General features: G+C 31.8%; 2 protein-coding genes and 2 long non-coding RNA genes across 6 annotated transcripts; 2 read left to right on the forward strand and 2 right to left on the reverse strand.

Moving 5' to 3' along the window:
- Positions 1-1,647: 1,647 nt before the first annotated feature.
- On the reverse strand, positions 1,648-17,027 carry LOC121124123 (fibroblast growth factor receptor-like 1). Its single transcript, XM_040719239.2, is given in 6 exon segments — positions 1,648-2,265; positions 2,326-2,671; positions 2,674-3,005; positions 3,750-4,022; positions 4,447-4,559; positions 16,815-17,027. Coding segments are annotated over 5 exon segments (1,518 nt in total). The 5' UTR covers positions 4,535-4,559; positions 16,815-17,027; the 3' UTR covers positions 1,648-1,786.
- A 10,294-nt stretch (positions 17,028-27,321) lies between these two features.
- On the forward strand, positions 27,322-29,410 carry LOC121124484 (uncharacterized). 3 transcript variants are annotated; one of them, XR_011781704.1, is made up of 5 exons: positions 27,322-27,410; positions 27,539-27,781; positions 27,839-28,034; positions 28,095-28,853; positions 28,917-29,410. It is a non-coding gene; the product is annotated as an uncharacterized lncRNA (long non-coding RNA). The 3 variants fall into 3 exon arrangements; XR_011781702.1 differs by lacking the exon at positions 28,917-29,410 and having other exon boundaries at positions 27,539-27,776; positions 28,095-28,786; XR_011781703.1 differs by lacking the exon at positions 28,917-29,410 and having other exon boundaries at positions 27,539-27,772; positions 28,095-28,786.
- A 1,410-nt stretch (positions 29,411-30,820) lies between these two features.
- Positions 30,821-36,203, forward strand: LOC121124547 (uncharacterized). Its single transcript, XR_011781764.1, has 4 exons — positions 30,821-30,881; positions 30,937-31,364; positions 31,429-33,005; positions 35,269-36,203. It is a non-coding gene; the product is annotated as an uncharacterized lncRNA (long non-coding RNA).
- A 25,402-nt stretch (positions 36,204-61,605) lies between these two features.
- On the reverse strand, positions 61,606-93,624 carry LOC139906323 (zinc finger C2HC domain-containing protein 1B-like). The gene is made up of 2 exons (XM_071891024.1): positions 93,428-93,624; positions 61,606-63,878 (listed from the first exon to the last, which is right to left on the reverse strand). The coding sequence occupies exons 1-2, from the start codon at positions 93,566-93,568 to the stop codon at positions 63,627-63,629; spliced, it is 393 nt and encodes a 130-aa protein (XP_071747125.1). The 5' UTR covers positions 93,569-93,624; the 3' UTR covers positions 61,606-63,626.
- Positions 93,625-131,032: the final 37,408 nt, after the last annotated feature.

Raw genomic sequence — 131,032 nt, forward strand, 5'->3', positions numbered from 1 at the left:
AAGGATTAATCTTTTTTCTTTTCTTTTTTTGTAGATAAGAACTGTTCAAGAGATAGCAATAGGGTGCAGGAGTCATTTCACATGCGATTTTTGTATTTCTTTCTTCTGGGATAATTTGCTTTAACTTAGGGGCTTCTTCAAGGAACGATCTAAGCTCCTCTGTGAAGGTATATAATCAAGACTTAATTTTGAGAAAAGTCATTATTGAATGTGAATTCACTTACATATTTTCTAATTTTTATATCAAATCAATATATGGTAATGCCAACACGATCATCAATAATTGATTGGGGTGTAAAACGTAAGCACTTTTTGTATTGTGAAGAAAAAAGAAACTGAAAATTAATATGGTAAACCAGACAAATGGAAGAATGTTTGTGAGGAAAGTAGCTTAGGTGTTATGCTAAGTAAAGTCAAAGTAAAAAGTTCCGAGCGTTTTTCGCTAGATATTTTTAGTGAGCTATATCTTACGATTAATACATTATATATATAGAAAAAAAGCTTAAAATATGTTTAAAGGTTAAGCGTACACTAAAAAAGCTTATATACAGTTTTTGTGTTTGGTGAAGCTTGTTGTGTGTTACAACGTTCAAAAATGGAAGTAAAAAACGAGAAAATTTGATACATTCTTTAGTATAACTACGACCAAGGTGACGATCAAAAAATTGTGCTGTTTATGGAGTCAATACAGTATTGAATACAACCGAAAAGTGGTGGTTCGAAAAATTCCGTTCTGGTAATATGAACGTCAAAAATATCGATAAACTAGGACCAGCATGCCAACACTTATTCCATTGCCAGGAACTGAAGATCAGCCAGAAAACTGTTCGGAACCATTTTAATCAGATAATCTTAACTTTGCTAAATTTATTGTCAAAATAAACTGAAAAAACGCTCAGAACTTTTTACTTAACCTATTAGATTCAATTATATTCAAAACCTGATAGATCATTCATGTGTTCCCATAAAAGACGGATTATTTGTTGGGAGAGTTATAATTGTAAGTACTTGTTGGACTAAAAGTATAAATGGTAATCAAAATCGGAGTAATTCTTGACAGTGACGCATATTTGTTTTTGTTTTTTCCTTCTCCCCTCCTACATTGTACATTGTCACAGGTGATCTCCAAAAAATTCCTCAAATTTTGAAGGCTACCATGTTGATTTTCGGTTTCTTTTTTATTTAACATGCTCATTGTACACAGGATTTTCATCACTGCTTACATTTCCAGTTTTCTCTTTGAATCAATAGATGACAATGCCTACACAATTATTAAAGTCATCATCATAATTGACTATATATATTTTCTCAACAAGAAATAGAGATGCAAGATACATATTTCATTGAGTAGAGGGAAAGAAATGTTCACATTAAAGAAGAAACAGGTTCAGTGTCGATGCACATAGAACTCTTAAATACTTGTATTATAAGTTAATTTATTATTATGATTATTAAATATCAAAGTGCAAAAAAGAATAAGAGAGACTATATAAATATTTATGTACTATAAGTATGTTTGTAATAATATTCCTGAATGAATTTGGCAATAACAACAATTAATGAAAAAGTATTTGTGTTTTTTGTTTTTTTTTTCAAATATGTCATAGATATATAAAAAACCGTATTTAAAATAGGTAATAAAATAGAGACAGAAAAATAAGAACAGAATGTATTCAGATGCTGAAAAATGGAACAACAAGCTTTGGACTCCTTATTTAATCTTAAAATTGGGAGTACATTGACTAGTTTGACGAGGGATGACAGAATGATGTCATTTGACTCACATCTAAATGTATGGTCGATGCACTTTTCCATACCTCGAAGAAGAGGGAGGACGGATCACATGTGGAACTTCATACTCATTCCCTGAGGCAATAGAGGTTGGTGGTGGAGGATAGTAACCAGATTGCAGATAATTAGTTGACAAAGTGGATGAGGATTCATAGTATGAGGACTGAGGTGGAATCATGGGAGGGGCTGGTAGCGGCATGTCCAGCTTATTGACTATCATTCGTGGGTGAGTGAGCGTTGACTGAGAGTGCATATGATGGAGTGGAGGCATTAAATTCTCTTGCACATCTGGTGATTCCGGGAGGGAACTGCTTTCGCCTTTGTTTCGTCTTCGGAATACGATACAGAGAATGATGGAAATGAGAAGAAAGAAGACAAAGATGGAGAGGCAGATTATGACAATGAGAATGGGATCTCCGGTGCCCATGAAGGGAGAGGAAGAGGATATTGATCCTGGAAAAGGTGAGGGTGAAACTATGGAATTAGTATTTTTTGAAAATCTATTCTTAATAAGTGAGTACACGTTAAACTTACTCGGGATAACGGTGAGATATGTGTTCTTGAATTCATATTCAACGCGAAGTGCTATGAAACAGTAGTACATCCCTGAGTCAGAGAGAGATGCATCAGGAATGATGAGTGTATTGACAAATTCACCTTCACGTAAAGGTAGAGAGACAGATTCGGGATGTCGAATAAAGCGAAACTTTTTGTTCTCCACTTCGATCACATCTGTATACTGAGTATGCTCCCAAGTCTCGAGTCTCTTTAACCATTTGATATTTGGCTCAATAGGACTAGATACCTTACACTCCAGAGCAGCCGAGTCACCTTCCTCCACAGTCATATTTTCTAAGCTATTTCTTCCTAGAAGATCCGACAAATGATCACTTTTTTCCCAGAAACACTTAGAGATACATTTCGTGTTATTGTTGCCAGAACATTTTTAGCAATGCACGTATAGACCCCCGAGTCTGAGTCTAGCGCTTTCTCAATGATGAGTTCCCCTGAGTGTCGTCCATAAAGTTCTCGGCCATTGAAATACCATTTAACAGATGGTGTAGGCTGTCCTTTGGCCTCACAGCTCAAATGAAACTTTTGTCCAAATGAGATTCCATAATTATCTCTTAGATTATGACGTGTGGATGGAGTCCATTCTGGAGGATAGACATCCGGGAGTTCTCCTTCATCAAGATGGGGAAAGTCTCTTGGATCTAATAAAAAAAAAATCATGATTAATATACTCGGCAAAAACGCACGGAGAGGTTCTTTATTTTAATTTTTATAGACTTTTTTATAAGAATTCAGGATAAACAGATATTAATGTTGAGGATCGACATCAGAACAATTCTTACAAATGTTCTTGTTTACTTCCTTTCCTCCCTTCTTCCTTGTCACATCTGATCTCCTCCAAAACATTCCTCAAGCCCAAGACCAATTTTTCCCCCGGGTCAGTATTAAGTAATTTTTTGAACCGATTATTCCAGACGAGAATACAATTTGAGACTGTAAACCTAAATTTGATCGTTTTCTAATCATGGACCGATTTTTTAGGCCTCATGTCTTTCTCCCATATTCTGATTTATGAGTTCTACAAATATGATTTATACAACACATTTAACTTCCTATGACGATATTGCACTGATGTTCACGATTTTGAAACAACAGCAATTCATCTATGGAATAGTTATAGACCGAATTTTAAATAAGATCGATCCAAACCTAACTTAGTTAGAGTACCAAATTAGTTTAGCCCCCTAAAAAGCGGTCTTAGAGCAATCTAGAATTTTAAGCCCAAAACTCAACACTAATAGATATAATTAATATTGTGACAGTCCTTATTTAATCAGTCAAGTCCATTCTTAGGACCGGCCCTTTGTACTGATTAAAAAAAATAAGAAAGAGTGATAATTCCGAAATAAGGACCAACACAACATTAAATATAATCAATGTCTTACCTATGACTATCAATTGAATCCGAACAACTTCCGACCCAAAGCCATTTGTCCCTTTGCAATGATATGTCCCAGAGTCGTCAAGGGATGTTTTTGTAATGCGCAAATATTTTTTGTTTTTGCGGAAGCGTGTCCAAGAGTATTCTTGTATTGATTCAAGATCTTTAGTCCATTCAAACATGAGACTAGGATGACCAGACATTGGACACATGAGCCGAACATCATGCCCTACACGTACAATTTGTCGTACTTCTTTCTTTTCAGCAGTTGGTGGACCTGAAAGTGCACAAATTGTGATTAATGGATGCGAAGAAGGATCAAGACAGAGAGAGAATAACATTTCCCTTTTCATCTTCTTCGGCAAAAGATAGATAATGTAAATATATAAGAAATGTTCTTTTCTTTAAAAATAAAATAAAAATACAATTTATTTTCTCGGAAAAATTTCCTTTGACAGAGTGGTATAAAATAATAATAATAATAACAATATTGTAAGCTAAATGCATGACATTTTCCAAGTAACCCGCCAGCGCCGTTATTTAATTGTAAGCGGTGAAGAATAGCTTCTTTCTTTCTTATATAATTTCTTTAAAAAAAACCAGATAGTACATAATATTTAAGTACAAAATAATATTTTCTTAAATAATAGAATTAATTCACGAAAATAAATTTAATATATATATATATATATATTAGTTACCTTTGATTGTAGCTAATGTGCCTTGAAGGTGTAATAGGAGGTATAAGGAAGACGTAAAAATGAGGTCGAACAGAGTCTTTTTCTTCATCTTTCCACTTTTTTTATGACTGACCCTAGAAACAAAGAAGTAAATTAAACTTAGTCTATCACTACTGATATATTTATACCTACAAAAAGAAAATTAAAAAATATAAATCTTTATTTTTTTTGTGAAAGAAAAAAATCCAATATATTTTCCGTTAAAGTAAATATTTCTAAATGTCATTATTAAGAAAATACTAATAATATAAGAACTACAGATTCTTTGCTGAGTCATTCCTCCTTTTCACATGGATTCCTTTGAGGATGAATCCGTGAGTATTGAGAGTATTCTTATTTAGTCTCACATCAATAGGCACAGCCAATAATAGATTTGGAAACGAAGGGCTAACATGTTTTTTAGGACCGGAATGATAGGACCCCGCACAGTAGTGTTGTGTTGGTCCATATTGAGGACTAAAGACTGCAGTCCCGTCTAGCTCAGTCTTGGTCCAGTGCAGTTTAGTCTTGCATATCACTACTAAAACTTATAAAGCTCGAGTCTTGATGAAATCACTCTACTTTTTTTTTAAATCAGTTTTAGTACAGACCAGTCCTTAAGACTGGACTGAATAAAAAAGGACTGACACCAAACTACAGCTCAGATTAATATACGTCTACAGTACACGACATAGCACTGACTTATTGAACGTCGACGAATGGACAAACTTTATTTTAATAAAATAGAAGAGAACTTCTCAAAAAATCCTTAGTATTACTCTGCGTTTTTCATGATCACACTTAGTTAATATAAGTGTATTAATAAAAACTTGGGAATTTTTTTCAACATGACGTCATGAGCAAGGGAGTCATTCCGACGCACGTTATTTCTTAGATAAAGAATCTCAACTCAAAAATGACTATGTACATATAAATAATAGGCATAGTAAAAAAAAATGCATGATTTTTAATGGATTTATTTTATCAACTTTATTTCCAGTTATGTTTATCCCCTTGGCAATCAAAACAGTGCTTCAATGATTCGGACTCGAAGATTTCCACATTTTCGACCATTAGCCTTAGCATTATTAGAACGAAATTGACGAAAATTGCACGTGATTGGCTGTTACAGTATCAAGACCATAAAAACTATTCCCATTTTCAGCCACCAAGCTTGCGTTTTCCCCTTTATCGAAGAAAAACTGTAAAATATGGCGTATTTTTTATCTACTGATGTCCATCTTTAACGCACACTCAAACAATACTGAGCCAAATGGTCTGAAAAGCTTTTAAAGTAGAAAATCTTATCTTCCTAACGTCATCTAGTGTTAAACAATCTTCCATACACAGCACGAGATACACATTACTGAAGTTATATATTGGAAACATAATGTGTTTTTTACTATACCTATTATAAACAAACATGCAGACAAACTTTGCTTTAATATTATAGATTACATTGCTACAAATTGGGATTTTGAACAAGTTGTGACTTGTATAAGAAAATTGTACAAGTTGCACCCCAAAAAATAAAATAAAGGGTTTAGTGTTCTTGGGTTAAGGAGACTGCAATAATCGAATATTACTCCATGAATGGTTAATATATCAATGATGTAATATTCTGTGGCACACGTAAAGTTCAAATGCCTACAGTTAAATTACTCATAAATACCTTGTAAACAAATAACTTTAATGGATCAAAATGAAATTAATTCATCAATTTATAGTTGGTTTTACCAAAGTTGTAATTAAATAAGACATTTTAAGACTAAATAATTGCAATTTGTACAATTTGCGCTAGTTACTACCTTGAACGAACGTCAAAGCATCGTTCACTTAAAATATTTCTTGTTTTTATCTCCCCATTCCAAACGTTGAGGAATTATACTATAATAATAAAAAATGCGAGCGTATTTGCAGAAGCTCAAAACTCATTCGACGAAATGAGTTAACTCATGAATGAATTGACTAATTTCCTTCGTGCTACTCTCTGCATTATTTTCCCATGTAGTACATTAATAATGTTAATAAAAGGATTTCATTAACAAATCAAGTATATTTGGGTATACCAAAATAACATAAGTCAACAAAATTATTTACGACGCGATGATACGGAACTTTTAATCCGGTTTCACTCGAACTAGACCTTGTAGTACCAAATACTCTTTTGCAAATCAAACCCGTGATATTTACGTTTCCAATCAACGTTTTTAACGTACAAATAATTTATAAAACTTTTCAAATCAAACCCAAACAACATGGGGGGTTTTTAACCTATAAATTGCATTTTCTCAAGATTGGATAATCGTATATTAAAAATAACTTTTATATGGGTTATTTTTTTTTCTTTTTCTTACTCATAAGTTGTCACAAACCTATTAAAATGGTAAACATACTCTAAAACTTCAAATTGAAACCCAGATTTGATACAGAAAAACAATTACAGATTCGTCACCAACGCCTGAAGTATAATTAGAATAGAATATGGAATTAAAAAAGATTTTTTTTTATTTGACTTGTGTTATTAATGAACTCAATTATGGATTTAAATTAATCAATTCATTAATAAGGGGAAAATAAATCACTTCAAGCCATACACTTTATTAAGTGTCCAATGTCCAACTATAAAGAATGTAAATACTAGGGCTAGATATTGGTCTAGAAATCAAAGAGGGGTCTGACACTGTTATAACTTTCATCTTGAATCTGTACAACTATATTAGTAAAATTCGTTCCACAAAAAATCGGTCTCAAAAATGTCTCAAAATGACATTTTTTATAAAAGTAAAATTTCGGTACACAGTTCTCCACTCCTTATTCGTCCGATAATAGTTGCAATATGATTATGTAACTTATATTATAATAATTTCATTTCTAATTGAAATTCCCATAGTTAGGATTAAGTAGACATTGTAGTACTTTAATTAATTCATATGACGAAAGGAAATATCTTGAAGTCAATTTAGGTACATAACAAATGTCTCTAAGAGCTACCGGGATTCGACCTCACACAGATTAATTTCAGAAAAATACATTTCCCAAGCACATTGTCCACTGAGCTATGTACCTCCATCCCACAGTGTGAATTTCGAGAGTTGCAATATACATTTGGTTAAGATCGGTCAAGAAAAAGTCACTTGAAACAGATCCGGGAAAAAACCTCAAGTCTAAGACTGAGTCTCAACTCTACTAGTAAAAACATAATAAATAAGTATTATGTTCAGAGTAGGATTTGAGCCTGAAAATCCTAGAACGCTGGGAGACCGTTATGATTTTTATGGACACAACCATTGGCATTGCTAACCTCTTTTTTTGGAAGAAGGGGGGTTAAAGCCCTCCTAAACATTTTTGAATCCCCGCAAAAATTGTATCAAATATCAGAAAAAGTCACCTCGTATTATAGCTTTACTTAAATGCTTTATAAGAAGTGTTACAATCATCCCATTTAAGCCAAGTATGCCCCGTTCTGTTTGATAACTTGTTGTTAAAAAGAATCCAACTTCATAATGCCTTTTCAAAGAAGCCCTTGTCCCTATTGGTAAAAAAACTCGGACAACCAATTTTCAAAGGCCTCTATTGAGATCAAATTTGTACCCCCAAGTGCATTGGCCATAAAAAAGAACATGTGGTGGTCACATGATGCTTGGTCCGTACTGTAGATTGGATGCATAGGAGCTTCCCATTCGAGTTCTCAAAGCTTCTAGCCCGTCATCAAAGATGTGTGCGGCCTGACGTTGTCTTTATAAAAACACGATTCCTCTCCTATTTGAGTTTCTTTCAGTATTTACAAATACTTCAAAATGGTTTTATGATCGATATTCAGCTCTTGGGCGATGCTACAACTGCTAAAATGATGGTTTATCTAGATATTCTCCATGATTTTATCAGCATTTTTGACAAAAGGCCTACCAGTGCGTGGCACATCATTCGCCTCCACTACACCAGAGCAAAATCGATCGAACCACTCTTGTGTAACACGAAACGAAAGAATATTAATTCCGCATACATCTCAAATTTTCTTAGTCACATTCGACGCATTTTTTCTTGCAGGTAGTAAAAATTTAAAATATGCCGAATTTCTTCCTTTGAGACCTTCATACTCGACGCACGATAATTCACGACTGAACCGCCACAAAAGTGTTTGTAGTGTACACTCACACCGTTACGAGTTAACATATGATCCGATGTGATCAATTATTAACAAGATATACTTAGTTAAAAAAAAAAGGGCTGGAAATACAAAATTAATTTTTCAACAAACTATTATAGATAAGCCAATTTACATAAGTGATTGTATTAGGGTGTTGATAATTTTTGGGGCTAAGCCCCCTTCCCCAAATGATGAAGGTGAGCAACACCCCTGGACAGAACTAATTCAGTCTATTAAATAAAAATTCGGTCTGGATCGGTCTCATTTAAAATTCAGTCTAGATAGACTCAATAGTTAATTTATTGATGACGTCATGTGTGTTTTAAAATTTAAAAAATCGGCACAATAACGTTACATGAAGTTTTAATGACTTGTACCGATCGTATTTGTACAAGTCATTGATCAAGCGAGATGGGGAGAAAATCGATCCAAAGATTGAGACGAAAAAAATCGGTAAATGATTAATTATCTGGCTATGGTATGAGGAGATGGCTGTCTGGAGCGAAATACAGGCTCAAATTGGTTTTAAAAATTCATTTAAAACCGGACCCGTGAAAAAAAAAGGTCTTGAAATGAGATTCAACACTAATATTCAATAACATAATAGAGTTTAAATCTTGATAGCACTCTACCCCCCTACCCCCAATATCTTCTTAACCATGATAATAATATGAACAATTAAGTGATATCCATCAACTTAAAGGAGGGGGGCTGAAGGATTAAGGGTGTTCTTTACTACTTTTTTCTTCTCGTTCTTTGGTTTTAGTGTGGATTACGTAGACTTAAGAAGGATTCTTCATTGTTCACGACTTGTGGTAGACATTTGGTCGTATACACACTACCAGTGACTGGATAGGCAAAGAGAGAGAATATTACGCAAGATGCCATTAAGTGAATAGAAAGAAAAGGTAATAATATATATATATGTAAGTATATAAATATACCTATATATATAAAAGTCGGGAATCCTCTTTCACTATACGAAAAATAAAATAAAATAAAAAGTCGGCTGATATAAAAGGAATAGAAAAATATCATAATAATAATCAAGCAAGCAAGTTCTCATTTCTTCTTCTTCATCTTTTCATATTTCCAAGCCGAAAACCAAAAAAGTAATACACACGCCTTTGAACCATGTACGTACTATGTACTTATAGAATATATTGTGTTCAGACAGTCTCCCCCATTTTATTCGTATATATATACTTATACGAATAGGAAACTCAATAATGGTTAAATTGTAAAAACGTGGACTTGAGAGGTTGCTTTAGAGTTGGGATGTCCAACCCTTTAATAATAGACTGTATTGTCACTTGAAATATTTTAATGGGCCACAGAACCTATTAAATTAAACTTCATGAAAATGCCTTGATGAAACAAAAATATTAGATACATATTTATTTCAAATTTAGGCCAAATATAAAAAAGACTAAATTATTTTTGTTTAGAAAAATACAAATCCTTAAAAACTAATTCATTAAATATTTTTTTTTTCCTAGAGCGATAATTATCCAAAAATTCCCTTATTTGCGAAATAATGTGGGTTCTACGCGTTTTGATGATATTGTGACAATTTTGCAAATAAAAATACTCCTCGAAGTGAGAATGAATAGTGTGCCGCACTTAAACATTAAGCAGGTCGATATGCAGCCCTCGGGTCAAAGTTTGAACATCCGTGCTTTAGAGACACCAATATACATACATTTGAATAATTAACAAAAAAAAAAATACAAATCTTGTAAACAAGGACTTAGCAAATTTGGTCACTCAATATGACCACTTTCAGCATCTATCACAGCCTTTACACGTCCATGACAAACTCCTCTGACAAGTTTTCCCACACAGTCACTCTGGCGACCTTCAGGGAGTCTGGCGAGGAATAGGACCACATCTCTTAGCTTTTTTTATCTCTCGAGCCTCCTTGCCTTCATAACCTCTGTTAGAATGTGGGGTCCTCGTGTAGGAGAAGAATCCCACGTCATCCTGTACGGCCCTCTGGATGGTCTTAGCAGGGACGAAGATGTAGATGGTGAGGCAATTCATCGATTTGGTGGGGTACTCCTTGATCTTCTTCTCAAAACTGGACAGGAATTCCATACCCCTCTTTACATTGTGCCCTTAACTTCCTTCTTTCCTGGAGAAGTATTCTTCATCTTGGCCACATTGAAAACCTGTCTCCGAGAGCACTTCACAATGTCCATAATCTTATCCATCTCAACTTAAGCATCTAAGAGATCTGAGATCCGCTGTATTTTAGCTTTTTGCTCACTCATGATGATGAGATGGCGAAATGTTTATTAAAGTGGGTTTATGTACAAAATATGGCTGCACCAGAATGTCAAAAAATAATCAATACACTTCTTATATATTAATCTCATAACTAACATTAATTATAAGTTCAAGTTTTGCTACCCAACACTGTACATTAAAAAAGTATAACTTGAAAACCAACAAAATATTACCACTCGTATTAATTACTTCTTCCTAATTTGAAAAGTCATCTCAATCAATGGAACACCTATGGATTTTTTTAATGTCGAAGTTGAGTTAAAAATTTGGTTTTAGTCGTATTCTTTTTATTCTTCTGGATATATAGATTGAGATACAAGCTGGATTTTGAGCATAAATTTGCGTCGCTATATGAGCTTGTCGGGAGTTGGTGACAGGGCTTGAAAATTAATTTTATTTAATTATTTCTTATAGGATAAATTTCTTTGACTTTCGAGCTCCGCCCAGTAACGAATTAAACGCGTATCTAAACATATTACTATACAGTCAAATCCAGATGAGGGAATAATTCCCTTAAAAACAACTTTTTCTCAGACACAAATCTTTTATTCCAATAACTAGGTACTTTGCATATAAAACAATTCGATGCTTAAAAAACCGGATATATTTTTGACGAAATTTTTACTTGATAAATTCTTAAAAATTAACAGATAGAAAGATTTCTCTATATTATTATTCTATTCCATTATATATGATGTTGGAAGAAGATTTTTAGACTATCCCAACGTTGAAAAATTTGCAAAAAAAACTGATAAAAATACAAACTATATGATATAACTATGCTTACAAATTAATAGCAAATTATATTTTTCATTATGCAGGTCACCAATGTACATAATCCAAAAATGGTAATTTTTTTCGTCACTTCGAATAATAGCAATTTTCCCCTCATAAACGGGGAGTTGTTATTATTTGAATTTGACTGTATCTATATATTCATTTATAGTCAAAAAGCTGTATATTGTTTCCACTTAAATGAAAAAAAGTGCATTAATTAATAAGTTCATTTATTAATTTGTTAAGTGATTTTTGTTTCCGGGAAGGAAGTCTCTCTATGACTACAATAACTATGTATTCATTTACTTTACACCATTCATCGTAATATCAACTTGTTTGTGTTCTTTAAACTTTTAGAGACGTTCCCCTCCCCTCCTAGTGGTGTGTCGATTCAAATATTTACGACTTAACTCAAATGGTAAATTAATTTTTCAAGTCTAAAAAATACGAATTAACTTCATATTTTACTGAGTTGGCTTAATTGTTATCACTAAACCTCATCAAATGTTCACTTCTGTCTATTAATTGATTTTTTTAATCAAACACAATTTCTAATGAGATTATTATAATCTTTGATGAGACAGACTAGATGTAAGAAATTGCACAATCTTACAGCTACTAAAAAATATAAGCTCAATTTGGCTCAGAAAAAAAAAAAAAAAAAAAATCAACACAATTGTAAATAAAAAATAATTAAATCTTCGTAATACAGAAATTATCTACACACCGAAAGTATTTCATTGAATGTAAATTAATAAATGGGCAGTTGGCATAAGTAAATATAAGACTTTGTCAAATAGTGAACTTTTTTTTCGGTTTAGTCTTAAGTGACTTTTTCTTGACCGATTTGGACCGATAATTTGGTCCAGAAAGACGAAGTTTAATAGTTTTCAAATCCCAAATTAACTTTTTCAGTCTCAATATATAAATCGTTTTTCTCCATTATATCTTGAATATGATTTATACAATAAGATAAGGTACGGACTGTCCATCAATAAGCTCTTAAGATCCAACAAACACAACAATAGCAAGCGTACAAGTCAAACAGAACAACTTGATTCGAACGATTTTCGGTAAAAGAAGAGTAGATATAATCCAAATTGACGAACTCTTGGAAAATACCCCATTTTCCAGTCTGAATCAACTATTTACTCAATAATGCTTGAAGAATTGTATAAAATCCTCAATTCTAATCCCAACGAAGATCTCAAAAATCAAAGGGGTTATGAAAGATCTGAGGGTTCTACTCAGACATGATCAGAGTTAAAGGGAACGTAAAAGTTTCAAAAAAAAAACACAAAGGATTCCCACAAAATGGAAAAGTTGTGAAATTTGTTGTTACCTCAAGACATTAAAAAAAAGAATCAAGAAACTATTTTTTAACATCATAAAAGAGTAAATTGCTTCCAATGTCAGCTTGTTTTTCGTACCGGTAGTGTTTTCATTTGATATATTTGTCAAGAGATAGATCTTATAATTTAACGAATGTTTTTAGCGATGAGAAAGATTTTGTTTGGTCCATGACGTATTTTCTCTTGGAAATTAGTGTACAACTAAAATAGAAATAAAAATATATCATAAATCATTTAACTTCATAGTATGACGCTATTTTAACAAAATCGACGTCATTAAAAATTTATCAATAGAATCGATCTATAGCAAATTTTAGAGGAGAGGAATCTAGATCGATTTTTTCTTTGAGACCAGTCTAGACCCAGCTTCTTTAAAGGATAGAATTAGTTCGGTCCGCTAAAAATTATAACGGGCTAGGATATTCGGACCGAAATCTAACACTAGTCCCTTCCTATCCCACTCAAATAAGATATGAGCCCTTTTGGACCCCTATTCTCGATTTCTAAAAAAAGGAAATATCCCACAAAAAGATAATTTTTCTATGTCTTTTTAAATATAGAATTTTAGATCTTGTTTTTTGAACAGATACTTCTGAAAAATACATCACACTAAAAGAGTACTACAATAACGCATACTATAAACCATATACTTTTATAAGGCTAATCCTGCTCAAATCTTAGAAACAGAAAAAGCTACAATATTTATGCCAAAATAAAAAGATTGTATTTAATCTTTCATTTTACAACAGAGTTTGGATAGACAAAAAAAAACATCGTCAAAATTAATTATTTGAATAAATTATTCCACTCTATTAATAAATGATGGATTTACTCTTTTTTTATAAATAAGATAACTATTCCAAAAAGGCTTGATAATGGACTTCCTTTCTAATTGAGATTATTAAAATATTTTTGAATAAATTCAATTAAAATATAAAAGACATTATCCATGAGAATGGGATAGAAGTAATTTTAAATTTGAGGCTTTTATAGTGGGCACAAAACAATTAGATACAATCACAAAAAAAATTAAACTAACATTAAATAGGTTGAGTATAACGGATCAATAATTAATTAATTCAGGATTGTCCTATCACTTTCATAAAAGTAAGCAACCAACTATTGAATTTATTACTACCTTATTTTCCGGACAATCAACCGTACTAAAATGTGGTATGAAGTTATAATGTACACCATTCCCAGAAGGTTTTATATCCGTTTAATCCTTTATGGTAACTGTTGAACGCATTACTCTCAATTTACGACACATTATAGTGCCTCCTACTTTTGAATAGGTTTAATAGTGTGTGTTTTCGGTCTGAAAATCCTTGACCGGCTTGTCCTCTTTATGATATTAAGTCTACCGAACTAATCTGGTCCTCTGAAAAAGTTTGATCTGAACTAGTTTCAAAGAAAAATTCGCTGTAGATCGATCTCGATGACAAATTCGATCTGAATCTGTCTTACAGAAAAAGAAGTATCATTTAAAATAGGATCTAGATCGATTCTATAGATGAATTGATGTCATGTGCGTTTTAAAATGGTGAATATTGAGACAATAACGTCATATGATGTTAAATGTGTTCGTAAATCATATTTCGAGGATTGAGTGCCAAATTATCCTAACTCAAAAATTAACAAATATTCGTGCTATCGGTCTAAATCAACCTAGGAAAAATCCCTTAAGACCGAACAGAAAATTCCAACATGGTCCAAGTTTCAAAACTAGTCATTACTATAATAGTTGGATAGACCATGTCTTCAAATAGAAGAGCTTAAACTTGAAAAGATAAAGTATGCCTTAAGAAATGGTAATCGACGAATGGAAAAATATTTGCAACAAGCGAAAAACTTAGAAAAGATTGGAGAGCAATACCATTCCTGAATTTTCTTTAGTCCTTTTGAAGATGAAGAATTCAATTGTTTTGAATAATTTATTTTGTGTTTTGAGGCTCTTTCTGTATGTAAATTATTAATATTTATTTCTTGTTGGGAAAATATCTCTTAGTGATTTACATTAATTGATGCGTCCGTACAAGATAGTCATTTTGTTTACGATAAGCTTATCTCTCTCTCTCAAAAAAAAAAAAAAAAAAATCTAATTTAACATTCTAAAGTAAACCTTGCGTGATAAACAAATATATTAGACAAAAAATCAATGATATTTTGAAGGCTAGTCCCTATTTGTCATTTTTATTTATTTTTTAGCTGAGGAAAATTAGAAGATGAGTTAAATAATTATCTCCAAAAAATTCATAAGGAATTATAATCTGACTGGAAAACTATAGTAATTTTCAGCATATTTTGTAATAGAAACAGTATAGTGAACAGATTGGACTAAATGAAATAGAGTTTTTTTAATATATCTACAATAATTTTCTAGTAGATTAATTAATTATTGTTAGACCTGTAGATTTTTAGAAAGGGTGGGTAAAACATATAATATACAAAAAAAACAAAAACATGTAGAAATGTTTATTTGACATAAATTACGCAAAAAAAGATCATTTAGTTTTAATCATAGAGCTATATAATATGTAATCCGTCAACACGAAAGCAAACTACAATTATTTTCCTCTAAATTGAGCTGGAGTAAATTTGTAATCATAGAAAAATTAACTTCAATTTCTATGAAAAAATTATTTAGATTAATCCTTTGGAGGTACCGCAAATTGCACTACTTAAAGTTGCAAAAATTGATCATCGCAATGAAATAGTTATAAATTGATAGACTTTATTTGAAAGACTTTATGCGGGTGAATGTAAGCTTCATAAGACAAATGAAGATTTTAAAGTATAGTAAACATTTTTGGCATATCAAGTCATGCCATAAATGTGAACACAAAGCTCATTATATAAAACAATAAGAAATTGATAGATCTGCCGCTTGAAAGTGATCCTATCCGAGCCAATATAAGACTCTTAAATCAAATAAAAGTTTTAAACTATAGCTTAACTTATTAGGTATCTAAACTCATCCCACTAAATTGACTCGAATTTGTCAATAAATCACTGGGCTGCATGTGTATATGAAGTAAAATAATCAATTGGGATATTTTCATTTTCTTAATATGTGTTCAAGATTGTTTTTGTGTTGACAAATCACATCATTTGAAATATTTCCCTTAATTAGAATCTTTATTAAAAATAAGCACAATTGTGCAACGGAGAACTTTAATTAAATCATGTTTTTGTTTTGTTTTTTGAGTCAAGGGATTAGTTATTAGGATAAGCAATAAACAGTTAAACCATAATTTGCCTAATGAATTTCGTTTCCGGTAAAATAGGAGTTGGTACAAGGTACAAGGACCCTTTCTTTGGAATAGAGATCCTTTCTTTTAGGTATTTGAACTTGAGAAGCTCCTCCTATTTTCTTTTAAATATGATAATAATGAGCCCTTATTATATACATTTTTTAAGTAGATTTCAACGGTTAAAGAAGATTTTTTTTATTGGAGTTTTTTTTCCTTTAGTTCCTTTTAAGATTGAATATTACAACAACTTCTTGAACAGAAAGATAAAATTCTTATAAGTTATATGTTTTTTGTATAATATGTATATTATTCTAGCTTTAAGTGACATTCTTTTGATGCGTGTCAATGGAGTGGACCACCCGAGTTATGATGAGATATATCTGTACTTAAAGTCTTGTCAGTCAATCAAATCCTAATATTACAATGGAGCAAATCAAAACGTCATAAATATAACCACTATTTTTCCCTCCCAATTTTTGAAATAAAATAAAATAATAGAACTATAATCATACGGCCAAATCAGCTTACCTTTATGAAATGAGTGAATAAATAATGATAAGTTGCGTGACATATGAATTGATTTTTGATTTTTTTTTCCATTGACAAAAAAATTAATGTATTTTACAAATCACATAGGATTCGTAGAATAAAATATGAAATGGTTTAACTTCATGACAAGAGTCACACACAGACACGAACGGACGGACAGAGAGTGCACATCAGCACTTCTGAGATAGAACTGACGTTAAATCTTATTCTTCTCTTTTAATTCAAATAAAGAGAGAGAAAGATAAGCACGAAAGAGAGGGAGGGGGATTCTATATTGGAGTAGTTGTTGTACTTGTAGGATGAACTGGCTACTAACTACAACTACTGCTCTGCACCAAGAGGCGTGAGAGAGCGTAAGCGGCCTGAAATCATTTACAACGTTTATTGAAGATGGAAAAACGACTGAGAAAAACCGGGAGGAACACGTTTATATATTTTTGAATATAATAATAAAATGTATTATTTTATTGAGCGGGAAAAATATGGGTAAGGTGGTGCCTTGGTTCTGTTGTTTAAGGTGCGAGAAGATTCTACTAATTATCATTTCATTTAATTGCTTTTACAATTCATTCCGAGGCCTTATTTTTTTTTACTCAATTATTATGAAAGATGTGGAAATAAAATTATATAATATATTAATCGACTGATTTATTCAGTCATGGATTTAATGAAGGTCGAGGGATCCAGGGCCCTTGCCACATGCAGGCCTGTGACTACACCTCTAACTAAAGCCTTGTTGTTAAAATTTTTGAAAATATAAGGTTTTATGTCAAATTGTTAAAAAGAGACTCTTCAAATTGGTATTGTCAAAAAAGGTCGTATGGTGTCTTTTCCAAAAAATTATAATTGACAATTTATGCAGATTTTTTATTTTTTTTTAGTATAAAACAAAATGTTTAATCTCGAACTCAAAAAAAAAAATTACTTAAAATTTTATTTAGTAGTAATTTTGTGTTTTGTCATGTTTCTAAAATCTTATTTTCCGTATATGAAAAAAAAAAAATATGTGAAACATTTGTCAAATAAATCAATGATATTGAGTTAAATAACAATGATTGTATTTACTTTGGTGAATAGTGGGAAAAACATGTTGGAGAACATTATCAACGATATATTTTTTGTATCTTTTGGGACAAGGTCGCATGACTGTTTCGACACCAGACTGGATTGTTATGTCCTCGGTTTAATGTAAATCAAGACCAACATTGCCCAATTAACACTTTTTAGATACATAAATAGTTTTGTTAAGACCGATTTTTTTCTATCAGACGGTTGACTGAGATTGAATCGTTCTAAAGTCGTAGGCCGAATTTTTTGTCCTCAAAATATATACCGATTTTCTCCCATATCCTGATTTATGAATTTTCCAAATTTGATTCATACAACACATTTAATCTGTGTCGACGTTATTGCCCCAATGTTTACAAATGTGAAACAAACATGACGTCATCAAAAATTCATCTATATGATTGATCATGGAATTCTTGAGACCTGGAATAATCACGCATAATTTTTATTACTACGTGAGGAAAGTATAAAATGAGTGATTTGTTGAAAAATAGAAAAAGAAGAGTCAACCTCATTTTTACTCTATTCCTTCATGAAGGATAAGAAAACTAAGCGGATTAGTGTTGTGTCAGTCCTTCTTTATTTGGTATAACCTAGATCAGTATTAGGAGCAATCCTTCGGACTATCAGTACTGGAACTGATTAAAAAAGAAGAAATAAAGTTGAGAGACGTCATCAATGACCAAACTTTATAAGTTATAGACTGATATACAGGACTAGACTGTACCACTGCAGTCTTAGGTAATAAATAAGGTCCAACACAACGCTAAGCTTGATTAATCCATGGTTCTAGAATTCTATGCATCCGTCTGGAAGAAATTTTAAATGAGAACGATTCAGACCGATTTTTTCTTCGGACCGATCTAGATTAAATTATTTATTGAGACTGATTCAAAATTGAACTTCTTTAATAGACCATAATAGTTTGGTCCACTAAAAGTAATAACGATCTACGTTAAACCGGTCTATAATTTTCAGACCCAAACTCAACTCTAATGATTATATCGCATTTCTAAGAAATATGGATAATTTTGATTGTGGCAATGGCTGCAGTGATAAGTAGATACATGGAAAGAGGCCGTGAGTCCTTACAATTTACGCCAATTACGTAATTATTATTTTTGATAATTAAACATACTGATTAAATATATAACAATTTTTCGACTAAATACATATATATTTAGATTAGATAAAGAAGCACTCACAACTCTGATAACAATTTTTACCTCTATTATGCATTGATTTTCAACTCTTTATAAAAGGGATTTCCATTGAAAGAAGAGAGGCAGGGGGGCGGAGGTTGTTTTCCGGTAAGTAATAAACAACTTTTCCCATGACGAACAAAGCTGATTCTTCATCTCCTGGGATCCCCTTTCCTATCTATTGATTAAAGACTGAACAGGGTCAACCTGGCTGTAACATAAAAGAGGAATACAAATCGTGATGATCCAAATAAGGGATAATACTTCCGGTGGTTCAATCCATTTGGCACGTTTCCCTTTGAGCTTGATCTGTCAATCATAATCTTATACATTATTTATATATATAAATATATATATATATGGATTTTTTTATTTATAAGTCCGATGTACATATTTCAAGTTAGTCTCAAAGAGAGGATTTCCTTATTTGGGATTAAGTGAAGCTTTTTCTATTGCAGAAAATGAATGGTATATATTTATATGGTTGTCCCTTTTGAGATCAATAGAATCTCAGGAAGTTCTCCTGCTTTGTCATATGAATCCTTTTGCAAGATCTAGTATAACATGTATATAAATAGATTGTATTCATTCCATCTATATCTTTCATTTGAGCCCAAAATTGTCTTTTATAAAGGCAAGACAATTTTGTCACACTTTTCGTATCAGAACACACAGCGTTTTGATGTGACGTCAGAATTGTTAATATAAGCCAAGTTTTATAAGAATAAAAAATCTTTCTCATTCATATTAAGGAAAGTAGTGAAATATTCGATGTCAAAATGGACCCAACAAAAATAAAATGACTTAAAATTTACTGTCTATAAAAAATATATATCACTTTATTACCTAGTTTTATTATATATCCGACCCTAAAATGTATTCAAAATATGTTATTACATTAGAACACATTTAAATAAATCATTTTTCGAACATACTACTTTGATTTATTCAAATATCAGTGTGCATCATGGGCATCAAGTTGTATTCAATGCTGGAGTAATTTTTTACCTATTTCTTAAAGCCATTGATGGAGTTTAATGTCCACTTTATGTATTAAAAATATGAATTTGGAGCCCCCAAAAGGCCTTTCCTTCAATTATGATGTAATTTATGACATGAGTGAAAACATTCTATAAGATAAGAAATTTTATATGTTGTATAAGTTGGAATTGCTAAGTTTCATACTAAAATTCTTATTTTAATTTTAACATGCCATATAGATTATCATTTAATTATGAGTTATGGGGTTTCTTAAATAATTAACTCTACAAGAAAGTTGCATTTCTCATACTTTGCGCCTCGACTCAATAGTCCGCACAAGAGTCCCAGGTGCTACATAACTGGTAAATCGAATATATAATAGAATTCTTACGTCAAGAAATGTTAATATTTAATTTTTGTTGTACTCCATATCACTTGTCCATGGTCAGATGAATAAATTTGTTTTACAAAAATTGTTTGTTTGTATTTCTGACAGTTATTATTACTGGAAAAAATAGTAAATTATTTAGTAAGTCTATAAAACTTTTCCAATGTTTCATTCACGATTCGATGGAACACGTTGTATAACTATGAGTCATGCATGTTTGTAGTCAGGCTTTGCCCCCTCTCTTTAATATATTTGCAATGGTATTAAACATACCCCTGAGAATTATAATTATTTTTCTACTCCCTTGCATATTATTTTCTAATATTTATTTATTTGTGTTGGATTCGAGTATTATTCAAACTCGAAAGAAACATAACTATAATCAAACCGACAATTTTTTGAAAATTACTGGAAATTCCCTCTAAATATTTTCTGGAAAATTGGACTTGACTTAAATAATTAATCGAATAATCAGACTTTAAATATTCAAATAGTGATTAGTCAAACTTCAAGTATCCCTCTTTAAAATGACAGATCAAAAACTAAAGAACTCGATGGAACTCCCCAAAAATTGGTTCTTGTCGTAACAAGAAGGTGAGTGGACATTTTTTTACTCTGGTCCAACAACATTATTTAAAGTGTTGTGTCAGTCCTTATTTAGGACTGATGACAGCAGTCCAGTTCAGTCTCGATCCGATCCAGTTTAGTCCTCATTCAGACGTCATTGAATTTTTTTTTTTTTTTAATGAGTTCCAGGTCTGACTGTCCCAAGGACCGACCGAAAGACTGGACTAGACAGAATAAATAAGGACCAACACAGAACACAAATTGACTATTCGTCATATCACCGACAAATCTTGATTTCATTACAACGATCAATATTGAAAATTACATTCATGTTTTTTTGTTATACTTCCTTGGTCAAGTTTTGATGAAAAGTGAATAACTATGGATGATTTATGAGTAATGATGCAAGGAAACATGCCTTGAATTATTCCATTCATTGCACTTAACATGTGTGAACAACATGAATGCTAGTGTTGGGGTTCGGTCTGAAAATCAGAGACCGGTCTGAGATCGTTTTTATTTTGAGAGGACTGAAATAATTCCCTCCTTAAAAGAAATTTAGTCCTGAGCCGATCTCAAAGAAAAGTTTGGTCTAGATCCGTCCTATTTAAAAGTATGTATAGACTGATTCTATAAATGAGTTATTAATGAAGTTATGTGCGTTTCAAAATTGTGAACATCGACCTATAATAACGTAAGCTAAATGTGTTGCATAAATCATATTTTACAACACATAAATCAGCATAGGTAGAAAATTGGTTCATTGGTGCAAACATAAATAAATTCGTAATGGAACATCGTAGTTTGAGAGCTCCATGTGCGTAGGTTAGCATCTCGGTCGCTCCTAGAGAACTTAGTGTATGTGGACTTCATTTACCATACTTAGATCAGAAGGAGTAATTTTAGTAATATAATAATTACTTATACTTAATTAGTGTAACTCCATCTGGCCAATTAAAGGAGCATTAAAAAAATAATATTCGTTCCACGATTTGAGAACGATCAAATTTCAGTCTATGGGCCAGTGGGTCCAGAACTATAAGGTCTAGGCCCATTACCCCACTGTTTTAGACTAAGTGTATTATTTCTATTATTAGATTGTAATGTTGCGTTACTCTGAGTCTTCAACATTTTATAATTTGACTCCTCCTTCAGTGAAAACTACATTCCAGTACCTTTTGTCTGAACAGAAATATCGGTCGAAATTAGTTCGGAAAAAATTCCTTAAGATGGAACCAAGGAAAATATTGGTCTTGCATAGAGTCTCAACACTAATAAACTAATATGACGGAATATAATGGAACTGATGATGTGTGGGACACAAAAGATCATAAATGGGACATATGTTTCAATTAGTATTATTACATATTTTACATTGTATATTTTTAAGGATTACCTAACTTATTTTAGGTTGGCAAGGAATGTAACAAAGTAGAGACGAGACCACACAGACCTCCCAATTCCTTTTAAAGTGAGAAGTAAGGAAATGTGAAAGTCCGAATGAATTAGGTTATTATCAGGGTGGTATTTTCACATTTATTTTATATTTTATTTTGAGGAAAAATACAGATTTGAAATCCATAGACGCCAGGAATTATTATCTGATCATTAAAATGGTTTTCTAGAAATACACTCATAGATGCCTTGGTCCCTTGTTAATTGCTTCTTCCTTTCTTCAAAAGGAAAAGATTTAAAGATATAATTTGATGGAGACTCCCTGCGTCTTTTGCCTTTTGATGATTATTGAATTTGTAGAGGCGTTTCTTGAAAATCTTAATAATCAAATGGAGTCTTCTGGATGAAAGCATCATTAAACGGTCGGATATGGGTCAAAATTTATTTAAGGAAGGTTTATTATTTAATTGATACTTATAAGTTGAAAAATGTTTTGTAAAACGAATTAATTAAGATTTACTTCTTATATTTGCTAAAATTGATCCCCAATATAAGAATGAGTAGTTGAGGAATTTTATATGAAAAGGCCATATCGGGGCCAATATAAGTTTCATAAATCAAATAAGGTTTTAAACTATAGCTATTATTATTGGGTATCTTTACTCATCCCACAAATTTGAACACCAATGATGTAATTCACTCAAGGAAGCTTATGAATTATTGGGTTGTATGTACAGAGTAGGAACGCTATTGAGGCACAAAAATCATATGTTACGAGAACTTTCATATCTTGGTCAAAAATAAAGATAAATACATGAAATCTTTTTAGTAAATGTATTTTCATAGGTCCTTTATTATTTTGTTCACAAGTTTATGAGAGACTCCCTTGTCTCTCGCAATCATCCTGAGGGACTGCCCAGGACCTTCATCAATTATGTCCTTGTTTTGGGCATGATTGCGGTGATTATGGGCCCTCCCCTTAATATCAAAGTCAGTATCAACACCTCCAGACTCTATAGATTAATCCCTGTAAAGTGTTTTATACTGTTCCCAGAGAGGTTATGGAAAAGCACAATCTCACAATTTGTCTTTCTGGCACGAATACCCCCCCCAATGACCCCTCTGTAACTCCTGTAGGCATGCGTTCATGTTGAGAGATGAATTATAACAGAAACTCAATTTCGTACTTCCTCACTCAACCGCTGATAGTAATGGAGGTTGATATGGGCTCAAAAAATCGGATGTGATGTTTTTTTTGGTCAGCTGTTGATTTTATTCAAATGTATCCTCTTTTTTGTGTTTTGAATATTCAATTATATTATATTATATTCAAATGATAAATAATACCAATCGTGGTTCCAAAGCTATACGTGTCTATTAGTTTGAGGAGATTCCTTTGGATACTTGAAAACTTTTTATCTCACAAGATGTTGCTTTTGAGACACCAGTCCGACAGATGATGTTACTTCATCATTATTCCTTGTGGCCTAAGTAATGTTTTATTCCCTTCACAGAAATCACCTTGTCTATATTAATAAAACAAAGTCTGCCCGTGTATACTTGTATAGGGCTTGTACGATACGGGGTCGTACTGTGGTTCGATTCGGTACGATCCGTACGGCTCCCTACGTTTTTAACCATCGGTGTGGTACGTTTATATATAATCACATATTAAATATTTTGATGTTATAAAATTATTATTATTTTTTTTTTTTCAAATTAATAAATTTAGATAGTGTGGTAAGGTTTTATATCATAAGCCTCCCTTTCTATAAGCAATAATTTCTGCATTTGTTTATGCAAAAAAAAAAAAAAATAATAATAATGACTTATAAATGATAAAATACATCTGAGTTTATTAAAATCCAATGGTATGCTGAGGGCTAACTTCAATAAATTTATTAATCTTTCCAAGTCCGCTTCACGATACCTTGCAACTGCAGATCTATTCGTATGTGTATCCAGCGAAATATTTTTTCCCACAGCTTGCGATATTGTGACTGCTAATTGGTCTTGTGTTTTACCAGAAAATGTAGACACGCTCATCTTTTCGCAAAAAATTTATAACTTTATGAAGTATAGTATTATATAACCTGTGTATTTTATATCAACCTTTGTTTTTTTAGAGAAGTTTAGTAGATTTATAAATAATTTTAAAAAACTTCAAAATCTAAATTTATTCTATTTAAAAACAAAAAGCATTTTACTATTAAACCATACCAAACCACATACCAGGAAGGGTGAACCGCGGTTTGTATCGTCCCAGCCCTAATATATTTATACCATGTCTTTCTTTATGTATGTCTGAAAGTATGTACTACGTACAATCTTTTTTACCTAAGAAATAACAATATAGTCATATTAATAAAATTTTCTAGTGGTTTTGTATGTAACATCATATACAAAAAAGAAATATTGTTTCTATAATAAAGTTTGTAGAAGAACGGTATGTAAAATGAATTAAATCTTGCTGGCGTTTAGGTCAACTCTATTATTTTTTAAACAATTTAGACCAAAGACATGCGATAATTCTTCTTTCAGTACGAAAAAGAATAAATAGTAAAAGTAACACCCATTCTTCCTTTTTTAATTTTTAAGGGTAGTTTCTTTCATTACAAACTACTCAACTGTAGAGATTAGTGTTTGAACTTCATGGTAAACGGATTAATTACCTCCACCAACGAAGTTGAACGGAATATATATTTTGGCCACGGTTTGATTATGTGTGTGTGTTTTTTTTTGTAAACTGTATTACTGAAAAAGTTACTTGATGGACTTTAGTGAAACCTTGTAGGAATGTGACATATATTAACAGTACGACCCCATTAAATTTTGAGAGGTCAAGGAAAAAAACCTTCTTTTTAAGGGTAGGATTACTGTTAAAGTTACAAATCGATTTTGGTGAAACTTTGTAGGAAGTTTATATATGTTAGCAGTATGAGACTATTAAATTTGGAGATTTCAAGGTCAAAGGTCAAGGTCACAAAAATGTTAAATTTTAAAACAAATTGAGATACATAAATCAAATTAAATTTCGAGAGATCAAGGTCAAAGTCAAGGTTAAACAAAGCAATATGAGATACATAAGTCAAAACAGTGCCAATTTTTGTTTAGCGGTTCCTCATTCTAGTTTGAAATGTGTTTTCTACCTTTGATGAACACGATTAAAAAATAAGGATTCATTTATTTATTCAATTGATCTATTTATTTATTGTTTAGAAGGTTTCGAAATCTTTGGATCCAGGTCAAACTGTTATTGTTATTGTTGACTAAGGATTTAATACTGTTCCATCCCTATTTATTTTATTTTTGTAAACAATTATTCATAAAACGATCGGAATTTTGAGATGTTAGTTTGAGTATGTTTGTGTCTTTATTTTTTTTTTTTTTTTTTTTTTGTATATTAACATGTTGGTTCCTTAATAGATTTTTTTTTTTTTAATAAAGGAAATGGTTGGGAAAGGAGGAGAAGTTGCTGAATGATTCCGGAAATTCTGAAAAACAGTATAAATTACCTTCTATTTAATTTTTTTCACGAAAAATAAAAAAAATATTAGTTGTAAATATATAAATATAAATCATTTCAATGGAAACACGATTCGTGGTGGTCTTTTGAGGTAGATATCTACTTTTTTGGAGCAGTATTAGAGAGGCTATAGTTTTAACTACATAAAAGGTTTGGAGATTTTTTTATTAACTAGGATAGTATTTAGAATTACAAATTGTCACTGGTGATTTGAAGAATGTTTGGGAGAAGAGCAGCTTAGCTGTCATGACGTTTTATTAAAGTAGCTGCGACTAGCTATGAGATGAAGGAAATAAACTAAAATACTACTCCGTATTTAGTAAGGAAAAATAGAAGAATTATTCCCATGTCGATCCTCAATTCTAATTTGAGTTTAACAAAGACTTACACCTGTAGCAAATCGAAATTACAAATAACAGCATTGGAAAATAAAAAAACACTCTTCAGATTGCCAACTAGCAAACAATTCCTACACATGTTTTAAGTCATATTCTATACAATCCAATTGTAATTTTAGTTACGAGTATTACACGAATTTAGTTCCAACCAAATTTTCAAAACAAAGTAGAAAAATGAAGTGACCGATATTTGTACAATGTAGTGTTGAATATTACTGCATAACTAATTCCACAGTCTCCATTAATTCATCGTTATGACTAATTTAATCAGATAAACTATGAGAAGGGAAGAAAAAGTTGCATATGCCATAAAAAAATTGCAATAAAGGATAAAGTGACATCGTCTTTGGTATAATAAAAAGCGTGGGAAAAAGATATCCCCCCTCCCCCACCATGTATGCATTTCCATAAGCTAACATGCACCTTTCGATACTTGGTTTTATAGCTGATATTGGACAAACACACAGCAAGCTAAGTTTGGCTTAATTTATATATATATATAGACATATTGAAATGTATACAGCGTAACCCCCCTTTTGGATCGGTCTGAAATATTCTAGGACCGATCCAACACTGACTATCAGTCATTAATAGTCTTGGGTAGGTCTAAAAAACTAAAAATATGTACAGCAGTCCGGTCCTAATAAAATTTGGCAGTCCTAGGATCTGTCCATATTGGTGTTTTATGGTAAGTACAACAGTCGAAATGACTTGGTTAGTAGCTAAGTCATTTCAGTTATTGAAGTTTCATCCTAATCTCTTTGAAAGAAACAGGTACTTGAAGTTTAAAGTAGGAAGTTTTTCCCTTAAAACTTATTATTATACGTTCTAGCTATCATTTATTATTTTCATTGTTTTATTCCATCCTGGCCAAGAGTGAAGAAAACAAAAAGATAGCTAGGACTGAAGGACCGAGTAATTGGAATGATAAAAAGTTTGAACCAATAAAAAGACTGAAAGAGGGGTGGACTGCATTGGAAATTAGTCCTAGGATAGATCCAACACTAAAATTATGTTAGGAGTAGGAGCAGTGAATAAGCTCTCATTATGGTATTATTTTTTTCTTTTTCTTTTTTTTTTTTTCGGGGTAGGGGGAGGGGGGACTAGGAAGTACCATTTAGTTTTTTCGTTCTCTTTTTTGAAATAATTGCTTCTTTTTGTATTGTTTTTATTTTCAGGTAACCACTCTTAAGAAGATCATTAAATATGTAGATGGACATGAAACCATGAGAAAATAAAAGCCATGCATAGTGACGAAAAATAATATGAAAAAAAAAAAACGAATCTACATACATATCTTGATGATGATGTCCTACACAACTCAAACAACCCGTGGGGAAGAAGGAGACTCACGCCACATAACCTGGAGAAATAATAATGAATCGATTGGTCTATGTGTATATAGGTACTATGTGTGTAGTGTATACTAATCCACCTATCTATGTATATGTCCTGATTGTTTGTTTTCTTGGTCGCAGGTAGTAGTAGTAAACAATCCAACACGTTTACTCCAGAGAATCAACAACATGCACAATGTAAGATAATGATCCGTGATAGATTATCCATTTGTATACCATGTTACTCTAATACTTCTCACTCACAAGATGTTTTTGGCCATTATTTTCTGCAAACAAATCCGTATATATATTCAGGGTATCCTAATCTAGGTTCTAGGTAAATTTGCCTTCTGGAGATTTTGTCAAATGACATATTTACCGCATTTTTATATTATAGGTTTGAAATATAAATTTAAACGTCTACCAACATTACAGGGTGGGGATTTAAATCCGGAAAAATGAAGGATAAGGACAATTCAGAGAGAAATTTTGGAAACTAAGCTTAACATTGACAAGGCATAGATTTGAATAAAAAAAAGGGAATATACATATTTTAGTTACACTTCTTAAGATAAAGATATGCCTGGAATATGAAATGTTTTGAACCCTTCTATTTTGAGAGAAGTGACAAAATACCCCTATTTATGAATGTTACAGAGGTTACATTTGCGTGGAAATGCACAAAGTGAATGTATGTACTATTTGTAATAGTTTTCCCAAAATTAATTAAGGCATTCACAAATCTTGTGCTCTCACATGTGAAGTCCATAGTGAAGTCAATCACTCAAACCAACCACCTCCAGCTTCAACCACAGCCTCCGACCCGGCACTTCATGAGGAACTCCTTTACCATGTTGGCCACTGCCATCGAGTATGGAAGTCAGCAAGGAGTCAACAGGGTTATTTGCACGTTTATTGCACTCTCGCTCCCCATTCATACTAGTCCAAGGGGTTCAGGTTACCAAGTTGTTCTTTAGAAAAATGTATGCTTACGAAGATTATGACAATTTTCACGGTCATAACAATTATGTAAATGCTCATTTCCAATTGAAAGCGTTATCTATATTAAATACATTTTCCGGAAAATCATAGACGGATCCTTTGATATGCGTTATACTACAAATGCCTGTATAGCAGATGTGTTATACCTTGTAAAGTATTTGTGACAATATGTTTCTGACAAGGAGGAGGTTCATTATTTGTAATTTCAATTTTCTAGGTATTCCTTACAATATGTAATGGCCTATATATGTACAAAAAGGAATGGGGCAACACAAATATTTGTTACTCAATGTAAGCTTTTTCTGGTCCAAGAGATTCTCAAAGTGAATTCTTTTAAGAGAGAACATCCATAAATCTTAACCAAAACTATGTGTATAGTAAATTAATTTCATCACAAAAGTCCTACTCATTTTGGATCGAAGAACCACATGTTGACAATTTCAGAGAGTTGAAGATAAATGCATATTCATTGTCAAAGTGATGTACAGCGAAAACTGTATTGTGGATGTATGTTTTTTTCTTCTATATTTGTCTTATTGAGCAAATATAAGGAAAAAAGTTATGAAAATTTGATAAGCCGCTTATACCGCACATCCCTTTTTGACATCTTCAGAAAGGAAAGATCAAATATGTGCTATGTTATTCTCTTTTTATGCTCCATACTTTAGAAAAAAACACTTTAGTAATGTTTTTTATACCGAGGTTAATATCCATCATATTTTTTTATTGATAATAATATCATTTATTTTATGCAATAAATATCCAAATATACATATATATACTCTGCCACAGCCAATCTTAATGCTTCATTAAATTATCATTTACAAATTAGATAGAATAATCAATTCATTTCCACTACTCATTAAGTAAATAAAAATAAGATAAAAAAAAGAACGAAACAAAAAAACGAGGGAAATAAAGGAGAACCTGTAGATCCAGAGAGGATCACAAACTAGTTCTAAAGAAAAGTTGCTTGTAAACATTACAATTACAAACCCACTATTGCTCCTCTCTCGTCAAAAACACCAAAAATTCTTGTGTGCATCCATCTTCACTAACTCTTCCAAACCTCTAGGCATAGTTGACCCGGAAGACCTCGCGCCATACGTTATAAAGAGCACCTTCGCCATGATTGTTTTAATCTTAAATCCATCCTTGGCCCTTGGATTAGTGCCCACGAGCCAATCATATTTTTTTGGCTCAATCCCGTACGCCTTCCGGATCAGTTTATTAATCACAGTCCTCACTTGAGTAACGTAATTGTAATAATAGAATAGATGTCCTGAATTTTCCCTCTCATTTTTTCCAGAAGGAGCACATTGTTTCCTCCGGCGTTTTTTCCGATTTATTCACAATTAAGGATGACGCTGCCATTCGGTACCGAAACCACTTCTCCTTTAGATTCCTGAAGGGGTTTCCCTTAAAGACCACGTATCGTTGGGTGGGAGCTCGAGCCTTTGATAGCGTTTCTTCGACAAAATATGTGCAGAAGATATTTCTGAAGTCTTCATCAAAGTTCGACGGACAAAATGGTCTTTAAACGCTTCTAAAACATGCAAAATGGAGTTGGTGGTCCATAAACTATATTAAGTGTTCCCATTTTTACTGACACTATTCTCTTGGATAAATGCAATTTTGAGGTGCAGTTGATGTCTTAGTAATCTTGGCTTGTACAATGGTAGTCAGATGTGTTCGTTAAATAGGACATCCCCGAACACATCCTGGAGTTAAAATTTATTGGCTCATCTGGTCCTAGTATAGGAAAAAGTACTTTTGGAGTGGAATCCCGAGTGCTTGACATTTGTCCCCAATAAATGCTCAGCGTTCTCGCATATTTTAATAATTCGTTTGGTCCCGTAGCTATTCTATTTACAATGGGGTATCCATTCATCCGATTGAATTAGTGTTTTATTCGTATTGCCCAGAAATCGTTACCAACTCTTTATTATTTTTAATCATGTGATAATCAAGCTTTTCTATGCCATTTCAAATATTCGAGAGACCTACTTTCCTATGGGAGCCTCCATTCTGGAATTTGAAATATATGACCTCTTTGAGTGCCACAGGAATTCTTCATGTATCTTGTATACCTCTGAAACCGTAGTACACGAGAAAGGAGTATACTTTATCAGATGGGTCGTTTTTGGAAGTATATTTTGGTTCAACGCAATGATCCTTTCAGGTATATTTAGTTGGAAAATATCGACGTAGTCACAGTTTTCTTTTAAAATCTTTAGTAATCTTTTTCTATTTAGATTTATAGCGGATTCTTCACCATTTTGGGAGATATATATGCCTAGAAGAGTTGTATGAGGTTGTATCATCATATCTGGGAAGGTTTTTTTTTACCATGGATTCCAAAGAAGTCATCATCTGAGTCTTTTCTATGTTTATTCGGAGTCCTGATTCGGCCTCAAATTCTTTTAAGATAATGGATATTCTATTCATAGACCTTATTTTCACTACCTCATCAGATAATGGAAAGTTCGTAAGCGTATAATAGAGCCTTCAGAACCTTGTCCCCATCGATTCTAATGCCTCTTAACACTTTTTTCTTCCTGGATCCGATCCCATAACATCTTTAGTGCCATGATAAACAACGATGGTGAAGTCACGTCTCCTTGTATTTAACCTTTTGAGATACCGAATTCTCCTTGTAGACCAGGCACGTTTAATTTGGACTTGGAATTTTTTAATATAACAGCTATTTTTTTAAATCGAATCCCTAGGAGCTTTGTATCGTTGGAGTTGATTTGTTAGGAACTCGTGAGATATGGAGTCGAAGGCTTTTTCGAAGTCAACGAGCAAGATAATGACATCATCTCCCTTTTGTTTAATGGTATTCATGACATCTTGGATAGAACGAGTAAAGTCCTCCGCGTATTTTCCTTTCATAAATCATTTCTTATTAATTGATATGTTAAATTCCAACATTTTCTCCAGTCAGCTGTTCAGGATACCCGTGAGAATTTTGTATTTCGTGTTGTACAGCTTTATGGGTCTATAGTTTGATATATTAAGATTATTTTTTCCTTTTTTATAAAATCTGGTAATTCCATATTTTTAAAGATTTCTTTTTACACTAATTCTAAAAGTGGGGCAGGCCTGATATTCCCGTGGACTTATTTTTTTACAGTTTTTTATATTAGAGCTAATTTCTTCCTCAGAAATAGGATTTTCATTGCAGTACGAATTGTTCATTTTTTTTTCGTTTGCTTTCCCCGAGAAAAGGAACATTATCTCCCACTTTAGCAATTTTAACAATTATATAGACTTAAGTATACCCATAATAATTAATTAATACAAAATAATGATAAATGTTGTATTTCTATCCTTATTTGGTAAATGAGAAACTTTTGTCTCCTTTCAATCTCTGTACTTGATGTGCTATATAAAAATTTTGCATCTGTGATTTTCTTAATAAATTCCAATTTTTCTAAACAACTTGTGATCGAATATCGAAAAAAGTAAAAAACAAACCGCCCTTAATGCTAATGCTCTTAAAATATACCTCATTTATCATATTTGGCTTAATAAACCATCGACATTTTTAGTAAAAATTAGAAGGACCGAGAGTTAAAGCCTGTCCTTAGGACTGACAGTCCTATTGACCAATCCTAAGACTGGACTGGATCGGACTATACCGAATAAATAAGGCCCGACACAACACTAGTTATAGGTAGTAATTGTTCAAAGAACGATAGAGCTGATATATATTATTTCTAGATAACTAAAATAAAATTTCTAACTTATCATTCTTACAAAATATATGGGGAGTTTTATAAGTAGTGGAAGCACTAGGAGGCCGTCTCTCTATTCTAATACTCTGTGTTCCCTCTTTTAATTAAAATATAAATGAAACTTGCATTTTATGATTCTGGTTTCTGATACGTAACTATAGTTTTTTTTATTTTTGTGCCCCCGGAACTGTAATTTAAAAAAAAATCAAAGTAAAATAATAATTAATTCAAATTTTGGGTTTTTATAAAAAAGTTCGTGGAAAAAATTCAAGAATAAATAAAAATCTCATGTCATGCTGGTCAACCCAAAAAGAAAGCTCCAAGTCACGGCCCTCGCCCCTCTTTGTATATGTATAGGCTTAATTACTGGACTGTATAGTATTATTGCTATGAGTCGATTGAGGCATATTATTAATGTCTCTGTTCAACTTATGAACTACAGAAATTGAAAATATTTGTCTGATTTGAGATTAAAATGTATGACGTGTATCAACATAAAACAAATCTTGGACCAAAATCAATGAAATAGGAAAATCCTGTTGTTTTTTTTTGTTTTTTTTGGATATGTGGCCTGTCAACACAAAAACAAGCTAGAATGATTTTTTTTTCAAACTTGAGTGTGGATTATATTTTTATTTTTGGACAAATTATTATAAGTTTATTAATTCTCTGGGCACCTTTTAAATTACACTCAAAGTCCCCAAATTGATAGACATATTGAAAGAATGATTTATTTGAAAGACCATTATGGGGCCAATATAACTGGTTTGAATCAAGTAAATATTCTAAACTTAATCTGAAAGTCTTGGATGTCTTAACTTATTATAAAATTTCATTGTTATCAATATTGGTGCTGAACTGAATCTTCTAGAAACAAATGCTATTCCTAATTGAAAATTCAATTTGTCATGGTTCCAATGAGTTCAACCATCAGATAAAACTGTGCAAAAAAGTTAATTTTTCAAACACTTTCGTCCACTTTTTCTCTAGATTGGCCCTTACAAAAAATGAACACATTATTCAAATGCATATTAAATTTTAAAGTCAATTTTTATTTAAACTTCAGAACTTATAAACTCAGAAAGAACAGAACTCAGAAAGTTTCTTATATTTGGTTGTTGAATATATGAAGTATATAAAAGAATTGGGATTACAATTTTCTTGATTTTTGTAAAGAATATTTTTATGTTCGCACACTAAATATTTAATATATCTACATATTTACATCCCTTCAATATCATCATTAGTTAGGAGGGGCTCTTGAGCCCCAGCTATAAATATATTATAATTTACATGCCTACAAATAGGTGAATAACAAGTCATATAAGGAAGGTTTATTCGCTTAGAATGTCATGTATATGCAGATTGCACATAAGTAAATATGTAGATATTTCCTATGAATACCTGATAATTTTAATTGTTAAAATACGTATCTACTAGTGTTGAGTTTCGGTCTGAATATCCTAAACCTGTCTGATACCGTTTTGATTTATAGTGGACTGAACTAATTCGGTTATTTTAAGAAGTTCGGTATGAGACCGTTATGATTTTTAGTGGTCCTAACTGAAGCTTTAAACCAATTAGCGAAACGCGACCGTTAGCCTGAGAAAAAATTATGGTCAGTATTTTTCATATTTTTTCTCAAGATGCCATTCATTTATTTATACTGAAGACGATAACACGTGTTTTATGTTTATCTATATTATAACATTCATATTGATATTCTAATCTTATAAGTTATATTGTCTATTGAGTTAATTATTTTACTTTTTAATTATAAATTAATTATGTCGGATGTTATTAATAAAGTATCTGAGATTTCAGATAATAATTTAGTCTGTAAGCTCTGCAACCTGTCCTTCAAAGGAACAGACGATTTTCTTGATCATATGAAGACTAATTTTGAAGGGAACGAAAATAAACCAACAATCAGATTATCATCTTAGAGACTGAGTTACTTAAAATGATGGTCAAATTTAAGAGACTCGTGCTCTTATATCCTTCGGGAATTCAATCCATATTAAGAAATTAATGCTGATGCTTCAATGTCCCCATTTGACATCTCATTTTGAATAGGAGGCTCGAGCGAGGAGAATGGTCTAGAGGAGATAAAATTGCACATCAATATGCCTAAATGCATAACTCATAAGGCTCAAATTGCTAGTACCATCTTTTAAGAATACAATTGTATACCTATGGAGATGAAATCAAGAGAGCTGATGGCATCATTACAGCGTCGTTAATTCAAGGTGAGTTTCAATGCAGTTCAAAATATCATTCATAATGTTACGAGCCCCAATTCCTTCGTATCTCCTTAGATAAGTGAATCTGGAACTCCGTGTTTCCTTGAAGTGATCCACTAGCTCTTATTGTCTGTAATACATCTTCTGCATCCTTGCTTTCGGTACCAAGTTTTCTCATGGAATTTGATAAGTGGCTGTACACAAAGATCCTCTTACAGGCTACATATAAAGAATTTTTCCAGGAAAAATGGACCCCAAATGGGCTCTTATACAAAGAATTTGTGATACATGTGACCGTATAATGTTTTAATGTAAATTCAAATGACGAATAGATACATTAAACAGTCTTGAACATATATATTAGTTAATAAAAGCTGAAGGAACACAACATTAATAGCAAACAACTTAAGAAATAAATAAAAATTGTCAATTAACGATATATTGTTTCAGTTATTTTATATTATCAATGGAGATTAATTAGATGATTAATTTCATGAGAAGATCCTCTCCGATGGCGATACATGTGTGAAGTGAGTATCTTCACATCAATGAATCTAAAACTAAAGAGCAAATTAAAGCTTTACAGCAAACAAGTTGGAAAGAATTAATTCAAATTAAAGTAAAATTTATGTACATTATTTCTTTTAAGTTATTATGGAATATATATCCTTCATCTGAGGTAATACTAAAACCTAATAAACTCCGAATTCAACAACAGCCTCTTCTTTAGCCTCTTGAAGAATCCATTAATATCTGTCAACTGTAGTCATGGGTCCATTTACCCTCTTTTCCGTCTAAAAAAACGAGCATTCCCTTTGCAAACCAGTATTGAGCTGTCCAAACTTCCTATTTAACCTCATCAGTTTCCGTCAATTTCTCCACCTCCGGAGATTTCTCAAAAAATCATTGCATGAAGAATTTAAAGATGGAACCTTGAATTTTGAAGCCTTGTTTGAAGAAAACAAAACTCAATTCATCTTCCTCAAGAACCTCCTGGTGAATTTTAGAATGGAACTACTCCAAAACATGAAGTCTAATGTTCTGACATCCGACAATGGGCAGCAAAGCCATAGCTGGCGGGAAAAAAAAGTAAATTATGACCAAGACATTTTTCACTTGTTTATTGTTTTCGTGCTCGTTTCGCTACTTGGTTTAAAGCTTAAGTTCTAATTTATTCGATTCTTCAAAGAAGTTCGGCCACACCGTTACGATTTATAGTGGAACAAACTAATTTGGTCCTTTAAAGAAGTTGGGTCTGACACCGTTATCATTTTTTGTAGAACGAACTAATTCGGTCCTTTCAATAAGTTCAGTCAGTGACCAAATATTGTTCCAAATTGAACTAGAAAAAATCACTGAAGATCGAACCGGGAAAAAGTTCGGTCTTGGACCGCGTCTCAACACTAATATGTACATATATTTATGAACAATTAAAACAAATATTTACCAAAATATGCATATTTACTTGTTAATTTATAACTTTAATTATTCCCAAAATAAACGGAGATATTTCTGAGACAACTAATTGAATTATGTAATATTCTAAACGATTTTCTCTTTATGCTTCATACTGAAATAAGTAATATTATTTATAAAAAATGTTAATTACCGATTCATAATTAAGGTATTGTAATGGTATATTTATATTTCGAATTCCCAATCTTTATTAAGTTCAATAAAATGGCCGCCCAACAATTGTTTTTCAAATGTTACTTGACATTTGAAAATAGTGTTGAGTCGACAGGAACAATTTTCTACTCGGTCAAATAGTGAGTCGATTTTCAAATATGAAAAAAACGACTTCTTATTTGATTCTTATTGATTATTATCACTAAACTTCCTGAAATGTTTTAAATTTTGTGGCGCTGCTCTTCCAAAGTTATTTTCTAATCAATCACAATTTCTCAATAGGGCTTTTAATCTCTTAGGAAACAAACTTAACGGGGTTCTAACGGTTTGCAGGATCTCAACATCATAAGCTGATTGCATAATATGCTTTATAAATGAGCAGTGAGCATGTGTAGCTATTTAGACTCTATCCCCACGACAATGTTTTTAAGACGATGTTGTATTTCTTTTAGTCAGATTCCAAAAATTTCACGTCCACAAAACGAAGAAACCTTAATAATCCGACCCATAAATGAATGTTGATGAATGGATGTATCAAATTGGAATCTTATAATTGAAAAAGGATAAATGTGTGGCGGGTAAAATTTAGATCATCTTCTTAATTTGTACAATTTGTTTGTAGAAGTTGAAAATTGTACTTGATATTTTACCCGTAAACGGGGTTGTCCGATTCTTCCAGTTCCGAAGCCGTTTTCAAAAAATATGGTTTTGGTGAAACGGAAAGCCAACTTTGTGCGGTTGTGTCATTACTATAGAGGTCACCTCCGACTTTTGTGACACTTGTATCATTATCGTAAAAAAAAAACAGTCCTTTTCTAGAAAAATAAATTATTCGTTCTAATTTAGTTTTTTAAATTACTAAAAAAATAAAAAAGTTTTTAGTTTCTTTATTAAAAATTATTTTCAATTTCTTAAATAATCAAGTGATGGGAAGATTTCAAAAAATATCTCGATACCGTTTTCGATTTTTTAATATTTATATTGAATAATCATTAAAAAATACAATTTTCCTAACAAAAGCGTCCGCAGGATTATATATTTTTGGAATGGGGGGGGTAGAGATTTTATAACTTTTTGGGAAAAAAATTATAAAAACCAAACTTCAAATTCAAAAAGTGTAAAGTTATTTATAGAAAATTAAATTTTTGGGGCAAAAATTTGAAAAATTTCAAGTATTAAATTGTCCAGTAAAAAGCAAAAATTCCTTAATTTAGTGGGGTGGGGTATTTTTTTTTTTACTTAGAAAAGTAATAAATAGTTAAATACCAGTAATAAATTAGAATCGGAATCGCTAATTAAACATTATTTTCCTGATGACAATCCCGATTCCAGAAAAATACGAGATTCTCCGATTCTGATTAATTGTCTCATCACTAAAATAAAAGTCCAACACTCCCCCAAAAAAAAAAAAAAAAAAAAATGTAAGTCACAGCGCTGTCTCCTCCCTTCAAACAAATATTGCGGTCAAATTTGACTGACTCTCTACTTGCAAATACATTCCGGCGCCGCTCATGCAAGCCAAAAACAGATAAATATTTTTCGTTCACTATTAGAGATAGATAGCTACTAGTATTGCGACTTCGTCCAAGACTGAATTCTTTTTCCGGTTAGATCTCAAGGGATTTTTTCTAGAATGATTTGAACCTATACTCCTGTCCAAACCGTAATCTCAGATAGTAGATCGAAGTTTGATTATTTTCAAAACGTGGACCAATTTGTTCAGTCGCAATACCGGGTGGTTAATTAAAATCGGAACATTTACTAATTCAATAATTAATGAAGATTGTAGAGATTAATATTTATTCATATTTCGATATATTAAAGCATATACAAAACAAAGCAAAACAAAGCTGAGCTTACGTACAAGTTGAGAAAATGATACTTGAACGTGATCGACGGATTTCCATTCCTTCACCGTCCACACTTTCAACAAGTCCTTCAACAAGTTCGAAACAGTAAGAAGGGATTCGTCATAAAGGCCAAACTGGACCCAAAAGACATTACAGTTCTATACAGCCAAGAGGAACCAAAACTTGTCCAACAACAATATGGCATATTTTTGTACTGCCTCCATGGGACCCTTTTCCAGCCCTGACCTCAACCCCTAGGCTTTTTTAGCTTAAGGTTTCTTGGAGAAGAATGTCTAGGATATTTCTCCATCGTGGACTATATTGAAGTCTTATGAGCTTATTAGATGGTCGGCCAGACATAGAATTACAGCTGAGACATTTTCCTAATTCCACAAGTTCCCCGGGGGTCAAAATTGGTGCAATTAGTGCCATCTGACATATTGTTTCAGCCGGATAAATCCTAGTATATGGTCACAGCATGCAATAAGAATGTTTAAATCCCTTATGAAAAGTACATAGTGGGTACTCAAAACTTGCAGTACCATTTAATCCTGGTTTTATTGCCGTTAAGTTTAATTACAAGGTTTCATTACGCAGGTGCAAGAAAGCTGAAAACAAAATATGCATATTTTGTTTTATCCGATTTCTTTAAGTGTAAATATGTCAGAGCAATAACAGAAAAGGCAACGCATGTGCAATCTCTTTGCACATGCGTTGGTATCTCCACCCGATGAACACAACCTTCATCGTCCCGAGCTGCCAAAATGTTTGCCGGCGAGTGTAGGCTGTTATCGGTTGTGAAGTACGAGATATTCAATAAAAAATATAGCTATAATATATAAGATCTAAACATATCACAAATTAGTTTTAAGTTGTATAGTTTTGACGCCATAAAAATCACGTTTTGGGTAGTAAAATACCGATTTTAAAAGAGATTGAACAAGTTTGCTCCAGCAAAAATCAAAAGAGTCTCAGACTGGTCTAGGATTTACAGACCGAAGCCTATCACTAATACTTAAAAACATCATTACTGCAACAACACCAAAAGTACAAGAGATGGAGAGAATGAAGGAAAAAAACGTTGAAAAATCTGATAAAATATGTAAATTCCTGGCCGTGTCTCAAGCTGAGCTCCCTTCCATTCATTACTCATACAGACTACAACTAGCAACAAGGTAAACTGATTGAAGGCTGCTGATCCAACATGAGTACCTACATAACTATGTATGTGATGTACCATTTTTTTTGGAAAGAACATCTGTGTAAATGAACAAAATAGATAAAACCATAGAAACTTAATATTCCATACAAAGGAGAACATGTCTTAAAAGATACTAGCACAATAGCTTACAGATAATGTTATGTGTTTTCAATCAGAACACCAAAGAAATAATAACATTGAGGGTAGTAGAAGGGGGAGTTTAAGAATGGTTTTGGTTTCAGAATGAACCAATTGGCATTTTTCTATACCTAAGTACATAGAAGGGAAACTCGTGGGAAAAACTATAATACAACTATGTAATCTGGGATTTATTTTTCAACTGCAATTAATTTGTAATTTTGAAATGTGGCCTGTCAACAGAAAAGCAAGCTAAAATGAGTGTGGATTACATTTATATTTATTGGTGAATTAGTTTCAATTTTATTAACAAATATTTCTTATGAACTCTTTGGGCATATCGTAAATTGCACGTGGATGTGCCGCCTCTATTCGTCTTCACAATACACAAATGAGCAATTGATAGATTTTATGGTTGAAAGGGACTTATCGGAGTCAATATAAGTCTCAGCAATCAAACCAATAACTTAATCTATAGATAAAGTGATCGAACAACCTAACTTGTCCCAGAAATTTGAATACAAAGCCCACAATTGAGTCAAATTTGTCTATCAAATAATATTAGACTCTAATAGGTGAAAATGTATATTTTTTCCTTTTCTATTTTTTTCCCATATTATTTGTTTGTTGACACACAACAAATGGGGCACCTCAATATGTGAGCAAGTTTTGGTGCATTTTTATCAACCAATACTCATTAATTACCCTTTGGGTGTGCTGCAAATTACACTTTAAGTTGCCAAAATTGATTGTTACAAAATAAAAGGATGATTAATCGATATATTTTATTTAAAGGGACGATATTGGGGCCAATATCAGTCTCTTAAATCAAATTTTGGTTCTAAGCGAGGGATATCTAACCTGTAGCCCGTGGGCTGTATTTTAGCCCACTTAATGTTTGAGTGCGGCCCACTTCTCATTATCACCTCCAGTGGTATTTTTTTTTAGAAAAATTGTCACAATATCATCAATACGCGTAGAACGCAAATTTTTCCCAAATAAAGGAATTTTTGAAAAATCCTCATTCTAGAAAAAAAAATTGAATGACGAAACAGAGAATTTTTTTTTAAGGATATATTTTTATTTAAAAAAAAGAACATTAGATTTGGCCTAAATTTGAAATATATGTATTAAATAGTAATGTTTTGTCAAGTAATTTTTCATGAAATTTAATTTAATCGCTTCTGTGGTCCATTAAAATATTTCAAGTGACAATGCAGTCCATTATATTAAACGGTTGGACATCCCAGAAATTTGAATACCAAGATGATAATTGACCGAAATATCTTCATGAAATATTGGAAAACATGTTGTTAAAAAATATATTGACCATTTTTACTTTTCATGAATTTTGTTCATGACTGTTTTTGTATTAACTCACCACAAATAAAGTACTAATAAAAGTCTTCGAAGATGTGTTTACATATTACATCATTGTTGCTTTGACTACTGCTTTATGACCATCGTGATAAGTAATTAAAAACTCAGCTAAAGTTATAAGCATCTTGACCGTTTGTGTTAAAGATTATGATTTTTTCCCTCGTTTTTCACCGATACCTATTGCCTCTTCATGTTATTTATGTTTATTTATAAAAAATACGTAATATATAGTGTTGGGGGTCAGTTTGAATATCCTAGACCGATCGATTGGAGACTGTTATAATTTTTTGTGGACCGAACTAACTCGGTCCTTTAAAGAAGTTCAATCTGGATAAGTCTCAATTCGGCCTAATGGTGCAAAGTAGCTCAGTGGACAAGCACTCGGAAGGAATTATTCTCTTGAACTCAATATAGTACATGTATAGGGATTGTTTGATGTACAAGAATGGGCAATACTGTACAATTTGAGATCCTGTTAGGTTTAGATTGGATAGAGGGCACTTTATTGTCCAACTCCATCTGACCAATAATGATACCAGTCTGATACCGTCATGATTTTTAGTAGACCAAACTAACTCGATCCTTTAAATAAGTTCTGTTTGGAACGGTCTGATAGAGAAAGTAGTTATAAATCGGTCCCAAAGAAAAAATACGGCCTGGATCAGTGTCACAAAAAAAGACAGTATAATTTTAAATTTGTTTCATATCCATCCTATAAATGAATGTTTATGATGTCATGTGTGTTTTACAATTGTTATTCATTAAAATGACGTCATATAAATTTAAATATGTTCAATAAGTCATATTTGTACAGCTCATACATCAGGATAGGGGAAAAATCGGTCCATAGATTTAGAAAACGAAAAAATCGTTTTACGTTTTGAAACCAAAATATTGGTCCAAATCGGTCTAGAAAGAATAATCTAAGATCGAACCGGGGAAAAAATTGGGTCTCGAATCGAGTTAACACTAGTAATAATCTAGGGAAAAAAGAGGAAGAAGGTAAAATGTTATTGTATTAACGTCTTTTCTTCCAAGAAGAAGAAGAGACCCACTGCTGAGAGACAACATGTTGATGACTATGATTGGAAAAGACGTTTTTTGTATTCTTTATTTCTTTCTTCTTCAATAATAAGCCTCTTTCATTGAATGATTTGATCTCATGGTGTGACCTATTCCTTGGCTCTCATACTAAAAGTCATAGGAGTGAATATTCAACAGCCTGGAAAATTGAATAAAAAATAACCAGGGAGACTTATTAAAACACTTTGACAGACTCCTAATTTCAAGGAAACAAATTACATATATGGTCCGTAAACACAAAAACAAACTAGAATGAGTTTTCTTAAAATTGAGTGTGGATTATATTTGTATTCTTCCACGAATGATCCTTCCTTTTTAATAGAAAATTGTTCTGATTAATCCTTTGGGTGCGTCACAAATTCCATTTAAAGTAGCCACAATTGATCGTCGCAATAAAAGAATGAAAAATTGATGGATTTTATTAAAAGAACGTATTAGATTGGGCCGAAAATTGCACTTAAAGTAGCCAAAATTAATCATCGCAGTAAAAGAATTGACGGATTTAATTTGAAAGGGGCCATATCGGGGCCCATAGCAGTCTTCCAAATAAAATAAGGATTTTAGAGTATAGGTAAAAGTCTTGAGTATATTAATTCATGTCAGAAATTTGAATATTGAGTCTAAATATGTCTTTAAAATTTTGGGATATATGTTTACAAGGGTGCAGTTTTACAATTAAGAATTTTTAAACCAGTTTTTCTTGGGAACCCTTGGTCGTACAGCTTTAAAAACCAGTTTATCAGATTCAGGAAACAAGTTTGGATAAGTTCTGTTTACAAAGCGTCCTCCGAGTACGACCGTCGTGCAACGATCATTGTCGCCTTCGATACAGGCTGGCACCCAAAGAGATCATCCACTTTCTCAAGTTGTCCTCTGCCACCGTGTTGCAAAGGAGTTCAAGGAGTCCAGAGGGATGGGAACACCAGCAAGGAAGAAGGCAGATCGATCTGCGTAAAAAATTGGCCTTTGAACTATGCGGAGATGTTCTGGTCTAAGGTCCCTAGCTCCCCGGACTGCAATCCTTTGGATTATTTCGTATGGGGCGCAGGGAGTGACATGCGTGCTCACAACAATTTGGCTTCGTGAGATCCTCCATTATTGTGGCTGTGAACAATATGAATAAAGATCACCTTATCAAGGCGTGCAGCAGGTTCCGTACCAGGTTGGAGGCTGAGGGTGGTGGGATTGAAGGATTAGGTTATATACGTTTATATATAAATGGATTTCTAAATATCTCTATTAATTTAAGAAATTAAAAGGTTTATCTCCTGTTATGGAAAATTCTTAATTGTAAAACCGTACCCTGTATATGATGTAAAAAATATATTGTAATTTTCTCCTTTTCTTGATTTTTGTTCAAGATTGTTTTATTGTTGACACATCATATATATTGTCTAAGAAGCATCCCGCCCATCTTTTAATAGTCAAGTTATGTATATAGGAGGGGATTTGTATGTTTGGTTGAAAAGGAGGTTATTCTTTTAAATAAAGTAAAAAAGGTTCAGAAAGGTTAATCATTATTGCTTCTTATTATAGGATCCATTCATTCCCCATGATAATCGATTCTTTTGGCATGGGGTTGTAGCTATGTATTTGTAGGAACATGGTACTCCCGTCTTTGCACGATATGTCAAATTATTGTGCGCACAAAGTTTTTTTTCTGAAGACGTCAAAAGATAACATGATAATATGTACACTCTAGATACCGGAATGGAATTATAGCGTGACCCCTAATTTTGCAGTGAACATTTTTGTCGCCATTAATTTTGCTGTATACATTTTCGATTAAGTTAATTTTGCCGCATGATCAATTCGCTGTTTTTTTATGTTTTATATTTATACTTATTCCTTAGTTTTAACTCTTGTCAATATCTTAGCTATAGATCTGAAAAAGTAGAAAAATGGAAAATATTACGAAAATAAAGAAGAAAAGGTGCTTATAAAGAGTAAAGAGTCACATATCCAGGATCATCAGTATATTTTGAAAGAACTAATTGACTCGTGGTCCTATACTCATGACCTTATTTGATTGTTGAAGAAATGTAAGAAACTCAATTGATGAGAAATGAATGCTTCAACAGTAAAGGCTGAAGGTATAGTACGACCCTATAATATAACACATAAAAAAAAGAAGCCAAATATGTCATGTTGAAAAATATCCAAGAGGCGAAAAAGTATGAGAAAAAATTACCGGTGACAAAAATGTTCGAGGCTAAATTACCTAGAACCTCTCCTTTTTAATGGATAGATTCTTGTTCTTATAAAAACTTTTTACACTTATAGTGAGTGCTTACTGCATAATTTGTATTATGATATATTTTTTGTTGACAATCAGTTTTTTATTTTAAATGTTTGTCAAAAATAATTGTTAAGATTAAAATTTGTGATATAAGAAATGTAAAGAAGAAAAAAATGGAGGGGAAATTTGTGTATTCTACCCTTATTTTATCGTTGTTTATTACTAGTATTAGTAACACGGAATTATTACACGTCGTCGAACAGACAAGCCTTAAAAATATGGAAAATAACTTCTTAAGAAGTTTCATGTCACACATACACACGTAGTTACTCAATTTATAGATGTTCTCTCCTGACGAATTAAAGAATTTATACTAACTGCTTGGTGAAAAAATTAATATGTCGATATGACTCATCAGTGATGAGCCAAGGATAATTTTATAGCTACACAGTCTCGATTCTAAATACAAAATGGACCTGGAAAAAACATCGACCGTCAAAACGTCAACCGACAAAACGTCAATGGAGAAAACGCAGAATAGACTAACTGTCGAATAGACAAAACGTCGACTGACAGAAGGTTGACCTTGGATATATCCCATTCAGATATTTCCGTCCTGAAACATAACCCAGCAGCACCATTTCGATATAAACTACCAATTAGGGGCCTCCCAATCCCTCTTATTTGAGGGTGTTTTCAGACAAACCCGTGTCCCAAAATGGGATGAAACCTACTGCCACTATTTAAATTTACCGCACTTGCATTTACACCCCGAAAAGCCCCCCGAAATTTGAGACTGTTTCGGGTTTCATCTCACTATGAGGCCCAGCGGTAACCGAAATAACCCCAAATTTTGAGGTATAAATGGGGCTTTGTGAGGGTACCTCACTGTTAGTTTATGTAGGAATTGTCGGGCTGGAAATGTCTTTACTGAAATGACGAATTTCATATTTTGAAATTTAATCTTTTCTGGTCGTCGTTTTGTCGGTTGACGTTCTATCGTCGAAGTTTTTTACGATGGACGTTTTGTCTATTCGACCTTTTTTCCATTCAACATTTTGTGGCTCTAAGTTTTGTTGGTCTACGATTTGTCTGTCGACGTTTTGACAATTACTACATTATTATTTCATAGATCAAAAGTGTAGAGAGGAATGGGATATACAACAGAGAGCACAATATATTTGTTTACACGCTCAATGCTACATACGAGATTTCTTTAATACATCTAAATTATTATTTTTAGATCAAAAACGTTTTTCGATCCAACATACATACATAAACACAGACAGACAGACTTTGCTTTATTAATATATATTGAACACATACATGTCGTCTTTAATCCAAATATATAGAGTTGCATGGTACAGGGTACTCTATAATTTGAGCCTCATTAACATAATTAAATTAAGTGTGACGAGATTTACTTATCCAAGTCTGAAATATTCTAACAACACTCTGCAAATAAAGTTGAAGAATGGTGCAAAAACAATTTTGACCTATTTGCAGCAAAACTTTTCTTTTTTGAGTTGACTTGCTGAGCTTTAGGTACACACACTCAAAAATGAGTTCTATCTAGATAAACAGAAATACAAACGTTACTGTATAAATATATATAGATTTCCTTCATATGTGGATTTGAATATCAAGTTTTAAAATATAATGTTACATTAGCAAGATGTAAAGTATTACAAAACTAAATCTTTCAGCAAAAGATTATAGGCAATAGCAATACAGTACAAGTTAATTTGTATTATAATTTGAATAACGATTAAAGTACGGAAGTTTCATACTAGTAGTTTATATTAAAGAAGCGAACATCTCTTTTCTTTTAGTGTAGCATTTCAAAGTAAAGGAATCCTCATAATATGGTATTTTTATTATGATACCAATACTTTTGTCCGGGGTATGGTCTTCCGTACCTATTGTAGATGCAATGTGCTAACCCCTGGCGCTAGCCACTTTTGCCTTAAACTACTTTTTCTCAATACATTTTGACTGAAAGACATTTTGCCTCAAGGCTATTGCGCCTTAATGCATAAATAAATGAGGTTTATGTACATTTTTGATTGAAATTAATGCTCTCTTTGAATGTTTTAATCAAAATATGTAATGTATTATGAATATAAAATGCATTAAATGGATGTTTACGGTTGGAAAATTGTTATAATTGTGTTCCAAAACTTTAATGTATATTTACTATCGAAATTTGACAATGTAAACCAGAAACAAAATAGGTAATCAAATTAATATAACAAGAAAAAAAACTATTAAAATCGTAGAAGGTGCTAGTCACATCTCCGTTATCAATTAGTTATAATCAGACAATATGGATTATTCCTGGATTGACAAACACAGATATTTCCATCATTATTTTAAAAGAAAACAACCATTGAATGTGTTAATATACATTAAATATTTTGATAATACATTAAAAAAAATCAATTTCAACAAAGGACGTATAAAACTAATCTATTCACACATTAAGACCAAATATCTTTGAGGCAAAATAGTTTAAGGGGAAGGTTCCGGACACCCTGACCCCTAGCTAGCTCTAGGATCAGAAATACTCTTCCCTCTTAAAACCGACTCTGCGCAAGAAAGATGCCCTTATTAGATGATTAAGTATAAATTAAAGGTGTTGTAATTAATGTCTAGATTAAGATATCATTCCACGTGAAGAAACAATAATTATTTTTTCCCCGCAGATAGTTTTTTGTAAGGAATTTTAGAAAAGTTAGGTAAATGTGGATCTTTCTCTCAATCAAATCAAATCAAATGATGATATTATGAATGTATAGTGTATGTAATATACACAGTCTGATCGCCTGGTAATTGAGTTTCAAAAGGTGTGTGCCTGAATGTACAAAGGTACACATATATATATAAGCAAATGAGAGAGAATAAAGAAAGAACATCTCTCAAATTACAAGTTATATCGCTTAAAACACCTATGTACATATTATTAACTGATGATGATAATTTTCTTCGTATAAAAGTCTGATGTATGATTAAATATATTGTTATTATAACATATCATGTGTTGAGAGCTGGAGAATTACAATTGTAGATTGTACATATTAAAGTATATGTTTATAAGTTGATAGATGTCATGTCACAATTGGGGAGTACGTACAATTTGGGGATTTGCAAATCCCTAAATATTCACAAGACAAATAAGATGAGGAGGGGAGAGGGCTACACTTTTATGTAGATGGATACATGTTTGACTCAACTTACCTACATTCAAAGTTTGGAATTAGTTTTGAAAATTCGAGACCGGTCCGATACTGTTATGCATTTTAGGCCAACGAAATAATTTGGTCCTTTAAAGAAGTCGGGTCGTGACCGGTACAAAAAATTGATCTGAATCGCTCTCATTTTAGATTGCGTCTGGATTGTTTTTATCTCTGGAGAAGATATTATTTCCTTTGAGCAGTGGAAATTAAATTTCTTTTCGGAAAGTGGCCTCTTTTTGTACTAACAATGTTTTAGGAATGGGAATAAAAGTAGTCTAACACATCTACCGGTTATGTTTTAATTTTTCCTTCTTGAATAATTTTTTCAAGATGCAGAAAATCTATCTTTCTTAAAAAAATTTATTAAGCCTTCTGTATGCAGACCCTTCTAACTCAACCTTTTCTTTCATTTTGGCCTCATCAATTTCTGCAGTTCTAAAAAAATTCAGAGAATCTGCAAAATACGTGCTTGCAAAAACTGATCCATTATTTAGATCATTGTCCACTTGACTGGGGTATGACATTGTTTCCTTCCTATTTTTAAAAAGAAACTGTAAAGTCGTTGAATGAATTATTTTCATGAGCCTTTGAGTCGCTTGGTTAGATAAAAAAGAGTAATTAAAACCTCCTAAAAATTATTTTTTAAATTTCGTTTTGTATTTATCGCCTTCTTTCAACCATTTTGGTATCCTTAATTGAGAAATTTTATAAGGTCTGTGTTATTCCAAGTAAATCAATTTTTGATCAGAGGAAAGGTCAGGTTTATAAAATCCTTTCGAAAAATGTGCCCACAGTTAAAATTTTAAGACTTTTGAAAAATGTACAGATTTGATCTTAACACTCTGTATTGTTGCATCGGTCCTTACTTATAGGATTCTTTATTTCTTCATTATTTTTTAATTATAGCACTGATTCTCCAAAGGACCGACGGTTTTAAAAACGGATCCCAAGGACTGATAGCCTCAAGGCTGAGCTGGACCGAATAAGTAAGAACCGACACAACACTAAATATATACATTATACATACATATATTAAAACAAAATGATACAATATGAAAATGACACGGGGCGTTTTAAGAGATAACGCTTTTGAGTGTTTGTTTGTAAACAAAGCGCCCTTCACATATTTTGTACCTAAGTACTTATACACATACCCGCATAGAACGACTACTAAGTATAATATACTCATGTAGTATTACCTTGATGATTAAGGAACAATTAAAGTCAAGATAAAGACAATCTGATACCATTTTAATTTATGAGTGTGCGGATTAAAACACCTTGTCTATGTACTCTTGATAAAACATTTGATAGTCATCTACAACATTCTACATATCATGTATCTGCATTGGTATATAATTGTATATTATTTTGTAATTTATTTATAAATTTGTCAAAAAGCTTTTGACAGGGAAGGCCAGGGGACAGCTGTAATTACTTTTTTCTTTGCTTCTACTACTTTGAGATGGGTTGACTCAGGCAATCCAAAGTTTAAAATAACATATCTACGTTATAAACAACGTGTCTGAATAAGAGAAGGCTGAATTATTCAAGTCAAAAGTGAACAGTGAGCTAAAATAATCAATTAAGTTTGACTCTTGAAATTATATAGGTGTAGTAAAACAAATTCCATTGTTTTTCATGGGTTTTTTTTCAATAATGATTGACAACCAAAACAGTGCTTACAAGACGTTCGTACTGGTCAAACTTCATTATTTTATCCACATTTTCGAAAACTACATCTTTGACATCGAAATTAGTGGAACGGAATCAAATCAAAATCAAGACCATAAACATTATTCACATTTTCAGCCCTTTGGCTTGGGGTTTCGCCTTTATCGATGAAAAACTGTAAAATATGACGCAAAATCAAATAATACTAAGTCAAAAAACCAAAACGAAAAAAAATATTTTCAGTCAGAAATCATATATTTCTAGCACCATCTAGTGTTAACCCATCACACTTATACAACGTGAGATACACATTACTAAAACCATACATAGGAAATTAATGTATTTTTTTTACTACACCTAGTTATTATTGACAATTTTGTTTTAGACAAAAGTCCTGGTTTTGAAATCAATTTATATTGTTAAACAGAAATAGATTGGCTTTGATTTAAAAAAAAATGCAACTTTTAAGGCCTAAATTTTAAATGATGAACATTATGAAACAGATCAACGCCTTACTATAATAATCCCAAATCGATAAACATTGTATTGCTGATATAATGGCCTGAAAATACTCAAATGATCCTTATGAAGTAAAATAACTCGAAAAAAAATCATTATTTCTAATTTTATTTTATTTTATCATAGCCTGTTTTTATATTATCAAATCACATATGCCTGCTATTGGTAGAATCTTTTTAAGGATGGTACTTGTCAGTAGTTTTCCCATAATAAGTAGGGCTTTTAAATCGCATACATTTTGGGTATTTAAAAAAAAGAAAAGGCTGTGTCCCATTTTAAGAGTTTTTTGGGATGAGAGCTGCTTAGCTGTCATGACGTTACATTACATTAGTTGCAAGCAGCTATGAGATTAAGGAAATAAATACAAGTCTAACTTCTGATCAAGCAAAGACATAGGCAGGAGTTACTCCGTTTTCGATCCTCAATTCATCTCTGAGTCCAACACGTACAGGGTGGTCCATTGAAATTTGAACACTTACTCATTCATATATAATATTTTGAAAGCATAAACAATTAGTTACGAAAGAAAACAAACCTGAGCTCTCTCGAGCTTACGTACAAGTCGAGAAAATGACACTTGAACTTAATCGACGAATTTCCTTTCGTGCACTCCACTCAGTTGGGCCTCTCCAGAACCACTCTATTCGCTGTCAACAAGTCCAAAAGGTTGTAAAGGAAGAAGGGCTCTGTCAAAAAGAACAAACTGGACCTGGAAGAGTTAAAAAAACAGCCCGAGCCCTTCCCCTCGAGTCTATGCAATAGAACTCAGGTTTTCACACAAGACCAAAGATGATGAAGAGGCCAATTTTGGCAGCAGCAGCAATGACAGAAAACCATCTCCTCCGTCGCAAGACTTTTCTGACTGAGTTATGAATGAATCTTTCAAGTTCTTTTGAACTCTTTTTTTGAGACTTTTGGCCTCCCTATAATCCCCTGATACCACCTCCTCGACTACACCTTTTGAGTGCATGTTGAGCTTCAGTGTTTGTCATCTAAACACCGAGGCACTGCAAGCCACTTTCAGCCAGTACTGGGGCACCATAACAGAGAACTACATCTGCAGTGGGTCCCAGTCCTTCCACCAAAATCTGGAGGCCATCATTGGTACTAAGGGCGGCTACATTAATGATTAAGAGAGCTCAGACACTCATATTATTTTCCAAGGCTGTTGTCATTAGTATTTAATTCTTGAAGACAGATCATCTTAAGTATAAAGTAATAACTTTTGTGAAAGACGGATAGTAACAATGAGAGTTTGTTTGGGAGTTATAAAGGTAAATCCTTGTTGGACTCGGAGTAGAATTTTGGATCGATATGGGGCTAGATTCGGAGAAATAATTGTGCTAATTCTCTTCCTCTCACGAGTGCTTGAAACATATGTATATAATACAAGATCATGACGGTCAAACTGCTCTCCTTTCAAACACTTTTCAAATTGTCGGTATTCACTTGTTTATTTTTTTGTCTTTATTTTTACATACCAGCAGGAAAGGTTTATGGATCACTGTTTTTCTTCTCAATTTAGAAAAAATATTTATAATAGCTTTAGAAAATAAAACTCACTACTGTTTAAGTGCCTAGGATTTATAATCCAAATAAGAAGTATTTAAAAATAAATAACTATTTGTTGAACTCAGCTCAAATATTTAAGGATGATGAGTTAGAACTAAGGTCCTTTGTGTCAAAAGATTGAAAAAATCAAGAGTCATCATAAAAAAATCTTTCTTTAAAAAAAAGAAAAAACATATTTGTAACTACGTGTAACGATGCATTCCTTAATAGCGAAAACGTCAGTCCTCCCTTTTCTCATTCTCCTCGACATATTGTTATATGTTCTCAATTATAAAATATGCTGAAGGCATTTCCCAAATACATACCAACACATATACAATGGAACACGACTTGCCAAAAGTTGAGGTTTTGTAATGAGATTACAAACCCTTAGAATAGATATTGGAGGAATAGGATTTTTTTTATTCCTATTTTTTTTCCCCTCCTTAAAAAGTAATTAAGAGAGGATTATAATATCTATTAACTTACATCATTCTGTAAATCATTTTAAGTTGACTTATGTATGTTTTTATAATTCATTACGTGTGAAAGTGGTAAAATTTGAATGAACATACGTTGTCTGTCTACCACATTTGTGTTGGCTGTGATATGTGCTATAGGATGGAACCATAGATAAAAAAAGTGCATAGATACAAAATACAAAGGTATCAACCAAAAAAAAGAGTTGAATATAATGTCAAACTTTAAAAAAAAATTAATAATCTAACCAGATAAATGGTATTCAACTCTGATTGAATCCAAGCGTTTAATAAAAAGTTGTAAAGGGTTTATATTCACTGGATCTCCACACATAATCTACTTGTTTGTATATATGTATTCTACGAGGGTGTTCTGAAAAGTTTCTGACCCCCAGCGGGTAGATGACAGCACTTGTGAATAAAATCTAGTCAAATCTATTTAACAACTGTTGTTAGTTACTCACCAAAGTTTCATCCATTTTGGACGCGTATATAACAGGTTGTTTGACTGAGTTGATGTGAGCGTTTTCTTATAAAAATGGGCAAAAACGAGTATCGAGCTGTTGGTGCAGTTTAGTCTGAATAAATCCGAGTTTTAACACTGATTATTTATTTTAAATGAAACTTGGATACACCATTATACGTTCAATACAAATCTATAGTCCAAACTGTGGACAAACAAAAATTTATATAAAAATTTGAAAAATTGTGAAAATAATCAAATAGGAGTTTTTTTAATTTGAAGAAAATACCTCCAGCATCATTTGAGGCAGCGAACAGCTTAACACTAATTACTATGTATCATTTAATTAGTGTACTAATAGTTAAAATTTAGCAATTTTGAAAGGCTAAATACACAACGACTAGATTATGGAAATTTCTACGTTAAGCTCTTAGTTGTTAAAAAGAGGGGAATGTTTCAACACTTGCCAATTCGTGAACGAGTTTTGTTAGGTATACCCGTATCAGTGATGAAAATCGGGTGAATTTTTTAGATCGCCCATTTTTTTTGAAGATGGCTAACTGAAGAGTGAATTTTCTTTTCCTAAGCTGTTGTCAATATTATTACACTAATGAGGAGAAAACGTTCTTTTCTAGTTCATAAAAGCTATAATTTATACATACGATACAGGATTAATCAGTTGCAGAGTTATAAGTATGAGTCATTGTTGGAATCAGAGTAGAACTAAGGATCAATATCGGAGTAATTCTTCCAATGTCCTTGTTTATTTCTAATGAAATTTCATTACAGACAAGCTGCTCTCTTGTAAAAATTCATTAAACTGACATTTTAACATGCACAAAATGCTCCGTATTAGCATCACGTGCCTGTACTATACGGGCAGTGGGATACTGATGCCTTTAAAACGGTATTATATTAAAATGATATTGAAACCGGTACTATATTAAATTAATATTGAAACCGGTACTATATTGAAATAATATAGAAATCGGTACGTATTCATCAAATTCAACTGACAAAACTCCATCGGAAAGAATACAAAATCCTTGAGATATCTTTCAAATAAGAACGCTATGAAGACATTATTGTGTACCTCCGTGCCGGATGTACACCCAAAGACGCACATAACTCCATAAATAATCATTTTGAAATGGATGTTTACAGATCTGATGTCATGGTAGAATTTTAAATATATGCAATTTGTCAAAATTGGGTAATTGGAACAGGATTTATTCTGGAAGCCCCAACATTCTAAAGAAATTTATGTGTTTGGGAAAATTAAATGTGTCCTTCTAGCTCGCTGAATTTAAATTCCATGTACTACTATGTCTCTCGGAGAGAGAGTGGAATAGACTTGAACATAGCACTATAGACTCTTTGTAGGTTCCATTCTGGAGGCAGTACCCAACATAGGCAAGGAGTTACTCATCAAGGCCTGTGATAGGTTTAGGGGCAGGTTAAAGGCTGGTTTGAGTGATTGAATTCAGTATGGACCCAATCCCGTAAGAACAAATGAGTGGTGAATTGCTGAATTAATTTTTAAATAAAATAAATTGGAATATACATAGCAATAACGGGACGATTCTAAAAAAACAACAAAAAAAACCTGATGCCAATTCGATGCAATTCTAGTAAAAATTCCCGATGCCAATTCCATGCAATTCTAGTAAAAAATTCCGACGTCGATTCTTTAATATTTTAAGTACTAGTTAAAAAATATCATTGTGCTATAAATTTCTAAGAATTACAATTGATAAAATAAATGGCCTTCTTTTATTTAACGTAAATAATATTTACATTAAATAAAAGAAGGTGATTCATCTGCCCGGTGAGCTTTTTCCAAGGCAAATTTTCTGAGGGTCAGTAATCCCTCAGCAAACGTTCCAAAGGTTAGCTTTCCTAAATCCCTTTACAAAACTTACTCCCCTAAAATAACCATATCTGTACCGACCGCATGTGTTTAGAACACTTTTGTTGATGTTTAGTTTGTGTTGAATTTGTTCTTAAATATTTTTCACGGATTTCTTATCATAAAAAGCGGTATGAAGAATATTAGTATTACGAGAACACCATTTTAGACCCAAAGATTTTGGAAATTTAAAAAATTAAATTCACCCTAATGTATGTAGATAGGTTCATATTATCACATTGTTTGATCTTTATTTAATACTATTTATTTTTACAACGATTATTATTTTTAACTTAATTTTTTTGCATGGTAATTTTGCACACATACATAATGTATGTAACATGTATTTACATTCAAAGCTCGCTTTTTTATCTGTCAAATCTTAAACGTCTCTCATTTTACACTGTTTAACTAGCATATGATTCAAACTAATTTCTTTTACATAGAAGCACATGCATTAAGATATCTTTATTGTATTGCTTTGTTTTGTAGGATCATTAATTATATTACATTGTTTGAGTCTTCAACATTAATTGGAGAATGAAAATATGTTTTCTCTTATGGTTCATTATGACAAGACCCCTCTTTTGGGAGAGGGTATTCAACAAAAATGCATTCAAACTTTGTGCTTGAACTAGAAGTTGCAAACACATAACTTTCTTTTTTCAAAAGGCAAGAGAACAAGTTTTGTAAATCTAATAAATTTTATTTTTGTTTCATAATAATAATACACATTTAAAGTTTTGTTTTACATAGTTTTCAAAATCATATCAGATATATCAGATTCAACATTGTTAAATAAGCCGAACATAGAGCAATTAAAATTTAACTAGCAACACATCTTATTTTAAAGTGGTAGATGATTACTTGATTATGTAATTAGGAATTGGCGATTCCACCTTATGTACTTAAAATGTTGGTTTTTCCAGAATAAATCCGATTTTTATCATCCGATTTCGACAAACCGTAGCAATTTAAAATTCTTGCACCACATCAAATGTAATGTCGTCAACGTTAGCTCTCTAGCATCTTTATCTGTAGAGTTATTTGCGTTGAAAGAGTTTTTTAAATTAAGAAAATAAATTAAAAAAATCGTTTTATTGTAAACTAGAAATTGAAGGAGTTAACCATCAGCTTAAAGTAGACGAAACTCATCGTCACAATAAAAGAATGCAAAATCTATAGATTTTAGAGTTGAAATGTGCAATATCGAGGTCAATATAAGTCTATTAAGTCCAAATAAGGTTATAAAATAGGGCTAAATTCTTGAATATCCGAACTCATCCACAAATTTGAATATAAAGTCTTTAATTGACTTTACTATTTCTTTGAAACATTGGGGTTTATGTATGTATGAAGTAAAAAATACATCATTTTCTTATTTCTCAATATTGTTTTTAATGCTGACACACCACATAGAAACACTGGTTTCATAATTGTTACAACATTAGTCAACTTTTCCAAGACATTTTGCATTTTGTTGTACTTTGATATTTTTTATGAGCAAAGTAACTCAAATACTTCTTTAAAAGAAAAATTCTTTGTTGGTCAAATATACTCATATCTCTTATTATCATTACTAGAGCCATAATGTTGTTTTGGATCAAGTATTTTTATTTATGTGCTTTAAAGTGATCCGATGGTAGATAATAAAATTGTGTATTAACAATAAACTCGAAATCAAAATCATCATTAAATCTGTATTTATCTTTTCAAGTTTTATAGACTCTCAATTAACAAAATTCAACCTTTTGATGACCGAACAAGACGTTTTTTTTATTGATTTGGAAGAGTTACATGTAAGCACTAGTGTTGAGATTCGGTCAAAGCCGGAATTTTTGTTTCGGTTCGGTCTTACACTTTTTTTTTTCTGTAGCGGTCCAGTCTACAATTTCAGACTGTAGCCCGAAGTTTAATCGTCTTCAAAACTTGAACTGTTTTTTTTTCGGTATATATTTATGTATATATATAAATCGATTTTCTCTCCTATTCTTATTTATGAGTTGGACAAATATGAAATTTTAGTCTTTGGTCTATTAACTGCCAAATATTCAGAGTAGTAAATTTATTATCTAACCAGTTAAATCAAGTTTAAAACTAAATAGTATATTTAATATGAACAAGTATGCTTTGTTAAGTTTATTATGACGATATTTTCATATTGGCTGCGCTATCCAGTATTTAAATAGACTAAACAAAAGAAATAATCATGTAAAAATTTGAAATTTTTGCCCAATAAAAATTACAATTACTTTGTCTATATCCAACTAATTTTGTTAATTGTAATACTGTTGCATTTTTTTATATTATTTAAATTATAAAAACAAATCAATATAAAACATACTTATCTAAAGTTATTTAAAAAAAAAATTAAAAAAGATTCCAAGGTTATTAAAAGGATGGGATAACAATCCCCTTTATAAACTAAAATATAAAATTTGTCTGGTTTAAAAGTCCATTGTTTCAATATATCTTGCGATTGTTTTGTTTAAACCTGCAGGAAGTGAAGCCTTTTTTGTTCTACGAGCGTACTTCGCAACTATTGCTTTGCCTTTAAAGTCATTCTCTTTTCTTAATTTAAGAGCAATGAGCCAGTCTGACGCCTGTCGGTAATTATTTTCTCCACCATCAACAATAGTTGTATTTTTAATAATTATTATTATAAAAATATACAAAAAAAAAAATCTGATTTCTTATTAACATGTCGATATGATATAAAGACATAAAAAGGTGGCAAATTTGTCATGCGGAAAAATTACCTAGAACCATCAAGGCTATCAAAGAATTGGTAAAGTAATTATTGATTAAAAGTAATTTTGTTTAATGAAGATGTCTCGAAAAGAAAAGGAAGATCAGTTTAATTGTCTATATTTACACGATAACTTTTGTCTAACTCAAGAACGCAAATTTGACAATGAATTATTCCAGTCTACCTTGAATTGTCTCAATTCTATTTCAAACGTCTAATTGTATTCCTCTAAAATCTGTGTAAATCTCAATATCTCTCAGTAAACGCCTGATTCAAAAATTCAGGTATTTCTATAGAGAAAAGCCGCTTCATAAGGATTTTTGATTGCGAGACATTCTATATTTGAGTCATCCCTGAGACCATTTGTACATACAAGGGACTTACTTTTCTAATAATATTTATGTGAAACAGTTGTAAACACATGTAGAGATGATTGCCCTTATTTATGAATTTAATGAGGTTAGGGAAGAGGGGAAATTTCTGATCGTAGGAACCTGATAATGTCAACTATTATCATTCATATGCATATTAGGGTGGCTCGTATTGTGCACTTGAGAAATCAATGCTTTTATTTTTCTACTCTCAACCTCTCAATCGTTTCAAATGAAAATATATTACTGTGCTAAAAAAAATTTAGAAGTAGGCCTGTGCTACCCGCCACCCGAATTTTGACTCATTGAAGGCGAGCGTCAAGGAGCAATGGGCAGCCATGGAAGACCATTACATCATCAATGTGTGCAAGGACTTCTGCGGGCGCTTGGAGGGTGTCATAGCAGCTGATGGCGATTATATTCAGTAATTATATTACATTTTATACCAGAATAAATTCTCTATTATATAATTCTCATAAAAATACGTCATACGTATTTTATTACACATTTAATTATTTGCCACAAATAGTCCGCGTATTTATGCAACTACCGGTATAATTTTTTTTCATCTAATTCTTCACTGCCACCATTAAATATTAATTAAAGTCAACAAAGGGAACAAAATGGAGTGGATAGATAAGTTCAAGTAAAATGTGTATTTTTAAGGGGCACCCTAATATATATGTTCATAGACTTGTATGATAAAAGTACATAGTGGAACCTGACGAAGGGAAACAATCTTATTATTTCTCTTATCGTCATCATAGAAGAGTCGGGAGTCCTCTTTCGATCTGTATATAATATATACATAGATATACGCATATTTTAAACTTCATTTTAAATTAAAATACCTCAGAACTACGTTCAAATATGTATGCTACTTTATTATGACATTATTTAAAGTGTATGCTCTGCATAGTTTAAAGAATGAAGTTACATTGTCAAGAAGAAGGAAGTATGTTATGATGATGATGGTGTGGACGATTTGACGCGGCACAGATTATCGCCAGGTCCGTTAATGGTTGGTTGCAGCTTGTTGTCAAATTGATTGAAAATAAAACGTTCTTCTCAATTGTTATTTTATTAATTGTTAGAAAAGAAAACTTTTTTTGTCAATTAATATTAAATTAATTGTTTGAAATTTGATAAAAGAAACTCCTTCGTAGTTCAACCAATTAAACAAGAAGTGTTGTTTCTTAATGTATACAAGGGCCCCAAAATATAGAAACAACCATTTCAATTAAGCCTTTCAATTCTACATCCATACTTATTGCTCATATGAGCCGTGATTGGGATTTTCCTTGAAGGACTAAGGGGGGGCAGGGGAGGATCTCATAATGTTTTTTTTATCACGGTGATGAATTGTTGTTGTTGTTTTTTTACTTTTTTTCATTGACAAATTATGAATCACTGTTTTTTGTTTTAATAATAAATTTATATTTATTTAAAGTTTGACAAATGCTATAGTTTTTCGACAAAAAATAATACATCTCTTTCTTTATACAGGATAAATGTTTAATTTTTATTATTCTGGTCAACTTTTGATTAAGGTCATACTCAACAACTGTTTTACTATCAACTAAAAAATAATGATTATAGAATGTTCCTACATTTAGTCTAAACAGTTCTTTCGTCTTATTAGTCTATACACAATAAACATTACAATTTCAGAGGACGGTATTATGATGGTTGAGTATTTGCCTAACAGTGAATTCTCTAAATTTGACCAGGGGTAGAAGGTAAGGTGTTTGGTCTCCCAACATTTTATTTATTAATAATATTCATCGATTTTATTAACAGGAGTCAATAATACTAACTCAAATCAAGTTCATACAATAAAAAAATGATGATTACAACCAAGGCCGTGAATACAAGAATAGGCTTTTTGACTAACCTATGACAATTTTAACAGAATTTTTTTAATTTTTATAAATACCAAATTTGAAAAATAATCTTTGAAAAGAGTGATGAAAAACTTTTTTTGAAAAATTTGAGAGTTAATTTTTATTTTTTTAGAAAAGACAACTTAAAAAAAGATTTTTCACTAAATTTTTCGTCATAAAATTCCCATAAATTTCAAAATTGTGACAATAGCAAAGAATAATCAACAAAAGTATTTTTCTTTTCTACAAATTTGACTTAAAGCTTTTAGTCGTGAGTGAATCTCAGGTAGAGATGAATATCGTTTGTATTTTTTAGAATTGGTAATCTGGAGAATGAATTTTCTTTTTCTGAGCTCTTGTCATTATTATTTAACTCCTGAGTAGTGAACTTCTTTTCTTATGATATTCAAAACCTGATTGAACATTCGTATGTGCTCATAAAAGACTGTGTGTAATCTTTCAGATTTGTTACGGAGTTATAATTGTGAGTCCTTGGTTTTTTTTATTTTTCCCCTTTTCCTCTCTTGTCACAGCTGATTTTAGATGATCTAATAAGCTATTATGACAGCTAACCTACTCTCCTCCAAAACATTCTTCAAATTGTCATGGTTACCTTGTCGATTTTCGTTTTTTTCACATGCCTAAAGGCTTCTGTTTAGCGTCACAAAACCGTCTTATAATGGTACTAGGCCACTGTAGCATTTAAAACGGTGCTATATTAGACTGAATTCAAACAGCTACTATATTAGACAGATTTTTCTGACTATTCTGAGGGATAGTAGCCCCCATATCTCTGTGGTTACGACCCTGATTACATTAATGACATGTTAAAATAATATGTTACGGTGCGTAGCACTAGATTATGACATATCCGTATAATACATTAGACAAGTTTTTTGGGGTAGGACTACTGTATTTAGTGAAAGGAACTAATCCAAGTGAAAAAGACGCAAAGACCCTGCATTGTCAAACCTCGTGCATCATCGATATAATATGTACAAACAAATGTATGTGCCAGTGTTTGTTTGCTATGATCAAAGGTTTTACGTACGCACATAATGTTTTAAAGGAATGATGATGACTATTTGAATTGTATACCCACATAGGTCAAGAGTTATTTCAATCGAACAACCATTAAAATAATTGGCATTCCTCGTTCTGTGTACGTATTTTGAGAGAGAAATAACATATGATTGTTATACATACATGGAAAGATAGATAAAATAGTGTTGGGATTCGGTCTGAAAATCCTAGACTGAACTTATTCCGTCCTTTAGAAAAATTTGGCCTAGATGGGCACATAAGAAAAAATGGGTCTGAATCGGTCTCATTTAAAATTCAAAATTGTTGAACATCGACCAAAAATAACGTCATATAAATTTAAATGTGCTACATGAATCATATTTGCACAACTCAACAGTATTGGGAAGAAAATTGGTCCATAGATTCAGACTCAAAAAAATCAGTCCAGGATTTCGAAACGATTAAATTTAGGTCCAGTGTCTTTGGTCGTAGTCTGGACCAAAATACGGTCAAAATTGGTCGAGAAAACATTAACTTATGGTAAAACCAAAGAAAAAAAATCAGTCTTGGACTTATTCGGTCTAGATCGGTCTCATTTTAAATTCGATCCACAACAATTCCAAAAATGAATTGTTGATGGCGTCAGTTGTCTTTCAAAATGAGCAAAAAAAAAAAAAAAAAATGAAGTCGTAGTGAACTGTCCGAAATGAATCATATTTGTTCAAATCATAAATCAGGTCAGGAAAGAAAATTGTCCTTAGATTGAGAACAAAAAAATCAGCCCACGATTTGACAACGATTAAATTTCGGTCCATGGTCTAAGATCGCTTTCTGAACCAAGATATGACTCCAAATCGCTCTAGAAAAAGTGATTTAAGACAGAACAAAAAACAAATCTTGAACTTAGGACCTTTGCTAAATGCCCCCACTTGTGGGGGGTTAGTAACAAAAGATATTAACACACTAATACAATCACTAATTTAGATTGCTTTATTAGATATTCAGGATAAATAAAATTGGGGAGGGGGCTTCATACATTTTTAAGGGGACTCCCCAACTCAAAAAAGAAAAAGAAAGGAAAATAAGGTTATTGACGCCACTGCTTAAACTTGTTCGATCCTTTAAATAAATAAGTTCTAGAAGTATACCAAAAAAAACCTTGATCTAGATCCGTATCATTTAAAACCCATTCTATAGATGAGTTGTTGATGACGTCATATGTGTTGCAAAATTGTAAACATCATCATACAATTACGCCATATGAAGTTAAATAAGTTGCATAAATCCTATGTCTACAACATAAATCAGGATATTAGAGAAAATCGGTCGAAAGATTGATTGAGACTCAAATAATTCGGTCTTGGACCGAGTCTTAACACTAATAGGTACATATTATGTGTACTGTAGTGTACATAAATAAGTATTGTAAAATATCATTCAGCTGTTTTGAGAGAGTCCACAAAAAAATATTTTTAATAGAGGTACTATCAAAATGCAATCAAATATTTTGATAAAAACATATAAAGAAAACAAGAATTTTGTAGAATTTTTGGATCATAATTTATCTTTCAAAAATATATTATCATTACATATTGAAGTAGACCAACACTAATGACAAAAAAAAAAAAAAAAAAAAAAAAAATTAAATATTAGCAACTTATAATCAAATATATTTATGTACATATTTAAATACAGCAAAATATATAACAGTACATTTTCAACTACATAAGTTAATTCCATGGAAAATGCTTATAAAGTTAAGCAAATCTTGTGATTAGAAACTAATTCCCGTGTAATTTTCATTCTCCTGAATGGCTATTATTAAAATTCATTTATCAACCAAAAAAAAAAAAAAAAAATAGTTTAACCAAAGTTTGAGTCTATAATTATTATGATTTCTAGAAACCATTATACGGGAAGAAATAATTTGTTAACAATTGAAACTTCATATCTTAATTAATAAAATAAAGTTGCACTCCAGAGTACTTATAATGACATCCACTCTTGCTTCCTTCAGTCTAAAAGGATGTTCCAATAAGGAAATTAGTGCATTTCAATATGTGAACATAATATACAATTTAAGTATTCAATGAGTTGAAACAATTTGACTGAATTGACTGCAATATATGTTCTTAATACAATCTTCGTCACAATAGAGCCTTTAAAAATTAACATGGATTCTACTTATTAAGAGCCATTAAGTGAGCAAAAAATAATTTATGCCTTCTATATGAATCATTAGATGCCATCGGATGCACTGTTTCATATACCAATACAATATAAAGAAAAAAAATGAGAGTTATAATATACTGCACAAAATGAATGAAATCTCGCAGGGAACTCATGATAAAAAGAAAAATAAGCGGGAAGTACATTATACCGGTAGTTGCATAAATACGCGGACTAATTTTTAAACGCTTATATCTCGAGATTCCGTGGCTGGAAATAAAAAATTCCAGCACAAGTAACTCGAGAAATATTTTGGCTTTGTTTTTGATTTTCTTACTCGCATCAAACAAAGTCGTTTACGAGGAATGACGAGGCCAAACGTCATAGGGTTGCCACTCTCCTCCGCGCTAGTAGGTCTGTCAAGGAGATAATCAAGGACACTGGACTGAAGGCCAGTGTCAATGAGCAATGGGTAGCCATGGAAGACCATTACATCATCAATGTGTGCAAGGCCTTCCGCGGGAGCTTGATTAATTAATACAAGTAATGGTTTAGTTAAACCATTGGTTTTTGGTAAAAAATTAATTGTAATATTAACCCTTTATATGAATGAAAATATCTCGTAAATTTGCTTTAAATTTATTAAAATCGGTGGAAAAAACGAGTCTAAATTTTCCATGGAATGACCCAGCTCCAAACACAACAGAGAATCATGGTATACTCATAAATCAGGCTGCACTTCAAATAAAGCAAGTTTTGTGGGCCCTTATGGTTAGAACTAGTTTTAGAGGACACAGGGCCAGGGGGAGTGCCACGGGAGAAGAATATTAAAGTTGGAAAAAATGGAACGTCAGTCAGAAACTTTGATTAATTATTTACGGAGTGACTTTTAAAAATTCGACTAAGGATCGATACAGTTTAGGAAAAGGCAACTAAAAAGTTCAAAAAAAACACAAAAAAAAAATCATTTTATTTGTTCTTCGATTAAAAAAGAACCAAATTTTATTTATTAAGATTATTGAATAATTGGTTATTTTTGGAGAAAATACAAAGGTCAAAGGTCAATTTCTTCTTCTTATTTTTAAATCATCTCACATTATAGTTGGAAAAGTCCTAGAACCTTAGGGGATATTTTTCCCAAGCCTCTATCTTGATTAGAGTCCCCATGCTTCAGAGATAATCTTTTTTCAAAATTCAATTGTATTCTTTGAGTAGAAATTGATTAAAAAATAAGGTTATACAAATAATGCAAAGGATTCACATTTTTTACAAGAAAGGTCATATAAAATAAAAGGGTATTCTATCAAGATAAATTATTTCAAATATTCAAATTTAAAAAAAAAAAAAGTGCCCATCACATTTATCTTTGCCTCAAGCTCACTCTAAAATGGTCCCTGCTTAGAGCACAATATCCACAGAAAGATCCTCCCCCGTTTTAGTACGCCTCATTTTCTTTGCAGCACGAATTGCGGAGATCATATCAGTATGTGTCTGTTTCCAATGATTGGTATGATCCTCGTTGTTCTTTGATAAAGCAAGCTGGTTCACAAATTTATCAGGCTCTTGAAAGGCTTCTGCATCCGTTCCTTTCAAGCGTTGATGTACAATATCGAAAATCCTCCAATTGTTATTTTTTAAGCGTTTGCAAATCTAAATACAAAAAGTAAATAATAATAATTGCTCTGTTAGAAAGAAGCTATGGGGAGTTCGAGTGGGCAAAAAAATGTAAATATTAGAAATTGGCGCTATGGTTTCTTTGATGCATTTCTACCTAGGGTTACATACATAATTTTATGACCCACTCTTATAATAACAAAAAATTACTGACTCTCTCTATATAGACGTACAAAGTAGATGCAAATGTACAACATATTAATATTGTTACGGACTATTTATGTTAGCGTAAAGTAATACTCGCTTCAATATTATGTAAAATGTATGTAGTGCCGTTTGCCGTAAAATAATTTGAATAAAAACTTATTGACGATGAGATTCAGACAGAGAGCTTAAGAAACAGATGAAAAAGCGCTACTTATCAGTCACAATTTTAAGGGTATACGCATAGTTATAATTGTAAAAATATGACCTGCCTAAGAGACTGTTCTAAAAAGTTTCCAATCTAACAAGGATAGAAGACATTTTTTTTGAATATATATTTTTTATCTTAGTCTCCTTGGAACTCTACAAACTTTTTTCAGCGATGCTCCCAATTCTAGAACCCGTTCAAATAGTACTTGGCGTTATTCTCTACAAAATAATTGTTCACGATGTAAATGACCCTTCATTTGACGGAAATCATTGTATTCCACTGTTTGGACTGTAATTTAATTTCGAGTGTAAAATGGTGTATCCAAGTTTCATCTATGGTACTCAATCGGCGCCAAAATTCGGATTTATTGCGCCTAAACTGCGCCAATAGACCGATTCTCCATTTTGTCAATTTTCACAAAAATACTAACATCAACTCACTCCAACAAATGTTACATAATAACTGTGGGTCCAAAATGGCTGAAACTTTGGTGGGTAATAGCTGTTAGAGCATATTGTGGCCAATATAAATCAAATAAACTATAGTCACAATTGTTGGCATATTCAGTAATTCTACGAATTTAGATAGAAAGCCTATAATTGACTAAGATATGTCTATGAAATATTGGTCTGTTGCAGTTAGGTGGTTAAATAATAAATTAGGATTTTCTATTTTTTTTTTGTATACGCACCAAGTATATATTTAAGTGACTTTGATCTAGTGAGTAAATCGTCTTGAAGCAGGGATTCATTTTTAATGATAAGATTCAGTTTTAATTAGTTAAACTATTATTAACAATTTCATGAATAGGAATTAATAAGAAACTTATTCACATTTAAGACAAATTTACCAAACCTCTTTTGCACTCCCGCACAGTTATAGTTGAAATATACATTTTAATTGTAGAAAATTAAGCGCCGACATGGATGCGAAAGGAAGGTACGAAAAAATATTTAAATAATAAAAAGGGAAATTAAACCTTTGACTACTAACATAGAGTCACGTAATCGCCATTTATACCTTTACAATATACATACGTAGCCGCTTCATTCAATAAATTTGCAAAAATTTGTATTTCTTTTTTTAAATCGTCATTCTCTCTTTATTCTTTTCGCCGCATCGTTGTTTCTGTCTTTTGATGTATGTATTTAGACATGCATCTAACTAAGACTTGAGGCCATTTGCAAATTAAAAAGGTGAAACGAATAAAATATATAAGTAATTCCATAGCTTAACTTGCTAATTCTAAGATTATGTTTGTAAGTAAATCAAATTAAATTATTAGGAAATGAAGGATACTTGCTTTTATTATACTCATTAATTAACCCTAATTTGTAAATATAATGTCAGAATTAATTTTATTAGTATAATGCATAATTTGTCGAAATATTTATATTGTGATGAAAAGTCGCTTTTTCCAAAAAATGACAACATCAAATTTATTTAAATTTTGTGAAATCTCTATAAAACTTATTGAGCAATTCTACTAACCAATTTAAGATGTGAATTTGACTGCTTCTGAATGACAAATCAACGCAACAGATTGTCTCAAAATGAACAAACCTATATTTTGACTAGTTTGAAAATGCTAGACCGGTCAAGATTTTTAGTGGCTCGAAATAATTTCATTAGAGAAGTTCGAATTTGGAATAATATAATATAATTTTTTTTTAAATCTTCAAACTTTTGTGCTAGCCCCCGTCGTAATACCCAAAAAATAAAGTACAAAAACGGGAACAAATTATTATTATCGCGACAACATAGTAGGTACATATTTAGAGCTGTACATCTGAAGGATTTTGTAGTGGGCTAGTTTATGTTGGCAACATAAAACAGTGTTTCTTTATTTTCTAAGGCAGTTATCATTATTCTTTCATTCTTGAGAAGATAACATCTAGTTGTAACCACCAGTGTTTTTGCTCATGTATGACGGAGAGTAACGCAGACAATTCGTAGAGGAGTTATGAGTATAAGCCCCATTTGAACTCAGAGTCTAATTGTGGATCGAAAAAGTACTCATTCTTAATGATGTATTTATTAGATAACAATTGTTATTTGTGTTTATTTACATAATTTCAGCTGATAAACTGTCATGACAGCTCTTGCCCCAAAAATTCTTCAAATTGCCAAAGTGCCCATGTCATGCTTCGAATTATTTTATATTTATATACTGGCAGATTATGTTTTATGACACTCTAGACATATGAGTTCTAGTTCTAGAACCCGCTCTCGTTTGGAGACCGGGATGGATAGTTTTTCAAAATGAAACTATATACAAATAAAAAGATAGTATTTTTCTATAAAAAAGGTCATAAAAATAATGAACCTTGTCTGAAATAAAGAAAGAAAGAAAAGACCCTACACATTTATCCATATGACCTTGTGATAATTTCCTTTGCAGCTAATTGCATGAAACGTCATAACAGCTAAGCTTATTTTTCTTCACAAACATTCTATAAATTGTCAAGGTTACCATCTTAATTTTTGGTTTTTTTAACATACCCAAAGTGCTTACTATTTTTTACCATATACAACATACATATTATAACAAAGGGACCCCTTTTCTAACACATCCCTTTTTGTCTTTTCCTACCTCCTTAATTCTAAATTATTGACATTAATTGAAATGCTGACACATACCTAATTTTCATTTATACATGGTTCATTTTAGATTATAAATGTATCAAAGGATAGGCTATAAATAAGCCTTTTAGCGGGACCTATATGAATAGGTGTATAAAAATATAAATCAACGTGCAATAAATCTATGTCATAGCTAAAACTGCTCTATGTGAATGGGAATATATTTTTAAAAAAAGAGTAGGTTTGGTGAATAAGACATAATTAAATCCGCTGTCGAATTTTCCTCTTATCGGCGATTTGAACTTTTCTCTGTCAAATTAGTTTTTGGTAAACTGTGAACAATTCCTAATATATTTTTTTTAAATTTTGGTACATTACGGACAACAGATCGTATCTTTAAAAAACAATACTTTATAATGTAAAATTTATTAGTTATAGATAATACATAAAAACTAGCTAAAACCTCCGACTCTAAGCCGGAAGAGCGAAAATTATGCAGCAGGTTGATCACAAAACAAAGGCTTCCTTTTCTTCAAACTTCTCCAAAAGTTGAAGTTATTTTCTGACTAACTTATGGAGCTCTGTAGGAATCATGGATTTACTGCGGACTAATGGACAAGTAAAACTTTAGAAATGATTAGTTCGATTTTGTTCAAGTTCCCAACTATATGTGTGACCACGCAATTTATTTCCAAGGATTTGGTATATTTAAATACTCAAACATACACCATTATCCCTATCAAAATAAAGTGATTTAAAATGCTTTTGTTTGAAGGAGAGAAAATATCAAGAAGATATAAATTTGTAGAGACGTTAGTAATTTTGCTGCTTCCAAAATTTAATTTATGATTGAATTTTCATTCATATTTGAAAGGTATATTTGTTTAGTTTTAAAGATTATATCATGGGCAGAAGGTCTTGGAAAGAAATTGCTCGTTGGTCAACCTTAATAAGTCTATTTTTGGAAATAAGTAGCCTAACTATCAATTGATTATGGGCCATTTCCTCCCCTGTTTCTTTTGGGGGAACTTTGCGATATACATTAAAGGAAACAACGTGACTAAGTAATATGTTAAAAAGTTTTTTTTTTAAACTCCATTGACGGAGGATGGCGCAGAGATTCTGAGTTATTGTAAGAAATCTACAACACGTAAAGATCAAATTGACACTTGAACGTGCTTTCGATTTTTTCATGATGCAGCTGTCTGATGGTGTCTCTTTTTTTCTTATTTTTTTTTGCCGCCAGAAACGTTGTTGTATCTGCAAACTTTACAAAAGCTTGCGGCATCATGGCGTCAATTGCTCCAAATATAATATTTTGATATACAACAACATGGAGATTTCCAATCGGAAATGTCTCATATTTCCCTATCTGGCCTATACAAAACGTTCGTTTTGTTCACTGAGCACGTTGTCATGTCTCAGACAGGTCGCTGAAGTGGCTGAATGAACACTTTGATGACATCATTTGGAAGGAAAAATTCAATCCGGATCTTAACCTAATGCATTATTTTGTATAATGCTACGTTGAATCTAGAAAAAAATGAACAAATCATGCCATCAAGGACTACCTGGTTGCATCCATCAAGGAGACAATCCAAGGAACTAACTAGTCAATGCCTCCTCCTCCCTCCGGGCCCGTATCCAAGCCATGATTGATGCTGGAACGGATACATCAAATGAAATCTTTTTTTAAATTAATATGTACAATTCAAGTAAGTCAACTTAAATTTTTTGTCATAAAATAACTTTAAATTGATACAGTTTGTCCAAATCTAGTAATGGGAACAGGTGTTTAGGAAAAAACCACATTTAAAAAAAAAAATTTAAGATATGTTGTTGAATGAATTATGCATTTTTTTGTATGACAAGCATATGACATCGCTCTTTAGTCTCTCAATAAAGAGAGAAAAAAAAAAAGATAAACTCAATTAGTGTTAAAATACCAAAGTTTAGTTTATTGAATCTAACCGTAGTATCATTCGTGATATAAATAGTGTGTATTTTTCAGTTGGTCAACCAACTGAAAAATACACACTTTGTTTTCCTCAGCTGTTGTCATTATTATTTAACTCCTGAGTAGTGAACTTCCTTTCCTACTACATTCAATTATATTCAAAATCTTATTGAACGTTCGTGTGTGCTCATAGTTGATCTACTACAAAACAATCTTGAAATTGTCAGGATTACACTGTTGATTTCCGGTTTCTTTTTTTAACATGCCCAAAATACACAAAATTTTAATTACTAACCACCATAATGAAACAAAAATAAAAATTTCCCTCATTTTTAAAACTTGTAATATTGCATTTTGGAAAAATTAATTATGTAACTTCACTCTGTATTATGTCCACGAATTAAAGTAATAAAAATAATTCATAAGATATGTAGAATAATTCATGAAATAAATATTTCATGAAGTCGTTTTTAAAAATGAGAAAACTTTAAGAAACAACACATACATATATATCTATTTATTTACCAATAAATTTGAGATGCAAGAAATTCTCTCGTAATTTATTGAAGAACAATATTTCTTTGTATCAAAAATTTACAGCTTGTATGTAAGTAGCATTTAGGGAGAGAATTAAATGTCCATTATTTATGTTTGTTCAAACATATGTATGTCTTGCCGGGTAAACCCTTTTCAATGTCATAAATTATAAATTATACGTATACATACAACACAAGTATGTAACTATTCTCTAATCCCACTAATAAGAAGGAAATGATAAAGCAGCATTTCTCTAAAAGTATGTATGCCCCTCGTCATGAAGGGTATGAAAGCATGAATCGAATCTTTGGCTTGACTGAATTTGAATCATCTAAAAAATTTGTTACAACTACAGAGTTGCGACTCAAAACTTGCAGTTTCCTTTAATTACGATTTCAAATTCATTATTTGAAGGACTATGAAGTTACATTATGCAAATAATTATCATCTTAAACAAAATAAACTCTGTAGTGTGCAAAAAATCCGCCCAAAACCAAATATGATTATGAATCTCAATTTGTTTCAAAGTGATGGTCGATTATGCATTTTCAACGTTTCATTTTACCTTTGACCTCTCCAAATTTTATGGCCTCTTACTGTAACAATTTATAATCTTCGTACCAAGTTTGATATAAATCTATGTGTAATTTTTGCCGTAATCTTGATGACTATCAACAAACAAACAGAGTCAAAAACATAACAATTTTTGTTTTTATCACATGTCTTTCAGTATAAAAATAAAAAAGAAACATCGCCCGTGTGACCTCCTCCAAGTCGGCATCAGTGCTGCGAAGGCTGCAAAAACCGTAGGCAACTCCATCCAGACTGCCTATAACATCCAGAAGTCTATTACTGTCCATGTGCCCTCCTCCAGGTCTGCCTTAACCTCCTGGACTTTGCAGTTTAAGGCGTCTTAGGGGAAAATGTATGCCACACTTATCATCCAAATTTGGGTTCACTCTGAGCAGCCATCATGACAGCGTGGTACCTTCATCGACAAAAGCTGATATCTGGTTGACTGCAAATTAAGGCTCATAATGTTTTGAATGACGACATATTGAATAAAAATATAGCTTCAAATAGTAATTAAACATTTCACAAGTTGGTTTCCTTGATTCCATTCAATCACGTTTTGCGTAATTTAGTCATACTACTGCACGGAACGGAAAGCATTGAGTTAATTGATTAAAAGAAGAATTTTTGAACGGCGTTCCTTTAGAAGATTATTTCTTTACTTCTTTTGTACCTACTGTTCTTCAATGACATATTTTAGCTCAAGACCAAAGCTAAAACCAAGCAGAGAAACAACGACCACATGATCCATTTTTGTCCAAATTTTATTGGCTACAAGAATATTCTTTGTCTGCTATAGGTATGGGTTTTCTAAAGCTCTTAACAGTTTTATGCAATTCTTGAAGACAAGAAATCTATGCAATAAGTAATAACTGGTGTGTATGATCATGAAAGGCAATTAGTTGAGTATTTTCTCGGGAGTTATAAATGTATGTCTTTGTTGCACTTGGAGTAGAATTAAGGATGGATATGGAATTAGTTTCAGCCTATATGACCTTACGGAGTAGGATTTGTGTTTATGGGAAGTTACACTCCCCCCAAACATTATTGAAATTGTCTGGGTGAGTTCATTATTTTCTATTTCTTTTATATTTACAAGCCGGTGGGACATATCCTTGTAAGGAAATTATGTGAATTCTTCAAAAGGAAGAAAAATTGCAAACATTAAATGATGAAATGATGTCCGTTTTAAGATACTACAAATGCCATCTCACGAGGGAAAAGTTTTTTTGTAACCTTCTAAATCTGCTTAAAAAATGATGATGTAGTCGGCAATTGTTTAATTTAATGTCATCTTTGTGGGATCTTTACTTTTTATACACAAAATGACCCGCTCTTAAATATTTACTATAAAACACGGTATTTCTTATAAATTCAAGATAAATTCTATTTTATGAGATGAATTAACTGTAACCCTGACCGAGAATTCCCTCCACAATCAATTTTTAATTTAAATATTTATTAATTCTACAATATGAACAATTACTATAAAAAACCCAGATACAATTATTTGCCGCTTAAAATGTTTCTGATATTTCTTTAATTTATTAATAGAATGTATGAAAAAAGAAAAAATCAAAATATACAACAAGACTATATAGAAAGGTTGAACATATTGGTTAAAAATATTTATTTTATTTTTGTCTTTAGAGATGTATTTTGTATCTCTAGTAAACGAAGAACTTATTTTACCGAGTTTTTGGAGGGGCAAAATTGATATAATTCAAAATATCTGGAAAATTTTCAAGGATATGGTCTCCCTACAATTTAAACTATGTTTCTCTATTTTCCGATGACTATGAGTAGCCTCATTACAAGATTGAGAAATACCTGAGAATATCAATATCTCAATGTAGGCTTGAAGGTCAGTCTTGTCAAGGGTTGCCATCATGTCCTCTTCAAACTACGGATCTTGTAATTCTTCTTCATCAAGGATCTTTAGACAGGTTACTTTGGGGCTCATTTTTTTGCACACTCTAATTATAAATATAATCTGCAATTTCAATAACTACTTAATCATGTAATTTATCATCATTGAAAACATGTCTTCATATCTTTTTCCACATTTTTTATTATTTTGTAATCCTTTAGCTTTAAAGTAATACATATGCATTTATTTGTCTTTATATCGTGAATTACTTTTGGGTAACGTCCATGTACAGGCATATTGGGTTTCAAAAATCTTATCTTTCCGAATCTAGTGATTCTATAAGGAGAGTACTCATGCTCTCTGATCAAAATTATCACATTCGCTCTCTACTATAATATATAACAATATTTTTGGGTTTCCTAAATATGTATATCCTTTTCGAAAACTAATTATAATAACCTGGTCAAAATGAACCTTACGATAACCTTTGTACACATGCCATTTTCAACAAAAATATAATGACAACATTTTTTTTTGGAACTTTTTCTAATGTAAAGTTTTATGAAGGAAAAGTCAAGAAATTTATGTCTAAAAAATGTTAATAAGAGTTGTCTTTCATAATTTATAATTGAAAGGGGTCATTTTGACCGTAAGACGAAACAAGGGTTAAAAGAATGAAGGGAAATAAACTAATAAATGAGCCCTTGAGCGGGAATTTCTCAAAATTTTCAAAAGGAGTGTGAATAGGTCCAATCCTTGACAAAGTCACAAAGAAACATTAGTGTTTCATATGCAAGACTTAAAACTATTTTCCAACATCAACTACATTGAATAAAGAATTTCTTCTTGATCATCAACATTCTTCATTTGAGGCAGTTTAATCCCTCATAAACATTAACTATCTTCAGCTTCCCTTCATTAGAAAAATACAAATAAATATTTTATTTTAAACACAAAAATATGACAGACAGATCCCTAAAAATGATAACATAATCGGCTTCCATTTTTATTTTGTCTATGAAAAGAATTAAAACAAAATTGACTTCGATATTAACTTATAGTCATTAGACTGTGGATTTAAAAATTATTCTCAAGGACTATCCAATACATTCTTAAAATCCATATTATAGTACTTATAATACTCTTCACATCCTTGTCATTGATGAATAGAGTGTTTTAACTGACGTCACCAATATCGACATAATTAAAGTCTATGCTACTGAGGGGATCATAGTATAATTTATTTACGGAAATCCCCATGAAATGACTTAATTTTTAAAGTTAGTCTAGTTTAACAGTAATAAGTGAAGAGAAAAGTAGGATAATTAGAGAAAAATGCCTTATCCTTGCAATTAGATGGTTAAACCATTTTTAAAATGCAAGGCAAGAATATTTTCATACATATTTTGATTTTCAGTCTTTTTATTTTTTGTTCCCATTTTGACATCTAAATACAAAATGGCCGAGATGAACAATGGTAACATCCCACATAAAAGCTCATTATATAAAAGATTTAATATGACTAATTTTTTTTTTCAATTAATTTTGAATCTAATTACAAAATACATAAATTAAATCGTGAGCCTAGATAATCAATTTTGAATTTAATGGAACGACAGAACTGAGAGGATTTTCCTTCAAGCCGTTCATAGTATGTCAAATGGAATTCAAATTATAAAGAACAAGGGTATTTCTGTAATTGGGTAACCCTTTTGATCCACATGATAACTCTCAAAAACTCAATATGTATTACAACAGTGGAAATCCTTTATAAAATATGCAGGGTCAACTTAGATTTTTCATAAGGAAACACCCCATGAGTTCACGGTTGGGGTTCATTCATTCTTCGTTCCAGTGAGAAGACTTGATACCTATTTATTAAAAAGAACTCCAATTCATTGAGGTATTATATGTAAATAATTGAAATTGAATATTATGGAATCCAAGAAGGAAAGACAGCTCATTTCTAGGGCTGTAAACTGTAAGGATTTTTGGTATGTAAAAAAATCAAAAAAAAAAAACAAAAACCAACATATGTAGTAACCCTGGTTTGAAGTAAGGAGAGCCTAGCCATCACTAAGTTTAATTAAATTAGCTGCAAAAAGTAGTGAGACACACACTTGTAGTTACATTTTATACTTAAATATTATTATCACAAGATTGAAGGAATAATCCTAAGAGCTTTGTAAAAAAACACTGTTTAGGTACTAACAACAGCAAAACTCGTACGATAAAAATATGCTTAGGATTTAAAACCCGACTCATTACATTTTACAAAAATTTTAATAATTGCTCTGATCCTGGTTTTATATATATATGATCATGAAATATCAGGCTTGTGCCCGTTCACCATTTTTCATTTCATCCGTTTTACAAAAAAATTTCCTTAAATGCGTGTTCATTCTTTAATTTCTTTCTGTTCATACTTTCAAACAAAACTACGACCACGTAGGTACTGTGGATGATATTACTTAATTATTTTACTTGCACATTTTTTTCTTCTTTTCATATAATTCACCTTGAATATATTTATGGAGGTTGCTTGATTAGTTGTAGTTAAAGTAATTCATAATACTTTGAACTCCCTTAGCGGACGAAAAAAAATAAAAATCCTGTAGCCGATTGAATTTGGGCAAAAATTGATCATGTGCTAACAATTTCACAACTTTGTTTAGCCGTGTTCCTGGTGTTAAAGATTTCTGGAAAACAATTCAAAAGTAGCGAATAAAGGAACGCTTTTCAAAGTTTCTTTCAGATAATACCTAATTTTTTTCTGTTCATGTGCACATGCGTTAAAAAATGAACAGGAAGTACATTTTGCACTCAGCCTAAGTCTTTGTAATAAACATATTCTTGATTGCGAGAGTCACTTTTTCTATTTTGCAATCTGAACAAGTTTTTTTTTAATTTTCCAAAGCTGTTGTCGTCATAATTTAATGTTTGAAGAAAGAACATATAGGCAACAAGTAATAACTAGTTTATGTACTCATGAAAGACAAAGAGTTGAGTGTTTGCTTTGGTGGGATAATTATAAGTATTTGTTGGACTCGGAGTATAATTGAGGATCGACATGTGAGTAATTCCAGCTTATAAAATGACCTTACTATTAAAGATGTGGGATTTCGGTTTATTTCCTTCATCTCACGGCTGCTTGCAGCTGATTTAATAAAACGTCATGACAGCTACGCTGCTTTCCTTCCAAACATTTTTCAAATTTTTAGGATTACTCCGTTCATTTTCGGTTTCTTTTGTTTTTACATACTAACAGGACATATTGAATGCATAATTGGCTATGCACCAAAAGATCTAGATATCCAGAAGTAATAAATGCATTTTAAACTATGTTTTTTTATCTATCTGTCCATCTAAGTTGGTCAGTTACCTCAACCTTAAGGGGTGCAAAAGGTTTAAAGGTTTTAATACCGACTCACTCACTCGGCTTTTCCATTATTATGATACTCCTTGTTGCGTGTGAGACACATTTATCATATACCTAATGGGGTACATGATTTATAATTCAATGTGAGTAGGTTGTATTTGAAAGAGGAGGCACCAGGGTTTATCATTTAGAGTAATACATAATGACACTACAACTGAATCCAAAAGTTAACCGATAGACGATAGATGAGATCTGGTAATATTGACTCGTCTACTTTTTTGTTAAATTATATATCTTAAATCCTTTATTTTTAAAGCATAGATGGTCTGATTAGTTGTAAATAATATTGTGTATTTTTGGACTTTAATGTGGTCAAAAAGAAAAGTATTTTTTTTAAATCAATATAGAGATCAATAATAATAATATCTCAATAATAACTAGTAAGTTTGATCCATTAACTCCTTTGTCAATACATCAATTACTATATCATATAAAGTATATAGAAAATATGTGGACTGTTAACACACAATCAATCTAGAAGGACTTTCTCAATATTGAGTTTGGATTACATTTGTATTTTTTGACATTAATTTATATTCACAAGTTATTCTTATAAAACCTGTGTAGGGGCAGCATATTGAACATAATTTAGCCGAAATGGAAATATATATTATAAATAAATGATTCTAATAGACCAGAATGAAATGATGAATTGATATCAGTAATAAAAATGACTGATGTTGTAATGGGAATGAGCGCGATGTCTACTCATATTAGTTTGTTTATAAAACGATGTGACTAATTGTAAATCTTATTATATACATAAGAGAGCATTAACAAAACAAACAGAAACAGTACATGCAAATGCCTGTAATATTTCATATAAAATAATACACTTTCTTTTCTTATAACAAAATAAAAATAAAAGTTTATGATATACATCAGGGAGTACTATATACAATGCACCCTCTCACTACTTTTCATCCAGACAGACAAACTTTGTTTTATTAAAAAAATTTATGTAGCGTTTTCATGTTAATTGTGACGTCAGCATTGATTATTTTGGGCATTTAGGGGGGATTTAAACAACCAAGTCTTATAATAATAAAAACACGTTTTTCATTAATATGAAGGAAAATAGTAAAGAATTTAGTGTGAATTTAGTGTTGTAGGATGTCAAAATTTGAGCAGCAAATGAAAGGACTTTCCATCAAAAATATATCCCTCCATCTCCTAGTTTTAATATCTATCTAACCCTAATATCCATTAAAAATATATACATCATTACACAATTTTTCCCCCTAATTAAAGATAAAAATTAACTATTAAAATGGAAATAATAAGTCACTGATTATTCTATTTTTTTGTCACTAATCGATAAAAAAAAGTAGAAATTTTGAATGCATATTACTTTAATTTAAATTGAAGTGTTTATTATTGGCATCAAGTAGTATTTAATACAAGGTTAAGTCTTTTTTATTCTTAAAACCATTTGATGAAGTTACATCAATATTTATTGAAAATTTGTGCAATTGATATAATAAAATTATCAACTCTGAGTCCCCAAGAAGGTGTCTCCTTCAATTATAATGCAATTTATGTTTATTATTTATTAATGTATTTAGGGTGCAAAGGAAAATAATTTAAGTAGGAAGACCATTTTTAATTTATTTATGTTGCGCCCCTAAACTACACCCCACCTTGTGGATATTATAATTAAAATAATTTGTTCATGCCCCATTCAATTAAGTTGCAACTGGTACAAAAAATAACCAACATTATCATCAACTATTCTATGGAACATTGAATGCATAAAAATGACCATTTTTAGGTCGTTCCATGTACTGTGGATGTCGAGTAGATCGATATTTGATGAGTCATGAATTAGCGTCAAATCTCAAAAGATATAATTAATGAGTACAATGTTTTTATAAGGCACTAAATCTTCCTGCGCCAATCATTATTATATTATTGTATTTCTCGGAAAAACAATAATTAGTTTTGAGGGAAAAAGAAATAAAAATCTTTCAATACATGAGAAATAAAAAGTCCACATAGACACAATTAAAGAAGAAACAAAGCCCATTTGCTCCTAATTAACTAACCTGGCGTTAAGGGGATCATTTATTTGATTTTCTTTGAATACTCAATCACTACCTATTTTTTGTTATTGTGTCTTCAAATAATCATAGTAAGAGCAAATTAATCCTCCTTTACTTCGATTATATTCTGTCAATAAAATGACACATATCCGGGTTTATAAGTTGATTGAAATTAACTTTTCCTTAATCTGTTTAACATCAATTACATTGTAATTAGTTGGGGGTAACAGTCACTTGGAGATAAAAGTGAAAATTTGTAATATTCTGCTATATTGTATTACTAACAATTGTACCCAACATTGGTCGGAGTAATTAAGCGTCGTCTTAAAGACAAATTTTGCCTTAATAATATATGTAGAAGAGTACTCCTCAAGAAATCCTCAATGTTACTTAATTCGCTGCTTCTATCTCACTGAATTGATCCTTGATGCAGGTGATGAGAGACTGCTTGGTATTATGGGAGGAGCAGTTGGTCATGTTCTCCACGTAGGACCAGACAAAGTAGTCCAACGGGTTCAAATCCGGTGATGAGGGAGGCCAAGAGGAGAAGGGTACGAACTGCAAAAGCATTGCTTTTCAGCCATTATTGCGTCCGCTTAGCTTTGTGGGCCGGAGCCGAGTCCTGCTGCCACATCCACGGCCAGTCGATGTGGAAAGACTTGCCATGGCTCTCATAGAACGCTGGGGATCCTCGTCGATAGTGTACCTGACCTTGTTGATGAAGGTGACGTCCCGGACAATCCTGGTGCTCTTCTCCTCCTGCTTCTTCCTGTTAACAACGTCCATCGGATCCGATGACTCCTCCAGCTACTTCCTGAGACTTCTGACCGTTCTAACTGGCATTGACAGAAGGTCAGAGATGTCAGCATTGCTTAATTTCATGTGATCACTAAGCATAATCTGAATAGCAGCACACCCACGATCTCTCTCGTTCAACATAGTAACTTTTTTTTGGGCGGCACTTAAAATGATGCTATCGCTACAAGGGGTAAACAATAACCAAAGTCTATGACCCGGGAAAAAATTTAACACAAAAAACAGGCGGATCAGACATCAGCTGATGGAGTACTGTTGTCTTTAAAATGCGGCAGATTTTGTCCAAGTACGTTGTATATATATATTATTATTAAACCGAAAAATTAATGTATATTTATATAATTTCCCTGTGGGTAATTCTATCATATAGGTATAGACAATCAATAAGTTAACTCGAGGTTGATGTCGGTTTATTTATCTGTAGAAGGCTCACATTTTGAACAACAAATGTGTAGCTTAAAGTTGAGATGTTTGTAATTTAAAAAAAAAAAACTTCTTTAAAAAATTAGAAAAGGAAAAACGGGTGTTGTGTGTGATATTTTTTTTTTTTTGTTCATTATTTAATAGGTTGTTCTGATGTCAACTTCTACCATTGTAAAGCCTCATTGCCTATATTGTGTGTAAATTATTTGAAAAATGTATTATAAGAGCACAAAACCTTCACCTAAAATCAATTTGAGTTATATATTTCAATTTGTTCCTAACTTATGCATTTTTTACGTTTGTGTTACCTTGACTTCCAAAATTTAATGGCATCGTACAGGACTACATTTAATTATTTAATTATTCATATCAAGAAATTACTTTTTATTTACCCTTTGGGTATGTCACAAACTATATTTAAATTAGCCAATATCGATTGGAACAATAAAAAAATAGACATACTTTGTTTGTAAGGTAAATTACTTTTTTTAATCTAAAATTAAGATTCTACACTATAGCTAAAATTCTTGGCTATATTAAATCATCCCACAAATTTGAATACAACTCGAATAATTGACTAAATATGAATTTTTGTACGGGGGAAACTTGTATGGTGGCTAGATCATAAATTTGTTGACTTTTTCGACGAAAAAAAAAATATCTCGGAAATTTGGAAGATTATTTCCTCGGCGGGGCGATATTTTATACAGTAATGGGGCTGGAAGAACCGGTTGTCATATCTGTTTATTATTGAATCGTTCTAAATGCATAAGTGTCAAAGAACTAATTTAATTAATTCAGTCCAGTCTTACTACCGATACTATCCGTTTTTGGGAGTGGTGCTTATGGCTGTCGGTCCTTCAGTCGGTCAGTGCTAGAACTGATTAAACAAAGAAGAAATATAATTGAGTGGCGTCATCCAATGGATTGCAGTCATCAGTCTTAAATAAGGATGGACATGACACTACTCGGTACTACCAAAGTACCAGTATACCAAACAACACTTTTAAAAATTCGTGATTAATTAGTTAAGTTCTTCTGTATTTCGATATGAAACCTTAAAAAAAATCACTGGTGTAATCGGAATTTCTATTAACCAACTTGATTTGAACATTAAATTTGAATCAATCACTTTAAAACTCTTTCAACAACTACTTTATGAGAAGATGCTAATATGTCAATACTAACACTTTTCTGTCAAAATATTTACAAATACAACATCAAGATATTTTTTTCTACGTATACAATAACAAGAGAACGAATATTTACAGGATTATAACTGTATTTAAAAAGTAAGGCAAATATTTTTTTTCAGAAAACTTTTGTATCCAAAAATCAACATTTATTGTTAAAAAAAAATTCTAAGGTTCAGAATGATATGTCAGCCGGAATATTTGTAAATCAAAATATAAATTGACACAATTGAAATTTACATAGTAGCAGTGCACATAGTGAGCCAAAACTAATCAAAGCACCGTTTCCTTAAGAACACAATTGGAAGTCGTCAAATTAAATTATCATCAATGTTGGGTTTCTTAACATGAGTTTCCACATTTATGGGACGGTGTAAACTTCAGGACGGGATTGGAATAGATAATTTATTTTTATTAGAAATTCATAGATTTGATGCGTCACCCTAAAATGATTTTCAATAAAAATCCAGAAAAGGAGACAATTCCTAATATAATATCAACATATTTGAGTTAATTATAGACTTTGTATTGAAATTTGTGAAATGAGTTCAGCTACTCAAGAATGTTATTTAAATTATTTTATTTCACAGACATAATATGGCTCTGATATTGTCTTTCAAGTTTATCAATGACAAATTCTTATTATTTTTTTTTCTGTATCAATTTTTGCTACTTTTTGGTTGTGCTGCTATTCAGATTATGCTTAGTGATCACATGAAATTAAGCAATGCTGACATCTCTGGCCTTCTGTCAATGCCAGTTAGAACGGTCAGAAATGGGCTTTGAATGATACATTTGAAACAGTTCTTATTAAAATACTACAATTTACAACTTTCGACACTTCCAAAGGATTAATCAGAATAATTTATTTATAGAAATTGACGATAATTTGTCAAAGGATACAATTAATGTAATCTACACTACATTTTGAAGAGGGGAAAAACCTTATTCTAGCTTGTTTTTGTTGTTGATGAACAACATATGATAAGCTTCAAGCATCAATAGTGATAAAATCGTGTGTACATATAATGGGGATTTTAAAAAGCAAAGAAACGGAAAATCCACATAGTAAACCCTGACTATTTGAAGAATTTTTTGGAGGATATCAGCTGTGACAATGGAGAAGGGTGAAAAAGAAATAAAGAAGTACATGTCGATCCCCAATTCTACTCTGAGTCCAACAACTCTGCAACAAACATCAAGGTCTCTCTTTTATTAGCACACACTAATGTTCAATAGTTTTGAACATAATTGAATCCATTTAGGAAAGGAAGTTCACTACTCAGGAATTAAATAATAATGCCAACTGCTAAGGAGATGAAAATGTATTCTTCAAATGTGCAATTTTAATGAAATCGGCCAGCTAAAAAATACCCACAATTTATTTCAAAAGATGCTTGTAGGCTTAAAATGTTTCCTCATTGTAGAGTAGAAAATATTACAAAAAGATAAATTTGTGAACTACATGACTATGTAATTTGTTGTTAGCTGGCGATTTTTCTACTTCTTTTCTACTTCTTTTCTCCTTATCGGTGTTCTGAACGTTGATTAACGGAATTTGATTTAGCTCTTGAATTGCAATAAGCAATTCCTTATTCGGCCGTGCATGTATTAAAGACGTTTCCGGCAAGAATTTAGATTAAGGTAAGAGCGAAATAATATTTATCAACGATGGTTTTTAAATTTACATTTTGAATGAGCAACAAATTGTTTACTTTTTTTTAAAGCAAAGAAATAAAGTATAGAACTTCCATCAATTTCATGTGAAAAGATGAAACATAACAATGTTTGAATAAAAAAAGGAAAATATTTTAGCTTTTATCAAACCTTATTGATTAGAGACCAATGGTAGAATGAAAATATTTGACTTACTCTTCAAGATTAAAAATAAAAGCTATGTAGAAAAGATTCAAAAATTATCTGTCTTTACAAAAATAGAAAAAAATGCATTGATGGATCACTGCTCCAAAAGATATTTTATTTGATTAAGAACAAGAAAAATAAAAGACATTTTAAATCAGATTTGATTCTATTTTATGACATTATTATTACTATTTTTTTGTTTTCTTTTTAATATATTATTATGAAACAAAAGGAATTCAAATGAACTTTAAAATCTAAAAAAAAAAAAAATGCTTTGAGCTATCTCCCAATATAAAAGATTGCTTTGGAAAAGTCAAGCACTTTACACTTTTCCAAACTAGGACACTCCCTAGTATAGAGACTCGGTTCGAAACCGATTTTTGTTCTGTTTAATCTTATAGGATTTTGTATAGACCCTTATGGAATAATATTAGGGCCCCAAATGCGGTCTAAGAAGAATTCCCTTACCCAGTGGGAAATATGAAATTCCTAACAGAGACTGAGTTAAAGTGGACTGATTTTAAGTCTTAATGGGCTCTGTGCAGTCCCTGTTATAGGTCTTCAAAAAAAGTCAGAAGTTTGAAAGCCCCTTCTACTAAGCCATATTGACACTATTATTATTGGAAAGTACTCAGTTGACTATTTGAAGTATTTTTAACAACTTTCAAGTTTGTTATAATTTTAAATTTGGATTTTTTTCTGCTTTAAATCCAAATGGGAGAAGTAAAGTGAGTTTGTAGAATGATCACTCTCTTGTCAATTCATCTAAATCGTAATATTGTATATATATTTATTCAACAACCAAAGTTAATGAATAAAAAATTTAATTTAAGCAAAAGTCCATGCCAGAGGAGCTTTACAAACATTTCCTTTAACATTTTTCTAATAGTCCAATACAAAAAAAAGTTAGCAAAAATAGAATTTGTATTTAAAAAATTTATTCCTAAAGTTGGGGGTTATCTTTGTGATAAGGAATTACAAGATGATGTAAAAAATAAATTAAAATTGTAGTATTTTAATAAGAACTGTTTCAAATGTATCATTCAAAGCCCATTATCATTTTGATTCATATCATAACTTATTAATTATATAATTGCCGATCTCAATAGAGCATGAAGAAATTCAAGAATGATTTATTTTCCGTCTGTAGCTTGTCGTTTAAATTAGTTGTAGCAAAAATTGGGCATGATGATAAGAATTTTCAGAGTACCCTCATACACCCATATTTTATATGAAATAATATTATAATTCAGGTAGTTGTATTTATTATTTTGCCACAAGACCTTGCCACTTGTTTCCTTTTGTTTACAAACAAATATAAGTAAACAGCGTTCAGGCCGTATTGCAAATATGATACAAAATATTTAAAAAATATTAGAATCCTCATCTCCTACCAAAATCCACTTCCTTTTCCTTACTTAGCTAAGTTTTTTAATTGAAGTCATTTTATATTATATATTTAAAAAAAAAAAGAAGTGAAATTTTCGTTTCTTATACAATTTTTTTTTTAAATGTAATTCTTTTTGTATCTAGAACGAATTTTACTACGAGACCCTATCCAGATGAGTTTGCCTTTACAACAATTAAAACAATCTCAGACTAGTATAGAACTTTCAGACGGAGCCCCAACACTAATAAATATGTATGAACCTAGACTTGGAAAGATCATTATCGCGCCTTCGCGTCATGGGGAGTAGGATTTAAGAGCCGTTAAATTAGTTTCATGGAGCGTAGTGAATGACTCGAATTTGTTATGTGAATGAATTCAATTTTTTTTTCTCTCTCTTTTCCATTTCATGTAGCTTCTTCTTCAGTGTAGTTTTTTTTAAACAAGTGAATGATGATAAATTGGGGTCTTTGCCGCCTACAAAGAAATATCATATCTTCTAATTAGTACATCAATTTTATAAATAACTATATATTGATAATATTTTTCTTGGAAATTGCTGTATGTATTTATAAAAAAATTGTTGACAGCTCTTGTTGACAATATTTGTCAATATATATATATCTATAATTTATTTACAAGAACATGCCGATGTCAGATAGAATTCATTTCCTTATTATTTTATCCGAAATGAGATAGGTTTCATATTTTGATTTAAGAGTCTTAATATAATATGCACACTGGACAGCAAGTGTATAGGGTGATCCAGAATAAGAACCCTATTAACTCTAATGTAATTAAATAGAGATTATTGTGGGAAAATTTTTCGTTACCCAAGTCAGAAATATTTCAAGAACAGGAACCAACTCAACCCACACTGGAAAGGATATGTAAGAATACTTCACTTTTGGCTCTCACTCTTCTTGATCCTAACCCCCTTAATTTTGCAAAATATGGTGTGGTCGGGATGGAGGCCAATGTAGTTTCTAGACTTAAAATGGACTACTTGATGGCAGCTGTAGAGGCTGCGTGGCAAAATGTTACAAAGACGTTCTACGTACTAGCTGCAAAACAGTAACAAAGCGCGTCTAGGCTAAAAAAGCTTTGAATGATATATGCTTAGTTATATGTAGGATAATATTATACGAGGAAAAAAGTAGTATTAATCATTATTATTACTTTGTTTTATTGCATAAAAACAAAATACAACCCATAATCTTCGCGAGATAAATAATTTCTTTGATGGGATTTTAATTCTGAACCACACTGTAGATCCTTATATATAAGACCGATTTGATTTTCATTTTTAAAATTTCGATTACGAGTAGAGCGGAAAAGTTGCCAAGGGGTATGAAAATAACCTATGTAAAATTGCATTGTCCTATGAGGTCATCTTTAGGTCACTGATCTCGATCAAATTATTAAAAAGGCAAAAAATCTGTACTTAGTGAAGATTGATACAAAGAATATATTTTTAGTTATTTTGTATAAAATAATTTTAATAAACATTTTTCTGACCTATAAATATTATTTAAACAGTGTTTTTTTTAAATTCTCTTATTAAGTAAAAAAAAGTTAGGAAAATTTGATGATCCGCGTATTCTTTTTTACCTTTTTCAGAAAGGAAATACAATTTTTTCGTACCTTATTCTTTGTTTTTGCTAAATAGGGTAGTTTTACAAAAAAAAAAATATAGTTTAGAATAATGCCCAAATTCATTAACTAATGCAAAATAAAGATGAATGCTAAATTTTAGTCTTTATTGACGAAGTAATTAAATTTGGTCTCCTTTCAAACCTTGAACTGGATGTGCTACATTAAAAAAACATGTAGGGAAATGAAATTTTGCGAAGTCATTTGCTCACCAAATCCCAACTTTTCCAAAATAGCCGTTAACAAAATTTGAAAAGAGTTGAAAAACAAGCTGGCCTATTATATATCCTTATACAAGTAATACATAAAACATATCATAAAAAAAAAGAAACCGAAAAAACACATGGCAACTCTGACAATTTGCCTAGCGGTCATGGCATTTTATTAGAGCAGCCGCAAGCAGCCAGTATATTATATAGCAAGGACATATAGACTGGAATTACTCGGATGTCAAACCTCAATTCTACTCTGAGTCCAGTAAGGACTTACCCTCATTGTTACTCTACGTCTTTCAAGGGCAACCCCACTAGTTTCTTAGATGTTCTGTCTTCCATAATTAAATTATCATGATAATAGCTATGGAAAATTAAAAAAAAAAACTATTCAGATTGGCAACAAGAAAAAGTATCTCCCACTTTCTAGGACATAATTTGATCATTACCATGGTTGAAAATAAAATGATGTACCAGTATGCTAAAAAAAAAGAGGAACCCAAAAATTAACCTGATCACCCTGAACATTTTAAGAATGTTTGGGAGAAGAGGAGCTTAGCTGCATTGACGTTTTAATAAAACACCTGCACTAGCCCTGAGATGAAGGAATTAAACACAAAGCCCCACTCCACATCTAGCAATGATTTAGGAAGGAATTACAATGATGTCGATCCTCAATTTAACTACGAGTCCAACAAGGAAACACCCCTCAGTATTATTCTTCGTCTGTCACGCTATTGTAACTTGTATGTTCACTATTCAACGATGAAATAATAATGTTAAAAAGCTTTGGGAAATGAAAAACCCTTTTCCAGCATCAATTACAAAAGGTCTCCCATTATCATATTTTTTTCGTCTATAGAAATTACTATATCACTCATAGTTATGTCATGGTTAACCTCATGTCAATTATGAACGTAGATATATATATATATAAATTCCTCCTTATGGGTACAATGTTCAGTTTGTTTCTTATTGCATATCTCAAAATATATTTTTTTTTAATAAAATACGAAATATTTTACATTTTATGTTCATTTATGATAATAATATTTTTTTCTGAAATAGTTGAATATATGTAGATAGGTTCCCCTGTGAGTATGATTATGTATGTATATAAACTGCTCACTTGGACTATAAAATGTTTTACCCAAAGGTTGGGGTGTAAAAAAGTAGAAAAGAGGTATTTATTTGATAGTGTAACCTTTGAAGATTCAAAAACAGTTGGAAATAAAAAATTCAAAATATGCGATACACATGAATATCATAATATTCGTATCTAAATGTCACAAAATAATGATTACTCTTATTCTAAGTTTGCACATGAAGGGCAGCGTTGGAGAACGGGACAGGCGGAACATGTGCTGCACAGTTTTTCAGAAACCACAATTCGTCTCCCTAGATTTTTGATGTTTTATATACCTACAGATGTATACTTAGGATATTAGGAAGGGGAGGGACATATCTAGAAATGGATAATATATGGGCTTACCACGTGCAATATTGTTTCTTTTTTAATGATCCTTTAATTTTCAGTTGGAATTGCACTGAATAAGTATAAGTAAACATTCTAAATTACATTTACTCCACCAGGAGTTGTCTTTGAAGTCCATATACATTGAGTGTATTTCCTTCATAGAGGAACGACCGGGTTTCAACCTACTCATATTGAGTTCAAGAGAATGTCCATCAAGCTACGCCGTTCGATATTTTTTCTATTTGGCAATCTGAAGTGTGTTTTTTTATTTTCCAAGCTGTTGTCATTGTTATTTCCTTCTTCAAGATAAATGATATAAAATAAGGTAATAACTAGTTTGTGTGTTCGTGAACGACGTAGAGTAACCATGCTCAGGATGTCCTTGCTTAAAAAGTAGTGGGATGTGTGACAAGATTTATTTACGGTTACTTTTATTTTTGCGTACCTTCAAGTCATTTTTTATACAACTCTAGAAATGTTTTACTATTATTTTCATATTTTTAAAAAAGGTCACAGAGAACAGAGATAATATTTTGTTACAAAAAATGAAATTACGGTGTCAAAATTTGGACATTTTTTCTTTATGTCATAATTATAAAATAAATAATTTATTCATGTCTACTTATTTAACATTAAAAAAAGGTAATTCAAAAGTTTTTGTTCAAAAAAACCCAAAAATTCTAGTCATGGCCCTAATAATAAATAGTGTTTGTTCTGACAAAATAAATGTAAATTACTCTTTTAAGATCTAAATCTGAAAAACGTAATTTCTATTTTTAAAATCTTTACTGTCTTGAAATGTCACCCCTCCATAAAGCTTTAAAACAAAGTATCAAAAGATAGCCCACGTGATTCATATTTGTAGTTCCGTGGACAAATATGTTATTTATTTGTTAGGAGCGCTGAATATAACTCCGTAACTAACTACGCAACCTCGAAAAAAAGTTGTACACGGCATTTGGAAAATAACAAAAAATGTTTTAGTGACGTCATTTGTGGTATACTGGAGTCACTATGTATTTGCAAGGGAGGATCAAATTTATACAATCGTGATGTCATCAGGAGTGTCTACTTGGGGACTAGTATTTTTATTTGGGATTAAGTATTTAACAAATTATCATAATTTTTTTTTTATAAATGCCAAATTTGATATGTATCCTTTTCTTTATAAGAGAAAAAAAAAATAAAAGGGTATTTTAGTTCAAAATTTTTATGGGAAGGGATAAAAAATTTATCTCTCAAAATTAGATCATTCATTTTTTTCTAGAATAGACGAAAAAAATATTATTGCAATAATTGGAAAAAAGTAGGCAGAAATGTCCTCTTTGGCTCCCCACTTTTGTGGAAAACATATGGTTCTGTGGTATCATAACAAGTGACATCTTTAGGGGAGGGGGGGATAACTCGTCGACCAAACTCCTCCAGCTAACAGGTGCGTACCGCTCCATGGTTTTAAATCTTTAGTGAAGCCCAATTTAAAATTCCTATCAGCGGCCTTGATATACAATAAAGGCATTTATTCAGGATTGATGCATTAACTTTCTATATATGTATAATATTTTGTAAATAGTCTCACTGGAGAAGAGTCCATTCCCAATTATGATGATTTCCAATTAAAAGTAGATGTAATTTAATCTTTGGATGAGGACTTTTTAATGAGGCGGAATGTGGATAAATTTTTTTGTTTCTTTCAAATGCGGATGATTCCTATCTACTAATATATATATTAGATGATTTTCTTAGATATTTTTCTGGTTTTAGCATCCCAATAATGAAGCCAATCAAATTCCGTCTCATAATTTAAAAAAAAAACAACAAGATAAAAGTCTTATCAAGAGTGATCAATTACCACTCACAGAAATATAAGAAAATATTAATCTCTATACGGGAAAACCTTTTATATCTCAGTAACAATTACAACCATTGTTGACTAGTACATATATATATTTTTAATGATTCTTCCTTCCATAAGAAGAGTCAAGCACAAGTAAAATATTGTGACAAACGCACACACACACCATAAATATCAAACAACAACAATAAATTGATTCAAATCAATAATTATCAATCCAATTGACAAAACTAAGAGTCACTTGTTTTTTGCACCAAGAGTGAATGGTTTTATTTATTTTAACGTATGTAGATATGTATAGCAAGTGTTCGAAAAGTCTTTGACCACTTTGATTGTGCTACAAATAATCGTACGCAGCAGATCAAAATGAGGTTGTACAGGAAAATCTTTCAAATAAATTTCTTTTACACATTATGTAGATTATTATATATTTGAATTTGATTTCCACCAGCTTTAATTACAGCCTCCAGACGAGGTCAGAAGGCATTCTATACTTTAATCTTGCAAGTCTATAACATCCTTCTCCAATGCGACTCCACAGAAGCTTTGAAGTTGATGTGACGGACTCTACATGCTGTGGATTCAATATGCCACTATATTGAAAAGTACAAAGGATTCATATCAGAGAACTGAGGAGGTAAAACCTATTTGGGCCACAAATGTATCCTTCAATTTTATTAGTATACCACCTCTAGGGCAATTCCTGAGGCTCTCTTCATCCTCCTGACTATTTGAGGCTAATCTTCAGTATCTTAAGAATGTCAGAGTTGCTAAGGCCGGTACAGACCAAATAAGGCAATCTCTCTCTTTTGCTTCCATTTTTATTAATAAATCACATATAACAATGGTTCACCACTTTTTTGTTAGCTAATAAATCCAGTTTCAACTGATATAAATGGATAAATTTGATTGAACTTTACAAAACCTCTTGGTTTAACATAAGGTTCATGTAGGTGGTCAAATACTTTTAGGTTGTGAAGTTTTTGGTAATATTTCTAACCCCTGCATAAAGACCTTTTCTGCGATGGACCTGTACCTGAAACTCCCACATGGAGTATGTAACGGAAAATATGATTTCCTCCAGAATTTTTGATTTTTTAGACCCTGAATTTAAAAAGAAAATGAAGGCCTTTTGAAAAAATATATATACGTTGTTCTAAAAAAAGGACTTTTTAGTACTAATCTAACTATTACACTATCTGGGAAAAATTACCCAAAAAGTTAATTAAAAAATATATAATTAAAACTGCGATATAAAAAATGCTATTTGATTTTAAAATGAACCAATATTAGAGTCCAAATAAAAAGTCAAATCATACCAGAGTCGGAAAAAATGAAATGTCAGGCGGAAAATTAGAACAAATATTATATACATATATATTGTATATGCAAATAATATATGAACCTACTTTTTAAACGTAAGTGATTATATTTATTTTTGTAAGTGATGGCGGCATGCCTTGATGCTTGATAATGTCAATGGTATTTAATCTAAGTTATTCAGGTAGAGTCTTATCAAGTTCTTTATATGGTCGATACCTGCACACATAGGTATATAGTGTACCTACGTAGACTTTAAAATTGATATTCTGATTATTTTTATTTGAGGGGGATAAATAATCACATTTACATATACATATATACCTATGTAGGTAATCATAATAGATGAAAAGAAGCTTGTTCCTTTGTAGATACTAGATGAGGATTCGATCCCCTTACCTTATCTACTCATCTATAACTTGTAAGGATAGACTAATTCATTTATCAAGATCCTATCACTCCGATGGTTAAATTTTGTTGTTCCCCTCAAATATGAAACAGATCAAAAAACATTCTCTGATTCTACATTGTTTATCAAGTCATCTTTTCTAAGAATACCAAGTTAAGTCAATTATGAAGTATTATAAAAATAGGGTGTATTTTTTAGCTCGCCCGTTTATTTTTGGAGTTGGCAAACTGAAGAGGGAATTTTCTTTTCTTAGGCTGTTGTTATTACTATGTATTTAATTCTTGAGGTGGGAACTTCCTTTTCTAAAACATACATACAAGCTTTCATTTATATAAAAATGAAACTGGATTGAATATTTGCACGTGTTTTTACCGGAATTTTTTGTAAAATTATAGAAATGAAAAACCAAAAATTAATAATATGTTAGAAAAAAGGATAATGAGAAAACGAATAAAAAAGTTTTTTAGGTATTCTTTTCTAAAAAATTATAACCACCCCCCCAATATATATATAATCTTGCCGACGCCCCTGCCTCAAAAGACGGAAATTGACCCTGAGGATTTGTTTCGGAGTTATAATTGTATGTTAGACTCCATCTTCTTTTTTTTTAATTGTCAGGGATACCATGCTAATTTTCGCATTTTTTATCATGCCTGAAATGCTACCTATTAGTATAGCTCAGTAATTACCAACAACCACGTGCCCCTCAACATCTTTATTTGTAGCTTGTTTTCAAATTTCTTGAAAATAAAACGTTTTTTGTCAATTATTTTTCAATACTTTGCTTATTCGCAATTATTTAATTTTGAAATATTTTCTACATTAAAATATAACGTTGTTTAATCCTGCTCAAAAACAATTTCTTAAAATTAGTCTTCTAAAAAGTCAAATACAAAAATGGCGTCCAAATAATGTTTGTTTAACTGTAAAGAATTTCAAATAACTTTTTTGCCAAATTATGTCATTGATCACTTTTTTTAAAATATATTTCAATTAACTTTATAAAGAGCATTCTGACAAATGTGCCAAAAAAGCTCCACACCCCCTCCGAAAGAAAAATTTTAGTAACGGCTGGATTTGTATAAAATATCTCCTACAAAGTGGAGCCACTTTTTGTAGTTCCAACCTGAACATATCATTGATATTTAATTGTTGAGAAAGACAGATCTAGGTATAAAGCGATAATTAGTGCACATGCTCATGAAAAAAGGAGTGTAACAATAAGTTTTTGCATGGAAACTATAAGTGTATGTCCTTGTTGGATTCGGAGTAGAATTGAGGGTCGACATCGCAGTAATTCTAGTCTTTATGTCCTTGCACTTGGATTCATTTCCTACATCTCATGGCTGCTTGCAGCTGAGCTAATAAAACCACACCACATATAAGCGGCTCTCCTCTTAAATATACTTTAAATGCTCAGAATTACATTTAGTTAATTTTCCATTTCTTTTCTTTTTACATAGCGACAGTGAATATTTCATACAGCACTGGTTACGTCCCTGTATACCAGAGTTTCTTTCCCCTGTATTTGCGGGTTTTTGTTTGTTTGGTTTCATTAGGATTTCTCGAGATTTTACTCTTATAAAGAAATTATCGTGAAATCTTGCATTTAATTATTACTTTATATATGATCCCTTTATATGTTTTTCACTAAATGAAAAGTTGAATAATTATTATTAAATATGTTGTAAATATGGCCTAAAATAAAGTTGTTAACGATTTATACCACGGTACAAACGATGGGCATCGACAAAAAATGATGTCTATCAAAATCATTTCTAAGTTAATGGCCTAACAAACCCACGAATGAATTTTTAATTAAAACCTCACCTTCCAAGATAGAAAACATGAACTTATTTTAGATTTTTCACGAATGTATAAATAAATTTTTGAAAATGAAAGTAATAAATCACATAAATTTCAAAGTATTTTTGTATGTACTATCTCATCGCGAAATTTCGTGGAATCCCAAAATTTTAATTTGACTTCCCGGAATCTTGGGAAATAAGACAATCTTTGTACATTAGGACTGGAATAACTCAAAAATAACTCAATTTTTTTATATAATGTTATCCCAAATGAGAGAAGGAGCATCAATACACTTGTGATGGCCCTGCACTTGAAAATTGAAATATAGAAAATACAAGACTTGCACATAGTAGATTTTTTTATAAAAGGTTATTTTTTTTAAAAAGACATCATAAAATCACGGCATTTTGTCAAAAATATCAACCAAATTTATAAAGAAAAACATCTCGGCAATAATGGAAAGGCTTCTTATTTTTCTGATACAATAATTTTCTATGATTGTATCATACATCAGTATAAAAGGGCTCAGAAAACACCACAGGATGTTAGTTCAAATCCAATATCCGAAATGGGGAGAGATCACTCATTGAGACCAGGTCCAAGGCTGTTGGTATGATAGAATTAAGAAAAGTAAGGATGGACAATCCCTTGCAAATCAGAAGGGTCGAGGAAGGAAGAAAAAATTTAGCTAAGTTCCCAAACTGGTGATTTCAAAGTCTTTGGCCAAAAAGAGGCAATCCAGAAGGACACTTGCAGCAGGAATGACTTCAAAGGGCTATCCAATATCCTAAGTCATCGGTCCACAACTATCTGGGGCCCTCTTTGAATGCTTTGCCATACAAACCTCGTCTGCGCCCCAAACTTTCAGAAAACCAAAGGCAGGACCGTCTTCAATTCTACCGTGAGCGGAAACACTGGACTGCAGATGACTGGAAATGTATTCTCTTCAGTGATGAAAGTCCATTTGAGCCATTTCATGCCCAAAATCTCCAAACAGATTGGATTTGGGTAAGAGATAAGAGAGATGTGGAACCCACTCCAACTGTGAAATTTCCTCTGAAAATTCACCAGGCAGTATCAGATCTTCAGCTGATTCTACGAAACCAAACTATGACGGCCGAGTAATACGTAACAAAGATCCTCAGTAAGTCTCTGATGTCAGCTTTGTCTCTTATTGAAAAAACTGTACCTCCTTTTAAGGGGAAAATGTTGTCTAACACATCAATAGCCATTTTCCAGTAGGATGGTGCCCCTGTTCACCACTCCAAAAAGGCACAAAAGTGGTGTTTAGACATTTCGGATTCCTAACAGCAGTACTGATTTGTCTTCCATTAAAAATTTGTGAGCCTTGGTCCAGAAGGAACTCAATAAAAATGCGCCAGTAACTTCAGTGGTTGAATTTAAAAAAAAAACTGACAAAAGTTTGGGAAAAAAATTCTCAAGATACTTTGAATAATCTATATGAAGGGATGCCAAAACGCATAAAAAATGTATTAATCTTAAAGGTCGTCATATTGGGAAGTAAATAAAGTTTTTCGCGAAAAAAAAAAATTACTTGTTTATATTATTTCATGATTTTTTTTTTTAAAAACCACCATCAATTTTAGGACATACTGTATATGTCCAATTGAAGGAACATCATAAAAAAATACCCTTTTTATCTTTGCCTTAATCCCTTCTCACGGAGCATCCCCCTCTCAGTCATCCTCCACGGAATATCAATTCAAGGGAGCATTTAATATACTTAGTTCTCACCTCTACATGACGACTGATCCGATCAATTGTAAACTTTCTTTCACAGTTTTTACATGTTACTAAATGGTACTCATTTGATTTGCCTTTTTTGGAAGAGTCCTTGGAGTACTGTTCCTCTTTTTTACTTGTACCAGATCCCATTTCTACATTTTATGGTGTATACATAGAATAACTACATACTAAAGCAGTGACTGTTCTCATCCACTCATTTTCCATTGTATTTAATGTTTATAATATTAAATTTATATCTATGGCAACAAAGTCAAGAGTAGGTCTCTATGGTGAAAATTGACTCATGATAATAAAGACTTATAGGGAGAATAGATTCTTTTTTTTCCTACATTTTTTTGGTTGGATCATTAATAGAATCTGAGGGGTTCACACGGGAAATATTGCATTGATATATTCATGGAATTTCCAAGATTCTTTATTGAAGTGTTTATACAACTATATACTGGATTGACGGATATTACCTATTTCAAGTTAGATTTAAACCTTTCTGTTTGTATATAGTACGTTTTTGCATCCATGTTTATCTGTATAATGTATAATATGTTATACAATGATGAAAATATGGAAATTAAGATACATATTTTGATAGTAATTTATTGCAAAAAAAAAAAAAAAAAACCCAAATGAAAGGGATTTATTTTTTAGCAAATTGCATTCAGCAGTATACTATATATATATATATATATAGTATACATGTATAATTTACATTGTAGACAGTCAATTGGATAATTTTGTAGAGCTTCACGTCTCAGTATTTGAATTTGCTTCTAATTTGCATAAATAAAAAAAAAAATGCATAAATGACCTAAAGAAAAAAATAGTAATCATTGAAAATAGTCCATGATTAAGCAAAATTAATTTTAAAAACTTATTTGAGATGAACACGCATTCAATCTGAGGTAGTGTTGTATCAGTCATTTTTTGACTATGCTCCAGTCCAGTACTGTATAGTATGTATATATTTTTCTGTCTTTAAACGCGAATAGATATTTTTGATCCACTCTCAGCCAAGATTGACAAAAGGGAGAGGAACATCTGAAAAAACATATCGTATTTTTCTAGTTTCCAACAGTTTTTAGTTTTTTATACATTCAAATTGATAATATCTTCCATGACCAAGTATGAAATGACACGAATGATATACGTTGGGCCTTGATTAATATATAAATGCTTTTTTGAGTTCAATATACGTAGAATCCGCTACTTTAAATTATACAAGAATCAAGCTACGAAAATTAATAAAACAGCATCTTTGTTTGTTGAAAAATGCGATTCGAGAAACAAGGTAAAATGGATAATTGGTAACGTCATTGAAGGTTTTTTTATTATTCAATTATATAATAGAAAAAAATATATCACTTAGTGAAAATAAAATATGTTCGTATTATATTGTATTATAATAAAAACACTTGTACTTGGACACATGCTCCTTGACATTTAGGTTAACTACTCAGCGGATAATTTTTTAAAGATAATACAGAGGAATCAAAAATCATCTGTTCTGATTTGAACTCTGTCAGTGATGTCAATACTAAATTTATTTACTGGAGTGTTACTTGGAGAATACCTACAAATGTTAATAAATGTATCTTGGTCCATTTCTCAAAAAAAAAAAAAAAAAACGTTCATCCACCCAGGGCTTAAGGAGGCGGTAGATGATTACTTAGACTTAGGAATTTACATCTGTCGTGATTTGAGATTTAAGAGGCATATACACTACATTATAAGGAAGGCAAAACGAAACTTGGGAATTTTTAAAGGAAGCTTAAAAACTTGTGACCCTTTTTTTATGGTAAAACTTTATGTCTTCCCAATTTTAATGTACGGATCTGAGATCTGGAATCCTTCCAGAAACTACTTGATTAAGTTCTTAGAAAAGGTACAAGCCAGGTTTGTGTCGTTTTTTCCTTCATTAAAATCAAAGAATTTGCTTCATCCCTTGGATTCATAGACGTGCTATTAAGTATATAATTACGATCCACAGAATTTTAAACAAAAAGATAAAACCTATCACCCCCCCCACTCTGAATAATAAAATCAAAACGAGACTCTCCACTCACAATACTATGTTGAGCAAGGATTAAGCATAGTTTCTATTACAAATCAAATAGTCTTTGGAATACAATACCTTTTTGTTTTTGCCAGGGAAGTGATGCTCACCTCAAGCGGTTTTTAGTTAATTCTTTTTTGCGTGTGATACCAATAAAAATAAATATTATTTATATTTGTGGTTTACTTTATTAAGTTTTTTTTTCTTTTTCTAAGAATGATATTTTTTTAATTTTAGAAGCACTAAATATAAATCGACCTTTATAGGCTTTGTTTATCGCTACTAGTAAAAATAAAACATCGATATTATTTGCAAGATATAGGGCATGTTCTTAATACATACCTGATATATATCAGTTGGCTTAAATAACTAACGCTATTTTTATAAAAATTCAAGGACTGATCATTGTAAAGACCAGTATCAAGGACCAGTCCTACGTTACAAAATAAATGATTGTAATTATAGAAATACATTATTAATGGGATTGTTTCACTTTTAAAACATCGATTTCAAACTATTTTTCTTCTATGTACGTAGTCCGGCCCAACACACCCTATTCATCACTTACTTAATGGCAGTTCTAAGACGTGTCATTATCCATTATTACATAATTGGTATGGACTCATTTATTTGGAACATCAGGTGGTATATTCCACGCAATTTATTATACTTGTTCCTTTAAAGTACATGAAAAAGAGTTGAACGGTTTTTCTCCTTCCTACCTCATTTGGTATAAATATCATTGATGATGCAGGCAGCAAATTACTGTTTAAGAAAATAACATGGATATTGGGGTGATAAGTAATTGCTAGAGGACTCGTAATAAGTGTTTTCTTCCTTGGAGAGAGGAGTGTTTATATACTTCAAAGTGAGTTTATAATAGGTATTTATTCAGAGAGGGTATGTTTGGATCAGGGTTTTCCGGTAGAAAAAATGCCACAAAGCAAGATGATTGCTAGTTTTTTATTGATCGGACATTTTTTTTAAATCCTAGTTAAATTGTACTACAAGATGGGGACATTTGTATTGGACCATATTTTAATTTTGTTTTTTATGAAGAAATAGATACCGAGGGACGCTGGAACAAAAAAGATACATTATGTTGTTTGATTAGAGTGTTTTTTATATGACATATCGAAAACACTTTAAATAGGTATAGGGGGCCCAATTGTATTTATTTACGCATTCAGCATATAAAATATACGGTGCTAAGTACTTTTGTCTTAAACAATTTGCCGCTGGATGTTTTACCAGAAACCATTTTGTCTCAAGGATATTTCTCCTTAATATATAAAAAATAAATAACCGAGATTTATAAGTCGTTATTGTTTATTTTTGGTTTAAATTGATGTTACCTTTGAATTTTTCAATCAAAATATGTAATGTTTATTACTCTAAAGAACATTAAATTGTTGTTTTCTATAGTACTAATGATGGAGTTAATCCCCAAAATTACAATGCATACCTTCGAAATCTGACTATGTAATGAGTTCGAACCAGAGTAAAAATAGATAATATGTCCTAAGAGGAAAGTGCTTAAGGCAAAATAGTTTAAGTTAAAGTATTGGGTAACAAAATGGGCATGTTCATAATATAAATTTTGAGGGTCAGGGGCGGGGAGGTTCGCTGACTCAATTGCTGCTTACTACCATAATACTGTCAACTAAAATATATATGCAATTTGACGAATGTTTGGAGGAGAGCAAGTTAGATATCAATAATTTTAATTCATTAGGTAAGGTGCAAGCAACCATTAGAGGAATAACATAAACACAAGTCCCACTCCCTATCAAGCTAGGACATAGGCAGTAATTACTCTGTTTGTGATCCTTAATTCTACCCAGTATTCAACGAGGACTAACATTTATAACTCCAATAGAAATCATTTGCGTTATTCGCTATCATACATTGGCACACTTACACTTTTAAGGCTGTCAACAACAAAGAAACAAGATTAAAAACTCCAGTTATAGTTGTAAAAAATGTGACATTAGACGAGTGCGATACTTTTGTATTTGTAACCTGAACAGTGTCTTTTGATGGGGAATTATATAAGTTATCTTTGGACTCGGATTGAGGATTGACGTCGTATTAATTCCTGCCTATATCATTGCTAGATATAGAGTAAGAATCGTATTTAGTTCCATTATCTCATAACTGCTCACAGAAAATCTAATGAGTCACGATGATAACTAAGCTGCTCTTCCCCAAAACTTTCTTCAAATTATTTGGATGATCATGTTCATTTTCCTTAATTTTTTAATACATACCGGTGAAACGTTCTATTTTCATATATGGTAATGATATTAACAAGGGTCTAAAAAGTGTTGGACTAAAATTCAATTTAGAATAAAAGAAAAAACATAATCTTTTTAATTCATATGTGTGAACTTTGAAATTTACACAAAATTGGAGTGTGCAAGAGTTTGAAATGGGTTATATTAACCTCAAATATCTTTGAGGCAAAATGGGTTAAGGCAAAATGTTCTGAGGCAAAATATTTAAAGGCGGAAGTACTTAGCGCTGTCTTCTCGCACTTCCTAATAATCCCATCCCTAGGTATAATGTAACATGGGTTCAATCAATTTTATTAACACGTTTCTAAGTAATGATATTAGTTTTGTGTCGATCCTTATTTAGGAATGAAAACTGTAGTCCCGTCCAGTTCAGTCTCGGCCGGGTCTAATTCAGTCCTGCATTACAGCATTATCTTGCTAACACAAAAATACTCTATGTATTTTTGTTATCAGCTGTTGATTCACTCCTCTGTTTTGATACGTCATGGTTTTTTTATAATTTACTATGTTTGATAAATTAACAAAGTAACAAGTTATGCTATAAAAAGGAAATCTATACATAAAGGAAGGAACATCTTTTTTTACTCAGACCAATGGAGTGGAAAGGAGTAGTTCAGCTGTTGATTCTTATACTATTTTATTTCTAAAAATCACTTCAACCTAGTGTTTTCCTTATTTTTTATCAGACCTCAGAGGTACCATGAGTTGGACTCATATTGGACTCGGAGCATGGAATTGGACGATAAAAAAGTATATGCTATCCCGTCTAAATATCTATGTGCCCTGGCATGGATGATGTATTGCATACATGGTAAGAGGTCAATTCGTGGGTGAATAGATCTTATCTGTATATTAAGTGAATTAGTAGATAATTACGATCCCAGAGCGGTGTAACAGATATTTCACACAGTATTTACCCTTTATATTATGACTACATAATAGTGAAGTGATATTTTTTGTGTGTAAAGTGGTATTTTTATCAAGTTGGATACCGCCTGGGCTGTCCTATTCATTTCATTTTCTTATAGGCTTCCAATCTGAGTCTCATGAATCATACTCAACTCGGACAAGATAGTATAAGAACTGTAGAGTAATCCCAGAATCGTTAGACGAACTTAAGTTCGGAAAAAGGGAATTCCACTATAACATAGTAAATATATTATATTCGCTTAAAGAAGGGGTTTGATAAATGTACTTTGGTCTTCTAAGGATTTATGTTCATTAAGTTTAAAAAAAAAAAAGTATCGTTATCGCCTCTACTGTCTGTGTATTTAGAACAAGACTTAAGTAGGCATGTTAATGAATAAGACAAGCCTGAGTTAGGAAGGTGAGATCACTAGACTTAAGGTTTCACGAAAAAACTATAAAGGAACTGAAACTATCAATCAAACAACTACACATACTGAAATATTGATATATTGATCGATCATATATTTTAACAATAAAAATTGAACATTTAAGAATATAAGACACCAACAATTTATTCAAAAGTTTTTCAGATAATTTTGTTATAAGCCTTTGATCATTTTCTGCTCCGTATTTCCTTTTCTCATGTACATTGTTATTCACAGAAGATACAAAGTTTTTAGCCATGTCATTAAGAGTTTTTCTTGGTGATTTTTTCAATGAAAAAAAAATGCCCTTCTTTACAAAATTTGGAAACTAAACAATGTCAATCGTCCGATTCTTATTAGAGAAACCCCTGGATTTTGAAAAGAAAAAAAACATTTCCCGAAAAAGATCTTCTTTTAATTTTACAGAAGCAAGAGTAGTAAAAAATACTAGATCTGATGGATAAATCAGTCCTCCTCTATCTTTTAAATCTATAAAAAAATTAAAATTACCTATTTCTTTAGGAAGCTCAACAAACTTATCTGTTTTTAAAATATCTTTGCAGTTGAAGCATTTATTCCTCAGTAAAAGTTAAAGAGAAGTATTCCCTGCGCATTAAAAAATAATGTTCTTCATTTCTTCTAAATCATAAAAATTTAAGAAATCATCATCTTCCCACGAAGAGAGTAGATGCACAGCATTAGGAGTGACGTTTCTTTTTCAATGATTTGATGAACATCTTAAATTTTATCAGAGATTTTAACCGAATTTTTTTTCGACTCGAAAAATTGAAAAATGGAAACATAGAAGTTGGTACCATTTAGCTACCTGAACAATCCAAACCTCCTTTCCTCAGGATCAGAGTTTATCTTACCGAGTAATATATAATCCAGGTCACTAATACCAAATAAAAAATGACAAAGGTTAATCAGTCCTTTAACAGTGTGAACCAATGCTGTTCCAGTCATCTTTGTGAGCTTTTCATTTTTTCATATTGATTCCGTTCAGTGACTTGAAGCATGAAAAAAACTAAAAAAACATTTAGTGTTCTACTAATATATTGACTCTCTTCTTTATGTATAACACCATGGATATCTCCAGCTATCTGGACCACATCGATATGAATAAAAAAGCCCGACGGCTCCAACAGACAGCTTGCTTTTAAAATTGATTGGTCATTGTTTTCAGTAGTGAAAGATAGCTTCAGGATTTCGATCGTCACTGTTAAGTTTAAGGTGATGGGATGGAAGTGTTGTGCGCCTGAATGTCGTCAAGGTTATGACGGCACCCGTAAGAATCTTAAGATCCTATATTATAGTTTTCCTTGCTTCAATGACAGAAAGTGGATCTCAAAGTGAATTCAAAAATATATTCATTGACTGTGCAGCCTCCATTTACGAAATAGGATTATATTACCGATTCTGTAGACCAAAGAAGGTGCAGTGGTCGTTAATTTAATCGGCAACTGGAATTAAGGGAGGGCTCTCATGGCACCACCTCAAAAACATGTTCTAGCTTTGTGTAAATGGCCAAGTTACTTTAAAATGAAAATATAGAACTAATTCAAGGATTGACATATGTACTTATTTGAATAACTTAACTTTTTAGGAGACTGAAAAAGGATCCTGTCACTTCAGTATGGCCAAACCTTCCGCTCTACCTCTCTTCTCCTCCGCCTCTTCCTAGACCCACCCGAGCATCCACTAGTGACTTACGACTCTAGCTCGAAGACGGCCGTCAGGAAGCCTTGGAGCTGAAAATGTTTGAGGAAAAAGAGGCGCTAACCGTTAACGAGCTTTATGATAAGTTGTTAATTGAAACATTACCGTTGGGATTTATAATAATTAAATACGCCAAATTAACCCTTCTTAAGCTGGAAACGACTGAAGGCCTTGATGTTAAGGCTAGCCTCGAAATCTAAGGTAACTTTACCTTTTAAATTTTAAAGTTGGACCCACTGACCCTTCATGATGTCACTCAACTTTTTTTAATCAGTTCTAGAACTCAGGACTGATAGGACATGTCTTAAGAATGAACTGAACCAAATAATATATGTATAAGAACTGGCAGAACATTAAATAATATTATTGAATTATAGTTTTACCATTCCATTAACCATGTACTACTTACCTAGTTATATGTAATTCTAAGAATGAGTCGGTATGTTGTACTGAGACTACTCAAATTGATTAATCATGTTTTCCATATATAGAGGGACAAAGTATGGCTAAGATAGGGTATGAATTATGAATACAGACAATTTACCTTTATTCCCAAAAATAAATAAATAAAAATACATCAATTTAATTATTTACCAAAAAGATTTGTATTTTCTTTTATAAAAACCTGACATTTTTAATGATGGTCAAACTTTCGGCTTTAGTTTACCCATGATAATTAATCAGCCATTTTTATTTACCAACAACAATGAGTATTGTTTTAATCTCTTCATAGTATTTTGAATGAAATTAAAATATTTAATTTAAATGAATAAAATTGAAGTAAATAAAATTATATTCTACGTGATGAAATTCAGCATTAGTTTACTCAAACTTATTTATTAAAAGTATATATTTATTCATTTATCTTATAACTTTAATCAATGACAAAGATATTGTAATATTTTTCAATTTATGTGCTCTTTAATTGTATATATTCAATAACGTAATTTCACAATTTGAATAAAAAAATAGATTTAGAACAAACGTGATTTTTCCATGGATATAACCATAATTGAAAAAATACAATATCTTGGCCCCATAATTGAAAAAATACAATATCTTGGCCTATTCAAATAATTTGTTTTATAAACTTTTTAGACATGTAAAAATTTAATATAGTTATTGTTAAATTGGAGAAACTCACTTAGTAAATTTGCTTCGCAAGATGAATTTTATTTTATTTTAAGGATGAACAAAAAAAAAAAAAAAATATATTTTGACATTATCAATTGATTCAGAAATATAAAAAGTTTATATGTTGTACACCCAAATAAAAACAATCTTGAACAAAAACCAAGAAAGAAAGAAAATCCAAATTTTTTTTTTACTTCATAAATACATACAGTCCAATATTTTTCGATATATATGAGTCAATTATAACCTTATATAGTATAAGTATAGTTTAAACCCTGTATTTGATTTATGTGACTTATATTGGCCCGGATATTCAAATAAAATCCATCAATTTCTCATTTTTTTATTGTAATGATCAATTTTGACTACCTATAGTGCAATTTACAGCAAATCCAAAGGATCAATACTAATAATTTGTTCTTAGAAATTGGAAATAGTTTTTACAAAAATATAAAAGTTATCCACACTAAATTTTGCGAAAAATATTTATAGTTTATTTTATGTTGACAAGCAACATATATAGAGTTAGGTCCATAAATGTTATATTTACTTCAAGTATCGAATGTAACCTAGGGAAATTGAGAAATACATAGACTAAATTATTAGCTATAACAAAAAACGACTTTCTCACTCATCAAATATTGATCACCTCTCCATGAAAATATATTTGATTTGTCCAGTTCTTGATTAAATTTTACTTTATTTTTTTATGACAAAATAATAGAGAGGCCCTCTTGGAGGCTCAATATTGATATTTTTATCAAACATAAACTGGAAAAATTTGCTAGAAAAGCTTACAAAATTTCCTCCAATGGCTTTGAAGAATAAAAAGATAATTTACAGCTCTATTGAATACTACTTGATGTCAATGATAAACCTGATATTATAATTAAATCAAAGTAATGTACTAAAAATCACAAGGAAATTTTTTAACTTTGTATATTTTTTTTTATCGATTAGGGACCAAATAAGGCTAATCAGTGAAAAATGTATTATTCATTTCATTGTAATAATTAATTTTTTTATCGACACTACAGAAATGAGATTGTATAACGATGTAATAACATATTTTGTATACATTTTAAGGTCAAATATATAATAAAACTAGATAATAGAGGAATACATTTTTGATGGACAATAAGGTTTCAGTCCTTTTATTTGTTGGTCCCAGTAAGACGTGCAATCGTTTATTATTTTCCATAATATTAATAAAAAAGTGTTGTAAAAAAATCCAAATGGCCTACATTAACCTTGCGCTGAGACTTTGTCGAAAACCTTTTCACAAAAAAAATATTTTTTATGATGATTCAAGCTGCAATACTATGTATCTGTTTATGTTACTCCAATTTTAAAGGATAAAATCTTTCATTATTTGCAAGGAATCGTAATCATTAAGTGTGAATTAATTTTGAAGAAGAATAGTTCAACAGTTGGATGGAACTGCTATTAAAATCGCTATAACAAAACTCATGACAGAGGCTAAATCGCTAAATCCAAAATAAATAGTGTATTTTGTTGTCGTTGCCGATGTTTAAATTTCTTAGGTTAATATTTTTGGTATTGTATTTCACAGAGACTGTGCTTCTTGTGTAGTGTAAGTGTGTCGTTCAATAACAAAAGCCTCTCGAAAATTATGGAGTCAGAGACGATAATTAATTAATGAACACTTAATTATTGTAATTATAGGCAAATAATTAAACCTTTTAAAATTGATATAACATGGATATAAATCATAATTACTTAGTATTTCAGCATGAATTATCATAAAATAGATGTATCATTTTCTTTTCGACTAAGTGTCAGTTTCGCAAAGTGATTATTCGACAATGTGCCTTTAAAAATGCTGTTGTCACATAAAAACGCATTATTATTCAATAAATAACTATGCAATCTCCCTTTCAATTGAATTCAAATGATGAATTCTGCAAAGGAATGATAAAATTATTTGTTGTCAAAGTTTTTGACATTCAAAGTTTAAAATGTGAAATTTATACATAAAAAACATACATCATATTTTGGCATTTTTAGAACATGTTTTACAAAAGAACTTAACACATTTTTCCGACCCCAGGTAATAACTTGGCAAAATTAAATTCATTTCATGAATTAGAGACTTGTATTTACAATGATACTTTATTACACATTTACTTATATATTATAATTGAATATAGCAAATAATGCATTAATTAGACATTTTATTTATCTTTTGCACATATTTTGCTGAATCATCGTTAAAGAGTTGTAACTCAATACGAGTGTTATAAAATATGTTACGTGGATATCTTTGTATAAAATGATTATTTCAATTTATAACAAAATCCATGAAGTAAATTGATATAAATTAATACCTCAATTAAAATTTAAAAGTTTATATGAATAAATTATTTCTTATTTATCTAAAGAGATTCAAATATGCATTTCTAATTTCTATTAACTTTGATATTATCTATAAACGGAAAATAAATAAATATATTTCACGCATCATCTTCTCTTAAATGATGTGTAGTCAATGAGCTCAATTATTTTTTTACTTCTTGTACACTGTCACGGGATTGCATCACTAACAGAAAATGCCCAATGATTTTTTTCATTTTTCTTACCCTATGTAAGCTGTTGATTATTTGGTCTCACTTGATCGTCATTACTATATCAAAATTGATTGTTTTGATAATATAAACAAATGAAGTAATAAGTTGTGCACCATTTCCAAAGAATATGTATGGCTTTACATATAGATATATATGGATATCTTATTATTTCTATGAATTTTTTTGGCTATTAAATAGAAATTCAAATGTACAGGGAAAAACGTGGACTGTTAATAAATGCTAATAATATAATTAAAATAGAGAGACTTGCTGATTTTTTCCTGCATATTCCGAATTTCCTGTCCTTTTTGCATAACTAAACAATAATAAACATTTCTCAAATCTTTCATCATGATTGAGGAAGAAGCAAAAAGGCAGAGCATTTCAGACTTTCTGGATCCCAAAATTGAGAACCACATTGTGAAGTGCTCCAGGAGCCTCATTTTCAAGGTGGCCACGATGAAAAAGGATGGAAAATACCTCTCAACGAAAGAAGGAGGTGGCGTAAACAACTTGAAAAGGGATTCTGAGTTTCTGGGGGACCTGAAGAAGAAGATCAAGGAGGACCCCACAAAATCCATGAATCGTCTCTCTAACGAGTTTGATGTCAACGAGGGGACAATCAGGAGGGCTGTGAATGAGGACTTGGGGTTGTACTCTTACACAAGGATTCAACGCCACCTGTTGACGTACACTCTGAAGGAAAGGAGACTTAAGAGGTGCAAGGAAAGTCCTGCGTGGATCAAGGCAAATGTATCCGCAGTAAAAAATTTCTCTGACGAGAAACTTTTCACTGTGGACCAGGTCTACAACTGTCGGAAGTCCCGTTGGCTTGGGGATCGCCAGAGGAGGTTAAGGGGGTTTTCTGAACTCAACGTCCGGCCCAAACAATGGTCCTGAGTGTCGCAGAATCCGACAGCAAGAAGATGCCCTCTTTTTTTTAAGGCTGGGGAGAAGGCCTACAAGGTGCTGAGGTTCACCATACTGCCATGGCTCAAGGCCACTTACCCAGAAGACAACTATGTATTGGCCCAAGATGGTGCACCCTCACACACATCGGCCAAACTCCCGAAGTTCTACGCCGACAACATGGCAGATTCTTGGCCCAGAATATGTGGCCATCATCTTTGCTGGATTTGAACCCGTTAGACTATGCATTGTGGGGGCACTTTGGAGAGGGAGAATAACCGGACTTCTCACCCAAACGTGGACTCGCTGAAGGTTGCCATTGGAAAGGAGTGGAACAAATTGTCCGAGAAGTTCCTAATCAACTCCTGCAATGCTTTCTGCCACCGTGTGGAAGCTGTGATTGCTGCTGAGGGCGGCCATTATGAGTGAAAAGGTTCACAAAGGTCGTTTCTTAAAGTTTTGTTAAAAAAAATTTCAAAATTATTGACATTTTTCTAAAATGAGTCATTCAGTTCACGTTTTACTTCCAAACCCTGTATAGGTAGTCTTTTAACAAAATATTACTAATAGTGCGAGAACCTGCCACGGAAGACTTCACTCCTTAATGTACAGAAGGTTTGACCCCTCTGAAATAATGTCACCTAAAATATTGATTTTTTTTTGTTAGCCTGACCCACCCCCAGCTGGGTCTGGCCTCCATACTCCCCTGAAAATAGTTCTGGACGGATACTTTGAACCATACGGTACATGGACACAAAAATTGCACCAATGTATAATAAACTGTAAAGACATAATAAAAAACAAAACTGACAAAAAAAAAAAAGGTCTGAAACTTGAGGTCACAGGATATACCAAAAACCGTAAAATTAAATTTTTTTTATCCCATAAAAGTACAGGGACAAAATCAGGTCAATACAAAAACCAAGATTGACAAAAAATTCTGTCGGAAATGTGAGGTCAGCCCACACAAAGTCGCCTCAAAACGTTGAGTTTACGGTTAATTTAACTACATAAAGTACAACGATCAAATTTACCATCAATTTATAGTACTATCTCAAGGCATTATAAAAACCAAGACTGACAACAAATTTTCATTGTGGAAAATTAAGTCAGACCCTCATCCGCCCCTCTATCCCCTCGTTACTCACCTTTCTTTTGTTTGTAATTGTTCGAAAACAACCGACTTCAATTACAGATGTCATTTTCTTCTTGTTGTACATCCCACAGACAAACTTTTCAAAAGCGGCAGTAGTGGATGTATTGATTTAAGATGATGCAAGTCCAAGCTAGCTACAAGCTGACTGTGCTTTTTGTTTTTCTAAAGGAGCTTTAGTTGTCTTATTTTTATCCCTTTCCATTGAATTAATATTTAGTCACAGCCCGTGAAGGCATGATAGGCAGGTAGTGATATAAAGTTATCCTTATATATCGATGAGTGTTGTTGGTTTGAAATTAGGCTTCTATACATATCTTCAAGGAATGGTCGTAAGTGGAACAGCGGCCTAGGCCAATTACAAGATAATCAGTGTCGGATATGCGGATAACAACGTTGTTTTTAAGAACGGTAGATTTTCAAGATGGTAAAACATACGACTATTAGTTTTCTGATGATCGTTGCGCAGCCCAGCTTCTACACTTCTAAAGACACTGCTATTGACAACTTTGTAGCTGTAGCATGTATCTCCTGAATTAGCAAAGAGGGTTTTCTATTACAGCACAAACCCCAAACTATCATCCTCCTAGCTTTAGACAATGAACTCTTTGAAACTTGCATTTCTGAGGGATCGAATCCAGTTACTTTGGCGTTTCTGTGATGGTCCAGTAATATATTATGCAACAGAAGATGAAGCCCTTAAATCTCTCTCGCAATCTTTAATTGATGGAGACAGCCATTTTTTAGAAACAAAATGTATAATGCCCCATCAGATGAAAGCATCTTCATGAGAATAAACTTCACATAATCTGGATGGAATAGCAGAGATCATTTGAAGATGTAGGAAGAACGAAGCATCGATGATAGGTGTATTAATTGATGCTGGAGGGGTTGTTGAAACTTGAGACTCCCGATACTTCATAAATATTTGTTTGTTCCATCCCCCAAGAGAGTACCTTCAAGTGTGAGTTATATTATTGCAATATAGGATGAGGAACAAGAAGGGGGGGGGAATAAATAGCTGAGGGCCTCTGAAAATATGGTTGAATACTAGACTGAAAGTAATCCTCAATTTCCCCTCTTCCTGCACCCCCTAACCATCCTCCCCTCACGTCTCCACTTTGAAAACCATTGTCTTAATCAACCTCAGTTTTCAGGGACCCTGCTGGAACTTGGGGCACTACGCGTATAAGGCAGCTGCAGCCATGTTTCTATCCAATATAATTTCATGGGGCTGCATTTTCTAGTGACGGCCCTTGTTTTAAGTGCCTGTTGCCAAACTGAGCCTGCATAAAAAAGAACCGAGACCGAAACCATTGAAATGAAAGAAACGAGATCCAGACCAATAGAAACACTGAACCTGAACCGGACACAACCTTGTAAAAAATATATATACATAATTTGGTTGAAGATTTGAAAGGTAAAAATATATGTAGATTATGATTTTTTAAGTTTCAATCCTCTATTTTGTGTTTTTTAGCCAAGACAAATAAATTGGTGATCAATTTTGCACCAAAATGACTGTTTTTGCGTGACAAATTTTTTGAAATTCCAATTTTGTAGACCTATAGAATCTCCAAGGTACATTCAAAAGACCATTATTTATATTAAAATGATAGATAGTGACTAGAATAAAATAAATCTGTCGGCTCAGTTTTTTCTTCGATAACTTTTTCTATAACATAAAATATATGTCTCAGGCGGTACTAAGAAAACTGCCCTAGGGAAATTTGCCAGTATTTTGATCAAACTTCATGATGAATAGTAACACATTAAAGATTTGCTTAATATTACATATGACAAATATCTAAGCATATTTGTTTGTTCTATTCCCCCAGGGGTACCTTCTAGTGTGAGTAATGTTATTGCAATAACATTTCCTTGCAATTTCTTAAATTCAATCCAATCTTCTAAGAAATAGATTGAGAGGATTCTTTAAGGAGGAGGGGGGTGGATAAATAGGGCCTCTTAAAATACAGAATACCAATTCATCCAGTATTCCATCATATTTTCAGAGGCTCTAATCATTTTATCCCCCCTCTATTCCTCCTATATTCCATTAATATCAATCACACCCTTGAAGGTACTCCCTTGGGGAATAGAACAAACAAATATGTTTAGATACTTGTTATAAATAATATTAAGCGAATTTATAATGAAATAATATTCATCTTGAAGTTTGAGCAAAATAAGGGCAATTTTCCTCCAGGGCAATCCTCCACGGGCAATTTTTTCCAGGGCAATTTTTAGCACACGTTCAAAACATTTCCTTCCAACGATTTATATGAATATTTTACATGTTTATTTTTTAATAATTTGAACACTATTCTCTTGTGCAATATAATGATTGGATGTTTGTATGTTAGCTTTGGATAAAATGGCTTCATTGTATTGGTTAAAAAAAACCTCGACATTCACCTCCACCCCTATTTACCCTCTAAGAAAACTGATTGATCTTCAATTAGTTTTTTTTATTTTGACAACATTCAGACAAACTATTAAATACTCGCAACATTTCTTAGATATTATAAAAATGGCATAATACCCTAATACTTAGATTTTCATAAAAATTGTCTACGATGCAATAACCAATATTGGATTGGAATGGTTATAAATAACAATTTGTTAGTTATTATGCGTCGATGAACATATAAGTTTTACTTACACAATCTAGCAAAATAAAACCCAAAAAAATCCTTGTTTCACTGAATACTTAGACATTCTCTCCTCAAGAATAATAATAACAGATTCAGAAGAAAAATAATATTTTTTGATGTGCCATGGAGTACTTTAGCTCGTTGGTAGACCTCATCTAAAGTCACGTTCCTTTTGTTTGAAATTTAATATAAAGTACTTCCACCTTTTTTTTCTTTTTTAATATGAGTTGAAATAAACCCCTGTTAGATTTCATTAATTTTGTACAGTGCTCCCTTTATATAATAATCTATTTTTTTCTCTATACTGTACTGATATATGAATCACCAAGTTGACTATATATAAAAGTTATGTAACAAGGATCTTCTAAGATAGTCTGGTTAGCGGTAGTTGGTTCAACTGATGTAGTAACGTCACTGTTTCGGTAGTTCCGATAACTTAATTAAAGTGCATTAATTTGTATCTGTTTAGCGAAAATGTCATCATCTCGAGGTTCAAAGCGTGTATGTGCTATGGCCTGCTGTCCTAATCCACGGGATGCCCAGTATTTTGCATTTCCTCAGAAAAATTTGATGCTCCAGCGTCTTTGGATCTCAGTCTGAAGGAGAAAAGACACAATTAATATTTAGAACGCCAAGATTTGTGATAGGCATTTTACATCCAATGATTTTGAACGTATTCTCCAGGCTGAGCCTCTTGACTTAAAGACGAGGAATAAATTAAAAGTTAAAAGTTTATGTACTCCCCTCACCCCATATTCCCTTTGCTTCCCCCAATTCTGATGAAACCAAATCTTCTAAGGAAACTCGCGAAAGGAAAGAGCTTTGTGAGTTTGGTATACAATTGGAAGAACAGATGTATGCTATGAATGGAGCTATTAGTTTTGTCCATGCAAAAAAAATTTCAAGCCTACATTTCAATGGAGAATTTTAATCTCCATTCGTTCAACAAAATCATTATTTCAAACTATAAAGGATGATGGAATGAAATTCATTTTAACCACTCATCTAAATCGAGATTGTCTGGAGAATGAAGACGCTATTGAAAAAAAAACCAACGTATTAGAAATGTTGCCTAATCATCTGATTGAATTATATCCTAACTGCCCATAAGAATTCGTCATATCCTTTGTGAAAACAAAGACAAAAATAAGAGTAAATAACCTTAATAAAAAAACCGAAGAACGCAAGTGCTAATCTGAGAAAACTTAGATAGATTGGTCAATTTACAGATTAATATTTATTATTCATGTATGAATAATAAATATTAAGCCCAAAAAACATTTTATTAAAAGTCCTTAATCAAAAATATTGAGAAAAAATATATATTTGCTTATAAAATATGCTTGATTATATCGACATTTTTTATTGTTTGGATTGGTAAGTGTCATTTAGAGAAGAGAGGTTGCAAGAGATTTTTATTCTTAGTTGTTAAATGTTATGGATTAAGAATACATCCTTCTCTAGGAACGACTGCGTTTCGAACCCACCCACAATTGAGTTGAAAGTAATAATATCTAATTAGCACTTTGTTCATCGATCTCCCTCTTTCCGTTAAGCCTATTTTTTTCTTTTTTTGTATATACGGAAAGCAAATTTTGTTTAATTCCTTCCTCATTTTTATTATATAAACAAACGTAAAGATAAGCTGATATCTTCCCAATTATTTTCACCATGTTTGGTTAATTACGTTAATTTTCAATTTATTTATATCTAAATATCGCATACTCATATTTCATATGTATAACTCTATCTATGAGTGAACCACACAATAAGGAAACTCGATGAAGAAATAAATAAGTCAAGGAAATTTCCAATTGCGTCTTTCAATGAGTCCTTAGCTCAATTATAGCAGCTATAACTTCTCCTTATTTGTAATTTCTGGAAACTTTATTGAATTCAAATAATTTATTAGAGCTTTGACTCATGAGTTATAAAATTTGACTTTAAGGAATGATTGGTGATGGGAATTTTTAAGCGTACGAATTTAACATGGATTTATCATAAAACTCATAGTAAAAAGAAACTCATAGTATAAGGGAACATAAAAAATTTACGTACGACTAAAAAATATATTACAACATATTATTGAAATTTTCATAAAATTGGAATCACTCGTTACAATAGATAATGAATGCACTACCAGAATATATCGATGAGATCTCTCCTTCATGGAACGCTGTAGGTCCCTTCGTGTGAATCTACACTGGTGGACAACCGGTATATTTTATGTTGTACATTCATGCAAATTTCAATATTCTTCCAAGATCTCTGGTCTCAACTGGATGTTGATGCATATGATGAACTTCTTCTAATTATATGCATAGTAGATGTGAATGGACAATAAAACTATTGTAAGTGTATTGTCTAATAATTAGTGATGTAAATCGAGTGTATTTTTTAGCTGGCACGCTTTTTTGAAATTGCTAATTTGAAGAATTAATTTTCTATTCGTCAGCTGCTGTCATTATTATTTTCTTTAATTGTTGTGAATATATTTTTCTTCGACATTAAATTATATCCAAAACCTGAATGATCCATGATGATTTGTTGTGGCGTTTTGATAGTAATTACGTATTAGACTCGAGTATAATTGAAAATCGAAATCAGCGTAACTCTTGCCAATCTTCTTGTTAATTTCCTTCTCTCCTCCAACGACCATTTTTTGGTACGCAGGTGGTATAAATCAAACATTGTATTTTAAAGTAAAATAGTCATTGAGTAAGCAGATATAATTCTTATCCTTCGCTGATCAGATATTATTAGGCATTGTAATAATCAGAGGAAAAATAGTATATTTATATATGAATATATCAGAGTTATATTATCGGAATGTTATGTTAATTCATTATCACCCAACCTATTTTGTATGTATATATTAGTTATTTTAATATAGAATAACACATGGCGCAATCGGTAGTATGTTGGAATTCGAAATAAAAGAAGAATCATCCAGGATGATCGAGCTTCGGAAGCTCAGGAGGAAGCGAGGTGGTTATAATGATATTATCTAATAAAAATGAAGAACTTATTTGTGAGTTATTGGAGGAAGAAAGGAGTATCCATCGCATGGAATTAGCCCTAGGATCTGCTCATAAAGCTTTAGGGAGCGAAACTAAACTCAAGTATGAAATTATTTGTTCTCTGCAAGAGGATAGTTTGGATTACAAGTCAGAAGTAAATCATTTGGTTGAACAAGAGCTGAGAGTCTATGAGTTTTGTTGTGCTATTGAGTAGAGGAAGAAAATGTTGAAGAAAATCAATGACAATGAATGTGCTCAGATGAATGCAACAGAAAAAAATCTCATTAAGCTTCCAAGACCAGAGGAGCTGAATCTGAACATCGAGTTCGAGGACTTTGAGGAGTGGCGCTGGAGATTCGAGAATACATAGCGAGTCTTCAAACGATGAAGCAACAGGTTACTGTTCTATGGAGCTTGTTATCGAACAGTATGGTTCGAGGCGTTCGATACAATTTACAAATGCCAAAAGACGGAAGCAAATCTGGGGAAGATATTCTCGATGTTATTAGAAAAAAACTCAGAGACAAACGTTCTATCATTTTCGATAGGTTTCAATTCGAAAATAGATATCAACACGAGAATGAGTCATTTGATGTCTTTGTCACGTCGCTGAAGGAATTTTCTGAGAGAGCAGAGCTTTGCAAAAGTTGTGTCAACGATAGATAAGTCTCGAGAATTGCTGTAGGTTTACAATATGAAAGCACGAGACGAGGATGAAGATCACCTGCTTGGAAAAAAAAATACTCAAGTTTGTAGTGGAAGAGAGTTTGGTCTTTTCAATGAAGAAGTTCTGAAATCCAGTTTCAATAGTGAAAAAGAAGTCTGGAGATCCAAAGAAGTTCAGGCCCCGATAAAATTCAAGACAGCTGAATTGCAGAAGATGTGGTTGTAATGCTCATGATAGATGAGAAGAATGTAGGGATTTTAATCAAAAATGTTTCATTGTGAAAAGCTGGGAAACTTCGCTTGGATTTACAAGCACAAGATGGATGAAAAAGTGACGAAGAAAGTTAAAACTTGTCACACAAGCTCGAATTCTGTGGGAAATTCAAGACAAAAAGCACCCAATATCATGTTAAATTTCGAAGTACGTACGAAAAACTCAACAAATAGATGTGATTTTAAGTTATCTCAGATACAGGATGTGAAGCATTCATTTTTGGAGAAGAAATCGTCCGAAGCCTTGAAGTATATGAATATGAAGAAGAATAGTTGTTCCAATTTGACTATGTAAGTCTTTATTAAATGCTTTACACGACAGTCATCAACGAGACAAACAAAGAGCTCGTCAAACCGTGTGTTGGGCAAAGATTGATAAAGACATAGAAGAAAAAGTTAATTCGTGACAAATCGCACGTTTGAAGAGGTGTCGCTATATATATTTCAAATTGGGAAGAAATATTATTTAGTTATGGTTGACTGTTATTCTGGGTATCCATTGTTGTTCCCATTTGATAGATGCCCAAAGACAAAACAAGTTTTGAAAGCAATAGTTCCAACTTTTTCTATCTTTGGAATTCCATTGAGATGTCGATCGGATGGGGGACCTCAATTCAAGTCAAATGAATGGAAGGAGTGTCTCAATTAATGGGGAGTAGAGGGCATTATATGAAGTCCTTATCATCCTGAAAGCAATGGTCATGCTGAAGCATGTGTAAAAGCCATGAAGTCTATTGATGAGACCGGCAACATCAACGAAAAATTGTTTCTTAGAGCAATATTGGAATGGAGGAACCCACCAAAAGACCATGGAAGAAGCCCAGCAGAAATAATGTTCTTTCATCAAATTCGATCCTTTGTTTCAATAATAAATTCAAGCTTAGAACAAAATCCTTGACCAATGTCAAGTGGGAGAAGAGGAGAAACAAAATGATAAAAAAGCAAGATTTATACCACCACCAAAAAACAACAAATCAAGACACTATTGAAATAAGTATGAAAGTAAGAATTCAAAACAGAGTCTTGAATATGTATCTTGTTGGACCTTCTTGTAATTGTTGTTGGAAGAATCAACGTCAAAACTGATAAGAGAAGGCTGAAAAAGGGCAAGATTCTTATAAGAAACCACAGGTTTATTAAACTTGATAGATTTGTAAGTTTTGATGCTTGATAAAATTTATCTTAATGTTAAAAGATAAATTGTTATCATAAAGGGAAAGGAGCATGTAGTATATTTATGTATGGTTGTTTGATCGGAATGTTATGTTAATTCATTATCACCCATCCTATTTTGTATGTATATATTAGTTATGTTAATATATAATATCATACAGTACCAAAATTTCGACAAGATCAGTCTGGGTCTAACATTTTGTTGTTGTTAATGCTCAATGCTTTGACAAATTAGTGGGTCATTGTTAGTTGGTATTTCTGTTGAATTGACTCTCAAACGATTTTTTTTTTAGAATAAGATAAAATTTAAGACAATGTATGTAGGACAAGTTTAGACGCAGTTTGAGAATCATCCGAATAATTCGATTTGGCTTTCCATCAACAAAATGAATATTTCATATCACGAAATAGTTTACAGGTTGCCATAAATATCCATAGTAAATGTTGTTTTCCACTTTCACCTCTGCTCTGGACCTTAAACAAAAATAAATAATCTTAATTCTCATGTTGTATGATTGAAAGTTTGTTTTCAATACTAGACAACTGAAGAATATGATTCAATGGTGTTTTAAACTAATTTACTTTGAAAGATTGAGCAAAATTAGAACTGATTAATTATTCAACGTTTTCATGAAATAAAATACTAACATCAAAGGTAAAATAGGTAAAAAAAGAAAATAGAAAAAATAAGGTTCTATGGCTCGTACTCCACTGGACCAATACCCCCCACCATATTATACCAAGTGAGCAAACACCGTCCTTTTACTCCCTGAGCCATCTACCCCCCAAGGAATTTATCCTGTATTATAATAAGTAACATCAAAGCATTCAATCTTTTAACAAGCGTAATTATTAATTTGACTTAATGAAGTAGGTATTGGTGATGTATTGTACTTGACGTCGTTACTTTTAACCAGTACCATATGTCTGGAAGATTTTTCGGTCCGCTCTACAAGGGTGAACGGTTGATTTTCAGTGGTGAACGTTGGATATTTAAACAGGGCAAATGCTAAAGCACAAAGATCTTACAAGAGATCGTCCAAAAAGGCATTGAAAAAATAAATCAAAACAAATAACTCTAGACGAAAAAGTCAATGTCGACCTATTCAGAAAGGAATAAGGGTGTATAAAATGCACTAGGCCAGAATGAGAGTCCCATTTTTGAACTAATAATACATGTTTCCTGGTCTTGGTTAGGTCAACCTTTCTGCCTGGAAGTTCATTTGACAAGGTAGATGTGTGGCTGAGGAGGGTCTTCAACAGTTCAATTCTGAAAACAAATTTGTGAAAAAAGATGCTGTTAAGCAGAGAAGTTGCTGTTGAACACGACGATGTATCTTTTCTTATTATTATGAGGGTCTTCATGACTATCTCTTGAGATACAGTGTTTACACCCTTATAGCAGAGACTCCAGCGGGTAGCAGACTTGTTCTTCAGGGTCATCATCTTTACATGCTTGTCAACTTCACTTGTTATCTTCACCGACTTGTAGATTGCTGACCTCTTTGGTGAACCTTCAATGAAGTTGTATTAAATTTGCACTCTACCCATTGCATTTCTCAACAGGGTTATATCTGTAAGAAGATCCTTGACTACTAGGTTGAAGACATGGGCGTAGCAGTGGATGTAGACATACAGGGGGGCTGTCTCTTTCCACCTGGAAGCGAGATCCTGCTTGATGCAGGATATGTTAGAGTCACCGTCTGCGGCCAGGGAGACAATGCAGTTGAGGTTAAGACTGAGATCCTTGACAGCCTCATGAAGCTTCTCAAACATTCGGGCTAACGTTCACAAACTTGAAGGAAGCTGTTTTTCTTCATGCCTTCACTCGTCAGATATCTCAGTGACAGACTGATTTGGTCCGTGTTCTTTCTCTTTGATGTGAGGAAATTGGTACACTATTCCATCAACAGTTTGTGCTTTTGTTGTTTGAATAAACTTTGAAGGAGGAACTGTTTTTCCATGTTTTGAAGCAAATTTCCCATGGTTCCTATGGCCTCAACTGGAGCAGGGTCATCCTGACAGGAGGAAGTAGTGACTAAGATTGAAAACAAAGACGCACACAAGATTTAGTTAAAAATACAATTTGCAGTGCCTCCAAAGGATTAATCTGAATCATTTGTTCATTGAAATGAGCTATAATATTTTTTATAAAAAATGAATTCCATGTTCAATTTTGAGAAAAAATATTTTAGCTTCCTTTTGGGTGGACATGCTACATAACTGTAATTTTATTATATTTATTCAACTAGCTCATCTCTCGGGAGGCAATTGTAGCAGGCAGAATGTAGGCTATCCTGAGAGCTACTCAAAGGTGTGTGTAGAGTTGGCATTTTTTATCATTTTTCAATAAATATGCAGTAAAAAGTACTAAAGATTTTATTGGTCTTCTAAGACTCAACCGTTGATAATTTAATTAAGTAGAAATGTCCACTACGTAATGTTGTATAGACCTGACATAAAAGTGATGTCCAAAGACTCAAGTACCTATCTTTATCTATTTTGCCTGAACCTCTCAAAAGAAAAAAAAATCTCTTAGACCTAGAATCGAATGATTTCGTTTTTAGATAAAAATATCTATAAATCATTTATTCGTCTATTACATTCTAATTCGAACTCAAAATTAGCATAGCCCAATAAACGCTCCTAACAAACCATAACATTCATTTATGAAGGACTCCTAAGGAGTTTACTAGCTGTACGTCTCTATATTATCTTTCCAATAACAGAAGAGACTAATATTGTAATCGGATGCGAGGATGAAGTGTCTAGAATTACATATATAATGCAGCCTCATTGTCATAGATATGAGCTGTTTTCATTTGATTCAACATATGATCAGTTATTAATCTTATTTTAGAATTGAAGTATACAACAATTTCATACGAGATAAAAAGAGACGGATGAGTATTGAACCAATGGATGATGAAGTAACAGATTTGGACATTAAAGGACATTCGCAGAATGACTTATGCTTCCATTAAATGAGATAACAGCCATCGAGCAAAGTGCAAAAAAAGATGACATCCCTGAACATGATGGATATCCCAATGTCATAAACATATCAGAGTTGAAAGAAACTATGAGTTGACTCAGATCCATATATTCGGATTTTCAGTGAAAAAGATCCATTCCTACTGTCTTTAATTGGTAATTAATTGGATTGTTGCCATAACTTTTTTCACGAGAAACTGCTAAATTATTTTATTTCTTCCTCCTTTACCCCATTAAGTAATGTGTATGTGGGAGGTTCCGTGAGATTTCTCTTTCTGTCTTGCTTACATATATTAGAATTAACATAAAATTTACAGAGGTTTAATGATGAAAAAATATAAAAAGTTTCGATATTTTGTACATTTTGGTCCCAAATCTTTCATAAATAAAATAAAATGTAATTAGAACTATGTTTTGATGAAAAGGAGTGCAACATTGGTAAACATCTGTAGAATATGTTTTTATTTATATACAGATTATAATATTATTACGAGTTGGGATATTTCTATGTATAATATCATAAAAGGTCCAAGTGAGAACTGTGTTTCATTTAATGTCTAGAAGTACAAACATAGTTACAAAATTATACTTCGCTGGGATCAATTGGGGAAGTAGGACAAACAATGGAAGCTAATTAGCTTTAGTATCATAATAGAAATAAGTGTTTGAAGTGAAATTTAATTAATTTAACATCAGGGGCGGAGGAAAATGACTTTTTTTCTTTAGTTATAAATTCAGAGTTTCATTTCTTTCCAAACTAATGTTGCCTAGGTAAAATTGAAATGTTAACCCCGTAAAGGTAACAAGCAAACGTGAAACATGAGAAAAGTTCCCCAAAAATATTTTGCTTTAGCGAATACTAGGGAGAATTGGGAAACTCCACGTGCTTTACAAAAATCAAAATAAAGAAATAACATTGGCATGCCCAAAGTAAAGCTGAATGAATCAATAAAATAATACAACAGCGAACATAAAAATTGAGAATTTATATTTTGGCAAATATATTTAATTTTCAATTTTTTTTTTTTTCAATTTGTCCAGTCAAAACTAGAAGAATTTTTTTATTACATTTTTTACATTATTTTAATATCGGAACATTCTAATATATTTACAATTAGGCAACCTTTACAAACAATCGTAGATAAGTTAACATAGAATATAAACTCGAATATTTAAATAATAATGTATCTATAATTTTTCAAGCCTTGGTTTATGGGCGATAAGACGGAATAATTTATGTATGTAATTACTTAAATATTCTCTCTAGCCCTTTTCAAAATTTGTATTGTACATATTGTGAATAATTGTCTGTACAGTTTGTCATTACTTCGTACTATTTGATTTCGTAGGAAATAATCTTACTATGGCAATCACTGGTACTTTTAATGATGAATTATTAATTCTATTTTATGGTAATATCCTCTTACAAAGAATCTCTTGTTTGTTTGTTCACTAATTACCAAGATTACAGAAGAAATTACTGGTTGATTTTGATTTAACTTTGTACAAATATTATTTATCGTCACAATAAAAGGCTATAAACTTTTGGGAGTTCCAAGTCAAATGTTAAGGTAACTTTTACTACAAAGCGTAAAAAAAAATATTTAAATGTAGCTCAACGCTCCTAAAATTTTGAAAATTTACATTTTTAAATAAAAAAAACATAGTATTTTCTTGAAATTATGCCATATTCGTTAGATTAAAGCTTTTTTTTAAAAAACAATGCATTGAGCTTCCTAAATTTACAATAAAATACATTTTATAATTACTGGGCCGTGCAGAATTATTTACCGATTTTTATTCAGAACATGTCGCGGACAATAATGACATTTTGAATGACTTGAGAAACAATTATTCATACATTTTTAAAATAATATAATAGTTTGTGATCAAATTTAATCAATGACACTGGTCAGGCGACGTCTGAAGCTGCCACAGACTTGCTGGATGTAATCGGCGTCCATGGAGGCCTGGGCCTTGTTGACAGCAGCCTTTAAGGAATTTATGTTCTTGTGTCGTTTTTTGCAGGCCTTGGTCTCCACGTGCGCCTAGGTAGAGAAGTCTAGTGGGTTCAGATCTGGGCTCTGAAGGGGCACTAGTCCTTGGACAAAAGTTCATGTTGTCCTTGAACCACTCCTGAGCTTTCTTGGAAGCGTGGGCGGGAGCTCCATCTGGTTGAAAAACCCAAGGAGAGTTGCTGACTATGGATTTGATCCACGGAAGGACCTTGGCTTCATGGCCTTCCCGTTGGAGGCCACGAGACCCAACATCATCACCGAAGCAGGATGCTTTGTTGTTGCCACATAGCGGTGCTTATCTTGCACATCTCCAAAGCTCACAACACAGTCATTTTGCCTGTTGAAAACAGGATCGACCGTAAAAGTTTTCTCATCTGAAAAAATGATGATGCGTCCAGATGAGCTCTTGATATCATTCAAGATTTTCTGGCACGCTCAAGTCCTACTTCTCACTGACGTTCAGTTAGCAGAAGCGTTCAGTACGCCTCAGGGACTTTCCTCCAGCCCTTTTCAATGCCCTTGAAATAGTTGATCTCGACGTTCCAATCTTTCTGGCCACGTCGGCAATGGACCTGTTGGGAGTCCTCTTGAACACTGCCTTTACTTGCCTTGTTGAGACAGTGGGGTTCCTGCCAGTCCCAGGGGAATGCTTGAGATCACCCCCAGCCTCCAAGGGCATGGAAACGTTGTAAATTGTCTTGAACGAGGCCCCAACCATAATCAAAACAAATTCGATGCAGTTAATCTAATTTCAGCCTAACTCATTGACTTGTAATCTTAGAAATGGAATCAAAACAGAAAAAAGAAAGAAGGCAACTTTTAATCTTATTTTACCTTCATGGTAAAGTACAACATGACATACAGAAGATGTTTTTTTGATTTTTGTACATCCTTGGTAGAAACTCATTGTTAATGGAGATTTTGGCCTCTTTGCTTGTTTTAAAACCATTTTATTCCCCCATTATTTTTTTAGTTTTGAATAATATGCTTACCTTCTGCTACTTTCCTACAAGCCTAATTAGATGATGGTCTTACCTTGTATTTCTATTAACCTAGGAATTATACGATTAAAACAGTTAAAAATTTTAATAATTACGTCAAGTAAATTTTGAATTCTTTTTTTTTAATATTAAATCTATTTTGTGTCAATTGATGTGTTGAGGACCTTCTGAAATGTAGGATTTGATAGTTCCTGATATTTGATAAAATACCGAATTATTAGGAGCAATGTTCCTATATGTATATCAAAATAAGGATTTGCTTTTTTTTATAGGAACAATAAACAGGGTTGATTTTAATTAGTGATACACATTTTATTTTTTTCAATTTTAAAGAGTATAATTTAAATGAAAGTTTTATAAGGACATTTTTTTACAAAATCATCCGAAAATAGTGCTTGGCACAATTTTTATTCAAAATGTGAGCCCTCAGCACTTATAAGTATCTTAAAACGAGGCAAAACTCCCTTGTGCACCTTAATGATCCAGTCAGACTTGAGCTTTGTCAACTCCTTCTTGATGAAAGAATCTCAAAACTGGACACTCCCTTGAGGATTAGCAAACACCTTCTCTCCCAGACGCGCCTAGATAGAGTAGTCAAAGGGGTTGCATCTGGAGAGGAGGACGGCCACATATTGAGGTCCCAAAAACCACAAAAGTTGTCCTTCAGGAAGGCCGGGGGCCTAGAGGTGCAATGACATGGAGCTCCATCTTGAGTGATAAAAAAGTTGTTCCCGAACTTTTCTTCAGCACAACGTAGAACTTTCTTATCCTGAAGTTCGGTGTAAGCATTTTCATTGAACCGCTCTTTCCTCTCCATAAAAATGCAATGGCATTTTTTCCCGTGCTGGCCAATGGATTTCTTTGTTCAAAAGACGTGTTTTACTTGAGCTGAGACATTGGCTGGATGTTAAGTTGTAAAATAGAGGCTGTTCTTCTTATTCACTGTGACATCAACCATGATTTTTTTTTCATCAGATAAGAGAAAAACTTTACCCAATTTTTTGGTGGCCTTGAAAAAATCTAGAATCTTTTCTTCTCTTTGTCTTAGCTTGTTCTGTTCACAGATAAAATGTCTTGTTGTCTTCCTCCGTGATTTGGCACCAGCCATTCCTGAATGAAAATAATGTCATGTGTACCACTAGATTAGATCAATCCTGCAATCCAACCACTTTCTAATTAAGTGTACAACGATGATTAATATATATTTCTGCTTCAATAATATTGACCTTTAGCCGAAAAATATTATATTGTAACTAAAATACAGCATATTTTACAAAAATTAAAAAGTACGAGAACATCCCTGTCTCCTTGTTTGTTAAGTTGTATAATTAATATGACTGGTATTTATAGAATAAATATTAATTATATTGAGACATAGTTGTACTACTAACACTTGCAAAATTGGAAAAAATATAATAAATTAAGTAAAAAATGTAGAGTAAAAATGATACAAAAGATTTCAGTCTTTGTTGTGAATCAACAACCCGTAAATTGGGATAAGAAATAGGATAAACTTATATAATAAATTAATCAAATTTGGATGAAAATTTGTTTTGTAGAAATTGTAAAAAATGATTTACAAAAAAGATTTCAGTCTTTGTTGTGAATCAATATTTATTTTTATAAATAAGAACCCAAAAGGGGAAGTGTGAAAAAAATGAAATAAAGCCTTCTAATAAGTTTCTTACAAGATTACATCTAAAACATAAATTAAATTACGAATAAGTATTGAAAAAAAAACCCATTTATTTTTTTATTCTTATGGGTTTATAATATATCAAACTAGAAGGGATATAATTTACTCTCCTTGGAGTAGGTTGCACAAAAACCAATTGTAAAAATGCAATCTACAATGTGGGGAACCGAATTTGAAACATTTATTCCTATTAACACTCTCATGCTAGTTTTACTAAACCACAATAGTTAGGTGAATCACTCTTTTTGCAAAAGATTAACTGTAGATACAAAATTTATCTTGTACCTTATGCCCACCTTCTTTGCAGCAAACATTGCCTCCACACGGCCCATGAAAGCCTAGCACGACGAAATCAAGAATTCTTCTAATATATCGGCCTTACTGATGCTTTAGAATCGATTACATTTTTTGGAAGTGTTGCTCAAGCATTCGTCTCAATTTTCCCCCACACAACCGAGTCCAGAGGAGAAGGGAGGCATCATTTCCAAATTCTATAATCATTCTCCATTGACACCATACAATTGATGTGTGAAGCTAAAAACTATAAAGATAGATTAAATCAAAGTGATGTTTCTATTATACTTCCCTGCACTGTACAGCTAGTAAACTACAAAGGAGCCAAGTCATAAATGAATGTTCTGGTTGTTAGGAGCGGTTATTGGGCTATGCTACTTTTGAGCTCGAATTAGAATGTAATAGACGAATAAATGATTTATAGATATTTTCATTTAAAAACGAAATCATTCGACTCGAGGTCTAAGAGATTTATTTCGTTTGAGAGGTTCAGGCAAAATATATAAAGATACTTGTGTATTTGGAGATCACTTTTCTATTACGTTTATAGAAAATTACGTTGTGAAAATTTCTACTTACTTAAATTATCAACGGCTTAGGCTTAGAGAACCAATCAAATCTTTAGTGCTCTTTACTGTATATTTATAAAAAAGGCGAACTCTACATATACCTATGAGTAGCTCTCAGGATAGCCTACATTCTGCCTTTATTAATTAAATTTAATTGTTTATATTATTAATTATTAAAATGTATTATATATAACTTATGACGAACTCTTAATAGTACTGAGTAGTTGTAATAAAATTACAGTTATGTAGCACGCCCACCCAAAAGGAAGCTGGAATATTTTTTCTCAAAATTGAACATGAAATAAATTTTCCAAATTAAGTTAAATAGATAAAACAGAGGTATTAAAACTACAGCTAACAATCTCGGGTATCTCAATTCATCCCAGAAATTTGAATTTAAACCTTATAATTCACCGTAATATTTCTTTGAAATATTGTCTATCATTTTATAGATATAAATGATTGAACCTTTGCATATAATATTCGTGCATTTTTCATTAAAAATATATAGTTTTTAACTAAATCCATACGAAAAATGTTGTGTGTGTCTTTGTTTTGAACCTCAGTCACTGCTTCCTCCTTTCCAAATAACCGTGCTCCAGTTGAGGGCATAGGAACTATGGGAAGTTTAAGTTCAAAATGTGAAAAAATAGTTTCTCCTTCAAAGTTTATTCAAACAACAAAAAAGACAAACTGTTGATGGAAAAGTGGACGAGTTTGCTCACATTAAAGAGAAAGAATACCTCGGTTCTTGGCCAGGTTCAGTCTCAACATGCTCAGGGAGTCGTGAAGTGGAGAACTTATTTGAGGCATCTTTTCCAGACTATTGGGTTCATCGCAAATCAGAATGGGCTTTTAGGGGCGATTCCGAGAAAAGAGAAAAGTTGACAGAATTTAATGAAAACAACTGAGGAAACTTCTAGGAGTTTTTGTCCCAGCGTTCACAGGAAAATTTGATTCTCAAGGATGAACTGGAGGGCGAGGTCAAAAATTTGGTTCAGCGGGGGCAGGTTTTGCGAAGTTGACTTCAGCTGACATCCAAAATGAGCTAATAGAAATTATAGCATCAATGAAATCTTAACAGCTAAGAATAGGAATTCACCTCTACTCCCTCAATGACTTGAAGACATTCAAAATACAATAACAATAAATGAATATATTAAAATTAAACTATAATGAGTAAACACAGCATTCAACCTTATAGTTTAACTTAAAATACAATGTTTAATTTAAACGACCTGCACACCAAAAAACGATCGTTGGAGAGGAGAAGGACATTAACAAAAAAATTGGCAAGATTTACGCTGATTTTGAATCTGAATTATTCTCGCAGTATTTTTCAGAATGGCCTCCCAAATGACATCATCTTCATACAAGACAATTCAATTTGAAGAATCACAGATTCGACACCTAATCATCCAGATGTTCGCCATTGGCTGTTTCAACTCATAATGTCAAATACTTTCGAAAATTACGGATTCAACACAGTAGAACATCATTCATCTTGTAAACTAGAAATTTGTACAAGTCTTTGTCTTCATATGCATTTACCTTCAGCATTTTTTGCGACCGTTTTCACATCCTGCACAGTGTAGGAGTAAGGTATTTTTGCGTTCTTTTGATAGCTCATTGAACAGGAAAGAGTAATTCTCGAATCTCATTATGGAGCGGAGATAAGTGATAACGTCAAGTACGTCCTATGAATTCAGGCATATATTGCACTGGAAACTATCTCTTGTAAAATAATAAGAGAAGCCTTTTCCAACGGTCATACTGCAAAATACCTTTCTACTCTAGTTCAAAGAAGAGACTGAAAAAAGTAGACACAATAGTAATTTTGAAAAATTCCATCCACAATTATCACCAGAAGGGGCTTAGGTATAGGTCGACAACATCCTCACTTTTTACCAATAAATCGCAAGCGAGTCCGGAGAGTAGAAATTAATCATTGGGACACATCAATCCACATTTTTTTTCTTCCTGTTGTACCATGTCTCCTCCTGGTACATCCAGTATCCTACTTTTGATTAATTTCGAAAACACTATTAGTTATTGCACGACATCAAAAGACTTTGGAATTATTTGTCGTAGGTAACTACCTATGTCAAGTTGCACGGGCGTTGAATTATCTTTTAAATTGTAAAACTTATGACAGTTAAAAAAAAAAAAAAAGGATTTTTGTAACATATTTCTTCACTCTCCCCTATTAATGCCATCTACTTGTCAATAGTTGTTTTTAGGTACAAAAAGCAAAATCATAAACTTTCGTTTTGATATTTCCCTTTAAAATGGGATTTGTAAGCATTAGAATTCATCATCGACTTATCATAAAAAACTCTTAGTAAAAAGAAACAGAGGGGCACATATACAATATGTGTAACATAAAAATAAATAAAACAAAATATTCTTGATAATTTCTTATAATTGGAGTCAATCATTACAGAGACTTTTGAATTCTCTCAAAACCCATTAGGACGCATAAGGTATATGGACTTCAAAGACAAGTAATTGAAATACTATAATGTTTACTTAGACATAATCAACACAACTCTATCAGACCAATTAAAGAAACATTGAATGATAATAATAATAATGTGATATTGGGTAATTTATCATTTAAATCATTTATTCATAACTGTAAAAGTAACAAAAGTACTTAAAATCAAATTTCACTTATGGAACGACTGGCTTTTTAAGGAATATTATTATTTTTACATCCTGATGTGCAAGTGCCGTGACAAACTTCTTCCATGATTATGTTATAATCCGAGATACTCGAACAATACCCAAATCGATGAAATCTATCACAAACTTAATCGTAAAACATTTTGTTTCTATATTTGTATATTGGATTAAAAATATATATATATATATAAAATCATATATGTATTCCCATTTAATATCAATAGTTAACTTACCATTACATTTTCCACAAGCTTGGGCACTCAAATACTTTACATTGTATTCATTACACCTATCTAAATTTCTTTCACATATATCGTCATGAACTAAATAGTTACAACCTGGATTTAAGACATAAATAATCAGCAAAGTAATTTATGAAATACATGAGTTAATACATTATTGTATAATTGTATTTTACCTTTGCAAGCACCACAAGATCATGGACAACTATTTCTATTAGGTTCATTTCAACAAATAGTTGAAGACACCAAGCATTTGGATCAAGACAGGAACCTAAATTAAAAAAAAATAGATTTTTAAATTTGACCAAAAAAATAATGTTGAATTGATTTACCTTTACATCCACATGTTTTTGAACATTGAAAGTAATACTCTGGGTCCATACATCTAACTTCATCCCTTGTACAATTGGTCATGGTGTCTTTACATACATCTATTTTGATGATATAAATAATTTAGAAGACATTATTCCAAGGTTTTCCAATGTCTTATACTTACTTTCAAATCTTCTAAACCCTCCTAGGAATAAGCCACAGAAAATGGAAATTTGAATAAATGTCTTCATGTTGTCTTTGGAAATAATGTTGCCACTTAGTATAAGTAATCACAACCAAAACTAGAGTATATATACTGTGTTTATTTATGTACAAGTGTCGATGAACAAACAAGGAGAGGGCAAAAGGATTGATCTATTTTGAAACGATGTGTGAGTGTATTTCTATTTGTTGAGTGCTACAAATATGAGTTTACAGAAAATTGAATGACAAATATATATACTTTTTAAGAGTGTATTTTAGTTTTCAGTTCATAACTCTTCACTTTCAAAAGTTATAGTATTATCAAAAACATACTGAAATGTACCCCATATGTATTTATAAACAGTACATCTTCTCAAAAATTTATATGGAAAGCTTTATTTTATATTAATAAAAGTTAATTCAAATTTCGAATTAGGAAAGAAATTGGAAATTCTTTGCTATCATAAGTCGGAAATTTTTTACTTAAAGCCTAAAATGTAGCCCCATACTTATGGGTGGCGAAACTGTATAGGTTTTAACAAATTTATAAGTATGATATTTTAGAAGAAAAGATCATTTGATCTCAAGGGATGTTTGAATTTGGTTTCTGTATTCCAAAAGGGACGACGGGATGAAAACTACTATGCCTCACAAGGAGTAGAGTGTACTTCTTCCTTTGAAAGGGGGTAACAGTACCGAAAGAATGAAGTGATCCATTCACGATGAGTACATGTTTCATAGCTATATTTGGAGTTTCTTTCATTTCTTTAAGCCTTAACTAAGACTATGATTTATTAACGTGCCCACAACGTTGAACCTAAGATCCTAACATTTTGCTAGGATGCATCTTTCGAACCTGACTAAGCTGAGATGGGAGTGCTGATTTGTCTAATTAATGGGCGTATGCAATACCCAAAACACATTAATTCTTTTCTGAACCTTAAAGAGACAAGGTAAAGGGTTAAATTATAAATCAAAAAGTGTTTGACGTCTCAAAAAACAACTATACAAATGATTACGTTTTCCTCGCCCTGTATATCATCAATTACAGGGAAAAAGTCTCCTTCTGGACGTTGACGAGGTCTGCAAATCATTTAGGAATCGTATAAAGCAAATGGTTGGCAAAGATGGCGGAAGTAATGAAGAATTTTTTTCTTTTGTATTATTAGAACTTGTAAATAAAATATCAAAACTCTACTTTCATCCCTTAATAATAAAGATAGTCCAGATTTACCTGAACGATTTTGTATAAAGAAGCTCTTAACATTGAAAAAAAAAGTAGAATTTTGCCTTTTAAGCGTTAATAATTTTAGAAAAAAGTTGTTATGTTTTAGGTTCAAAATTATATTACACTTAGTATTGGTTTGTTTCGAGATGATCCTTCAAAAATTCAATCACGTTGCTGTCTATGAAATAGAAGTAATAAAAGGCAAAGGACCAAGTTAAGTAACATCAATTATTTCCATATTAAGCTTTTTTTTTGTTGTAGAATACAGAATTTTCTCCGAAACATCTTAAATGGCATGTTGTCACGAAAAGATTGAGAGACACCTTTTGATTTATAATCCAAGATTTGAATTCATGTTAGATAAATCTATCAAAAAGGGGACTCTGTTAAAGAGATATTCCAGAAAGGAATCATATTGATATGCAATCTAATGATATTTTTTTTAGTTTCATGAAAGTAATAAACAAACAAGATATACGGAAACTACTTGTTCAAGAGTCAATTAAGACACACTTTCTGATACGGATACGATTTTTCCTTTTGATTTTTTGATAATGTTGGATTGGTTTAAAAAACAGCAGTCCTTCAGTTCGATCCTAGAAAAATTTGAGTTATAAAACTGGTTGTTGCCTGTCTTTTGTGGTAACTACAACAACTGCAAAAATTATGTTCTGTTCATTGAAAGCACGTTCCATGGAACACCGTTCAATTTTGCATTCTGATCACAAGCATGTACTTAATTATTATAAGTTGTATCTATCATTTATTATTTCCTCTGTTTTTAAATTATTCATTTCTAGCTGGAAGTGAAGAAAATAAAAAGATAGCTAGGACTGTTGTACCGACTAATAGGTCCTTAAGATCGTTGACCTGTAAAATGGTGGCTTTTCATTACTCCTTAAAGATAAAACATCTTCTAATTGATTTAAAAGGGACTTTAAAACACAAACTGTAGATGTATAAACATCGTTACATAATTTAGTGATGAAAGAAGAAATGAATATATTAGAGGCAAGGAAATTTAATAAATTAAATATAACTAAGTCAATTGTATGACTGAATAGGTGATAACTACTAGCCAAACACATTGGATATAAAACAAATTATATAGAGGTTAATATTTCTGTTCTAATATATTAGTTAATTATTACATTTAGTCCAATATTCGACATAATTATATGAATTATGAAACATTATCTGACACCATTGCATTGCTTATTTATTAAATATTCTCAAAGAAAATTAAAAGTTAAACCTTCCCTTAAGTGAATATCCACATCAATACAAATTTTGGTCTTTGCAAATTCATAAATGTAAAGTCATTAGATGCCCACAATATGTTATTTTTTTCTTTATTTATATGAATAAATACAATGAATATTCACAGTAGTACTACTATTTTACCTTAAGTGATATATATATAATAAAATTGTTAAGTGTTTGTACTATGACGTCATCTCATTTTTATATTATAGTATAGTAATATTCATTCATTGGTAAGGCTTTATTATCAAACACTTTTCATACAGAATCAAAGCAAATATAAATATATTAGATGTCAATATAAATATTAAAAACAAATATTGTATTTCATGAATATTATTTTAAGGCCCATTTGGCTTAGGAATACATGAAAAAAACAGTTATGCAGTAGTTTATTCATATGTGTAGTGTGTTTAACAATAGAGCGTTTTTATATGACGCAAGCACCACTGACATCGGTCAATTGGGGACATTAACAACCAAGTTTTATAATAATAAAAACTCTTTTTCATTAATATTATGGTAAATAGGTAAATAATGGGTGTCATTATGGAATTCACAAATAAAAACCCTACAATTTATTAAAAATTTGATTTTGAATACATATTGCTTGACTTAATTTAAAATTACTGTTTATCATTCACATAAAGTTGTATATAATGGAGGTGTGTCAATTCTTTCTTTTTCTAAAAGCAAAGTTGATGTAGTAAAAATATCAATTATCAGTCTCAAAGATGGCGTGTCCTACAGCTACACTGCAATTTATAACGTCAATTTAAACACAATATCATAATATAAAACAAATTTTATGTGGATCCATTTATAAATGTATTAATTTTAAACTTAAAAGCTATTTCTTTATACTTTAATTGTTGTATGTTTTCTCTTCATGAATATAAAAACAAGGACAGCATCTTTGGAAAATAATGAATTAATATTTAGGTAGCATCTTCCATTATAGTATTATTTTCCTTAGACATAAAATAGTTTGTAATTTGGGCATATTAATAAAAAATGAAACCGAAAATCAACATGGAACTGGTAATTGAAGAATGTTTTCTAGGACAACAGCTCAGCTTTCATGACGTTTCATTAGATCAGCCACAATCAGCTATGACCAGTAACAAGGAGGAGAAGGGAATAAAGTAAAAATTGCTCCCATGTCTATCCTCCATTTGAGTCTCAAGGACTTACAATTGTAACTTTGCAAAAATCCTAAAGGTTACTCTTTGTATTTGATGAACAACATATAATAATGTTCAATATACGTTGAGTATTATTGAATTTAATTGGGAAAGAAGTTCACTATACAGGTATTAAGTAGTTATGACAAGCCAAAAAAAAGGAAATTCATTTTCTGATTACCAATTTCAAAAAAAACAACAATGGTCTGAGAATTTTTTTCAATATTAATACTTCACATTTGCATGATATCTCTCAAGCATCTACAAACAGTCTGATATATAAAGGTATGCCAATTCTAATCAAAGTCATATGCAATTTATCTTTTAATTCTAGTCTTACTGACTTATTCAATTATATTTTCTGGTTTGAGAAAACTTGATAAATTAACTCCACTACTCATATCGCTTAAGCTTGAATTTTTTGGGACACAAAAAGAAGGAGAAAAATAGATCAATCGCTATTTATTCTATAGCTCGAACTTAATAAAGTTAAATAAGCTATACTCGCCAAAGTTTTTAAAGTAAATGTCATTTTTGTCAGTATAAAATATGGTAAAACTATCTTATCCCCCTGAATCTTTTAATTTTTTAAGGAGCATTTAAACATCCAATGTATTTAGATATTTAGGAAACGACGGATTTAAATTGCATGAATATTACAGGAAACTGGTAAACAACTTATCTGATGATAACATTTCTAACCTTCATTGATTCTTTACTAAACCCACTTTTGTTGTTACAAGGACATTATAGAAATACGTGGGATGTGATTCCAAGTAATTAATTAACACATTCTCTGACACGTTAAAGGTAGAAGAATCCTCTCCTAACCTAGAATTATAAACCCCGATGTGTAAGATATTGTTTTATTGAAATGTCATATTTTATTAGATCACAGAATTTAGTGTTGGTTATTGCATAGCACTACGA

The sequence above is a fragment of the Lepeophtheirus salmonis genome, chromosome 9 (genome assembly GCF_016086655.4).
Source record: "Lepeophtheirus salmonis chromosome 9, UVic_Lsal_1.4, whole genome shotgun sequence".
NCBI lineage: Eukaryota > Metazoa > Arthropoda > Copepoda > Siphonostomatoida > Caligidae > Lepeophtheirus > Lepeophtheirus salmonis.

What these genes read in the sequence shown, in the direction of transcription:
- LOC139906323 (XM_071891024.1), bottom strand. Translation starts at nt 93,568, where the DNA reads ATGGGATCTGGTACAAGTAAAAAAGAGGAACAGTACTCCAAGGACTCT. An exon ending in GGATCAGTCGTCATGTAGAG is followed by an intron (nt 63,879 to 93,427) that starts GTGAGAACTAAG and finishes TTTTGTATTTAG; the next exon opens with ATTTGCAAACGCTTAAAAAA.